The 127,102-nt window shown below is 32.1% G+C and overlaps 13 protein-coding genes, 1 long non-coding RNA gene and 1 pseudogene across 22 annotated transcripts; 8 read left to right on the plus strand and 7 right to left on the minus strand.

Annotated features, from left to right (window-relative positions):
* Positions 1 to 12,041: 12,041 nt before the first annotated feature.
* On the minus strand, positions 12,042 to 12,795 carry LOC107893389 (copper transporter 5.1). Its single transcript, XM_016818364.2, has one exon. The coding sequence runs from the start codon at positions 12,636 to 12,638 to the stop codon at positions 12,219 to 12,221; it is 420 nt and encodes a 139-aa protein (XP_016673853.1). The 5' UTR covers positions 12,639 to 12,795; the 3' UTR covers positions 12,042 to 12,218.
* Positions 12,796 to 24,539: 11,744 nt separating this feature from the next.
* Positions 24,540 to 25,535, minus strand: LOC107893388 (uncharacterized). The gene is made up of 2 exons (XM_016818363.2): positions 25,149 to 25,535; positions 24,540 to 25,069 (listed from the first exon to the last, which is right to left on the minus strand). Exon 2 carries the CDS (start codon positions 25,057 to 25,059, stop codon positions 24,640 to 24,642), a length of 420 nt encoding a protein of 139 aa, XP_016673852.1. The 5' UTR covers positions 25,060 to 25,069; positions 25,149 to 25,535; the 3' UTR covers positions 24,540 to 24,639.
* A 2,253-nt stretch (positions 25,536 to 27,788) lies between these two features.
* LOC121212565 (polyadenylate-binding protein-interacting protein 7) lies at positions 27,789 to 32,818 on the plus strand. Its single transcript, XM_041085617.1, has 6 exons — positions 27,789 to 28,038; positions 28,863 to 29,757; positions 30,383 to 30,824; positions 30,930 to 31,000; positions 31,668 to 31,792; positions 32,105 to 32,818. Exons 2-6 carry the CDS (start codon positions 28,963 to 28,965, stop codon positions 32,397 to 32,399), a joined length of 1,728 nt encoding a protein of 575 aa, XP_040941551.1. The 5' UTR covers positions 27,789 to 28,038; positions 28,863 to 28,962; the 3' UTR covers positions 32,400 to 32,818.
* Positions 32,819 to 34,634: 1,816 nt separating this feature from the next.
* Positions 34,635 to 34,975, plus strand: LOC121212566 (uncharacterized). Its single transcript, XR_005907877.1, has 2 exons — positions 34,635 to 34,746; positions 34,880 to 34,975. It is a non-coding gene; the product is annotated as an uncharacterized lncRNA (long non-coding RNA).
* Positions 34,976 to 44,521: 9,546 nt separating this feature from the next.
* On the plus strand, positions 44,522 to 45,394 carry LOC121212567 (uncharacterized). The gene has a single exon (XM_041085618.1). The coding sequence runs from the start codon at positions 44,641 to 44,643 to the stop codon at positions 45,034 to 45,036; it is 396 nt and encodes a 131-aa protein (XP_040941552.1). The 5' UTR covers positions 44,522 to 44,640; the 3' UTR covers positions 45,037 to 45,394.
* A 5,299-nt stretch (positions 45,395 to 50,693) lies between these two features.
* Positions 50,694 to 52,936, plus strand: LOC107893385 (3-ketoacyl-CoA synthase 10-like; the record flags this gene model as incomplete). Its single annotated transcript, NM_001326811.1, is given in 3 exon segments — positions 50,694 to 51,108; positions 51,205 to 51,830; positions 52,186 to 52,936. Coding segments are annotated over 3 exon segments (1,608 nt in total). The 3' UTR covers positions 52,754 to 52,936.
* An 849-nt stretch (positions 52,937 to 53,785) lies between these two features.
* Positions 53,786 to 56,129, minus strand: LOC107893384 (F-box only protein 13). Of its 3 annotated transcripts, none has more exons than XM_016818358.2 (2): positions 55,760 to 56,129; positions 53,786 to 55,195 (listed from the first exon to the last, which is right to left on the minus strand). In XM_016818358.2, exon 2 carries the CDS (start codon positions 55,177 to 55,179, stop codon positions 53,980 to 53,982), a length of 1,200 nt encoding a protein of 399 aa, XP_016673847.1. In that variant the 5' UTR covers positions 55,180 to 55,195; positions 55,760 to 56,129; the 3' UTR covers positions 53,786 to 53,979. The 3 variants fall into 3 exon arrangements, with proteins under 3 accessions (XP_016673847.1, XP_016673849.1, XP_040941553.1); XM_016818360.2 differs by lacking the exon at positions 55,760 to 56,129 and adding an exon at positions 55,543 to 55,720; XM_041085619.1 differs by lacking the exon at positions 55,760 to 56,129 and adding an exon at positions 55,280 to 55,518.
* A 2,914-nt stretch (positions 56,130 to 59,043) lies between these two features.
* On the plus strand, positions 59,044 to 64,620 carry LOC121212569 (glucan endo-1,3-beta-glucosidase 5). Its single transcript, XM_041085621.1, has 2 exons — positions 59,044 to 59,601; positions 60,887 to 64,620. Exons 1-2 carry the CDS (start codon positions 59,267 to 59,269, stop codon positions 62,013 to 62,015), a joined length of 1,464 nt encoding a protein of 487 aa, XP_040941555.1. The 5' UTR covers positions 59,044 to 59,266; the 3' UTR covers positions 62,016 to 64,620.
* LOC107893382 (probable pectinesterase/pectinesterase inhibitor 12) lies at positions 62,594 to 64,520 on the plus strand (annotated as a pseudogene).
* Positions 64,621 to 64,996: 376 nt separating the features above from the next.
* On the minus strand, positions 64,997 to 78,177 carry LOC121212568 (conserved oligomeric Golgi complex subunit 3). 2 transcript variants are annotated; one of them, XR_005907878.1, is made up of 25 exons: positions 77,959 to 78,177; positions 77,464 to 77,547; positions 77,265 to 77,372; positions 77,041 to 77,085; positions 76,874 to 76,948; positions 76,663 to 76,758; positions 76,422 to 76,499; positions 76,159 to 76,244; positions 75,979 to 76,045; positions 75,792 to 75,854; positions 75,594 to 75,695; positions 75,322 to 75,426; positions 75,141 to 75,233; positions 74,807 to 74,895; positions 74,415 to 74,634; positions 73,753 to 73,836; positions 68,431 to 68,547; positions 68,276 to 68,308; positions 67,926 to 68,012; positions 67,787 to 67,849; positions 67,401 to 67,517; positions 66,819 to 66,911; positions 66,387 to 66,512; positions 65,652 to 65,742; positions 64,997 to 65,360 (listed from the first exon to the last, which is right to left on the minus strand). XR_005907878.1 is itself a non-coding variant. In XM_041085620.1 (25 exons), exons 1-25 carry the CDS (start codon positions 78,046 to 78,048, stop codon positions 65,231 to 65,233), a joined length of 2,352 nt encoding a protein of 783 aa, XP_040941554.1. In that variant the 5' UTR covers positions 78,049 to 78,175; the 3' UTR covers positions 64,997 to 65,230. The 2 variants fall into 2 exon arrangements, 1 of the variants encoding a protein (XP_040941554.1); XM_041085620.1 differs by having other exon boundaries at positions 65,652 to 65,752; positions 77,959 to 78,175.
* LOC121212570 (uncharacterized) lies at positions 71,608 to 73,615 on the minus strand. Its single transcript, XM_041085625.1, has 2 exons — positions 72,150 to 73,615; positions 71,608 to 71,832 (listed from the first exon to the last, which is right to left on the minus strand). Exons 1-2 carry the CDS (start codon positions 73,144 to 73,146, stop codon positions 71,804 to 71,806), a joined length of 1,026 nt encoding a protein of 341 aa, XP_040941559.1. The 5' UTR covers positions 73,147 to 73,615; the 3' UTR covers positions 71,608 to 71,803.
* Positions 78,178 to 78,546: 369 nt separating the features above from the next.
* On the minus strand, positions 78,547 to 81,280 carry LOC107893380 (uncharacterized). Of its 4 annotated transcripts, none has more exons than XM_041085623.1 (5): positions 81,096 to 81,280; positions 79,856 to 80,755; positions 79,422 to 79,622; positions 79,085 to 79,280; positions 78,547 to 79,005 (listed from the first exon to the last, which is right to left on the minus strand). In XM_041085623.1, the coding sequence occupies exons 2-5, from the start codon at positions 80,726 to 80,728 to the stop codon at positions 78,821 to 78,823; spliced, it is 1,455 nt and encodes a 484-aa protein (XP_040941557.1). In that variant the 5' UTR covers positions 80,729 to 80,755; positions 81,096 to 81,280; the 3' UTR covers positions 78,547 to 78,820. The 4 variants fall into 4 exon arrangements, with proteins under 4 accessions (XP_040941557.1, XP_040941558.1, XP_040941556.1 ...); XM_041085624.1 differs by having other exon boundaries at positions 79,856 to 80,783; positions 81,096 to 81,272; XM_041085622.1 differs by having other exon boundaries at positions 79,856 to 80,833; positions 81,096 to 81,257.
* An 11,864-nt stretch (positions 81,281 to 93,144) lies between these two features.
* Positions 93,145 to 101,212, plus strand: LOC107893377 (phosphoinositide phosphatase SAC3). Of its 2 annotated transcripts, XM_016818354.2 has the most exons (17): positions 93,145 to 93,636; positions 93,733 to 94,030; positions 94,222 to 94,426; positions 94,521 to 94,683; positions 94,865 to 95,087; positions 95,202 to 95,278; positions 95,439 to 95,626; positions 95,722 to 95,819; positions 96,106 to 96,239; positions 96,394 to 96,522; positions 96,888 to 97,251; positions 97,805 to 97,926; positions 98,206 to 98,277; positions 99,121 to 99,312; positions 99,630 to 99,803; positions 100,346 to 100,457; positions 100,593 to 101,212. In XM_016818354.2, exons 2-17 carry the CDS (start codon positions 93,917 to 93,919, stop codon positions 100,710 to 100,712), a joined length of 2,487 nt encoding a protein of 828 aa, XP_016673843.2. In that variant the 5' UTR covers positions 93,145 to 93,636; positions 93,733 to 93,916; the 3' UTR covers positions 100,713 to 101,212. The 2 variants fall into 2 exon arrangements, with proteins under 2 accessions (XP_016673843.2, XP_040941560.1); XM_041085626.1 differs by lacking the exon at positions 93,145 to 93,636 and having other exon boundaries at positions 93,661 to 94,030.
* Positions 101,213 to 102,452: 1,240 nt separating this feature from the next.
* On the minus strand, positions 102,453 to 108,559 carry LOC107893376 (kinesin-like protein KIN-7B). Of its 2 annotated transcripts, none has more exons than XM_016818353.2 (15): positions 108,310 to 108,559; positions 107,824 to 108,072; positions 107,100 to 107,189; positions 106,909 to 107,009; positions 106,715 to 106,828; positions 106,553 to 106,634; positions 106,373 to 106,440; positions 105,926 to 105,985; positions 105,718 to 105,842; positions 105,418 to 105,616; positions 104,699 to 104,836; positions 104,469 to 104,558; positions 103,434 to 104,339; positions 103,047 to 103,354; positions 102,453 to 102,856 (listed from the first exon to the last, which is right to left on the minus strand). In XM_016818353.2, the coding sequence occupies exons 2-15, from the start codon at positions 108,053 to 108,055 to the stop codon at positions 102,529 to 102,531; spliced, it is 2,841 nt and encodes a 946-aa protein (XP_016673842.2). In that variant the 5' UTR covers positions 108,056 to 108,072; positions 108,310 to 108,559; the 3' UTR covers positions 102,453 to 102,528. The 2 variants fall into 2 exon arrangements, with proteins under 2 accessions (XP_016673842.2, XP_016673841.2); XM_016818352.2 differs by having other exon boundaries at positions 105,418 to 105,619.
* A 12,316-nt stretch (positions 108,560 to 120,875) lies between these two features.
* LOC121212571 (sucrose synthase) lies at positions 120,876 to 125,209 on the plus strand. Its single transcript, XM_041085627.1, has 13 exons — positions 120,876 to 121,029; positions 121,573 to 121,679; positions 121,776 to 121,902; positions 122,000 to 122,151; positions 122,240 to 122,432; positions 122,539 to 122,874; positions 122,958 to 123,053; positions 123,141 to 123,314; positions 123,405 to 123,521; positions 123,613 to 123,779; positions 123,859 to 124,647; positions 124,737 to 124,875; positions 124,960 to 125,209. Exons 2-13 carry the CDS (start codon positions 121,582 to 121,584, stop codon positions 124,990 to 124,992), a joined length of 2,421 nt encoding a protein of 806 aa, XP_040941561.1. The 5' UTR covers positions 120,876 to 121,029; positions 121,573 to 121,581; the 3' UTR covers positions 124,993 to 125,209.
* Positions 125,210 to 127,102: the final 1,893 nt, after the last annotated feature.

A 127,102-nucleotide genomic window follows, 5' to 3' on the forward strand; every position in this document is an offset into this window, starting at 1 on the left:
AAAACTATAAATTTAGAATACAAATGTGTGTTTAAAAAATAATAAATAATAAAACTTATGCTTTGAAACTAATTAATAATAACACATGAAATATGTACATTATTAAAATGAAAAATAAATTAAATCATTTATTATGTTGTTGCTATCAATCTTGTGGCACCAACTCAATCAAGTGTACATAATAAAATTAAAATGTATAAAAATATAAAATAAAGTTTTAGTTGAGTGATAAACTAAAGGTTTTATTGATGTAATTAGCATGAGTTCTCATTATACGGATATTTTTATTGGTATTTCTAAAGTGAAAAGATTAAAATATCCTCAATAATATTACTTATTTTAATCATAATTTTCTAATCGAATTTATGATCAATTAATTTGTGACATCACCTCAATTAGAAAGTTAAATAATAGTATAAATATTAAGTTTAAATTTAATTATCTATCTTCATTTTTAAGAATATGGTAGCTGCTTTTTATAAACATAACTTTAGCTAAGTCGTGTCGCTAGATACCGATTAACATTTATCTTCCTTTTTTTTAGCATTTTCCCAATGTTTTGTCTTCACCATTTTAGGGTTTCCTCGGGGATTGATTGCTTCGAAAGTTGATGTAAGTAAATCAAATCCACATCGTTTTTTACTCCAAATCTTACCTTTTTCTTTTTTTCACCTTCTTTTTCCCTTCCCTCTCGTTGTTAAAAGCGGAGAAAAGTTGAAAAAAATTGAAGGAGTTCTATAGCAGCTTTAAAGCTTCAATTATAAGAACATGATTTCTCGTAATCTTAAATATCCCATGCAGAGTATCCTATACGTTCTTTGGAATTCGTGTCATGCATCGACGTATCCTTGTCCACTTTTTTTTTTCCCATCTTGTTTTAGACTTTCAACCTGTTTTGCATGCAATTTTTTTAGAGCTCTGTAATTAATTAACGAATAAAGCTGCTACTTTTCTCTTCGTAGATGAAAAAGGTTCTAGCAGTAATAACCTTTTTTTCCCTTATTAGTGACCAATGAAAAATGACAAGATTAGTTGAACCGAACTTGGAGCTTAACTAAGTTGGTACAAAAGATGATATTTAGAGGGTTTGGGTTGGAATATATTGTAACCCTAAGTAACTTATAACTTAACTCAATCTACTCATGTAATAATTATTACAGTAAACTATAAAAATAGTCACTTTTATTTGACTTAGATTACATTTTAGTCATTTATGTTTGAAATGTTATGTTTTTGTTACTTATGTTATCATTTTGTTACGAAGTGGTTACTCAACCATTAAACTCTATTACCTCCCTAACGATAGTCCTACGTGGCAATTCAAATGGGTTTTAAATGGCAACTTGGATGTCTAATTGCTGGGATGAAAATAGGTTTTTGATTAAATAAATTTAACTAGGACTGCCACTTAGGACATCCAAGTTGGCATTTAAAACCATTTGGGCTGCCATGTAAGACCGTTGTTAGGGAGGTAATAGAGCTTAACAGTAGAGCGACTATTTCGTATCAAAACGATAACATAAGTGACTAAAATGTAAAATTTCAAACATAAGTGACTAAAATGTAATTTGAGGCAAACAAAAATGACTATTTTTACAGTTTACCCTAATTTTTATTGAATGTAATTTAGATTCGATTACTATCACATGCGACATTTTATTTTGATATAACCACACATATTCTCTTTGTGGGAGAATGACTCTTATTTTGACTAAACAGCACGAGATGTCTAGACGAGCAGCACATCTTTGTCCGGAAGACGCGATGGTTATTTCGTCTCGACGACATATCAAGTCATGTCACGACGTGGCGACGTGTAGTTCAAGTTTTTCCGCTTTTTTTCTCCAAACTAAATCCTATTTTTAGTTTCTCACTTAAACTCTGATTAACTTAAAGTTATTCTAGTCAAATATACTACAAATTTTAGCCTATAAATAGGCCTCAGTCACTCTAGGTTTATACACAACAAAAATTTTTAGGTTGAGAGAATTATGCTATTTGTTTCAAAGGGCGTTTCTTGTGGGGTTTCGGATTTTCCTTTAATTCTCTCCATCTTTTGTATTCTACTTTATTCCAATGAAATTTCTTTTGGCCCATAATTTTTTTATCCTTTTTTGAAGAGTTTTTTTCTCGTTAAATTTTGCATATTCGATCTATTGAAGATTTGGGTTGGAATGCAACCCTATCATATGCAACATTTATTTTAATATAATCACAAATAATCTCTTTTATTTTACGTTTAACAGATCAAAGTTTAAATCTTAATATCTAGAATCCTTTTCTATATCTTCAGATAATTATAGATTCTTTTGTATAAAAATATGTGCATATTGTAGCCAATTCCTCACGACCCAAAGTAATCTTAAAAATAAAATATAAAGCTTCTAATGGTTATTGCAATTAAATGAGAATGAAGACAATATCAACAAACATGTGTTGGAAATAGGAATTCTGTTTATACTATCTTTGACTTTTAAGAAATCAAGGAAGATTGTGGACATAATTCATTTAACAAAACTTCTATTTTATATAATTTCATATCGATTTCAACGTAGTTATCGATATAATATCATTTTTTGTTATTAGATTATCTATACAAATAATTATATTTATTCAATTTAATTAAAATCGAGATTTTATATATAAATATATCAAATCAAGGTTTATGTATCAATTTAGATTTAGCCATTATATATATATTTGAATTTATAATATTGATTCTCTACTAGACACGTGCATGGGATGCTTTATAGCATGCAAATCGTTTGCTTTATCAAAAGACTAATTTCCCCAAACACTACATTTATATGAGAGCTAAAAAAGTAAAAAGTTGATTTGGAGTTTTCTACTTAGATTGATGTTTCTATGTATTATTTATATGATTTGAATCTTAAAGCCCAAAGGTACGGAATCTTTTAATTAACATATTATTATTGTTTGAAAATCCGAGACAATCAAAAAAACAAAGTTGGACCAAGCCGCTGCCAAATCTGCAGTAACTAAAGTCATGTTTGAAACCTACAAACTTTACAGTTGTATCCATGGTTTCTTTTCCTACATATATATGTATATATGTCTTTGATTATTCATTATATGATGATGGATATGATGATAACGATAATGACACCCATCACACGTCAAACACGAATCCGACTTCGATTTATGAGCACGAATCATTAAAAAACATGATCATGATACGTGAAAAAAACACCAACATTTTTCGAAGAATGGTTAGGTTTAGATGGAGGTTGGACCACTTAAGCACTTCCTATATAGTTCTATACAACTGGCTCGACCAAGAGAGGGCCATGGAAATGTTGTGGTTTGGTGTGGGGTATAATAAAGGCGATCCAGCTTAGAGAAAGCTACATTGTCTTGTATGAATGTTAATAAGCTTGATTTTGAAGTGGGGTTTTTTTTTTAACGTATCGTCCTTAGATTTTCACATGGGGAAAAGTCTTGGAATCCCACTAAAAATTAAAAGAAAAAAAAAAGAACAAGACAAATTTCTGTGATCGTATTGATGGGTGACATATGTATAGATGTATGATAACAACCTTTGTTTATTTATTTTCATTGTTATGCCTTTTTTAATGACTATAAGTGAAATGTACTACCCTACTATTCTTGATTGGTTGTGTAATGAACCCCACCTTTAAAAACAACCACACTTTTAAGCTTATTTTATATTTGGCATTACTTGGTCCAATCAGGATATCAACATTTAATAATTATTATTATGTCAATTGAGTCTTAATTTGATTAGTATATATATTATTGCCAATATAAGAGAACGTGAATTCGAACGTGCTGAAGCGCATTATCCTCCTGTTTATAGGTTGGGGAGGGATTATGAGTAGTTCTAGGCATTATATCACAAAAGAGTATGTAAAAAAAAATAGAACGTCGGTAATGACAATATATCACAAAGAAAAGAAAAATAAAAATAAATAAGACACAGATTTTACGTGGAAACTCTTTCGAGAAAAAACCACAGGCAGAGGAGAAAAAAATTCACTATGTCGAATTCAAATTAATACAAGAGGAATAGACTATGTCTATTTATAGGCTTTGTAAAGCCATATTCTAATAGGAGTGTAGTAAGATTGAAACACCTTATTCTAATCAATATAAAATAGATGGAGTTTAATAAGGTTTAAAAAACCTTATTCTAAAATAAAATAAAAGAAGTGTAGTTCTATATGGATTTTACTTTTATTTTATTTTACCATTGTATTTTATTTAAATAACGATTCGAGTCACTTAATTTTATCAATCTCCACATTGACACGAATTCTCAATGAACAAGTTCTTCGTCGTGAACTCTCAACAAACAAGTTCTCCACCTCTTCCATAAAACCCCTTAAGGGTTTAACTTCAACAATGAACACCAACCAAGTCTAAGCAATGCTCAAACTTCGTTATAGGAAGTGACTTAGTCATCATATCTACAGGATTTTTATGAGTACTAATTTTGCTCACAACAATATCACCATAAGCAATAATATCACGAACAAAATGATATCGAACATCAATGTGTTTTGTTCTCTCATGAAACATTTGATCTTTTGTAAGGAAGATTGCACTCTGACTGTCACAAAATATTGTACTGATTTGAAGGTCTTCATTGAGTTAGCTAAAGAGTCCCTTCAACCAAATAGCTTCTTTACAAGCCTCAGTAATCGCCATGTACTCAACTTCAGTGGTAGACAAAGCGATTGTAGTTTGTAAAGTGGCTTTCCAACTGATTGCACAACCTCTGATTGTAAAGACATAACCTATGAGAGATCTTCTTCTATCAAGGTCTCTAACAAGATCAACATCAACATACCCAATGACTCCATCTCTAGTTTTCAAATTGTAAGCAAACATCAGTAGTACCTCGTAAATATCTTAAAATCCATTGAACTGCTTTCTAATGTTCTTTACCAGGATTCGCCATGTATTTGCTAACTGCACTGACTGCATATGATAAATCTGGACGTTAACAAAACATAGCATACATGAGAGATCCCACTACACTAGAGTGTGGAACATGTGACATGTACTTAATCTCATCATTTGATTGTGTAGATAAAGCCGATGAAAGTCTGAAATGGGCTACTAAACGAGTACTAATAGGCTTAGTACTCTGCATATTGAAGCTGTAAAGAACTTTCTCAATGTACCATTTCTGACTTAGTTACAATTTACTTGCTTTTCTATCTCTGAGAATCTCTATACCAAGTATCTTCTTTGCTGGTCCCAAATATTTCATCTCAAATTCTTCACTTAGTTGGGCTTTGACCTTTCTTATCTCTCATTTATCTTTTGCTGCTATCAATATGTCATCAACATAGAGAAGTAGATACACAAAAGAATCGTTATCAATATGTCATCAACATAGAAAAGTAGATACACAAAAGAACCATCACTATTTTTCTTAAAGTAAACACAACTGTCAAAACTACTTATTTTGAAATCATGAGAAGTTATAAAGGAATCAAACCTCTTGCACCACTGTCTTGGTGACTGTTTCAAATCATAAAGAGACTTTTTCAGCAAGCAAACATAGTCCTCCTTTTCTGAGATTGTAAAACCCTCTGGTTGTTGCATGTAAATATCTTCCTCAAGTTCTTCATGCAAAAATACAGTTTTTACATCAACTGCTTAAGCTCCAAATCATGCATGGCCACAATACTAAGCAAAGCTCGAATCGAAATATACTTCACAATTGGGGAGAACACATCGGTGAAGTTCACTCTTAGAATTTGACTATAACCCTTTGCAACAAGCCTTTCTTTATATCTGGGTTCTTCAACTCCTAGAGTCCCTTCTTTCTTTTTAAACACCCATTTACAACGAACAACCTTTTTACCTTTAAGAAGCTTCACAAGATCCCATTTTTTGTTTTTATGGAGTGATTCCATCTCCTCTTGCATAGCAAACATCCACTTTTCTGAGTCTTCACAACTAACCTCTCAGAATAATTAGATGACTCTTGGTTCACATATATATCTTCAGCCACACTTAAAGCATAAGCAACTAGGTCAGCCTAGGCATACTTCTTTAGAGGTTTAATTTCTCTTCTAGTTCTGTTTTTGGTGATAGAGTATTATGGTAAAGAAACAACTCTATTATCAATTTTTGTACTGGTTTGAGTTTGTTGTAGATTCTGTATTAAACTGATGCTCCACCTGCTTTTGATTTTCTTTGTTGAAAAATTCTTTAAGAGATAAGTTAGGTAGCATAGCAGTTTCATCAAAAACAACATCTCTGCTAATCACAACTTTTTATTTTCAGGACACCATAACTTATACCCTTTTACACTAGCTTTATAACCAAGAAAAACACATTTAACAGATCTCAGTTCCAATTTCCCATTATCAACATGAGCATATGCATGACACCCAAAGATCTTTAAATCAGAATAATTAGCACGATTACCAGCCCATACCTCTTGTAAAGTCTTTTTTTCAATGGCAACGGATGAAGATCGGTTAATAAAAAAACTTGTAGTAGAGGCTGCTTCAGCCCAAAACGACTTTGGTAAGTTGGCATTTGACAACATACATTGAACCTTCTCTATGATTGTTTTGTTCATTCGTTCTGCAATGCCGTTTTGCTGTGGAGTATGACAAACTGTAAAGTGTCTCACGATCCCTTCTGACTTGCACATTTTATTAAACTCATCAGAACAAAACTCTAAGCCGTTATCTGTGTATAGGTATTTTATTTGTTTTCCCATCTATTTTTCAATCATACTTTTCTAATACTTAAATATGGAAAACACATCATTTTTTTCTTTAAGAAGAACGCTAAAACTTTTCTGGAAAATTTTTTAATAAAAGTCAGCATATAATTAGCTCCACCTCTCGAAGGCATTCTAGATGGCCCCCACATATCAGAATGTTCCCTTCGTGTTATGAATCCCTCTAGTGAATCGAACTCTCTTTTGCTTCCCAAAAATACAGTGCTCACAGAACTTTAGTTTGTAAATTCCATGCCCATTAAGAAGTCATCTTTTGCTCAATTCTGTCATGCCATTCTCACTTATATGCCCTAGGCACATGTGCCAAAGTTTAGTAATATTATCATCTGACAAGGAAGAGGAAGCAACAGTTGCATCACCAGTAACAGTAGAACCCTACAAAACATATAACTTGGCAGTCTTTCTCTGCCCTATCATCACAACAAGGGAACCTTTGGAAATATTCAAAACCTCATTTTCAGCTGTGTATCTGTACCCTTTTGAATTAAGAGTACTCAACGAAATTAAATTTCTCTTCAACTCTGGAACATGTTGCACGTCACTAAGTGTTTTGACAACTCCGTCAAACATCTTAACTTTAATTGTTCCAACATCTATAATTTTACACGAAGCATTATTTCCCATCAAAACAACACCTTCAGATATTGTTTCATAAGTTGTAAATCAATCCCGATTGGGACTCATGTGGAAGGTGCAGCTCGAATCAAAGATCCACTCATTGCTCACTTTAGAAATTGTTGACAGAAGCGACTAGAAGTTCACTATCGCTGTAGTCTTCTACAACATATATTTCACCGAAATTTTCTGGTTGTTTTCCCTTTTGATTCACAGCCTCCCTTTTGATCTTATTTTGTAGCTTATAGCACTTAGATTTAATGTGCCCTTTCTTCTTATAGAAGTTACAAGTTTTACCTCTATTTGAAGACTTCGATCTACCCTTAGATTTACTGCGAGGATTCCGTTCTAGTTTCTTTCCACAATCATCATTAGCATTTCGATCTTGTCTCCCACGAACAATGAGACCCTCACACTGAAAGTCAATTTTAATCACAAGATATTTCATCTTATCATACGAGGTCAAAAAGTCATAAACCTCATTAATTGTGAGAGACTCACGGCTATATAAAATAGTGTATCTGAAGGTTGAATAAAATTAGGGCAATGAGCAAAGTAGAATCAACCGTAGATCTTCCTTATCATACTAAACCTTCATGGTCTCTAAGTTTGAGAGAATTTCTTTAAACATTGTCTAGTGTTCGTGCACAGATGCACTTTCCTCCAAACGATGAGCATAAAAACACTGCTTCATGTGCAACTTGCTGGTTAGAGTTTTCAACATACATATTTGTTCCAGCCTCTTCCATAATCCAGTGGGGGTTTTCTCCTTCATCACATTTTGTAAAATTTCGTTAGACAAATACAGATGTATCGTGTTAACACCTTTCAATCCTTGCACTTCCTATCTTCCTCCATCAATGTCGAAAGCATCTTATCTACCCCTTGCAGGGCTTCCTCTAAGTTCGTCTGTGCAAGAACTGTTTGCATTTTTATCTGCCACAACGAAAATCTGGTGTTGCGATCCAACAGTGAAATTTCATACTTCAAAGATGTCATTATCGTGATCAAGATGAACAATCCGGAAGCTCGGATACCAATTTGTAAATAAATTAAAATAAAACATAGGTAATGACAATATATCACAAAGAAAAGAGAAATAAAAATAAAGAACACACAGATTTTACATGGAAACCCCTTCAGGAAAAAACCCCGAGCAGATGAGAAAAAAATTCACTATGTCGAATTTGAATTAATACAAAAGGAATAGATTACGTCTATTTATAGGCTTTGTAAAGCCATATTCTAATAGGAGTATAGTAAGATTAAAACACCTTATCCTAATCAATATAAAATAGATGGAGTTTTATAAGGTTTAAAAAACATTATTCTAAAATAAAATAAAATAAAAAGTGTAGTTGTATATGGATTTTACTTTTATTTTATTTTACCACTGTATTTTATTTAAATAAGGATTCGGGTCACTTAATTCTAACAAAGTAGATATGATCAAAACTTATAATGAGATTGTTCAAAATAATAATAATTATTATTATTCGAATCTAGATCCAAATGAAATACAATTATTTGTTAATATTGGTATTGTTGCCAATGCAAGAGGGTATGGGTTTGAGTGCATTGAAGCACATTATCCTTCTATTTAGGAGTTAGGAAGGGGTTATACGTAGTTCCTTGTTATATAATGTCTAAAAGCTAAAGGTTAAATTCTATTATTAGTCCATATACTTTGTAAAACTTGCAGATTTAGTTTTCATACTTTAATTTGATCAATTTTAGTCCCTTTACTTTTTTATCTGTTCAATTTTAGTCCATATATTTTCGAATTTCAAAATTTTAGTCTTGACCTAAATAGTAGCAGTTAAATCCATTTGATTAAATTCAATTACTAGTCTTGTACTAAGCATACAACTATAGATGTAGTTCATATTCTCCAATCGGATCATTATAAGTCATAGTTTTTGAAAACTTTCAATTTCAATCTTGACGTAAATGACAATCGTTAATCCATTAACTAGATTTTTAGTAAGTAATATGTGAAAATTGCAAGCTGACATGACACTACACATATGATAGTATGTGTAATGTATCAGATTTTAGAAATAGTAGAACTTAACTTAATGAATTTAACGATTATCGTTTGGTGAGGACTAAAATTTTAAATTTTAAAAAAATATAAAAACTAAAAATAACCAAATTAAAGTATGGCAACTAAATTTCTAATTCATAAAATATAAGAACTAATAAAAAAATTTAACCAAAACTAAATACCCTCTAAAAAAAACAATGTTATCCATATTGGTAATATACCATAGGTTAATATCAGCATTCACTTCAAATGCAGTACGAATAATCATTTAGCTATGAATAATAATTACCATGTCCAAATTTGTCCCAAGAAAAAAAATTATAAATATATGTTATCCACTTAAGACAAATTTAGATCATTGATATTCGATAGGATAGGTGTTCAAACTTCGGTTAAAATCGAATTAATTGACTGAATTGATCTAATTCGGTTAATCGGTCGATTAACCGATCTAATTTGATCAGAGATCAGTTAAAAGTTTTTTGGAATTTCGATTAACGGTTAATTTGGTTCGAAATTAGATAATTCACCGAATTAGCCGAAATTAATAAATAATATTATATTTAATATGTATTAGGCTATTACTAGTTCGGTTAATCCAGTCAAATGAACATTATAAATTTATTTTTTATATGTTTTAAACTTGTTTTAACAAAAACAAAAACAAAAAATATAAATTTCTGTTAATTTGGCTAACCAATCGAATTAGCGAAATATTTTAATTTGGTTTTTTTTTTGAAAAATTTCGGTTCCATTAACGGTTAAAGGATTAAAAAATTCGGTTAATTCGGTTAATACTAGTTCGATTCGGTTAACTGTTTGAACACCCCTATCTACATCCACTCCAAATTTCCTACAAATAATGATTATAGTATTCATATTTTTAATTATTTTTTTCTTTATCATGTCTAAAGACTAAAATACCCCTAAAATTTTTATTTTTAAGTTTAGATGGTTCTGGGTAAAGTTGAGGACTTAGGGGTCCAACAACCAGCTGACATTAGGGGTGTGCATAATTCGGGTAAAATCGAAAAAATTCGGTTAACCGACCGAATTCAGTTAATCGGTCGGTTAACCGAATTTTTTCGGTCGGGGGTCGGTTAATTTTTTTATGATTTTTCGGTTAACGGTTAATTCGGTTCGAAACCGGTCGGTTAACCGAAAATTTTTGGTTAACCGAAAAAATTAATAAATAAAATTATCCAACCCAACCCAAACTCAATTACCCAACCCAATAAAACTAAAACTAAAGTTTACCCAATTACCCAATCCAATAAAACTAAAACTAAAAGACAACCCAATTTACTAAAGTCTAAAACCCAATTTACTTTAATAATTTATAAATTTTTTAACTTTTAAAAATAAAAAATAAAAAAAATTCGGGTATTTTTCGGTAATTCGGTTAATTCGGTTAATTCGGGTAATTCGGGTAATTCGGGTAATTCGGGTAATTTTTAAGCAAAAATAAAAATACATAATTTTCGGTTAATTCGGTTAACCGACCTTATTAACCGAAAAAATTTCGGTTCGGTTAAATTTTTAAAAAAAAAATCGGTTCGGTTAACGGTTAAAATTTTTGGAAGGTCGGTTAATTCGGTTATAGTAATTTCGGGTCGGTTAACCGAATGAACACCCCTAGCTGACATAGGGTTAAGCCCAATTATGTATCTCAATTAAGCCCACATGAAATGGGTTATGGGTTGTTTGAAGAAAGTGAAGAGAGTTTGGCAAATGAGCCTCTTTACAAAAGAAATAATAATAATAAGGTTAAAATATGCTAATAGTCCCTGTACTTTTTGAAAACTAGTAATTTATCCCCTGTACTTATACTTTCAGGAATTTAGTCCTTATACTTTTTAGATTTCAAAATTCACATCCAACCGTTAATATTTGTTAATTACAATATCTTTTTTAATTACATGGCTACTAAATGATATTTTTTTTATTTCAAAATATCATAGCAATAAATTTAACAAAAAAAAATGTTAACCGTTGGACTTGAATTTCGAAATCTCAAAAGTAAAAATACTAAATTCCTAAAAATATAAGTACATAGACTAAATTCTTAATTTTTAAAAAGTACAAAAACTATAGACACATTTTAACCTGATAATAAGAAGAAAATTATTTAATGAGAGTAAGAAAAAATTCTACAACCAAGAGTAAAACATTATCATGTTTATTTTTAAAAAAAATCACATTTTAATAACCATGTTCCTAAAAATTAATATGCAAGACTACAATTTAATTATTCAAATAAATACAATTGTATAGTGTTATCGGTATAAGTACATTATATTAAAAGTCGAATTATATTTTATCTCTTTTATTTAAAAAATAGACAAATTACATTAGATTAAAGAGCAAATTGAACATTTCCGTTACAAAATTAATCTATTTGTACTATTAAAAACCGATGCATTTAACAGAATAACTAGACAGTGACATGTGACATGTGACGTATCATGTGTATTTCATGTTGATGTACAGGAATCAATTTTTAATAACATAAATGGATGGAATTTTTAACCAAATATCCTTGTCTATATTTATAATAAGTTTAATGTCTTCTAAATAAAGTTTCAAGTCGAAATTGAAAAATAATACTAGCAAAAAAGAAAGTAAATACAGGCATTAACTCTGCTTCATTTCCTGATCAAACTTAAAGAATCAATCAGCATAAATCCAGTGAAAACATTTTCCCTCGAACCAAACAGAAAATTTTGAACACAATTTGAAACAATTCTAAGTACAATCACCAAATTAAAAATAAAAAATAAAGAAGCTTCCATTTTCTTTTTTATTTTAAGCACAGGCACAAGTGCTATTAAGACCAGCAGTTTGATCATCGTCTTCGCCCCTGAAAACCAAATACCCAACCGTTAACCCCAAAATAACGGCCAAAAACACGCCGCCGTTAAACGACATAACTGCCAGCATCAGCAAATACCCCAGAGCCGAGCTCAACCCGAATAGCAACCCTCCGGCGATCTTCCCCACCATCCCGGCTCCCCTCGACCGCAACAAGAAAGGCTCTTCAGTCGTCCAGTCCGTCGGCTTCCCGCCACGCCTGACGCGATACCTTACGTACTCCAAGTACGGGTAAAAAGCAGAAGCCAAAAAACATGCTAGGAGAGTCAACGCGTAACTCGGCCATGAATCGGTTCGCCAGGAGGTGAACAACAGAGTCACCTGTCGGCTCCAGTAAAACGTCATATGCATCATTTTTGGCTTTTGATCGTAGAAAATTGCAGTTAAATCAAAAAGAAAATTTTCACTTTCCCAGAATTTAAAACAGAAAAAATAGAAGATAAAAGTTGAAGAATTTATATAGGTGGAAAGAATTGAAAAAGGTCCTAACTTTGAACTTGGCACAAGACTGTACTACATTTTTAATTTGTGCAGTACAATGTAATGCTTTAAAATGCCATCCATTTATTTTTACTGTTAAAAAATAATATAATTGATAAAATAATTAAATAATAATATATAATATATCACATGTATCTTATATTTTTAATAAGAGAAATAAATAGAATTATTATCAGAATGATAATTTACTATTTAATCTAGCTTATAAATATTAATTTACTAATTTTTTTAATAAAAGTACTAAAATACAATTTAAATTTTAGTATAGTGATATCTATAATACGTTTACCTTTTATTTCAATTATAGTAAAGAAAATGAATTTGGGAATTGTATTTTATTACTTTTTGAATTCAAAGTTTTAACGTTCACAAAACCAGCTGTAATTTTGGTTTAAAATAATTTATACATGATGCATTATCAATCACAAATTTTTCGGGTTATCGAATGATAGATGGGTTTGAATTGATTGATTCGAAAATCGGTAAAAATTAGTTAAATGAATGATTGAATCAGAATTTTTTATTTTTTATTTTTAATAATTTTTTAATCAAATTAGTTGAACCTATTAAATTGGACTAATAAACTGATGATATGGTTGATTTGACCACCAATCCGATTTAAAAAAATATTGATATAATTATTAAAATTCAGATAATGTCAAATATTAATATTAAGAAAAAAACTAAATGAATATAGTTTATAGAGTTGTCTTTTGTTGGGTCGCAATACGTTCTCTTTTTCTTTAGTTTAAGTTTGTTTTTGAGTTGAATTGACTCGAGTTATTAAATTGTTCCAAATTAAAAAGTGTAAATAATTGCAAAATATGTCAGATTCTTGAGTTATTGTTACTATTGAAATGTTATAGATAACTTAGTTTGGTGGATCAAATATGAAGGTAAAAAATTATGTTTAAACAGGAGAATTTAATTCTACCCTAATTCTAATTCTACCCTAATCAGGAGAAGTCCTGAATATGTTTAAGTAGTGGAAGATTCAACATTTGCTTAGAAAAGAGAACTCAAGTGCAGATAGTTTGGCTAAGTTAGTTCGCACTAAAAGCCTCGGTTTAAGATGATTTGAGTATCCTACTTTGTTAATCTAGTTTAGTTACTTTGTAATTTTAATTTTTTACAAAAAAAATTATGTTAATATTTTCCTATAACATTAGATGGCTTTCCATTTTTTTTAAAAATACGGTAAATTTTTGTCACACTATTCACCATATTACCGACTTAAACTATTTTTATTATAGTATTAATATATTTGTAACTAAAAATCTCATTCATTACTCCAATTGGATAGTTAATTTTGTAATGCTCATTCTTCGAACCTAAAAATACAGAGTTCTCACAACTCATTTCGGTACTATTTTCATTTTGATTATAAAAAAACTCTCTCAACCTAGTCATTTGCTTAATCTTCTTCTCGGTCATACTTTCTACACTTTCTATGCTTCAATTGTATAGGGTCTGTTCCAATCTTTCTCTCTTCCTTCTCCTCGTACATTTCATTCAATGAAGGACGAAGTCAAAAAATTGTTTTAAGGAGGCCAAAGATTAATCATAAATTTCGGGAGGGCAAAATGTAAATCTATAATTATACTAACTTATAATTTCTTTTAAAATTTTGAAGGGATTATAAAGCAATTTTGTAATGCTCTCAACCTATTCATCTTCTTCTCGATCATACTTCCCACCAATTTTATAGGGTTTGTTCCAATCTTTCTCTCTTTCTTCTCCTCGTACATTTCATTCAATCAGGATTGAAGTCAAAAAAATTACTTTACGGAGACCAAAGATTAATCATAAATTTTGGGAGGGCAAAATGTAGATTTACTATTACACTAACTTGGAATTTTTAAATTTTTGAAGGGGTTATAAAGAAATTTTACCATTTTCCTCCCCTTCTATTTACGCCACTCCATTTAATTGTTTACAATGTTTTCTCTCTACCAATCTCTACAAGAACTTACTCGACCCTAACTAATTAATTAGAACAAATCTGATACATTTATATAATATGAAACTCAAATTTAGAATCTCAAAATTCACACAATTTCAACCTCGAAATAAAAGTATATTTAATAATTGGGGGTAAACATAAGATTAGGTGAAAGAGAAAGGATTAATCCCATGATTAATTGAAGCCAAGACTTGGATTAGCCGCCAACCCTTTTTGACGTGCACTCTTGGTCTTCACCAATAAAATGACAAGGGAAGGGACATTGGTGTTATCAGATCAAAATCATTATTTTCAAACAAAGCTTATCAACATTCATCCTTAATAAGAATTTAATGTGCCATTTTTCTTTTTCTTTTTTCCTTTTAATTTTCATTTTGTTATTAGAGAATTATGGAATTTTGGATGGCCTATGCAAAATTGTAAATCATATCATAATCTAGTTTGTCTCTTCACATTAAAAATGAAAAAGAAAAAAAAAACAGACATGGTGTGCATTACAAAAGAAATAGAGCAAGTTGTACCTTGTCCAGCATACAACCTTGTCGCCCCTTTGGATTTATTACAAGGCAAAAGCAAAGCTTCATACGTTTGCTTTAAGACATGTTCCAACACTGGGTGGGTCGGGATTAATTTTTATTTAGCAAATTTTTTTTATTTAGATTTACGTTTCATAGGGAAAAAAATATTGGGTTAGGATTAATTTGATGCAAAATGAATGGCAATCAAACGGGGCGAATGGTTTTTTATTCCAATCTAATAGTACAATAATTTTTTCGATTTTGTATCAGCTCGTCACAAAATTTTAAATAACATAAACTTTTGTAAAATTAAATCAAGGATATAACTTATATTATCTAATAAAAGTATAATGAAATTTAATTTTATTATAAAATTAAAATACATGTTATAAATTATTATAAAATTGTGAAATTATAATTGTGGTGTTCGCCATCACTAACCTGCTATCCGGTTATCGGATTGGGCTCGACCCGTAGCCTACATAGTTCAAATATAGAGGTTTGCATGTGATGAATTCGCATCCTCTCGTGAATTGACACAGGGTAGGTTCGACTATAATGCAGGTGAATCCCCACCTAGAGAACACGTGTTAGTCCTAAAATAGGATAAGCGTTGACATGCATATGGATCTATCTAGAACGTCATATCGAAAAACAAAAATCGTATTATATAAGTAGAGAATTTAACCCGTGAATGATATACACACTAAAACACTCAACAATAATTAAAAGACTTATGTCATGATTAGACACCTACGCTATAAATGTAGGCAAGAAAAAGATTTAGATCTTGATAAGTAAGATAATGGGAAGAAAACATTCTACAACTTTACGTTTTCTTTTTTTGTTGGGAGAGGAATTTCATTCCTTTGTAAATTGTTAAATCAAAGGAAAAAGGACCTGAAGGGCACTAGTAATTGGAATTAAGCCTCAAGAAAAAATATAAAAAAAATATGATACAAATATTTGATTGAAGAAAAGTCATATCATAAAAAATCTGATTTTAAAAGAACATACTAGTAAGAACACGAACGTCATGGATTTAAAGCTACATAATTAGATTTTTAGCCACTAAAATATATCATATGAATTGATGTGTTGGATCCGACACTGATAATATTACCTCTCTTGAACCAAATCCCATAAAAAAGTTAAATACTCTAAATCAAAGGTAGACAAATAATAAGTTGGCTCTGACTTGAACAACCAAGTCAGCAATTACTCGACATGAGTCCTTACTAAACTCGAAAAAAGCCTCCCTAACAGGAGGAGCCCTTGGTGGTCTTAAGGGGAGGAGAAGGAAAGAAAAGTGGCAAAAAAATGAGAAAAAAGGACAAAAAGTAAAAGGTGGGGGGGGGGGGGGAGGTCAACGTGCTACCGCCGATCAAATGCTAGTGTCGCTGCCACCATATATGCTAAAAGTTTTTAAGGGAATAAGGTTAACGAAAACATTAACTTTCATGTGCTAAAAGGTTTAATTAATTTCAATTTAACCCATTTTTTCAAATTAACAAATGTTTTTTTATTAAAATTCAAATTACAATACATTTTTTTGGTAGATTAGAAAGCTAAAGACATTTAGCCATTACAAGAATTATATCTGACATCAACACTGTCTTCAGGGGCGAAGCTAAAAAAATTTTTTAGGGGGGCCAGATGAAATTTTAATTTTTGATAGTTTATATATTTATAATTTGTAAAGGATTAAATCGAATTTTTATAATTTAAGGGGGGCCAAAGTGTAATTTTACCTTTACTAATTTAAAATTTTTAAAAAATTTTAAGGGCCTAAAAAATAATTTTACATTTTGAGGGGGCCAGGGCCCATGCCAGCCCCCTGGCTTCGCCCCTGACTGTCTTGTAGAATCTCCATTTCAATAAACTTGTGAGGAACATCATAAATTCTCAAATCGATAGGAACATTTCTTTCTAATGCTACCATGGAATTTGCAGCCATATTCGTTGTGTGTGGAGTAAACTTTACCTTCGCATGTCAATCCCTTGCTAACAACTCTCTGACGGTTCATGCTAGATTCCCCTCTATCTGACCATTAAGCATATTAACTGCAATCAAACAATCACGATTCATACAATCATATTGACCGCAATCAAATATTTTTATTAAATAGTTATAGACATTAACAATTCATATTTAAGGTCATTCTACATACGAAGAATCAATTATTGCTTACATATATATTTATTGACTATTAATTACTATATTTGTTGACTATTATTATTAATTATTACATTATTAACTGCTATTACAAAAACTATTAATTATTAACTATTAACCATTAATTACTACATTTGTTAATTATTTATTATTAAAATATTATTTTTTTAATTTAAATAAATTATATTTTATTTTAAGGCTTTACTTAATTAAACCGGGTTTACTTAGAACTCATTAAGAATTGCATATGTTTAAGTACTCCAAAAAGGTACCCAAATAGCTATTATAGTGTCGATGCATGCATTCCTAAACTTGTATGAATTACCCAATAGCCAAAGTTTTTTTAATCAGGATGAAATCAGAAATTTTTTAGAACTTTAAAATAAAATTATAAATTTTTGTGAAAGATTAAAATAAAAATTAACCATTTTAAGGATTAAAAGGTAACTTTAATCCCGCTTTAACATATAATTTTACAGATTTTAAAGAGGTTAAAATAGAATTTTTTTTCAATAACTGAATAATAATTATGCAAAAACTTATTTTAATTGTCTTAAACTGGTAAATTTAAATATTTATTAATAATCTCAATTTGAAATTTGGGTTAAATAGGTAATATATGCCATTTTTTTAATTGGTTAAATAAGTTATTTTTTTCAAGATTTAGATAAATAAATCGATTTTGAAGAGAGTGTGTGAAAGCGCATCTAACTAGTGTATTTTCTGTTGATATGTCTGGAAAGTACGTCCAACTGGAAGTGTTTTCTGAAAATTCAAAGAAAACACACCCAGTTGGGCAAACTTTTCTGCCAATTGTATGGAAAGCTCGTCCAGTTAGATGAGTTTTTATGCCAACTGTACAGAAAGCACGCCTAACTGAATGCGATTTTCACACACACTCTTCAAAATTGATTTATTTTTCTAAATTTTCAAAAAACAACCTAATTAACCAATTAAAATAAAATTCGACTTATATAACCTGAAATTTGGGGTAAATATAACCTGAAATTTGGGGTTACTTCAAATTTACATAATAATTATCATTGAGTCGAAAGAGAACAGTGACGTTTTCTTTATCTGGGAGATCAAAGTATGCATTCAAGGACAAAAGTCTGGAAGTTTTAGTTTCAAATTAATGAAATTGTGGCTTCTTTTTTTTTTTTTTTCATCACACTACCCAACTTGAAGAAGCACTTTTGGTTTAACATATTTACTATCAATTCAAGGTAAAAATTCGAAAAAGTAATTAAAATTTGAGTTAAACACGAAAAAGTAATTAAAATTCAAGATAAATTCAAAGGAAAAAGAAAATAAATATATTTAACTCATTCGATTAAAAATAAAGCTCGGTTTAATACAATTTTTAAACTTTATTATTTGTACTTATTATAAAATTAAAATTAAATTAAATTAAATTATTAATATTAATATTAATAAAAAAAAAGAGATTTGATTAGACTGGTTAACCACTCAAAAATTAAGTTTTGATACATATAGGTGGAGCTTTAGGTTGTTTTTCCTGTTTGGGCCCTTATTTTATTTTTATTTTTAAAAGAAGAAAATATAAACAAGTAGCACATGAACAAATTGCAGAGGCTGGCCTTTGTGAGGTTATAAGGTCCAACCAACTCCGATGCCAGTCTCCAGATATTTTTTATTAAGAGGATGTGAAAAATGGTTTACTAAAAATCAAGGTTTAAATATATTGTAAGCTCCGTAATTTAATTTTAAGATATTGAGTCTTTGTATCTTCTTTTTTTTAAATCTCAGTTTTTTAGTCTAATTTTGTCGTTAAAGCGAACGATGTTAAAAGTAAAATAACTTTTTTTAGCCCCAACATTTATAGTTTTTTTTAATTTGGTTCTTAACGTAATTTTTTTAATTTTTTTTAAAAAGTATTTGTTTTCATATTTTAAATAAAAACATAAAAATATATTTTCAAAAAAATAATGAAAAAAGTAAAATTTTTAAAATTTTCATATTTATTTTATCAACATCCAAGCCATCAGTATGTTCCATGATAACTCCTATTGTGATGTGATTCACAAGTTCCTGACATCTCGACTGATAGTCAGTTGATCCTCCCATGTATTTCATCCATCGTTTGTATGTTAAGTTAATGTTGATGAATCTTACATTCTTTAGTAGTTCACTTTTACAACTTGATAAGAAGATACCATTTTCGGAAATTGCAGAGATGTTTATGTAAGTTCAAGTTGGAGATAAAAGCATATGATGAATATGAGTGTTGTGGGCAAATGGTGACATAAATCTACTCCACCCTCCCCCACCATGACACCTCAGTCGGTTCCTAATCCAATTAGTCTGGCTTAGATAATAATAAATTTTATTTTTTTATAATTTTAAAATTAATTTTTAATTTTTATTTTATGAATTTTAAGGATTTTTTTTTTATTTTTTGAAATTATATTTTTATGTTTTATTTAAAATATGGAAAAAAATAATTTTTAAAAAATTTCAAAAAAATTAATATGCTTTTAAAAGATAAGAACCAAATTGACAAAATTCTGTAAATGTTGAAGGTTAAAAAAGTTATTTTACCTTTGACACCATTAACTTTAACGGCAAAATTAGATGAAAGGGTCAAGATTTTTAAATAAAAAAAGTACAATGATTTACTGTCTCAAAATTAAAGTATAAGGACTAAATTTTAAATTTTGAAAAAATATAAAAACCTTTAGCATATTTAAACTTAAAAATAATAAATAAAAATTGGTATTGTTTTCGGTAATTATCTTGTCACTCGACTTTACAAAAAATCTAATTATTAGAAGTGACGACAAATTAATAAAGTGGAAGCAACTCATATGGTGCATTTACCATGACTCGATTTGAACTCATACTATATAACTTATACGGGCTATTAAGTTAACTCAAATGGTAACATGTTTACCAATGAATTTTTTATAAGCTATAGAGAATGAGTACGAATCCAAACTTGTAAGAGTTTCGATTCCAGTCAAGCACAATTTTGCATTGCTTGCCTTCTCAAGCATAGGATGAGATATTCTCATTTTAATGAATTGTAAAAGAGTCAACAATCGAAAATTTCTCAACAAATTGATAATATTTAATACTACCAATTAGATAGCCCTATACAACTAGAATTTCTGTAACAGCAATGCTTTTTTTTACCAAGGAAAGTTAAAACACGCGAGTTCAAGGGTAAAAATAGCTTTTGTCTCTTTTAATTTCGATATTTAACAAATTAGTCTCTCTTAATAAAATTGGAACTATTTAATCTATGCGAATTTTAATCGTGAATATTTAAGAATAATTAATCATATCATTAATGCTTTTCATCAATTTAACATAATTTTAATTGGTATAATAAGAATTTAGTCCTCAAAATTTATACATTCAAATTATTTATATATATTTATATGAAGCTAAAGTTATTTGTATATATTATTTTTTTAAAAAAATTATACATTTTTAAATATTTATTTTTAGAATCATGATCAAATTGATAAAACATGTAATATTGAGGACTTAATTTGTTATTATATCAATCCAAATTATGTACAATTGATAGTAACATTAATTGTAATGATTAATTATTTTCAGTTGCTTGCTTTCAAAATTAACATTGATTAAATTGCTCTAATTTTATTGAAAATAACTAAATTACTCAATACAAAATTCAGAGTGATTAATGAGATGGTTTCACCTAGTTCATGAGAATTTTGAACTTAACAGATATAAGTAACTTCACAATGGATTTAGATAGTGATTGAAAAATTACTTAGTAATTAGATTTGGGGGTAATTGCTTATATTTTAAACAATTGTGGCAAGTTTTGGTAACCAATGTGATTGGTTGGCCCAAACGAATTAGGTGTAATTGGAGCACCCAAATTCTTAGAGGAATGACATGAATTGGAGTAATTACACAAATAATTACACTCAAATTCAATTTTTTTTTAAATATTTTTATACAAAGTTATAAAAATTATATTATAAGCATAAACACGTATGAATGGTTGGGATGATTATAGATGTGACACCTTATACCCAACCCAGTTGTTGGATCCGAATATAAAATGTCACATTTCGTTGCTGAAGCAACTTATTTTTCCATTTTTTTCTGAAAAATAAACACAGTGGTAAAATAATTTTATAAAAATTTTGGCAGCATTTCTGCCTATTTTACATAAAACCCTGTAAAATTTAGATTTTCACAAAATATCTACATTCAAATTATCTCCCAAATCAATTCCCAACACTAAGATTTCTCAAAACATATCAATAAACTAAATGTCTATACTTTACTATTTTATCAAAACATTAGTTATAAAATACTAGCTAAGAAAACATAATGAAAATATTTAAATTCAGTTTACGACATAATATTATATATATATATAAAAGCCTAGATTCATGCCATTTACATCAACTATAAAGTAAACTCTTCACCAACATTATTTAACCTGAACTTCGGTTCTTCGAATGCTGCTGAAACGATCTAATGAATAACTACCCGCGCACGGAAAAATAGACAAACCGTACGCTAAGCAATTTTTTTATACTCAATGGTGCTAATATCATATAAATCATTACATAAGTATTGGACACAAATTAATTGATAGAAATAAACTAAAATATTATTATAAATATCATAATAACATCACAAGAAAATTCTAATATTAATAAACTTTAATATTTTGATATTGATAAATTGAATAAAGCAAAATAAGTTTTTTAATTAAATTCAAAATTGCGAAATTAATTTAATTTGCACAATATGAAAATTCAAATAAATTCAAGTTTTGTTTTTGCTTTCTTTCAATTTAGACCCCTACTAAAGTTTAGACTCATAACCAGATACATGAATCCGCCACCCCGAGTTGTTCGACAACAATGGCTATCAAAGTAGTCCACGACCCTCTGAGAATTGAGACTGCCCACGACCCTCTGGGAATTGGGGGTAACAATAATAACAACTAACCGACTTGGCTTTTTCTCCCTCGACCCTTTAGGAATTTGAAAGGTTTAAATTCTCTAACATAAAGACTTTATGGCATGCCAACTATACTTAATTTAGTCTAACTTAGAGAAACAGGGTAAAAATCAAATTTCATGATTAATTTCAATTCTATTTTCATATAATTCTCATTTCAATTATGTTTCATATTCAAATTCCAATTTGAAACATATTAAATATTTTCTTACTCAATCATCTAAAATCATAATACTCAAATCCAAATCATAACAATGAATTCACTAATTTAGTCCTATAAAAAACATAGTATTTCATTTTGAAACATAATTTTATAAATATTAATTAAATTATTCAAGCTCATCCGAAACTCTCATAAAAATAAATAAAATAAATATAACTAGTCATAGCATATCTTTCGACTCGATTACCTGTTTTCAATTTTGTTTTCACCAGAGTACTCACTGCTTCACAAGCTACCATTTAGCACCAATATTATATAAAGTGGTCAATGTTCTCTACTTCCCCTTTAACATGGCTAAATATACCAAATAAACTTTTTATCCATTTTTGTTTCTTTTTCATCCTTCTAACAAGCTAGAACTCATCTTCTAATAATTTTCTATCTAAAAATATATCTATTTCACTTAAGTTTTCTAAGCTCCTATCAATATTCTTTAATGGCAACTTCCAAAATACTTATAAAATAAAAAATTATTAGTATATATATGTGAAGCAAGCTTCAAAGAATCAAAGTCTACAAAAGAAAAATTGAAGAAAACCACACCTTAAGCTTGAAATGGAAGGAAAATGATGATAGTTTTTTTTTTTCAATCTTTCGTGAGAAAGGTGAGAAAGAACTTATCTTTCTCTCTTTATATATATATATATATATATATATATTATATTATAATATTTAATAAATTACTATTATTTTAAATAAAATGTTAAATAATTATTATTTAATGAAAATATCATTTAAAGTCATTATGAAACTTTTGATTTTTTTAAAGCAATAGTAAAATTGTCATTAAGTTCTTTTCATCAAAATAAAATAGGATAATTGCATTTTAGTCTTTATATTTTTCTAATTTATTCAATTTAATCCTTAAACTCGATATCGAATTTTTAACTTAACTACGCACTCCTACTAATAATCCTCTGTGTTTTCATATATGACAATTTTCTCTAAAAACGATCACAATTACTTATACTACTATTTATTTATAAATCATTTATTCAAGGACTTCTACCATAAATATTCTTCTTCTCTTTTTTTAAAGTTATAGAAAAAATATATTATATATAATAAGCGTTATGAAAGTTTTGGACAATTTGTAAAACCTTCTTATAAATATTATATATTATAAATTATATATTATTTTGACTTAATTTACATAATATAAAAGGGATTTAACATGGCATAAGTCTTTTTATAAAATAAGTTTTTATAATTAAAGTTATAAATTATTTGGACTGTAAACTCAAATATTATAAAATCAATGTTAATTATGCAAATAAAAAAAGTTTTTTGCACCATATGGTAGTATATGATATCATTTAAGAGAATGATGTTAGACACAAGTATCATAGACAGCTTACAAACTCTTTAATTTGAGATATTCGGGGCTTCAAAATATGGTTAGGAAGATATTTATTGTTTTTTAAAAGAAATATTTCTCATATTAACACCATCACCTTAGTATAACATAACAATCAAAATTGGATCGTAATAGCATATTGCATAGTTCATACATAACTTCAATCATAAGAAAAATTGTTGAAATTGACCATTATAATTTTCTTTGTAATTACAATAGAGTATATTTGCTACTCTAATATTAATGATACTTTCATTCAATTACTTTGAATTGTCCGATTAGAGCCTTTTAAGAATTTTGTGAATCTACAATAATTTTTAAGTAATTCGCATTAGAACTTCCATGTACCATTGGATGGAAAATTAGTTAAAAAAATACTTCGACTCGAATTTTGTTAATATCTCAAAGGAGATAAAGAAAAACACAAGTTAACAAAGTTAGAAACATTTGTTATAAATACAAATTGAGTTTTAATTCGATTATTATAGTAGGACATGAGTTTAAATGCGTTAAAACGTGTTATCTCCAATGTAAAGATTAGAGAAAATTAATTTTATTAAAAAAACATTTGCCATAAAACTTATTGAAAGCACAAATATTATTTCAACTTACATAGATAGAACCTGAAACCTCCTTCTTAACGTTCACCATCCGAAAACCTGGAAAAACAGGTTTTGGATCGGACAAACGACGACGACCCGTTGTTGTTCTTCCTCGGAGAATCCAAACTTCTTAAAATCAGATGTCTCATTGCAGCGATCAAATCTTCAGTAGGATTTGCCGGCGGACTCGACGACTTAAACTGTTCACAAAACTTCATGTGTCGAGCCAACGCTTCGTTGATCGTAATATCTTCCGGCGACGACGACCTAATCCTCTCATCTTTCACCGCCTCCGAACAAAGCCCACAAAGCCATCGCCCTTCGAATTTTTCACGTACACGAGAAATGTATGCCGGCGTACACTCCTCCGTTAGCCCACAACAATCGCACTCAGCGAACTCAACTTCGATTTGGTTGTTTTTGTTTTTAAAAGGCTCCATTATATTGGTCGCCATTGAAGCTCACCTGCAAAAAAGAAAAAAAAAACTAAAAAAACTCGAACTTGTTGTAATCAAGCAAATGGGTTTTTGATTTTGATTCAAACCCAGATGAGGAAATTTGTTTTATCTCTCCTTTTCCCACTCCCTTTCTTGAACGACAGCAATGAACATGTGAAGAAGAAGCGAAGATATCATATACATTTCAGAGCCGAAATTGGCTCGTACTGTCTATTTCTTTTTCTTGATCGGAGTCTATTTAAATTCAAAGATAAAAAAATGGAGAAATAAAAGCAGATATAGATATTGATTGCATGGTTGCAAAGAGATTATATTTTTCCGCGTATTTCTCTCCGGCTAAATGCCCTTTGATTGATTTGTTTTCCCTTTAACAAATGAATGTGAAAATGTTTGTTTATATAAACACAACAAATAAGGAAAGAAAAGAGATAACGCAATGCCTCAATCATTGGCGGCTTGAAGCCACTCTAATTGTTTTCCACGTCACTATTCAATTTTTTATATACATTTCACAATTCCTCTAATTAATTTTTTTTCGAGTTTGTAGTTATTTTTTTTATTTTTAATATTTTTAAATAGATATAATTAAATTAGTTATTATAAATATTAAATTAAATAATTAACTTAATTCAAATTAATTTATTAAAATAAATTTAATATATAATTAGATTTCAACTTTGAAACCTTTAATTTATTAAGATTTTCTTGTTAAGCTAAAGTGGCTCATTTTATTTCAAGTTAATTTACTTTTTTTAGAGAGTAAATATATTAACTTTATCAATTATTCTAAATAACGAGGGTAACTTATATAAAAAAAAATCTCATTTTAACTATTTAAAATAAAAAGTTTCTAATTCCGAGTTCCGACATTCATATTATATAATTCGTTCGCTTTGATCACTCTTATTAAAAATTCTAACGAAAATCAAATATAACATATTTTAACATATGGACCAATCATTAGATGTCACATGACATAATTTACCATGTTGTAAGTGTTGCATGTCACTTTAAAGGACTAAAATATAATTTATCGAATATTAATTGTTAACCAAAATAAAAAAAAAATTAAATAGTTGAAAACCCTTCCAAAAATCCAAACACCATCTTCATCCACAAATATTAATTTGGAATTTGAAAAAAAAAACATAACATATTAGAAAGAACTAACAAATAGCGACATCAGATACGACCTTCATCCACAATAAGCTCTGCAGAAATTATATCAGCTCAAAAGAAGTATTCAAAATTTCTTTTTTCAAATTTTCTTGATTTCTCATCCTTTAAAAAAAATCCATTTTCTCCGTCAATTTTTGTTTTGACTATAAATAAACAGAGATTTGTAATTGAAGTTTTGAGTTCTCTCCAACATTTTTTTTATAAGAGATTCGGATTCAATTCCTTAAACTCATTTTTTCTTTATGGATTTGGACTTTTTTTTCTTCGTGATGGAAAACTGGAGATGCGAAAAAGAGTTTTTTTTTTTAAATAAGAGTTAAAATGATACTTTTTTATTTCATTTAAATGATGTGGAAAGTCAAAATTTTAGAAATAAATTTAAGTTAAAATTTTAATAAAAATTTTAACGATATTAACTAAAATGAATGAATTATATAATATTAATTCCTAAATGTGATTACCTAAAATGAGGGTTTTGATAATTGGTTTGAATATTTTTAGCTACTCTATTCAAACATTCATTTCAATTTATCTTCCTATATAAATTATTATTTATGTTAAAAAAAGTGCTTTTTTTTTTCACTATCAATCAAAATTTTAATATAGTAAAGGAGCAAATCATTAATTTCACAAGTGGGACATTGATATTGGTTGCTATTTTCTATTTGCAATGGTTTGAGCAGTAGGCGATTATAATGCCGAAGTGCGGGTTCTGTTTCTGTTAAGACAGGATCTGCCGTTGCCAGCTGTCAGGACAATTACCGATCTTATGGGTTACCTAAGCTAAACGTGCTCTTTACAGATTTCTCTTCTTTCCACTATCTTTTCTTTCCCCACGACCAGAAATCAGCGCGTGTCGTCTACTAGTGTTTGATTCAACATGGCTGCCTAGTTTTCCCCTTTTGCCTTTCTTGTTTAAAAGGTTTGATTGGTCCCGCCTAGGAGCGTACCTTCAGAGCCTCACGTGCGCGTTGTTCTTGGTGCATAAGTATTTCTTTTGTCATTTTAGTATAACTCGCACCTCGCCTTCTAAATTGTTTACGTTAAATAATTATTTAGAATAATATTTTTATTAAATTAATATCCAAAGTTAAAGATACGTAAATAAAATAATATTTAATATACTATAAAATTGAAATTTTATTTTAATTTATCGAAATTTTTATTCATATTTTATAAAATTAAAAATTTAATCCAAGCAATATTATTAAACTTTGACATTAAATTCTTGATATAAAAATTAAAGGTTCAACAATTTATATGGATAAATTTTTAAAAATTAATAATTTATATGTAATAAATTAATAAAAATAAATAATTTAAATATGATAATTATTTAATACATTAATGGTGAATTTTTTTAATTCTATCATTTATTTTTAAATTATATTTAAAAATTAAAAAATAATAAAACATGTTAAAAAATATAATTAAAAATTTTCACAGAATTACACATTTGGATATATAATTCTCTGCTTAGAAACTAAAAAAGAAAAAAGAAAAAAAAGGTCAAATCGAGTGGCGAAGGGTTGTATTGGAATTGGATGAATTGTTTAATATTTTTGTGGTAGTTAAGCTACTAGCAAAAGCCATTTTTCGAACAAAATAAAAATCTCAGAAATAAAAATAAATAAATAAAGAGAACAAAAATCTGAGATAATATACTGCTGCAAGACAAAGCGAAACAAAAACCAAAGCTCAAATCCCTATAAAATTAATTTAAAAAGAAAAAAATATATCTGAAACTCTATCATCCCATTTCTTTAACTATGAATCCTTTCTATTTATTTCGAAAAGGTATAAATTTCTTCTTAGATCTCTCGATTTTCGTTTTTCTTTTTTCGTTATGTTTATTTTATTTTATTTTTTTATGGATTGACTTGAGATCTCTGATAATTAATGACTTGGATAATGCAAGATTTATAGCGTTAATTTATGCTTGATTTTCCTTTTCAATTATTTGTTTAGCTAGAACTTCGATTTTGTTTTGTTTTTTTATTTTTTTTATTTTTGGAAATCTGAGTTTGTTGTTTTTATTATTAATGATTTTTACTGTTAATGAGTTCGCTGTTTAATTGTTTGCCTGAGGAATTTGTGGCTTTCCTTTTCCAGGTTTAAGTCTTGTTGAAAAGTGGATTCTAGGGTTTTGAACTGTATATTGGCGTGATTTTGCTCTATTTAATGGTTTTGATTTAATGAAAAACTTGTTGCTTAGCTCCTAATCTTGAATTAAGCATATCTTGATGTTGTTTTTACGAAATTGATTAACAGTAGTTGCCATTCAGTTGTTAATTAGGCATAGTATTATCTATAGCGTTTGTTTCATTTAAAGCAATGGCTTTGCATGCATGCCTAAGAGTCAAATATGGTTATTAAGACTTCTATTATTTTCGTCATTGCCACCGTTATCATCCGTATTTTCATGGAAATGGCTATTGTAAAATTTTCTTTAAAGAGTGATGTTGAGATTTGGTGGTTTTGGGGTGTCAATCTCATTCTAGATTTGGTTATTGGTATAATATTTGTTAAGGATTGGCATCATTCACGTATTTTGTCTTCGATTTAGGTTTCTTTTGTAAGTTCGACTTATTGATAATGTGATATGATGGATGGTTTTGCAGGTTTTGGTTAGAGTTAGTGGAACTCGAGGGTGTATCCTCTGCTTTAGTTTCTTTTATCTATGCAGAATCTACTTTTTCCTTTTTATACATTTAGTAAAGAATGAGCTTATCTAAGAAAGGGATCCAAATTAGTGACACAAAACTGAATACCCCTAGCAAGGTAACAACTTTGAATCCTAATGCAGCAGAGTTCGTTCCTTTTTCTCTTAGGTCGCCATCTTCATCAGGAAGTACTATTGCGGCTGATGCAACAAGGTTTGCTATTTCTAGAACCTTAGGAAAAGCAGTTGTTGATCGGTCTGAGTCTTCTATTTCAAATAATTCCGATGATGAGGCTCATCAGTTCTGGCGTCGCCAGCTCCCTGATGACATTACTCCAGACTTTAAGGTTATTAATGAGGATGATTCTCAAGGAATTGGAACTGGGAGCCTCTCTTTAGCAGGTTTATCCTTGCATGGTGATAGTGAAGCGTCAAGGTTTCCTGCTTCTGCTGGTGGTGGATATATATTTGGTAATCAGCAGCAACTACTGCATCATAATGGTAATGGCAGTAACATCGCTGAAAAATTGAGACATCCTGCTTCATCTTATGGAAAGAATCCTACTGCAGCTAGTTTTCTACCTTTGCAAGCCAAACCTTGGGACAAGCAACTTGTTAATAGTGATCAGCTACTTACCAATCGGAGGGAGGGACAACCATATAGTGGAAATTCTAGACATAGATTTGTTAATGATTTGTTGGGGGAGCAGACCATTATGGATGGTCCTGAAATGAATCCTGTGGAATTTTTAGCTTCTCAATTCCCCGGACTTGCTGCCGGAAGCCTTGCTGAAGTTTATTTTGCCAATGGTTGTGATTTAAATCTGACTATTGAGATGCTCACACAACATGAGGTGAGTGGAGGTCCATAACTGTTTTTAGTTGATTTCTAGTGCTTACTTTTTATCCTTTGTTTGAAGATGTAGTGATATGTCAGTTATTTAGGTCTTGAAGTCTTATATTTTCCATTTCACGATTATTGTTATCAATTGTTGGAGAGTTGCAGCCACTCTAAGAAATGGTTTATGGTCTAGATCAGGATGCGGAAGTTTTTTCTTAAGTTTTTAATTTTCCTTTATTTATACACACTGGAAATGTTTTTAACCCCCCCCCCCTTTTCCTTATGCTATATTTACGGGATGTTGGTTATCTGTTGTGGATCCCGGGAATGTTAATGGTTTCGATGCTAACTGTTGCTTGACGGAAAACCTGGCTCCTAATGAAGTTTTGAGGTGACTCAATTCAACCACAGCATGTAGCCTCTAGTTCATTTTATTATGAGGCCTGGCATGGCAAGTAGTTTTTCTTTGTTGGGGTTTATCCACGTGGTTTTTGAAGTCATATTCTCCTTAGGTTGTTTTTACATGCTGTGGCTCACAGGTTTCCAGCATCCTCACAAAGTTTTTAGAATTTTTGCCTTGCGTTTTCTCCTTTTAAGATCTTTTAGCATCTCATGGATCATTTTGATTTTTATTGCAGCTTCAAGTTGATGGTGGTTTCAACCAGAACCTAAATTCAAAAACCTTGTTGGCTCCCAATCTAAGTACGCTAGGCTTCCCAGTTACTCTGTCAGATGATCAGAGCGGTGCTACAAAATATGCAGGGGATGATCTTCAACTTAATGTTGATCCTTATCTATCATCTGACAAGGACAACATTCTTATTTTCAAATCCAACTCTTCCCTTCCGTCTAGAGGTGCCATAGATTTTGTACCAGGTATCAGGAAAATGGCATCTCAAGATTCTGGAGTATGGAAGTATGATAGAAATGGTTCTGCCAATTCGACTGTTGGGTCTAGTAGAAGTTCTCATGGGTTGGCTAATACCTTCAGTCTTGCAGCTGGAAGAGGAGTTTACGCTAATAGGTTGCAGACGCGTGTTCATTCAGATCCTGCTTGGCTTGAAACTGGAGATGCAGTCGGTAAAATTCTGCGTTACTGAAGTTTCATGTGTTTATACAGCTTTTAATAGGAGCAATCAATGTCTTTGTCCATATCTATTTGTTTTAATATTATTGAGCTGGCAGCAAATTTATACCCTGAACTGCGGGAAGACGCTCAAGACCATGCACGATCTCGTAACGCATATTTTGACCAGGTATCTCCTTGGAATTTTATTGCATATGTCTAAACTGATACAATAATAGATTTTACATTTTTGTTGGCAAGCAATGAATAAGGTGCTCCCTATCTTATCCTTTTATTTATTATTCATTTATTTGCTCTCCTTTTGCAACCCTGGGAAATGAGTTTTTGCTTCAGCTACTACGGCTACCTTTTCTTCTTACGGTTGTCAACCAAGTTATATCAGGCATCAATTAACTTAGCTAGATATGCAAATAAATAGACATAATTAATAGAATATGTACTCCAATAGTGGTCCCCTCCATTCTCTCTTAAGGTAAGCTTCATTGTATTTCATGTTTAGTAATTTAGCTATCCGAATTTCTGAAGTTGGGAAGTCTATAAGTCTAGTAATAGCGGCAACAAATAATCAGTCACAGTCATCCATTTCAATATCCTGAATCCCTTGCTTTTCAAAGTTGATGGTACTGTAAAGAGCACAAAGTGCTTCGAGTCATCGACCATTAGACAGGTAGAATGCAAATCTCTGAAGTTTGATTGCCATGTCTACTCATGAATGTGAATTTTGCTCTAAATATTCATCTCTCTCTCTTCTCTCTCTTCCCTACTGAACTTAGTCTGCTCAACTTATCCGTATTGTTAACTGATGCTACTTTATATATATATATTGATATAATTAGGCACGTCAAGGATTTCTCACTGGCAATAAGGCTTTAACAAAGGAACTTAGCGTGAAAGGACAACTGCAAAATATGCATATGAAGGCAACTCATGGAAACACTCAAGAATCTTTATTTCGCCAGAGGTTTGTCATTTCTTTCCTGTCGCACTTGGTTCCTCGTGATGGTGGTTAACAGACTTAAACCCGTTCTTTTGTTGCTGGTAATGTTATTGCTTCTGAGATCTGTTTATCAGTGATTACTGACATTGAGGTTAAGTGTAATCGTTCCATATCCATCACTTCCACAATACCTTTTCTCCTGTCTCTATTTGTTTATGTACCTGAGTTTCTGGGTTATGAATCTTAGTAATTGTTTGTTCTTATTGCGGTATCTAAATCTGTGTTATATTATTTTGGTAGTCTTGATACTTTTCGACTGGTTATGAACTAATATAGGAACCAAGTTCCTCCTGAGATTGTTGGAGGGCAGGAACGGATCATAGACCTGCATGGATTGCCTGTTAGTGAAGCCATTCATATGCTGAACTATGAACTATCAGTGCTCAGGAGAACAGCTCGGGCTGCAGATCAGCGGCTTCAGGTTTACATAAGTGTTGGAACTGGCAACCATGCTAGGGGTTCTCGTATTCCAGCAAGACTTCCAGTTGCCATACAACATTATCTCCTTGAAGAAGAGTGCCTTGACTTTACCGAACCACAGCCGGGACTACTTCGAGTTGTGATATATTGAAGACCTGGACTCCACAGCACGAGTTCTAGGAGTTTTTGACACAACAAGAAAAAAAAGGAAAAAATCCGTTGAAAAGTAGCCATTTTTGTATCTATACAAGGGAAGGAAATGGAAAAGGAAGCATTCAAAGTCCGAAAAAAAATCCAAAAAAAAAGGGTTGGTAAAAAAAGAAAAAAAGAACAGAAGTAGCAGAAGTGTATGATTAATGGTTAAAAAGGTTAGATGAGAATAGCAAATGCATTTTGGTAGAGCATCAGGGGAGGGCGAGGCTGAGTCTAGCCGATAACTTGTTTTTCTCCGTTTTGTTAATTTTGTATCTTAAATTTATACTTTGTTAAATTACTTATTGAATTACATCATGATTGTATGATTCATGAAAATTAAACTATTGTGCTAAATGCTGAAACTTTTCATTATTACTTTTTAGGTCTGTATAGCTGTATAGTATTCAAGTTCAAGCTCAACTCCGTTCGAAGTTCATCTTGAGCTTGGTTGAGTTTCGGTTTTAAAATTCGAGTTTGATTTAAGATAAAAATTATATTACTTTTGAGTCTATTTATTTAATCTGCTTTATACGAGATTATAAACTTGGTTATTTGTATTTGATATTAAATTCGATTTAAATCCATCATTAGAACACTTGGATTTAATTTATCCAATAGTTCGAGAGAGTTTGGCTTCAATAATAGTGGGTAAAATTACAATAGAGGTCTTTGTATTAAATATTACATTGTATTGTATTTTTATTTTTTTAAAAATGGGTAAATTAATCATTATACTTTAGGTAAAAAAGTAAATTGATCATTTACTTAAAAATTTAATCTATTTTTACTTTTACTGTTAAAAATTAGTTCTCATACATCATTATGAAGTACATGTGGCACACTACGAGTTGTTGTCTAATTATTTTATCAATCATGTCAATTTTTAATAGTACAAATAGATAAAATTTTTACAAAAATAACTAATTTACTATTTAATCTAATATATAAAATTTTAATTATCTATTTTTTCAGTAAAAGAAATGCAAAACCTTCTTAGTTTTAAGATAATAGTTTAAAATACATCTATTTCACTCTATGCCATAGCAGAGGCGGATACAGCCCCGCAGAGGGGGATACAGGGGGGCTGGCAGGGGCCCTGGCCCCCCCTAAAATGAAAAATTTCAATTTAGGCCATTGAATTTTTTAAAAATTTTAAATTATTAAAAGTAAAATTGTACTTTGCCCCCCTTAAAATTATAAAAATTTAATTTAATCTTTTAAAATTTATAAAGATATAGACTATAAAAAATTAAAATTTTATTTGGCCCCTCCTAAAAATTTGTTCTAACTTCGCCCCTATGTTATAGGGCATTATAACGTGTCCACTCATAATTGGGGCCTTTATGTGCTTCTCCCGATGGCACGTAAATCAAACAACTTTCGTCCAAATCTTTTAAACAGCTTAGTCTGAATATGGAAATTTTTTCTTTTTATGGTAATAAGCTTGGAACTTTCTAATACAACAAAAAATAAATTATTATATTTTTCATAAATTTAAAATTTAATCTTTGTATTTTTATTTTCAAAATTTTAATCTCTTTTATTTTTAAAATTTTAAAATTCATTAACATTATTAAAATTATTTGATTAAATTCAAAGTTTATTACAAGATTAATTTTTTAATTGAATTACAACTAAATAAATATTTTTTATTTCAAAATGTTTTATTATTCGTTTTTTTTTACCATAAAAATGGTGTGAGTTTAATGGAATCAATGTCGTTGCATTGCACAGTCTGCTTCACACCCCCATTTTCTCACTGAAATATTCGTTCTTTTAGAACTTAACGTATATGGTAATTTTCATCTTTATCCTTTCTAGTCGTTATCATTTCAATGATAAAATTTTAATGTTTGTCTTTTTGTATAAATACTCAGCATCCAACATGCATTAAGAGCAGTGTAACCCTCTAAAAACAACCTTCAGTGAAACACACTTACACCCACCTCAGATTATGGTTTCAATCAATGACGATCATGCTAAGAACCACCACCCTTCTTCATCTTCAAATCCTGATCACTCTAGCCCAAGAGGGTTTGCCCTTTTCTTCCTCTTTTTCTTTTATTTTTTCCCTTTATTTTTTCAGTTTTTGTTAATTTTTCTTTTTTCTCTGTGTGTTGTAGGCATCAGCTGCAGGTATATGAAGTTGCAAAGAGAAGAAATATCATAGCAGTGCTAGATACAAGTGGAGGGAAGACAATGATAGCTGTAATGCTTATCAAAGATTTTGTTCAACCTATCAACTCCATTGATAAAAAAAGTTGATTATTTTCTTGGCCCCCACTGTTCATCTTGTTAATCAGGTTTACTTCTTTTTGTTTTTCCTGGAAAGTTTAAAAATTTCTTCTGGTAATGCAAAAAATAAAAAAAAAAAATGATCATTTTAAGTTATATATCTATGTATATATTGATGTATATATATTGTGTGTTTTGCAGCAATTTGAATATATAAAGTTCCATACAAGTTTGGATGTTGAACAATATTATGGAGATAAAGGGGTTAATGAATGGAACTCAGAGTATTGGGAGAAAGGCATAAAGGAGCATGATGTAAGTTCTCTTTTTAAGTTATTCTAATTCACTAAATCTCTTATTTATTTGTTTGCTATGTTAATTCAAATCCGAATCTAAATTCAAATCCGAATCTTTATTTTTCTCCAAATACATATATTTAACACCCGTATTTAACACATATCTGAACATTAAAATCTTGAAAAGGAAAAAAATTGAACGTACCATGTCCGACTCTCACATCCGAGTCCGAGTAACATGTTTTTGTAATTCCAATAGGGTCGGAAGCGTGTAAATTATTATACTAAAAAATCATACAAAGTTCAATTCCCAGGGAAGAGAGGTGGATCACAAGGATCTCTTAAATACAAAGTCTTTCCTTAGTTAAAATATCCCTTCTATAGTAATTTAATAGCACAATTAAATACTACTATTATACCCTTAAATATTGAAAGAAAAATAGGACAAGAAAGAACACAAGAGTTTAACGAGGTTCGGTAAATTATACCTACGTCCTCGGGCACTAACACCAGATGATAACTTTATTATTTCCAAAATATTACAAACAAATAGAATTCCTTAAGAATTCTCAAATGGGAGAAGAGAGAAAACTAAGAGAGAAAGATTGGTTGGGATAGTTGAAATGAAAAATGAGAAGGTCTATTTATAGTTGAAGTTCAGAGACTAACTTCCAAATAGCCTAAAAAATTAGGGACCAAAATTGCAATTATCCCATTCAACTTTTCAACATTCGGTTCAACTTGCTTCACCTTTTTAACAAGTTGCTTCCTACCTTTGTTAACTTTTTAACAATCTCCACCTTGAAGATTTGATTAGGATAATCACATCTTCACACACTTCCTTCAACTCCCCAAATTCGATAAAGTTATCTTTTGTAGTGCCTACAAATGCGCTCTCGAGCGCCATACACCTGAAGGTGCTCAAATTCTCAGGATGTTAATCAAGTTCAAACAATGATTAAACTTGATTGTTGTTACCACCTTGGTCATCATATCTGCGGGATTATCTGTCGGAATCTTCTGAAGTAGAATTTTTCCTTTTTCAAAGACTTCCCGCACAAAGTGATATCTTACGTCGATATGCTTGGTTCTTAAATGATAGACTTGAATTTTCGCTAAATGAATAGCGCTCTGACTGTCACAATATAGACTAATGTGACTTTGAACAACTCCCAAGTCTTTCAACAATCCATTAAGCCAAATGGCCTCCTTAACAGCTTCTGTAACTGCCATATATCCTGCCTCTATAGTAGACACAGCTACTGTAGATTGTAAGGTAGACTCCCAACTCACTAGGGCTTTAGCAAGAGTAAACAGATACCCCGTAGTTGAACGACGTTTATCTAAATCACCAGCAAAGTCGGAATCAACATACCCAACTACAAACTGACCAAGTGCTTCATCCTGCTCAAAAATTAAACCAACATCTACAGTTTTTCGAAGATACCGTAGAATCCATTTCACAGCTTGCCAATGTCCTTTTCTAGGATCATGCATATACCTGCTCACAACTCCAACAGCTTGTGAAATGTCAGGCCTCGTACACACCATCGCATACATCAAACTCCCAACTGCATTAGCATATGGGACTTTCGCCATATATTCTCTTTCATCTTCAGTCTTCGAAGATAATTGAGCACTGAGTTTCAAATGAGAAGCAAGTGGAGTACTTACATGTTTTGTGTTTTCATTTACACCAAAACATTGTAATAACTTTTTCAGATATTGCTTCTGATTTAAACAAAGCTTGCCTCTCTGTCTATCTCTACTTATCTCCATGTCGAGAATCTTATTGGCCTCACCTAGATCTTTCATCTCGAACTCTTGATTCAACTCAGCTTTCAGCTTATCTATCTCTTTTTGGCTCTTCGAAGCAATTAACATATCATCAACATACAAGAGTAGATAAATGAAAGATCCGTCATACAGCTTCCGCAAATACACACAATTGTCATATTTGCTTCTTGTGTACTTCTGCCTTCTCATAAAGTTATCAAATCGCTTGTACCACTGCCTTGGGGATTGCTTCAATCCATATAGCGATTTGTTCAGCTTACAAACCCAATTTCTACCACCAGCATTTGTGTATCCTTCGGGTTGAGTCATATAGATCTCCTCTTTTAACTCACCATGCAACAAAGTCGTCTTAACATTAAGTTGAGCTAGCTCCAAATTCAACTGTGCTACCAAGGCCAACAAAATTCTAATGGAGGAATGCTTCACAACAGGGGAAAATACATCATTGTAGTCAATTCTCTCCTTCTGAGCGTAGCCTTTAGCTACCAATCTTGCCTTGTAGCGAACATCTTTCTTGCTAGGAGATTCATCTTTCTTTACGAATACCCACTTGGATCCGATTGCCCTTTTACCTTTCGGTAATTGCGCCAACTCCCAAGTATTGTTCTTTCGGAGAGACTACATTTCTTCATCCATGGCGCATTTCCATTTATCACTTTCTAAGCTTTGCATTGCTTCTTCATAAGTGACAGGAATATCATCAACAACGCGAAGGGCGTAGGCCACCATATCAGTAAATCGAGCAGGTTTACGAATTTCTCTCCGTGGCCTTGCAACTGCAACTGGTTCTGGTGTACTTAATGGTTCTTGGGTCAGAACCTCTTCAACCTCTAATTCCTCCATTGTGGCTGGAAAATTAGACTTATTAACTGGGCAAATCCCCATCTACTCAAACTCCACCTGTTTTGGAGTACACTCCACCTGCTGTGGAGTATCGCTTGTCTGAATATCATCTTCTACCTTTTTTAATGTGTCAGATTCATCAAAGGTAACATCTCTGCTACAGATCATTTTCTTTGTGTTAAGCACGAAAGACGAAATCCCTTCACTCCAGAAGTGATTCCCATAAAGAGAGCTTTCTTTGCCCTCGAATCTAACTTTGACTCCTTCACATGGTAATATGCAGTGGATCCAAACATATGTAAGGAATCATAATCTGTAGCCGGTTTTCCAGACCATACCTCCATAGGAGTTTTTCTTTCTAATGCAGATGATAGCAAATGATTAACAAGATAACCAGCGTATATCACAGCCTCAGCCCAAAATTGCTTGCCCAACCCAGCATTGGACAACATACATCGAACTTTCTCTAGCAATGTTCGATTCATACGCTCTGCCACTCCATTCTACTGCGGTGTATCCCTAACTGTGAAGTGTCGAACAATACCATACTCTTGGCAAACATCGAAGAACGGATCACTTTTATAATCCCCTCTATTGTCCGTCCTAAGCCGCTTAATTTTCTTGCCAGTCTGATTTTCGATCATAGTATTTCATTTAAGAAAAACTCCAAGCACGTCATCCTTAGTTCTTATGGTATACACCCAAACTCTTCTGGAAAAGTCATCAACAAAAGTAACAAAGTAGTGTTTTCCTCTCAATGAAGGTGTCTTGGAAGGCCCTCACACATCTGAGCGAACATATTCCAAAATACCTTTTGTATTATGGATAGCAGTGCTGAATTTCACTCTCTTTTGCTTTCCCAGAACACAATGCTCGCAAAATTTTAATTTGTAAGCCTTTGCACCTTTCAACAATCCTTGCTTTGCCAGAATTTGCAAGGATTTTTCGCTGGCATGTCCTAACTTCATATGCCAGAACTGCATTGAGTCCAATTCTTTGTTACCGGAAGCTGCAGCGACTGCTCCAATAACTGTACTACCTTGGTAGTAATAAAAGTTATTTGTCCTGATGCCCTTCAATATCACAAGTGCGCCAGATGTCACTTTCAAAATCCCATCTCTCATAGTAACAACTGAACCATTGGATTCTAAGGCTCCCATTTCTCTCTTTCCGTTTTTATAGTTATTGCAAGGATAAACACGAATAAAGGACAACCGAGGGCCACTCTTTACGAGACTTGTCGGAAACAGTTATGGCCTAGGCCTACATTCGAAACAACAGAAGAAGGATCACGATATGTCCTTGTTTCTTTATTTTAAGGTTTTGGTTTTTGATCTGCTACCGCTTTGCCCTGCAGTTCTCCCATGGAAATCGGCAAAGGTGCAGACCGAAAAATTGAGTTTAACAACTTTGTAACGAAGATCACCTTGAATGTACCGAGTTCAGGCATTATTGAATGCACCGGAAATGTAAGCCGATAAAAAGAGCTCTTGGGACTTTGCAGCAATCCTTATGCTTTACAGCCTTAAAGAGCTAGGGAAGCTCATCATCCGTGAATCCTAATTCCGAGACATCAAGAACGGTGTAGTACCGTCCGACAGTCATCGATCACTGCCTTATAATAATAAAATAATTTTTTTCAATTTAGACAATCATATTTATTTTTGACCCGAATTCGAATAACATTAGTTTTCTATCATATTTAGCGGCTTACATTAATTAAGTTTAAATACTTTGCTAGTGAAATATATTGAATGCTTTGATGGCAGCCATTGATGACTTTGATTAAACCTTAAGTGCCAACTACAATTAAACATTAACCAGCCAATACATTGACCATTAAAATCTTGAAAGCTACTTTTCTCTAATTGCTGTCAATTTGTCCGCTGGTTTTTTCCGACTTTTTTTTTTACAATATTGATGATGAGACACGTAATATTCGGACATAAATACGAAAATATGAGTGTGATTTTTTGAAGGTAAATAGTTAGTGAGCATGTAAAGTACCATAGCATGAAAATGAAATTGAAAATTTATCCAATAAGGAGTTTATAGGAATGCGACATTTGTGAGACTATTGAAAAAGATCGTATAGATAAGATATTAAATTTAATTTTGATAGTCATGTTCACGGTGAGCAATGCCCGCAGTCACTCTCGCTTAACTTCTTCAAACGTACTTGGTTTCATTATTTTGTGTGGTAGCCTGCACGGCACTTTTCAAAAAAAGAAAAGAGAGCTTCCGATTATCGATTGGTGTTAGTGGTGCAAACAAAGAAGGGCATATAACAGCACTTTTAACAACCTAGTAACTTAAATAAAAACTTTTCTATAGTTAGTGATCATTTTACAATAATATTTTGAAGTTGAGTGACTAAAATGTAAATTTATTAATAGTTAGTGACATTAAGTATACCTTGCCCTACAAAATGTGCCTCAACACAATTTTACTAAAAAAAATTTTACACATGTTCTTAACATACATAACATGATGTATTATTAAAGTCTTATCAAAATATCCATTGAAATAGAGGAGGAAAAAGAGTGCAACTCGAATTTGTTCTCCTTGTGACTATGATGTAAGATCTTTGAGTTTACGTATTTCAATTTTGTATATTAACTTTTCAAATATTGAAGTAACCAATGCTTTAGTGATTATATGAGCCGAATTATCACTTGAATGGATTTGTTGAACATCTCTATCATTATTATTTTAAAGGTACACCTAAAGAAAAACTTTAGAAAAATATGTTTCATTTGCTCTCTTTTAATATGCATTGTTCTTTCAATTTGTCTTTATAACTATTGTCGAATTTTTTTTATTGGTAAGAAAGAGTAACTTAGGCTAAGGACTATCTAGCATAATAAACAGCGGTTATCTCAAATAGCGCATGATACATGCCTGTTTCTAAAATTTGTCGCACATAATCATAAAAAAATAATCAATTGATCCAAATTTCTATTTGGCCTTAATTTTTTTTCCATTTATCTTTATAACTGTTGTTGAATTTTTTTTATTGGTAAGAAAGAGTAACTTAGGCTAAGGATTATCTAGCATAATAAATAGCGGTTATCTCAGATAGCGCATGATGCATGCCTGCTTCTAAAATTCGTCGCACATAGCAAGGTGGATCATAAAAAATAATCAATTGATCCAAATTACCTGTAGCTTCCTTCACCATACAGTCAATAACTTTGTTATTATCTCTCGAGATGAGTCTATACCTCTTGTCAATTTTTTGTATCTCATGTATGAATCATCCTAACTTCAATAACACTGTTGGTTCCAGCTAATCCATTTCGCAGGATATCGACTAAAAGAGCATTATCACTCTCCATTTCCACCTGATGGAAACCACGTGCCCAAGCTATCTTTAGACCTTCAAGCATTACTCTAACTTCAACCTGAAATATATTAGTCATCTTCTCACAATTCTAAATCCCACAAGCCAGCCTCCAATAGGTCCTCTTATTGCTCCACCTAAGGCAGCCTTCGATCTTACCATTGAAATTGAGCCATCCACATTAACCTTGGCCCATCTGATATCTAAGAAGTTGCCACCACCTCCTTAAAGCAAATGTAGCTGCCCAAGCTTGAGACAAACCTTTGGTGTTCAAAAACTCAGTCCAAGTGGCCACCGAAGCAATAAGATCTTGATTATTACCACTAGCATGATTGAAGATAAACTCATTTCGATTCTCTTAAAGGAATCAACAGGCAATTGAATAGAAAGAACCCCACTCACCACTTTGGAAATTCAATTTCCCCGCATTTCTAATATTCCAAATAATCCATTTGACAAGTGAAAGGTTAAAGAAAACATTCCAATTAAACCTTGAAACCACAGATTTCCAAATGACATGAGCCAACCGACAATCTCTAACAACATGAGTTGTAGATTCCACAGACAAGCCACAACATTCACAGAAGGGATAATTGGACATACCTCGCATTGTACGTTCCTTATCAGTTAAGAGTTTTCCCTGGGCAAATAACAAAAGAAAAAAAATGAACTTTTTGTCGTGCCAAAACTTTCCAAGTGAAGGAGTCACTTTCGAACTTCCTTTAGACGTTAGGAGCAAGCATATTCTTGTACATTTGTGTAATAGAGAAAACACTTGCCGACATCTATATCCAAGTTAAATAAGCTTGACCAACAGCTTCCATTGGTGGATGGCAACCCAATATCTGCTCAACAATCTCACAAGAAAGAACCGAATGTAGCCAATCTACATCCCACGAACCATCAGTATTTATAATATCACAGACACCTAGGGAAACTTGAATAGGTTCGTTGCCGATGTAATATTGTGCCAAAGGCGTCGACTCATTAAGCCAAGTATCAAGCCAGAAATTAACCAGAGGACCATCTCGAACTGCTCAGATGAGACCCTTCTTTACATCTTCCCAAACATTAGCTATGGACCGCCAAATGTAAGAGCAGTTATTATGATGAATATCATCGGTCAAGATCCCATGAATATTATATTTATTCCTCAAGATCCGAAGCCAGAGCATTTAAGTATTAGCCACCAGGTTAAACCCCAACTTTAAAAGGAAGAGTTTTTTATGATCTTGAAGTCTCTTAATCCCTAAACCCCCATTAAAACTTGGTGTACAACAAGCATCCCAGTTAACCAGTAACACTTTCTTTTCTGATGTTGATGATCCCTACAAAATAACTACTAGCCAACTTATCAATTTCATAGCAGACTAACATTGGAATTCTAACAGTAGTCATAAAATAGTTAAGGATCATAACTAATACACTCTTAACCAGAGTAAGACGACTAGCCAACTAAAGTTTTCGAAAATCCCAGCCACTAAGTTTAGATCGACCTTTGTCAACTAGAAATTGAAAAGTGCCAACCTCACTTTATTATGAAAGAAAAGGACACCAAGATACTTGCCTAGATTGCCGACTTTAGTAAAACCAAGTTTAGAACTTAACCTTGAAGATACCTCATCAGAAACATTCCTTGAGAAAAATACTTGGGTCATCAATCTATTCACACGATGATCTGAGTAATGACAAAAGGTATCTAGGACCTGTTTGAGACAATCAACTCCCCTATCATCAGCTCTATAAAAGAGCAGAAGGTCCTCTACAAAAAAAAGAGATAAAAGGGGACCTCTACGAGAAAGTAACAAAAGTTCCCAAAACCCCTTTTCCATAGCCACTTCAATCATATGCCCAAGCCTTTTCATTACTAACACAAACAAATAAGGAGAAAGGGGATCCCTCTGTCTGACTCCTTTCGATGGAATGAATTTCTCTATTAGAACATTATTCTATCAAATTTACATAGATGATGACGTGACACAATTCATTATTACACGAACCATAACTTCAGGCAAACTAGCATCGTATAAGGTATCTTGTAGGAAATCCCATTAAACCCGGTCATAGGCTTTATCCAAATCATCATTGATTGTCGTTCATCCCTTTTTGCTTTTAGTTGTCTTCATCGTGTGAAGAGCCTCTTGAGCAATAATGATGTTATCAGAAATAGAGCGTGAAGCTATAAAACTTGATTGACTCTTTTTCACAATAACTTTCATCATCTATCGAAGACGAATAACGATCATTTTAGTAATGATCTTATACAAAACAGTACAAAGATTGATAGGTCAAAATTAGCTTATAGAATCTACATCGATAACTTTCGAAATCAAAACCAAAAGGGTCCTATTAAGATCCAAATCCAGCTGCCCACCCGTGAGGACATGCCTAACCATCTTCAAATTAACAATCGATCTAAATTAAATTATACCGTTGGATCTGAGTGACATTAATTATAAATAGAGACTTTCCCCTCATTTGTAATAATCCCTTGTATTCCATTCAAAGCTAGCAAATATATTTTAAGAGAATTTACTCAAACACCTTGTGAGTGATGTTTTCTTATGGATTTTTCTGTTATTTCGTTGCTTTTTTATCTTTGAGTTGCTTTCACTTTATTTTTGGTGCCTTGAAGAATTTCTATTGAAAATTCTCATTTTGCGAGAGGTAGGTTAACTTAAACGGATTTGAAATAAAAAAATCGCCTAATGTCACACGGATTGTAAGACTACCGTTCTAACTCCATAATACAATAAATAAATTGACAAAAACTAGAAGGTGTTTAGGAATCCAATTGTCTTCAATATTATACCCGATACTCTTTCCAACTTCATCTGAAAATAAATATATATTAAATAAATATAACTTTTAAAAATTTTAAAAAATATATTTAAATGTTTTCAGTAAATATTTTATAAAAACAACTTTAAAAAATATATATTACAATAATAAATCTGATTTAATATATGAAAAATGAAAATACCCATTAAAAATTAAAGGGATAATATTATATGTATCTTAGTGCATAAATCTCATACACTATCAATGAATCATATTAAGTCACGTCATTAATAAATAAAACAGAAAAATATTAAACAACTTAAAAATAAATATTGATAAGTTTATTTAAATATAATTAACATGTAAAACCTAAAGAAAATAAGGACAAACCTTCTAAACTCACTCATCTCTTTTTCTAGTTCATTATGCAATTCAATTTTTGTTGAAAGTATTTATTGACAAGCATGATTTAGCACGTACATAGTTTTGGGATTTTTGGTTTTAGGATTTCTTTTGAAAAGATATAATTATTTCACTAATTTTTAATCATTGTTAAGCTATTTTAATAGAGATCTAAACTTAGTAAGTATGGCTCTTCTAATTGATTCTTTTCCAATATTTTAGAAAACAGTTATATGTGTGAACTATAAATCACATGGGTTTTATGGAGTTATGCTTCGTATTTTTTTGGCTTTTTTTCTTGTAGTTAAATTATATTTTGGTACTTTGATTAGCGTATGTTATTTTAATATTATTTAACTTACAGAGATAAGAAACTTGCCTCTATTCCTGAAAACACCCATAGTTAAACAGAGAAGACATTGAGATCAAAGGTACTGTTTGATGTAGCCTTCGATAGGAGAAATTTTCGATCGGCCTCAGGGGTAGTGGTGCGGGACCAGATGGGGATGTTTAAAGCTTCAAAGACGACTCTCCATGAAAATATCTCCTCTTCATTCGTAGCCGAAGCTCTTGCAGGGTTAGAGGCCATCAAGTTAGTAACATCAATGAGTTTATCTTCAGTAATAATAAAGGGAGACTCGAAGACAGTTATTAAGAAATGTAAATCGCAAAAAGTAGACAAATCCGTTCTTGGAGCAATTATTCCAGATATTCAGGGCAAAAGAGTCAGTTTTCAAGATGTTATTTTCCAGTTTATTCCTAGATCGGAGAATGTTCAAGCAAATAACCTAGCAAAAGGAGCACTAGAGAAAAGGGAAGCATCATACCTGGGGAGGAAAGGGAGGAGTCACAGCGCGACAGATCCAGAAGGAAGATGGAGAGAAGAACCAGATTGATTTGCTTTGAAATGGGGAAATGAGAAGTCATAATAGCTGATATCTGGAAAATCTTAGAAAAGTTATCTTGGAATCGATGTGACTATTGACAGGAAGAGACGATCGATGTAATGTTGGCTAGGCTATCTTTGATTTGACTAGGTTTATTAATTAGTTTTACTTTTTCTCCAGATATTTTAGTTTGAGCACTAAGTTTTCTGTTTTTTGGTTTTTTTTCAGTGTTCGGGCTCCTTCCTTTAGTTAAAAAGTAAGTCCAGTTTTCTTTTATTTATGTTTTTTCATATGGTCCTAAGCCCAGACGTTAATTGTTTTGGGTTTTGTTTTTATTATTCTCAATAAATAAAAGCCCAGTCTCTATATTCAAAAAAAAATTATTTAACTTACAAATTTAGCTTATAAATAGGTTATTTTTCTACCTTAGAAAGAAAGATAACTCATTACACATTTAGGTATTAGTATTTACAAGCTTTTAGAGAATTTTGTATTTATGTTTTGAGGGTTCTTATTTTGGGTTTTGAGTTTAGTTTATCTCTATTTTTTGTACTATTCGTTTTTGCCGTTTTAGTGAAATTATCTTTGCCCGTGATTTTTATCCTCTTCGGAGAGGTTTTTCCACGTAAAGATTTGTGTTCGATATTTTTAATCACTTCATTATTTTACTTGTTTGTTGCTTAAATTGGGTTTATTCCCAATAAATTGGTATTAGAACTAGTTTGATTTCTATAATCAACCCGGTGAGAAATGGTAACAACAATATTTGATATTGATAAATTCAATGACATCACAAATTTTAAACTGTGACAAGTTTGGATAATGGCAAATTTGATTTAGAATGATCTTGAGAAGGTCCTTACAGTGGAGAAACTTGCAGACATGGATAAATCAAAATGGGATAGGTTAGATAAAAAAGGCTTTATCCATAATTCAATTATGTCTAACAAATAATGTGTTGCAGGAGGTTTTGATGGAGAAAATGACATTCACCTTATGGAAAAAGTTAGAAACCCTTTAAGCAAAAAAGTATCTGGCTAATCGATTAGTACTGAAACAATAGTTGTACACATTTCGCATGAACGAAGGTGAGCACCTTAGATATCACATCAGTCAATTTATTACTCATTTGAATGATTTAAAGAATTTTGAAGTTCAGATTAACGATGAAGATCAGGCTATATTATTATTGTGCTATTTACCTTATTCATACAATTCTTTCAGAAAGACCCTGATTTATGGCAAAGATAATCTCTCATTCGAAGATGTGAAGGATCATCTGTTGAGTAATGACAAACACAACAATTAGTTTGGTTTGACTAGGAAATCAGATAGGCAAGTCTCGATATTGGTAGCATCAAAGAAGCAAGACAAGAGATGTCGCTATTGTAAGAAGTTAAGTCACATCAAGGCAGATTGTTACAAACTGTGAAATAAAAAGGCTGCTAAAAGCAACGAGGAAGATTTAACTGGTGCTAATTTAGCTAATGACAAGGGTGATGATTCATTGTTGGTGTCAACAAGTAAAAACTCTGAGCTTACGTCCGAGTGGATCTTAGGTTTAGGGTGTTCTTTTCACATGTGTCTCAATAGGGATTGGTTCTCCACATGCAGTTCGGTTGAAAGTGGAGTTATGGCATGGGGAATGATTCACCCAATAAGGTAATCAATATTGATACTTTTCAGATTAGGATGTACGATAAGATAATTAGGACATTGTCAGATGTTAGGCATGTGTCTGATTTAAAGAAAAATCTCATCTCCTAGGAAATTTTGGATTTGAAGGGTTATAAAATTAACATCGAGTTAATGTATCCTATGGGGATCTTTTTTTTATGAAAGATAAAAATATTTGACAATCTTTATATTTTGGAAGGGTCAATGGTGACCGGTGAAACAGGATGCCCCTCGTCTGTTAAAGAGTTGAAGTCGACTCGTTTGAAGTAGAGACAACTTGGTCATCGGATAGAAAAAGGTATGATTGTTTCGTATAAGAGAGGTTCTTTTTTGGATGCAGGTTTTGAAAAGATAAGGCACTATATTAGTGGAAATTAGTCCCGAGTAAATTTTGATTTGGTAGTGCACAAGTCGAAGACTAGAAGACTTCTAGCTTCTAAGCACATCTTCGACTCAGTTAATATCCTGCATAGTTTGAGATAAGCTCGTGGTGGGCTTTGGCAAAGGAAACATTATGGAAATACGAGTTAATGTGGAGATTTGTAGAGTTATGGCTCGTACTTTTCAGTTTTTGTTCTCCCAATTAAACTTTATTTTTAGTTTCCCACTTAAACTCTGATTAGTGGAGGTTATTTTAATATTATTTTACCTACAAATTTAGCTTATAAATAAGTCATTTTTCCACCCTAAAAAGATAACTCATTACACATTTAGATATTAGTTTTTATAAGCTTTCAGAGAATTTTGTGTTTACGTTATGAGGGTTCTTATTTCGGGTTTCAGGGGTTTAGTTTTATCTCCATGTTTTGTACTATTCGTTTCTGTTGTTTTAGTGAATTTATCTTTACCCATAGTTTTTATCCTCTTTTGAAGGTTTTTTCTACGTAAAATATTTGTGTTCGATCTTTTTAATCTCTTCGTTGTTTTACTTGTTCGTTGTTTAAATCAGGTTTATCCCAACATTTTTTTTATGGATTATTTGTAATTAGATATTCCTATTATTGTCACTCAATTGGTATGTGTATTGTTGTCAATGCAGGAGGATGTGAGTTTGAGTGCACTGAAGCGCATTATCCTCTTATTTATGGGTTAAGAAGAGATTTGATAAGTCAAAATTTATATATATTTTTATCTCATGCTTAGTACATTTTTGGATGAATTATCATTAGATTTGTGAAATTTGATACTCCTAATTCTTTAATTTCATGTTTTATATTTAGGTGAGCATAGGAGAGTAAAAAGAGCGAGAAACGGGCCAAAAACAGAGAAAATGGGTCAACATGGAAAATCAACACGGCCTGGACTTCCTCACACGGGTAGACCACATGCCCGTGTCTATTTAGCAGACTCTAACACGGCCTAAACCACCCCACACGGGCCTGTCACACGGGCGAGTCCCTGTCGAGCCCAAGTCTAGTTCTACTCGAAAAAGGTCACTTTTGAGGGTTTTGAAGCATTCTAAAGTCTGTATAAACACCCGAAGAGGCACCTAAAGAAAACACACGGAGTGAGAGGGAAAAAATTACTCGAAGAAAGCCGATTGATCCATCTCAGAAGCCGAATTCTCCTTCAAGACTGAATATCTCCTTTCAATTTCCTTCAGGGTTTTTGGATTTCTTTATGTTTTGTTATTATTATTCTTCTGAGATGTTATCTTTTACACATATGAACTAAATCCCCTAAATACCTAAGGGGGATGAAACCTAAGACGGATCTTATTACTATTTTCTGAATTATATGATAAATACTTGATTTGTTCTTAATTATGTGTTCGTAATTCTTGCTTTAATATTCCAGGATATTGATTCAAGTGTTGGTGTGCTTATTCAGAGGAGCAAAAGTCCCTGTCTAAGAGTATATCTAGTATAATTAAGCGCAGTTGATTGCACCCTTAGACATAGGGTGACATAAATCTGTCGGATTAGGGTCAAACCTAATAAGGAAATCCATAGATCGAGTTAATGCAACATTAAGGGTTTTAATTAGAAAGAGATTTCAATTAATCAACCTAGGGTTAGACGTTGTTAGTCTTGAGAGAGATAATAATATAAATTAGGGATTTCTACGGATCAAGTCAAGTGAATAAATCGTCTAATTCAGAATCAAATAACAAGTGAAGTCTAGGTGGATTCTTTCTTGGGTATTGTCTAAATCAATTAGACAAAAGTATTTCCCCAATTTACTTCCTGTGCATTCTTAGTTTAGTTAATTAGTTTAGATAAAGCAAATCCCTTTATTTTTAGGCTAAATAATAAAAAGAAGGTTAATTCTAGTACTTTTAGTTGCTGTGGGTTCGACATTCCGGTCTTGCTATAAACTATACTACTGTTCAATAGGTGCGCTTGCCTTTATCGTGATAATAGTTAGTCTTCAAGTACGATCAATCATAATTATAAAACTTACCATGAACATCAAAGCTATAGGTAGTTCTATGTATTGTGTCAAAAAGAAAAGATATGAGTAAAACCTATAATGAGATTATTTTTAAAAAAAACTATTCTTATTATTGATTTTCTTTTAAGATTTTAGAGAACTTTAACTGAAACTTATCAATTTTGTCCATTGAGTAGGAAGGAGATGAGAAAATAATACTTTAAATTATTTTAATTATACTTAAATAAATTTATCAGTATTTATTTTTAAGTCCTCAAAATTTTTTTATTTTACTTATTGATGAGGTGACTGAATATGATTCATTGATAGTGCATAAGACTCATACAATAACGATTCATTAAATATTATCCCTTATATTTATTTATTAAGTTGCATTAAGGATGGCAATGGGGCAAGACGAGGGCAAAGGTGAATGTTGCTAAATCCACCATCGTTCTATAGTTGGCTGTTATGCTCCACTATGGATGTATAACCACCTCTATAGATGTTGCACGCATCCATCCAACTTCACTTCACTTCAATTTAATTTTTGCTATTTATTTTTAATATTTCTAATCTTTTTTAAATTCAAGTAAAGATTCAATGATAATTCTTTAAAAGAATTTGAACATAAAATATATGATTTTTTTTCTATAATACGTTACTATATTTCTACCCTTCTAATACGTTATATATAAGAATAAAATGATAATTTCATATAGTATAGTGAGATGGGACAAAATGAGATAAGACAAGTAATTATTATAACCGTTTCATATCTAAAATCAAAAAAATGAAAATCCACAACACCTTGCTCGGCTGTCATTTTCGAGAAAAAAATATCTTAATTCGAAATTTATTGGATAGTTTAAGTTTTGTGGCATATACATTTTAACCAAAGAAAAAAAACCATGCAGTGGGTTATTAATGGAAATCCAACCGATTGCCTGAATCTGAACCATACCCTGAACTTGAAATCGGGCAGGATTTCCTGTTCCACAAACCCAACATGTTGAACCAAAGAATCCAGAACCTTCTCTATTCGGTGTGCAAGTGGTGCTTTGTGGTTTAGACCTTTAAGTCTGCTGCTTTACTACTACCTATTTATTTCAAGTAAAGATGGTGGTTATGTATTTTTATAGATATGTGCAACTAAGGCTTAAACAGCTTATGCCAGCTGCTACCTTCAAAAGGAGAACCTCCCAACTACTCCCTCCAATGCAATCTTAATTATGGGTTTATTTGTCTTTGCACATTATTTGAGTGCAAAAACAAAATGGAAGGCAAAGGATAAGACTGAATATCCAAAAAAAAATTCACAAGAAAATGTAGGTTCCACAAACAACTTTATATCACACATACATGTATTACCAGTTGGTAATCGTAATAAACCAAACAAAAACCCTGTTTTATTGCCTTTGAATTGGACTAGATTTCATTTAATGAAAGAATTCATGGCGATTTCAAAACCTTTCAACTACTTACCACCGGTCCAAGTTGGTGTAAACATTAACTATATCCACCCACCACCTTTCATCCCACATTAATGCATCCCTCTCTCTCTATATATATGTATGTATGGTGGTGGTTCTTCACCGTTACACCAGGTCTTTTAATATGGCTAGAAATGAGCAAGATCTGTTGTCAACTGAGATTGTCAACCGTGGGATCGAATCATCGGGACCGAACGCCGGTTCGTTAACGTTCTCGGTTCGGGTTCGAAGACGACTACCTGATTTTCTTCAGTCAGTTAACTTGAAGTATGTGAAGTTAGGGTACCATTATTTGATCAACCATGGTATATATTTGGCTACCATACCTGTTTTGGTACTCGTTTTTAGTGCCGAAGTGGGTAGTCTTAGTAGGGAAGAGCTTTGGAAAAAGCTTTGGGAAGATGCTCGTTATGATCTCGCCACCGTGCTGTCTTTTTTCGCTGTTTTTGTGTTCACCGTTTCCGTTTACTTCATGTCACGCCCTCGTTCCATTTATCTAATTGATTTCGCTTGTTATCGTCCTCACGATGACTTAAAGGTGAAAAATAATGAACAATAATGAACATATGTTCATGCATGCATCTCGTCAACTATATTTCTCTATTTGGCCTTAAATTTTTTTTTCCATTTTTAGGTGACGAAAGATCAGTTCATTGAGCTTGCAAGAGCATCAGGCAAGTTCGATGAAGCGAGTCTTGAATTCCAGAAAAAGATACTGAAATCTTCAGGGATTGGGGACGAAACATATGTTCCGAAGGTGATTATGTCTAAAGAAAACTGTGCCACAATGAAAGAAGGCCGTCTCGAGGCGTCGACTGTGATGTTTGGTGCCTTGGATGAGCTCTTTGAGAAAACCAGGATCCGACCCAAGGATGTTGGGGTCCTCGTTGTGAACTGTAGCATATTCAACCCGACTCCGTCCCTTTCGGCGATGATCATCAACCATTATAAGATGAGAGGTAATATTTTGAGCTACAACCTCGGCGGGATGGGGTGCAGTGCGGGGATTATTGCGGTGGATTTGGCTCGAGATATGTTGCAAGCTAACCCGAATAACTATGCGGTGGTGGTGAGCACTGAGATGGTGGGTTATAATTGGTACCCTGGACGGGACCGGTCCATGCTTGTTCCGAATTGTTTTTTCAGGATGGGATGCTCCGCTGTGCTTTTGTCTAACCGCCGTCGTGACTACCGCCGTGCTAAGTATCGGCTTGAACACCTTGTACGGACGCATAAAGGTGCCGATGACCGGAGTTTCAGGTTTGTTTCCCTTTTTACCTGTTCATGCGGGATTAATTACAGCTAACGTTACAATGTATAGCTTGGTAGATGGTTAAATAAATGCAAAACAAGATATAAATATTTTAATATTATAATTATTGTAGTAAATATAAATATAAATTAATTTAAGCAAAATTATAATATAATAAAATACATTAATAACTACATTGATGAGATCCTTAAATATTTGTGAAATTCATACTTATATACTAATTTTATTTAAAGAATTACTTGGAATACTTGGAGAAAATTTTAACTTTTCCAGTATTTATTATAATATAATAAATATTTTTATTCAAAATATTATTTATTTTTGGATAAACATTTGGATCAGGTCAATTTACCAGGAAGAAGATGAACAAGGTTTCAAAGGTCTTAAAGTCAGCAAAGACCTAACGGAAATCGGCGGCGACGCCCTCAAAACCAACATCACAACATTGGGTCCACTCGTCCTCCCCTTCTCCGAACAACTCTTCTTCTTCGCCACCCTTATTTGGCGCCATTTCTTCGGCGGCGATAAATCCAAGACCTCCCTATCACCGTCGTCGAAGCCATACATCCCCGACTACAAGCTCGCCTTCGAACACTTCTGCGTCCACGCCGCAAGCAAGACGGTGCTAGACGAGCTGCAAAAGAACTTGGAACTCAGCGAAAACAACATGGAAGCATCGAGGATGACCTTACACCGATTCGGCAACACATCGAGCAGCAGCATATGGTACGAATTGGCTTATTTGGAAGCTAAAGAAAGGGTTAAAAGAGGGGATAGGATCTGGCAAATAGCATTCGGTTCTGGGTTTAAATGCAACAGTGTGGTTTGGCGATCCATGCGTCGTGTGAGGAAGCCTTCAAGGGATAACCCATGGCTTGATTGCATTGATAGATACCCTGTGAGAGCTTAGATTTACTTGAATGGCCGCTGGTTGATAATAATTATGATCTTTTTGTGTTTATCATTCTCTAGTTGGTTTATATTTTCAGAAGAAAGGGGGGCGGGAGAACGATTGGAAAATTGTTCTATCTTTGTTTCATGGTTTCTGGAAACTTTTCTCTATGAATTTAATTGTATGAAAAAAGTGTTGAAATTGTGTAGTCTAATGTTTTTATATTTTAAAAGAAAGAAATGAAGAAAACATTGTATTGTTATTTTTTTTATTAAATATGTTCACATTTTGAAATTAGTAAACCAATATTTTCAAAATTGTTTCCACTATGGATTCAATTAGTTTTTAATCGATTTATATCGAATTTTGATTTAATCACTTTAAAAATATTTTTTTATTTGATATTTCGATTGATTTGATATTTAAATTTATGTTCAAATAACATTATAAAAAACTGTTTATTTAATAGTTGTATAATTAAAAAAAATTTAATTAATTTAAACTTAACAAAAAAAAATTATCAATATTAATAATTAAAGGTAAATTCCTAGAAACACAAATATAGGGATTGAATTCTTAATTATCGAAAAGTAGAGACTATATGTATAGTTTAACCTTAATTTTATTGTATGAGGCAATGGGCCTTGAAGATAAACAATTGGGCTCAGTGTGGGTCGGATTAATGGGTACTTATAAACATTTTTGGTAAAACATTTCTATAGTCCCTCTAAATTTTGATATTGAACAAATTGATTTTATTAAAAGAAATTAAAGTAATTTAATCCTTTTCAATTGATTTTATTTATTTATTGTTGGGATAATAGGACTTCATGGTTGCATAATTCTAGTTCTAATTCTAAAAAATTAATAAATTTACTCTCAATATTTACATATTCTATCAATTTAGTTCTGATTTTAGATTTATTAGATATCCAATTTATTATTATTTTTAAGAATAAAATATTTGTTGAAGACTTTTTTGAAAAACAAAATTAGAAAACTCTTGAAATTTTATACCATGAAATTCCAACTGAATGATGAAACCAATAATAGTCTCAAAGCATAATCTCATGAATACATTCAACAAATTACATCATAATATGATTGTATGCCAACTTTTGTGGGCTAATCTGCTTAAACAATTCAAATAACAGAACAAATACTCAATGAATACTAGAAATAACAAAATAAAATGAAGCAATGTCCTTTTAAACCATTGCTTACAATTCACACCATTGTTTTTTTCATACCGAAGCCTCAATCCTCGGCTCAAACGACAACGCAGACATGAACTCCAACGATTCACCGTTCACCGAGCATTCGGGCAATTCCACCCATCGGTTCGTCACGAAATTGTACAGAACATAGCTGCAAAGCTCAGCAGAGCTTAAGCAGATAAAGATCTGATCACCAGCACCAACACAGTTTATGTCCAACTTCTTGTCGTAAAACTCGTGTGACATTGCAGGCGGCATCGCTGCAATCTGATTCCATGTCTTCGTTTTTGGATCACATTGCCATACCCTAAGGCTAGCACTTTCGAAGAATTCGGATAACACTACGACCAACATCTCTCCTTTACACTCCACCACATCGATGGAGTACTCAGAGAAGACCGGCAACAGTCTTGGGTATTCGGAGAAACACTTTTGGGTAAGATTGCAAGCAATTACTCTGCCTGAGGAGGTGAGGAAATAAACAATCTCTTCACCATCTTTAAGTGTAAACACTGATGAATATTGCTTGGAAGGGCTTCTTTGCATGTTGGTTACCACTACGTTTCCGGCTGTACTAAGGAAGTAAACGGCATCATCATCGTTGTCGTTGGATTTGGTACAATCATCGGCGTTTCTTCTCAACATAATCTCTTCTTCCCAGCAATTGGTAATCGAGTTATAAACTTTAAACGAAAGTTTTGGAAGATCACCAGAGACCAAAACTAGCTTATATGAACCATGGTAGTTGGAATATGCATTCATTGCAATAGCAAGAAGGGACTGACCCGGATCCACAGGAGGCAGTTCGCGACAAGATCCAGTCACGGGATTGCATACGATGTAACCACCAGACATGTTTCTAAAACAAACGAGGCCACCGGACGCTGCAACCGGGATGGAGTCGCGGTTATGATCACGCAATAGTAGAGACGGATGGTTGAGTCTTTTCCAACTACTCTTGGCGGAATCAAAGACAATCGATCGATTAAGATCGGCGTCCACCATGTAAAACCATGGATCCCTTGAAGGAATCCTTGAGCAAGCAAGCTTGAAACTTTGAGAATCCGCCATTGATTTCCATCTCTTGCACACTGAACCGAGGCGAAACAACGTTGAAGTTGGCAGCCATGAGAGTACCCTTTCTAAAAGGTCTTCATTAAGCTCATCCAAGGACCCTTCTTCAACTAACTTTCTCTTCTTTGAAATGCAGCCATTACCAATCTCCATTATTTCAGAAAATTAACTGCAATCAACAATAGATTATCAAATTATACCATTAAACAAAGGAATCAAAAGCAAAAAAAGAAAAGTTCCCCTAATCAATCACCATTTTTAGAGAATAAATGTAACAAGGCAAATGAGGGCTTGAATAATCACATCATTAATTATAAAGATTAGGCAAAATTTGACAACCTAACTAACACGTTAGCCATTAAAGGTCCATACACATGATAAAAAGCACTAAGAGACTCTAGTTTGTTCCTATTTTCTCGTATTAAAACCGAAAATTTAGTTCCTATCAAAAAGTTACTGTAATGAAGCGCTAAAAATAGTGCTAACATTAAAGAAGTGATAACAACAACACCATACCACTTGGGTAAGAACAAAAAAAGACCATAAAAAAGTCATTGTTTCAAAGCTCCACTTGATTTTCACTTCTAAATTCTTGAAAAGAAGATTGGGTATCCATCAATTGAAGTGGGAAAACTCAAAAAACTAAAAAAAAAAAAGTTTTTTTCTTTAAATTGTAACAAAAGATAAAACGTAACCCATTAAAGAAATAAGGTTGGAATGAGAGGGGAAGTACCTGAGATGAGAGTGTAAGAGAGATTGCAAGCGGGTGGAAGGAGAGCATTAAGTGAACCTTGGTGTGACTTTTGTGGGTTTTAAAGAGTTGAAACAGACCCTAAAGCAAAGCCTAAAAAAGAGAAAGCAACAGTAAAGATAAACAAAGTAAAAGGGGGTATTTTTAGAGGGAGGGGAGGGGAGGAAACTTCCTTTGAGGGGGTGGCTGTTGCTCTTTTTGTAAGCGTTGACACACTATAAGACAAGGAGCGAGCATAACGAAGCAAAGCAAAGATTTTTTTTATACTTTTAACCAAAGAAACAGAAGTGAAAGTGAAGCCTCACTCACCTCACACACATACATACACACGGGTAAAGAGATAAAGAGAGAGACAGCAAATGAAACAAAAAAAATTTCTAGGTTAAATTATCTTGATTAAGTCCTTATACTTTAATTTAATTGTTTTTAATTCATATATTTTTAAATTTTTAAATTCTAGTCCTAATTAACTAAAACTGATGGAATTGGAAGGTAAAAACTAAATCTACAACTTTATATGCATGACCACAATTACAGATTTTAATCAAAGCGGATTTAATCACTAACATTTGGGTCAAAACTCAAATTCTAAAGTTCAAAAAAGTATGGGACTAAAACTGGCCAATTCTAAAAGAACAAAAACTAAATCTATAATTCATACATAATACAAGGACTAATAGCAAAATTTAACCAAAAATCTAGTAGAAGTTGACTCTTGGAACTGGACAGTGCATTAGATTCTGGGTTAGGGCCAACCAACCTATGAACTTGAAAAGAAAAGAAAAAAAGCAGGAGGATTTGGATTGAGCTGTTTTCTTTGAACTTTAAGCATAAAAGAAAGAGAAAACACACGTAGGTTTAGGGTTGAGTAAAAGAGAAGGAAGGAGAAAAAAAAATTGGGGTTTGGGCATTTCCATGTCAAAGCCTGACTCAAGAGCCTCTCTCGGCTGCATTGCTGACCTTTGTAAAGCAAAAGCATAGAAAGAAAGATACTTTGGTGTAGCGTTTTGCTTTCTTTTGTTTTTCGCCTTCCTCGTTGAGGAATCTCTTTTGGTTCTTTTTTTCTCTCTTTCTTTCTTTCTTTCTTTCTTTTCTTTTCTTTTCTTTTCTTTTCATTTTTCTGTATTAAAAGTCAAAATGTTCCCCAGAAACAAGAATCCATTCATATATCCATGAAACCCTACTGATAATAATGAAATCAACCATTAAGCTAAAAACTATCAAACAATCACCGGTGAGGGATTGAAGTAATAGATATTATGTATGGATTCAAGTATCTGAGCCTAGTGTAACAACAATGACGACGAGATTAAATACGATAAAATAGTATAAATTTATGTTGTAATTATGAGTGTATTAGAAGAATTGATTAATTTTTTAATAATTATTTGAATGTGGTTATTGGAACTGTAACTAAAAAGAAAAAAAGGAAAGAAGAAAAGCCGTTAATTACGTTTGTTTCCTTTGTTTAGGCATTGCGTTTTTCAAAGAGACACGGATTGCGATGCTTATATGTTACATGGTCGGGTCAGCCTGCTTTCTTCTATTTAGCCCATTTTCCTGGCCCCCTCCATCTTATCATATCATTTACCAACAAAAATTTAATATTTAATATTTTTAAAATATCGATAGAGTCTTAGTTCGATTAATATGAGTATTATTGTCAATATAAAAATACATGAATTTGAGTGCATTAAAACACATTATCTTTTTATTTATGGGTTGGAAAGGAGTTATGGGTAGTTTTAGATATTGTTTAAAAAAACACACTGATGTAATCAAAACTTATAATTAGATTGTTAAAAAAATTAATTTTTCATTTAAAAATCTGAATTCAATCATTAATATTAGTAGTATCTTTTAAAAAAATTTATCAACTTAATATATTAATTAGGTTACCTTTATATGACCTAATATGTAATTGATGAAAAATAAAACATGTTGAAGTTGATAAATTCTTATGGAAATTACCAATGATGATGATAATTGTATTAGGATTTTAAAATTTAAAGTTTACAGTACTTGAATTTTATAATTTTTAAAATATAAGGATTAAATCTTAAGTTTTGTAGAAGTATAAGGACTAACAACATATTTTAACCACGTATATATAAATTTTAAGTTGCCAATGAGGTGTTTGTACTACAGGGAAAGTTTAAGGCTAAGGACTTAAATCCTAAATTATTTTGATTTAATACTATTTATTCTCATATGTTTTGCTTTTAATTGTATCTATACTTGTAAAGTTAAAAAAAAAATTTAGTAATGTCTTTTTTTTTTTGCAATATTAAGGATAGGAGATAAGAAAAATATGGTTTAAACCCGTATTAAATGGGTGTCTGACAAAAAATTTAATCAATCTTTTATTCAAATCAAAACAAATGTTAATAATGTTCTAATATAATTTGTCAATAATTGCATTTATGATATATGTAATGTTTTGAATGGAGATGCTATATTAATCACACAAAATAACTTAAATTCATTTGCAAAAAAGGATTCCCTGATCGGTGTGAATGGGTCGAGTTGGTTTGGTTTCAGGCTGAGTCCAACCAAATTTTTTAACTCATTTGTTAGACCCAAATTTAGTCCATTCAATAAAATAAGAGTTATGCAATATCTAAATAATAACAATAAAATAGTAATAATATAATAGTGAAATAGTAATAAAATAATGACAAAACAACAAGAAAATAGCAGTAAAATAATAAAATGGAGCAAGAAAACAACAGTTTTTTTTTTTTGTAAATTAGCGTTGAGCTGAGCTCAAGCTAAAAAAATCTTATCCAATACCTGATCCGTTTTTTAAATATACTTTATTTTTTATCTAATTTTATTTTTCGAATTTATATTTTTATTCAAACTTTCTCTTATTTTAAACAATCTTACTGACAGTTATAAAGTTAACCCATAACTTATAGTCTTTTGCAGGCCTGAGTCCAATAAAAGAACAGTTGAAGGTTGAAACAGGGAAAGGAATAATTGAACAGAAAGCTATCCATGATCATTTGATATTACAGGGAATTCTACCTCAAACCAATACCAAAGCAACAAATATTAGACCAGTTGTTAAACAAAGGCTGAATCCGAACAAAATTTTAAAGGATAAGAAAAAGACCTTTTTTCATGATCAAACCAGACAATGATGCGTAGTCCTTGTTGGAAAGTTTTTACAAACATTCCTTCCATGTTGGTTTTCGACATTTGTCTCAAAATATTACACACACGTAATGTTTCTTCCAACATCTTCACACTCTATACCTTTCGTGATTTGCATTTTCTCTTTATATATTATTTAAATTGATGATTCAAACTTGGGTTTTTGCATTTGGAATCCAGTTCCTTCCCCTTTTCTTATCCCTCTCGTAAAAGCACATTTTTCCTCAACCCTTCATATATATATATATGTGGCTTTAAACTTCAAAACCAGACATCCAAGAACAACTCAACTTTTTCCTTTTTTCAGACAGTGATTGCTGTTTAAAAAGAATGGGTGAAATTCGTTTGTTTTGGTTATTGTTTGTTTGGGTGTTGGGAATTGAGAGGGGTGTATCTGGTTTGGCCTGCAACTGGGGGTTGCAATCGACTCATCCATTGCCGCCTAACATAGTGGTGAAGCTACTTAAAGACAATGGATTCGATAAAGTGAAGCTGTTTGAAGCTGATCCAGGTGCACTTAAGGCACTTGGGAAATCAGGAATTCAGGTTATGGTGGGGATACCGAATGATATGTTGGCATCGCTTGCTGGAAGTGCTGGAAATGCTGAAGCTTGGGTTCAACAAAATGTTTCTAATTATGTTTCCAAATATGGAACTGATATAAGGTGAAAACCTCTCTTCTTTCCTATGTTTATTTTTTGGGTTAATTTCGTTATATGTTCTTGAAATATAGGTTAAATTTTAAATTGATCCTTAAATTTTAAAATATTCTGGTTGAATCTTCAAATTAAAGTGTTTTCTATTAGGTCCTTCCATCGGTTTAGAACTTTTGCGTTTAAGCTGACATTTTACTAATAAAATTTTTTTGATTGGAATGATATTTTAGTTCAAGGATTCAATTAAAACCTTTTAAAATTTAAGATCAATATAGAATTTCTTTTATAATTTATGGATGTTTGGTGGAATTAAAAAAATCTAAGAATTCGATACCCAATAGTTACATTTAGTGATCAAATATGCCGAAATGACCCAACAGAAAAATTTTAATTATAAAAATATATACAATTTTTAATTCTATACCTAAGAAAGAAGTGAATTTTTGAGGTATTTATTTTGAAAAAAAGATTAGGTAAACTATTAAAACAGTCACTTTTGTTTACCTCATGTTATATTTTAGTCATTTATATTTGAAGCACTATGTTTTACTCACTTACGTTAACGTGTTGTAACATTTTAGTCACTGAGCCGTTAATTGTCATTAACAATGCAATAGTAAGTTGACGTGACACGTTAAATAATCATTTCAAATAAAAATTTTAGGTTAAATTATATAATTGGTTCTTATATCTTTTCGTTTTGAGTAATTTAATTTTTTTCTTTTATGTTTTTTTTAATTTTCCTTTTTTTTCCATAATCTTCTGATGCTTCCTCTGTTTTTCTCCCTTCTCCATCTCTTTTAATGTAGTTTTTTTATATTTTCCATTTGTTAAAACTAAAGGGGAAGAAGAAAAAAAATAAAGAAATAAAAAGAAAAAATTAAATTGTTCCAAAAAAAGTATAGGTTTTAACAATTGAAAAACATTGAAAAACTAAATTAAAAGAGACGGAGAAAGGAGGAAAACAAATATAAAAGAAAAAAATTAAATTTGCTCAAAACGAAAAAATATGGAGACCAATTGTATAATTTAACTTAAAATTTTTGTTTAAAATGATTATTTAACGTGTCATGTCAACTTACTATTGCATTGTTAATGACAATTAACGGCTTAGTGACTAAAATGTTACAACACGTTAACGTAAGTGATTAAAATGTAACATTTCAAGCATAAGTGACTAAAATGTAATCTGAGTTAAACAAAAGTGACTATTTTGATAGTTTATCCAAATTATGTGTATTTGTTTTAGTTTAATTTAGAAGGTGAATCGAGAATGGGATTTGTGATTTTTCAGGGTTGTAGCCATTGGCAATGAACCTTTTCTTCATTCTTACAAAGATATGTTCACCCAAACAACATTACCAGCCCTTCAAAACATTCAAGCAGCTCTGGCCAAAGCTGGCCTAGGCAAGAAGGTGAAGACAACAGTACCTTTAAACGCGGATGTCTACCAGACCGACAGTGGCTTACCGTCCGGTGGTGATTTTCGACCCGATGTCCGTGACCTAATGCTTAAGATCATCAAGTTCATTCAAGACAATGGTGGCATTCTCACAATTAATATCTACCCTTTTCTTAGTCTCCAAGCTGACCCCAATTTCCCTAAAGAATTTGCTTTCTTTGACAACAAGGCTAATCCCGTCGTCGATGGTCCCATTGTTTACACCAATGTTTATGATGCCAACTTCGATACCCTCATTTCGGCTCTCGAAAAGAATGGATTCGGACAAATGCCGGTTGTCATTGGGGAAGTAGGTTGGCCAACTGACTGTGACCCTAACGCGAACATAGACAACGCCCGCAGGTTCAACCAAGGCCTTCTCGACCGTATCATTCGAGGCCAAGGCACCCCAAAACGTCGTGCCCCACCTGACGTGTACATATTTTCTCTCATCGACGAAGACAACAAGAGTGTTGAGCCTGGGAACTTCGAGAGGCATTGGGGTATCTTCAATTACGATGGAAGCATCAAATATCCGTTAGATTTGGGAAAAGGCAAAGCACTCGCCCCGGCCAAAGGCGTCAAGTACTTGGCCAGGCAATGGTGCGTGTTATCGCCTTCAGCGGGCGTTTCCGACCCCAACGCGTTGGCTCAAAGCATTAGCCAAGCTTGCCAGTACGCCGATTGCACAAGCATTGGCCCCGGATCCTCGTGTTCTAATCTAGACCCCCAACGCAACGCTTCATATGCGTTCAATATGTATTATCAAACCATGGATCAAAGGAAAGATGCATGTTCGTTTAATAACTTATCAACGGTTACAACCGTGGATCCATCTCAGCCACCTTGTCGTTTCGAGATCATGATCGACATTGGGAAACACGAACTCTCTCTGTCTAACAAAGTTCCAGCTGCCGGATTTGGAAGCCTGCTACTTGTATCTCTGATGCTGGTACTGGGTTTGGCTAATGGTGTCCACTGATTGGAGTCCATCCTTTGCCTTTGATGCAGAGTCAAGCAGGCAAATGATATGATCAGTTTCATTTCTTTTGTTTGTTGATTTTAAAATTTTCCTAGAACTGCATTGATTATTTAATGTGACTCCTCTTTACATTGTAAAATAACCATTGATTCTATAAATTTATTGTTGAATTTTTAATTATTTTTAGGTAGGCATGTGTGAATTTTTTTTAAAGATTTTTATATATTCAAAAAGTTATAATAAATTATACCATCATCATGATCCTTGGAACTGGATTAATGGTCGAATCGGTCAAACTATCAATCTTCAATTAAATTGTCGGTCCAGTTTAAATTAAAATAAATTATTAAAAATTCATAAAAATCAAAGTGGTCCATCCAATTCAAATTAATTCACAGTCCGACCATTTACGATTCAACAGATTCAACCGGATTATCCAATCCGATTCCAACAACTATAATCCTCTTATCTATTTTGAAATATTCTAAATTAAAAAAAAAAAGTTAAAAGTCCCAACAATTTGGCTTATCTGTTCTACTTGAGTCTATAAAACAAAGGAAAAAAATCCTCTTAGTTCAATGGCTTCCCCCATTAAAACAATATTCATCGTGTTCATCACCATCTTCTTCTCGTCAACTTTGGGTCTCAACATTTCTTCAACAAATTCTCTAAGCCCAAATCTCACTTCCATACAAAGCATCTGCCAATCCACTCCATACCCAGATTCTTGTTTCGATTCATTGAAGCTTTCCATTTCAATAAACATCAGTCCCGACATACTCACTTACTTACTCCAAACCCTCCACTCTGCACTATCCGAAGCTACAAACTAACGAATCTCTTCTCCAATGGCGGAAACAGCAACGACATTGTGGAAAAACAAAGAGGGACACTGCAAGACTGCAAAGAGCTCCATGAAACCACACTATCTATATTGGAGAAAACAGTGTCAAGCATCAAAGATGGGGATTCAAAGAAGCTAGCCGATGCAAGAGTTTACCTTAGTGCAGCATTAACAAACAAGAACACATGTTTAGAAGGGTTGGATTCAGCTTTGGGTCCATTGAAGCCGGTTATGGTGAAATCATTGATTGGTACTTATAAGCACGTTAGTAACTCTCTTTCTATGCTTCCTAAGTTGGGAAAACGGCATCGGAATATGATCCGAGGGAAGTGGTGACCGTTGCGGTCGATGGGACTGGGAATTTCAGCACCATTGGTGATGCTATAAGGTTCGCTCCGAATAAGAGTAAAGAAAGGGTGATGATCTATGTTAGGGAAGGGGTTTACGAAGAGAATGTGGTGATCCCCAGCTGTAAAACCAACATTGTTTTGATCGGAGATGGCAGTGATGTCACTTTCATCACTGGGAACCGAAGTGTAGTTGATGGTTGGACCACCTTCAGATCTGCAACTCTTGGTAAATCCTCCATAACTCCTTGCTCTTCTTGCTTATGAATTTTTGTTTTAGTTGAATGCTCGAAACTATCAACTTTCAGTGACAAAACCACAGCTTGGCACGAACCGTGATACTAGACTTATCCATGGGTCACACATGTTCCATTAAATTTAACTCGTTGCGTTTGTAACTTTATGTTGCAGCGGTATCAGGGGAAGGATTTTTAGCTCGGGACATAACAATAGAGAACAGGGCAGGGCCAGAGAAGCACCAAGCAGTTGCATTCAGAGTAAGTGCAGATTTAGCTGCATTCTACAGATGTACCATCAGTGGCTACCAGGATACATTATACGTCCATTCTTTTCGACAATTTTACCGCGAATGCAACATATCTGGCACCATAGATTATATACTTGGGAACGCTGCTGCAGTGTTCCAGGCATATAACATAATATCCAGGATGCCGATGCCGGGTCAGTTCACTGTCATTACATCTCAATCTCGAGACACCTTGGATCAATACACTGGAATTTCGATACAGAGCTGTTTGATTCTCGCCACGAATGAACTGTACCGAAACTCTAACAATGTTAAAAGCTACCTTGGGAGACCATGGCGGCTATATTCCACAGCAGTTTTTCTAGAATCCTACATTGATGACTTCATTGATCCTAATGGGTGGAGAAAGTGGTCTAGTGATGAAGGCTTAGACACCCTTTACTACGGAGAGTACAATAATTACGGACCAGGTTCAGTCACGGATGATCGGGTTGCTTGGCCTGGGTACCATATAATGGATTATGAGAGCGCATATGATTTCGCTGTCTAGGAGTTTATCACCGGTGAAGCTTGGCTGGATTCTACTTGGTTTCCATATGATTATGGTATTTGAATTTTACCAGTCTACATTATTGTGATGGGTGATGAGAATCTAGCAGATAAGCCAATCAAAGAGTTTTTCACTTTTAGAGGTCAGGCCCACGTGTATGTCGAGTCCTGTCTCTTAGTAGGTTCCAGTTTTCAAAGCATTAATTTGTACCTTAGAAGTGTAACAAGTGAAAAATGCCAAGCAGAATTTGTCCATGGCGACTTGATTTAACTGCAAACACTGTACATTGTTCTGGCTTTAGCTTTGCTTTGTCCGAACATATTACTACCCGTGAAAATGTTTGATAAAATACATCATGTGAGTCTTCAGCCTTGAAACCTGTGTCCACCTTTTTAGAGACGGGTACCGTTGAACATATGACTGTACTTACACTCACCAAGTCCGTTCATGATGGGATTTTTTAAGAAGCTTAGGTGGGTGTACAGTGTTAAGGTTGAACTTAGGATGGACGTATAAAAATCAGATAAACATATACTAAGCGGTAAACTATCATAGAAGCCGTTGTATTAGGAGTTAGATTATATTCTACTCCGTTTACTCAACAAATGAGCAAATTAGTCCTTATATGATATATCAAAAAGCAAATTAATCCTTACTAACGGATTAATTTGCCTATTTTTTTTAGTAGAAGTAAAATGCAATTCAACTCCTAATACAATGGCTTCTATGATACTTTTACCTATTCTAGGCTGATGAAGCGAAAATATAAAACTTTATAAAATGAAAAATATGATCAACAATGGTAGCCAATATATGAACGTGAGAAATGAAAATTCTGAAGAGCGGACAATTTTGTATGACTACTTTTTTCTACTTATCTATCAGTATAACCTTATGAACAGACTAAACCAGGGTGTGTATTAGCCAAAATTTACTAAAGAAATCCGAGTCGAGTTGAAAGAATTTGATTGACCTTTTGTTAGCTCCTTACAAGAGATTGTCAAGCTGTGATTCCAGTTCTTCTATTGAGACCATGTTGATTGTACGTTTCTCTTCTGGAGAATACTCTGCTTTTAAAAGAGATTGAATCTGGATATGGGCTTCCACAATATTTGTCCTGCATTAATAAAAGAATCACCATGTTGCTCCGACAGATTACAAGACTTAAACATGAAAGAACAAGTTATTCTTTCCTCAGGTCTTTCTTAGTCTTAGATTATGTTACTCAGACTTGAACGTGTTTTTTTTCAAGTTTTTCATGTATTTGGAGAGTCCATTGTAGGATTATATCTCATCCATGTCCGGATATGCTTCGAACATGGAGTGTTGGACAGAAGAACTTCATAGATACATAGGTCTTAGATACACAAATATAAAGTTCATTTTGATTTTGAGAGAAACAGCTTACTTGATAGGTTTGAAAAGAATTGTTCTTGTTGATGGGTTCTGTAAATAAAGTTTCATCTTTGCTATCACAACCGGAAGTTCTCGCTGAATAGCTGAATGTACCTGTTTAAGAAACGTAAACAGTCAATCCCGTGAACCTAAACATAGAAATTATCAACAAATTTGTCGCTGAGTGCTGCAATTTTAATTCAGACAATTATACATCTTGATGCATACTCTAAACATATATATTGATGAATGAAAATTGTCTATGACAATATCAGCCTTACAAGTCAACAAGAAAGGTAACAAATAAGTAGTTCCAAAGAAAAAAAAAAGGGATTACAGTAGAAAACTCCATGAATGTAAAACTCATTCATGCTACATATCAGATGAAAGGGCCCGACACAATGGTATTTTTAAGGATAAATAGGCATGGCATTAATGCTATTTTAGGGAAGATATATACTTAATTCCGGTTTATACTTAAAATGTTAATCATGCTCTCATTCTGTCTTGAAGCCGTCCACAATAGGAGTTGGTTTCATGCTTGTTATAATCAGTATTTCATTCAATTGGGAGTTAAATCTATCATGGATTAATTCTTTTATATGCATAGAGATACGTATACATACATCTAGATACAGACAAGCTCTACATGCATAAATAAAGTTTGTATGTATCCATACATGTATGCTCCAATGGCATACTGTAATGACCAAGTACACTGGCAAAACATGAATTAAAAATGTGACACCTTCTGAACAAGTTCAGCCACTGCTTCTGGTGTAGCAAAGGCTTGTTCCTTGAGTGGCTTAGCCATTACTGAGTCTCTTTTTTGATTCTGCGTGCCAGAAGATAATGCAACTTTTACAGCTGTTACCTGTAGGAACAAATAGAAACCTTAGACAATCATGCATCAATGCAGGAAAAAGAACATCACTATCAAAGTTATGTTTTGATTCACAGAAGTATGAATACAAGGTATTCTGTTAAATATCACACCACTAGTTGAAGTAAATATTCATATCCAAGCTCAAATTTCTGACATTTCAACTGGACTTAATACTTTTTCAAGCTGTTCCAATCAAAGGGAACTGGACTTATTTCGCTAGCAAGAAATATCTACTCCTTTTAGCTTCTAATATCTTAAGTAGTGGAAAGGCTAATTGAGGAGAAAAATATGAACCTTGGTAACAAATGAAAGCATAGGATCCACTACTTGCTTAGTGACTGCCATAATAAACTCTTCACAAGTTGCCTTTAAGATTTTCTCCAGTTCCTGCATGCAAACGAGCCCAGAAGACATGTTATGCTAATGATAAAAGCAGAATGTCAAGCCTTGAGATTACTAGATAATAAAATCATAGTTTAGAAAAGCAACAGTTTCTGAATGCTGAATGGCATTAATTAATGGTGAATTATAACTAAAATAATGCCTAAGGCAATGAGGAGTTTTGACAAAAGGGGAGAAAAGAGGAAAAGGTGGGATGCAGCAGTGAAATAGTATAATAGTTGCAGGACCAAATAACTTCACAAAAAGATAGGTTATTTGCTAATAAGCAATAATTTGCTTCAGGGAATAAGAATTAAAATTCATATATTACTTTATTAACTTTTCACAAACGCTACAATTTTTCATTTCCTAGACCTGAGAATTAATGCGTTGGGTTGAGGATTATTTTAGCAACACATGCACCCAAGATGGCAAATGGCACTTCAACTCATTAAGGACGGTAAATAAAGTTATCAAAAGGTAAAAAATGGTAACCTTCTTGGCATCTACTTGACTTTCCAAAACACGGGGAGATAAGGTCCTTGCTAATGATGTTGATCCAGACCAGTCAAATAATGAGGTCTGGCCTCTAAGTATGCGTCTCAGGTTCTCCTGCCAAAGACATTTGAAAACAAATCTGGCTTTAATTCCATGTAAAAGAAAGGTAAAATATGAATGAAATTTCAGAAATGGAAAAAACTGAAGGTTGAACAACCTAAACAACAAAGGAATCTTAAGAAAATAAGTATTGTACTATTTTTTATTTGTCCCACTATCATGCTGAAACAAAAAAAAAAAGCTTCCTCCTAGGAATGCTAACGACATAGAAAAGATTGTAAACACCAAGCAGTGTGTTTCAGTTAAAAGAAAGTTTAGCCTACCAGCAAATGAGAGAAATCAAGTTCTTTGTCTGTAACTGAGAACTCTATGTCAAATGGTGCTATCTGCAAGGCCAAAATCCATTAAAAGTTACATCTTATTAATTTTTGAAAAAAGAAAAAGAGGGGTAAAAAGGATAACCTGTTCCCTTAATATCAAAAGGTGCTTTATAAGGAAGAGTTGCCCATCCATAGGTGTGGATCTCTTTGCAACTAGTTTGCTTGCTTTCTATTTACAATTGAAGGATAAAAGAGGGACAAATACAAATAGTTAGAAAACCAACCAAGCCCATGGCATGTATGACATCATGTTAAAGAGGGAATAAGCCTTCAAATTCATCATAGAAGGGATAACATGATTTTGTTAAAAATCTAAAACCAAACTTTTCCGCATATAAAATTTGTTTGAAGTATAGAGCAAAAACACACTCATAAAAACAAAAAACTTAAGAACTTAAACAGTTTGATTAACTGTTTGTATAGCTAACTTACTTGGATTGAGACAGAACAAACTTCCACAGCTTCCTGAGAGAAAAAAAAAACAGCGCAAAATTAATCCTTTAAAAGACAAATCAGCAAAGGAAATAGTACTAGAAATTCAGTAGATAAGAACTAAACAGGAGTGAAAATCCAAAGACTCAAAGCACCTGTGCCAAGCCAGTGAAGACAGCTGGTTCCAAAGAACGATACAGTTTTGAGAGAAAAGATATGGTTTTCTCCAAGGGTGGATACCAAGTTTTGAATACATCTGGGTTTGCATTAGTCTGCAGACAGAAAGGAAAAATCAATGTAATTAGTAGTGTTAATTGTGGCCCAATTATATTTTCAGAAAAGGGAAAGAGAAATTCAAGCAGACATGAGCAATGTACTGCTAATTGTGCCAATGTCAATATCCAGATATGTCTAAGATCAGGGGCGAAGCCAGAAAATTTTTTTAGGGGGGGCCGGATGAAATTTTAATTTTTTATAGTTTATATTTTTATAATTTGTAAAGGATTAAATTAAATTTTTATAATTTTAGGGGGTGCCAAAATGGAATTTTACCTTTACTAATTTAAAATTTTTAAAAAATTTCAAGGGCCTAAAAATGAAATTTTCTATTTTAGGGGGGGCCGGGGCCCATGCCAGCCCCCCCTGGCTACGCCCCTGTCGAAGATGCAGTAATTGACATAGCATACTGTAGAAATCAGAGTATTTTATACTAAATAGAACATAAATCAGAGTTTTTATATACAACCTATGACACTACTTTAGGAAACTCTAAGTTAGGAAAGATACTAAATAGGAGATATGATCCCTTAAAATAAGGGATTTTAATAAAAAAAATATCTACAAGATATTCCTAAAATATTTACAGAATATTCCTACACTCCCCCTCAAGCTGGAGAATATACATTGTATAATCCCAGCTTGAATAGGAATTTATTGAACACAGGTTTTGGCAAAGCCTTGGTAAGAATGTCTGCAATCTGTCCTTCTGAAGGAATGTAAGAAAGGGTGGCTATCTTTTTGTTGACTTGATCAGCAATAAAATGCCTATCAATTTCAACATGCTTTGTTCGGTCATGTTGAACTGGGTTCTTGGCAATCTGAATGGCAGATTGATTATCACACAAAACTTCAAAGTGATCCTCCTGATTTGTGCCAAGTTCTTTTAGTAATTTAAGTAGCCAAATTCCTTCGCATATCCCCAAAGCTAGTGCTCTAAATTCAGCTTCAGCACTACTTCTTGAAACAACAGATTGTTTCTTACTTCTCCAAGTTGTAAGGTTACCCCAAACAAAAGTGCAGTACTCACTAGTGGATCTTCTTTCAGTGAGATCTCCAGCCCAACTAGAGTCTGTAAAAATCTTAACAGTTCTGTCTTGTGTCTTCTTAAACATTAAGCCGTGTCCTGGAGTTTTCTTCAAGTACTTGAGAATTCTATTTGCTACTGCCATATGCTCTTCAGTAGGATTAGTCATGTGTTGACTTATCACATTTACGGGAAAAGCTATATCTGGCCTTGTCAAGGATAAGTAGATTAGTTTCCCAACTAACCTTTGAAATTTCTCTCTGTCTACTAAGGACTCATCTTCTTTATTGAATCTCAAGTTTGCCTCCATTGGTGTATCAGCCGGCTTACAGCCAAGAAAACCAGTTTCTTTGAGTAAATCAAGTACATACTTTCTCTGGTTGATCACAAGTCCTTCTTTTGATCTTGCCACCTCCATTCCTAGGAAATACCTTAGCTTTCCCAAGTCCTTGGTTTCGAATTCCCTGTTTAACAACTTCTTCAAATTGCTAATCTCTTCCTCATCATCTCCAGTAAGAATGATGTCATCCACATACACAATTAGGATAGCTTTCTTATTTGTAGAAGTTACCTTGATGAAAAGCGTATGATCAGCAAGGGACTGCTTGTAGCCATTTTGAAGAATGACTTTAGTGAACCTCTCGAACCAAGCTCTGGGTGATTGTTTTAACCCGTATAGAGACTTGTTGAGCTTGCAAACCTTGTTGCTACCTTCAATAGACTTTGAGCCAGGTGGCAATTGCATATAGACTTCTTCCTCAAGCTTGCCATTAAGAAATGCGTTTTTTACATCAAGTTGGTGTAATTTCCAATCGCAATTTACAGCCAAACTTAGGAGTACTCGAATAATGTTAAGCTTTGCCACAGGTGCAAAAGTTTCTGTGAAGTCTATCCCATATGTTTGCGTGAAAGCTTCTAGCTTTGTATCGTTGGATACTGCCATTGGAGTTATACTTTACATCTCAGGGATATGTCTTCTTTTTCTTGTGTAGACACGAAGCTGTTTGGGTGGTGGTGTTCTTTGAAGACTGTCAATTGGAGTAGGTGTATTTTCAGGAAGAGTGTTTAAAGTGGGTGTAGGTGAATTAGTCATAGGTACTACAGGAGAATCAATGGGAGCATTCACAGGTGACAGATCTGCAGGTAATGGCGAACAAGATGGCAATTCTGAAGGTTGAGAATGAAGATTAGGAGGAGATACCTATTGTGGCTGAAAATCACTCCATGTTTTCCCCTGAATTTCAGCGTGAGTGAAATAGGAATCCTGCTCATAAAATGTTATATCCATAGTGGTGAAGAATCGTTTAGAAGGAGGATGATAGCATTTATAACCCTTCTTAAGTGAAGAATACCCAACCAATACACATTTTAAAGACTTAGGATCTAACTTGGACTTATTAGGAGCAATATTTTGGATAAAAACAGTGCAGCCAAAAATTTTAAGTGGCAGAATGGAGGAGATAGGCTTAAAATGAGGAAAGTGCTGCAAAAATATAGATTGAGGCGTTTGAAATTTTAAAACCTTACTAGGCATCCGGTTGATTAAATATGTGGCAGTTAATAAGGCTTCCCCCCACAAATATTTAGGAACATTAGTGGTAAATAGAAGAGAACGAGTAACTTCAAGAAGGTGCCTATTTTTTCTTTCGGCAATGCCGTTTTGCTGTGGGGTTCCAACACAAGAACTAATCTGAACTATACCCTTTTCCTTAAAAAAATCACCTAAAGACCTAGCAAAAAATTCACTGCCATTATCAGATTTAAAGAGCTGGATTTTAGACCCAAATTGAGTGAGAACCATGTTATAAAATTGCACAAAAACACTAACAGTTTCAGATTTATCTTTCAGCAAATAAGTCCAAGTTATCCTACTGTGATCATCAATAAAAGTGATAAACCACTTACAATTATCAGCATTCTTCACCCGAGAAGGGCCCCAAATATCACTATGGATCAAAGCAAAAGGGTAAGAAGGCTTGTATGTAGAAGGAAAATAAGATGATTTAGTATGTTTAGCAAGAGAGCAAACTTTGCAAGAAAAAGAATTAGGCCTTTTATTAATGAATAGAGCAGGAAACAATTTTGCAAGGTATTGGAAACTAGGATGGCCTAAACGAAAGTGCCATAACATAACAGTATCAACTTTTCCTAAAGCGGTAAATGACTTGGAGATCTCGATTTTAAGAGAGGTAGGGAGGATGTAGAGACCATTATGCAAGCTGGCCTTACCAATCATCTTCTTCGAGTTCAGTGCCTGCAAAGTACAATCACAATCATTAAAAATTACAGAGCAGTGCAAGTCTGTGGACAATTTACTAACAGAGATGAGATTGCACGCCAGATTTGGTACAAAGAGAACATTTTTAAGTGCAATCTGTTCATTGAGAATAACAGTGCCATGTCCCTCTATTTTGCACAAGATACCATCAGCCGTTTTGACAGCTTTACCAAAGGTATGGAAAAAATTGTGAAACAATGCCTTGTTACCAGTCATATGATCCGTAGCACCAGAATCGAGAATCCAATTAGGAGTCAACTGGGAGGAGAAAAATGTAGTAGAAGAAAGGTTACCTTCTGGATCTTTTATGACCAGATTACCCTCACAAGACCCTTGAAACTTTCCAAATAGTTTTTGAAGTTCAGCAATCTGTTCTTTAGTGAAACTAGTGACAGAGGTGGCAACGAAAAGGCTTGATTTATTATCTCGAGAGTGCTTGGACTTCCAGTCCTGAGGCTTACCATGAAGCTTCCAACACTTCTCCTTAGAGTGGCCGGGCTTTTTGCAATGATCACACCAAGGTCTCCCCCGTTTGGAAGAGGGAGATGATTGATGGGTCAGTAAGGCAGATCTTTCAGAAGTGGAATATGGTTCATCAGACAGCATCACACACCTTCGGCTTTCTTCTTTCTTGACCATAGAGAAAGCCTCTCGAAGGGAGGGAAGAGGAGAAATAGCCAGGACCCTGCCGCGAACCTCGTCCAGGTCCTTATTTAAGCCTTGGAGAAATTGAAAAAGTCTTCGTTGAGTAACAATTTGCTGATAAAGAGCAACATCTCTTGGATCTACCCAATCATAATGTGCATACAAATCTAATTGTTGCCAAAGAGCAGTAAGGGTATTGTAGTAGAGAGTAACAGGCATGGTTCCTTGTTTAAGGGTGGCTGCTTGATCTTCAACATGATATAATTCAGCAATGTTATCCGTGCTAGAGTAGGTTTCGCGGACTGCACTCCAAATTTCAGCAGCTGTGGTGTAAAGAAGAAAGTTTCTGCTTATACTCGGGGTCATGGAATTAAGGAGCCAAGTCATAACCTGACCATTGCCACGCATCCACTTAGCAAAACCAGCATCAATCACAGCAGGCTTCTTGATTTCACCAGTAGCGTAGTCCAATCTTTCTCTGCTCAAGAGAAAAATCTTAACCGATTGGGACCATTCAAGAAAATTGTTGCCATTCAATCGATGGCAGGTGATAGTCAGACCAGACGAATCTGATGGAGCATCGGAACCAGAAAAATTTTCTGAATTTGAAGTAATCTCCGAAGTAGGAGAAGGAGTTTCGGACATGGTCTAGGTTAAAAAAGAAATCGTAACCGAAGCTCTGATACCATGTAGAAATCAGAGTATTTTATACTAAATAGAACATAAATCAGAGTTTTTATATACAACCTATGACACTACTTTAGGAAACTCTAAGTTAGGAAAGATACTAAATAGGAGATATGATCCCTTAAAATAAGGGATTTTAATAAAAAAAATATCTACAAGATATTCCTAAAATATTTACAGAATATTCCTACACATACTTCACTAAGTGATTATGGTAACATGTCATCAATTAGGTTGTTTCCAACCAACTAGGACAAGCCCATAAAAAATTTCAACAGTGTATCGGCAACTACATGTACAACTGTTAGGGTGTTAAACAATCCAACAAATTGGCTAAACACTTAAAGTTGAGAACAGGAGGAGGAGAATAACTCAACACAAATTGTAGAAATCAAGTTAGGTCCTATAAATAATGGTAATAAAGAGCATTTACATGAGGGTCTGAATTGACTTGCAGGAAAGTAGCTTTCCATTATCTGACAATCGATGACAAATGCAGAATGCTCCAGTTTTGTAGGATAATCCAATCTATAAGAAAAGCAAAGAATTGTTAAGAAAACTTACAGCAGTTACTGACACCACGTCTACAGAATGCTCCAGTTTTGTAGGATAATCCAAGTCTTCGTTAATCGGGATATAATTTGCAATCTGAGTATTGAAGAAGACAATATGTTCAGTGTTGGGATGAGTGGTATTAACTCAGACAGGCACATTCAGAAAGCACAATACAGTTTCTCCCAACATAGTAAAACATGGAGTGCAACTGTATGCAATTTTATTTTTATATCTCAAAAGATTGACAACTAAAATAATTTGTTCTTTCAAAAACAGAGAATAAAGTGTTATGCGCCTTGGCATAGGATCTAATCACAGGTCTAGACGAGAAAGAATTCTTGCTTCGACCTATGGTTACTCAAAAGGCAGATTCGTCCTTGACTGAACCCCCTCTCAAAATAACGTTTCTTTTTGATAGAATAATTGCTTCTCTCTTTATTTCATATTGGCAGCCTTTTATAGACTGTTAATAACAAAGGAATGACTCCTAATAAAATTCCTAATATGAAGGAAATAAAAACCTAATATAATAGAGAAATTAAGTAAAACTAAAACTCTTAATAAAACCTGATATAATAAATAAATAAAACTAAAATTCCTATTGCAATAAAAGCATCCATATCATAAAGTCGCAAACATATACATGAAAGCACACATAAGCAATAACAAACCTCATCACGGATATATGTTCGAGCACGAAAAGTCAAGCGTTCATGAATGTCTGCCAAAATTCTTTCTAATGATGGGCGTAACCCTGCCAATGACTCACTCTTTCTACTAAGCTGTTCTCCCAAGACTTCAGCTTTGAGGATATCAACCATTTCACAAAGAAAATCAACATTTGCTTCATGAATGAGTTTTGGCCGCAATGTGTCATACAAGTATGTAGACCTGCAACAAATCCAACTTAGTAATACAGCAAAATAATTGATACTTAAGTCAAACTCTGGATATTATTTTGATAAATTTCAATAAAGCATCATTAAGTGAACTAAAGGAAACCATAAAAAAATGGAAACAGGGAAAAGAAAGCTGTGCAACATTGAACTACAAGAGTACTTACAAAGGATCTATTAATGGAGCCAAACTTGAAACATCCTCAGAAGAAGATGGGAAAAAATGATGAAAGAGTTGATGCTCAAGTTGACAGACCTACATCAATCGAAACATGTAGGATGAAGTTAATAAAGACAGTGCACGTTTCTTCAATTGAAAAACACCAGTTTAAATAGAAAGCAAACGGCTGGGATAGATTTTATCATCTCTAAATATCACCAAATAAAATCATCAATGCAAAGGACGCAAAACTCAAATAACAAATCTAGCTTTAATTGAACAAAATTTCCAAAAATCAACTCCATATTCAACTGCTAAATATGACAGTAAGTTCACTATACCTGCATTAAGTATGCACATCCTGATCTAGTCAATGATGGCAAACCCTCTTTCTTGGCAAATTCAGATATGCGCTGATGCACTGTACCTTTTATCTTTAAAAAAATAGTATATTAACAGACATTAAAAACCAATTTGAATATTGAAATAATGGTGCATGCATGTGCGGGGGTAATCACTCACCAAAGAAAGCCTCTGTTCACAGTACAATTTATGGCATTCTGCAAGAAGATAAACATATTCTTTCCTTGATGCTTTGCTTTCAATTTCCTCTAATATAGGCTTAAGCTGCAAATGTTTAAAAATGTTAATTACCTCTGCTGAGGGGGGATCTAATTGTAGTATATGGTCCCACTTCATATAGAAGAGACATAACTCTACTTGCCATTAAATTGGGAAAATATTCAGATTTGACAAAATGTGACAGTTTCCACATCAAAAAATGAAATCATTACCTCACTAGCAGCTGCCTTGAAACGAACATAAATTATAGATGCCTCAACACCCTCAGAAAGAGATTCTTTGTTGCCACCGCTGCTCCAAATTGCTGCCTGGACCTAAAGAGAGAAAGAACAAGCATTTTGGGAGGCATTCATTCCATACAGAAATACATGCCGATATACGCAAATTTCATCTATAGGTGGATATTTTACCTGAGAAGATGCGCTTTTGAGAACAGATACTACATGAGAGCGGATCATACCAAGAGCCCGAGACTGTAAAAAAAGGTTCCAGGAGCATTTAGTCAAAACATCTACTTATATGCATGCATTGCATTCACTTACCAAAAGATTAAAAAAAAAAAAAAAAAGGTCCAAGATTGTACCATTCCTTCCTTACCTGGAGTTGACGGAATTTTAGCAAATAAACACTGGATTCTGCATATTGTGGATTATTCTCAACATACCTACAAGGGAAAATTTTGATTAAAATATTCTAATGATATGTGCTCATATGAACAGTTATTACACGATTGTCCAACAGTTTGCACATGCAAACTAAGTTCAAATGCCAACTTACAATATGCACTCATCGAGCCGTTTAAGAAGTGGGAGAAAGTTTGCATTTCCAACATTCATGTTTGGAGAATAAAAGTTGGAAGTAATCTGTATAGAAGACGTAAAATTAGAGAAACCATAAATTTCAGAACTACTGCACCAACAGCAATTCATCAAGAAACATAAAGTTAAGCATAAACCCTAAAGGATAATAGGATAATAAGCAAAGACAAGGAAGTAACACTTAATTACTGATTTCTAGTTAAGATAGCATTCAAACCTTACATTCTCCAACTCATCAAAATACTTGAGCTTACTGCGAAGTGCTTCAGCAAACTCAATCAGCCTTTGCTTCTCCATTACCTGCAATGAGAACAAGCTTGTGAGGCAATGAATCAACCAACTCAAGACAAATTTTCCATCTCAAAAATAAGTGGATTACAGCCATTTAACATAAAGCCAAAGTGAATAAGCTAGAAACAAGAAGATGAAACTAGATCCAAAGTCTTCCAAATGAAAACCATACCAATCGATTGCATGCATCATGAAGACTTTTAGTTTTTGTTTCTACAGCTTGGTGTTGCAGCTGTAGTTCATTAAATAGGTCCAACGTCTCATCCACCTACACAGAAGTACTTGCTAGCTATAAAATCTTTGCGTAAAATATAGACATAACCAATAAAATAACTAGCAAAGCATATGAGAATGCATGGAGATATAAAAGAAAAAGAACATACTTGTCGAAGTATATCATCACAAGTCTGAATGCGATCTACTAGAGTATCAACATAGTGCTGATACTTCTCCTCAGTCTGAAGGAAGAGAAACAATGAGATGCAATAAATAGATATCTAATTAAATCACTCCATGTTCATAAATATCGCACCAAAAAATTGCTACTAACCTCAGACCTCAGGGCTGATTCAAGATCCGTGAACCATTTATAAAACTGTACCAGAAAGTGTGGAAACAAGAAAAAAGAATCAAATGCATTAGATCCAAATCTCATCGATGTCATAAAACCATGGTAGCACTAGATCATTCAAAGAGGAAAATAAAATACCATCCACAAAAGTTCAGATCTCCTCATCTCCATTTCACTCAAGAAATACAACTAAACTAATATACCTGATTTGAATTAACCAAAATTTCATCAATAGCTTCAGAATCTCTAAAATTGTCATCCTTTGTAGAAACGGACAAACCTTTATCTTGCCCTGAAGTTCGCTCTTGAGCCTAAACACCAACATAATCCAGCCAAAACATTCAGAATGAAATTTAACACCCACACACACACATATTACCAACAAGAAACAGAATTCCTCACCAAATTGGCTGGAAACGGCCGTTCAGCAACTGCATGAGATAGCATCTGTATTGCTCGTTGCTGCTGCTCCGTCAAAGGTGCATTCTACGGAGAAAAATCCCCAAAAGAAATTAAATTAAACATAAATAATCCAAATTAAAGCTTCCAGTTCCACTCCACAGATCTAGTATTCAAACTAAATGTTTTTCAGCTCTTCAGATTATAATTATAAAATATTATTATCACATTTCGGTTACTTCTATGGCTCGAGTGAAGATAGGATCCATTAATTACTAAAATTAAGAATGAAATGAGAGAAAGAAATCGAAATAGAAAAGAGCTAGTCGATTAAAAAGCTGGTTTTCCTCTTCTCTTGAAATTCACAGTTATAAGGTGAAAGTTATAAGTTCACTGAGATCAAATTATGACAGATATAAACTATAAGAGATTCAATTCGTACCGTGAAGGCAAACATCTGTGTGTTCGAAGAGCAAGTTATGTAAAAAGAAAACATACCTGTTCCCAAGTAGAAGCAAAATTGTAGCCTTTGGAGATGGCTCCGGATTTAGGAAGTTTCGAGGGTGCCGTTGCTGGATTCGTTGCCATTTTCTCTATCACGGAAGGGGTCTGGTTCTGATAGACCGGACGAACTTTAGTTAACTTGTTCGCTAAACGACGGCGTTTTATAAAAAGCAAATAACCTTTCAAGACGCATCATTCTATTTAGCAGAGCGCGGTTTCTGGTTTGCGCCATTTATTTTCTGGGTCAAATAATATAGGTTTAGATTGGAGACAACGTAAAGAATATTCAGCCATTGAACCCATTCTAGATATGTTTGGGCAAAGTCGAGTCTGAAAATAAAGCCCAAAAGTAATTGACCCAGAAATTATTTTTTTTCTTTGAACATCGTCTACTTGAAACGTCGTATTTTTGCTAAATGATTAACTGTCACAGATGATAATAATTGTAGAATATACTCATATGTTACTCTACTAAATTTTATCATTAGCTGATGTGCAAGCCTTTTTAGTTTTTTTTCTCTCTTTTCGAATACAATGTTGCAAATTTCATGTTTTTTTGGAGCGCATTAGGAAGATCTTCCATTCAAAGTAACTGAAAACATTGAATCACCAAGAATAAGAAACATTTACAGTTGACTGGTTTATTTCACAAATGTTTAATGCATATTTGGTACAATGCTAATTTGGCTTATAAAAGGTACTCGTCCTTGAATTGCATGTTTACTTCATGCACATCCACATAACCATGAAAGGCAGCTACATTTTGTACAGTCAACAAGGCAAGATGTGCAACATGTCGTCAAGTTGTTGCTTGTTTCGAGCTGCAGAGCGAGATAATGTACCCAAATGGTCTGAACTAACAATTTAGGCTAGAGTAGAGATCATCCAGAGCAACATACAAGGGTTCAGCAGCCTTTGGCCGGCTCACAGTCCCGAGTAATATGTCAGTACTGGTGAGATAAGGATCACCATAGAACCGTAGGTTGGTATCCATTCTTGTTGCAACGATGTTCCCTTCCAGTGACACACCAACAAATGCCCCTGCAAAATTTTGTGATAAATTGGATAGCTGAATCCACAAACTAGTGAAAGGAGTGCAATACATTGCAGGATGGAATACCTTTACTACAACTGTATGTGTAACACATGCCAGAGCCTCTATCTCCTGCCCGAAGATCTGCTTCCAGCACTCTCCCCATAGGTCCTGCAGCAGCACTGCAGCCAGCACCAAGAGAAAAATGCATGCGACTACAAAATGTCTTCACGGCTTGTAAATCATGAAGCACGATTATGAAATCCATGAGTTCACCCCCAATCTATGAAATGCATAAAAATGGAATTTAGCTAATAGATTATGCATATAAATAGTACGGAACGTGGGAGGGAATCACTCCTTAGCTGCCTAGATGTGTAAATTCTGCTTGAACAGGTATATATTTTTCTCAGTCAAAAGTTACCTGAGCACCCCATCCTAAACCAACAGAGAATATAGCTGATGGAGCAGACCATGTTCCATCGGACCTTCGAGCAATAACAAGACCAGTCCCGAGCTTGTATGCTAAAAGAACTCCAGCTTTAACAACAGTTAAAATAGCTAAGCCTTTGGCTCCTTTAAGAACAGCCAGTGGTATAGATTTCTCTGGACTCGACTGAGCAACCTGTCCGTTTGAACTACTGTTATTCGAAGCATCTCACCATGCCAAAATATATTCAATTATGTAGCTCCAATATGTGAGAAATTAGTTTAACTCGATTTTTAAAACTGAAGAACTGGCATGTGCTCCGGTTGAGCAAGACCAATCACATGAAAGCTCAATCTAGCTGGTAAGTATGATCTAGACAGAAAAACAAAGCTATTGTCTTGTATGAATAATTAAAACTAGGCTCAAACCTGGCAATAGCTTCTCAAGGTGGTGGATGCTTTGTAGATCTCATGTTCCATGGACAAACCAACCGGCAAGTTCAACCAACCTCGAGTGCACGTCCAATCCATGACATCATGTTTTGCTACTTGTGCAGCATTGCTAATGGAGTTAATAAGAACACCCTGCAATGGATCAAGTCTATCATAGCAAGAATCACAGACCCTCTGGGGATTTCTATCCCTAAATTTAACAGGTAGCAAGCACCTTCCCTTAGAACATGCTCTACAGAAAATCCCTCCACAAAACCGGCAATGATGTCTGCCACGCGTAATTGCTGTAAAGAGAGAACTGCACTGCATGCAAACAGTGGTAGAACTATCTGGAAGCCACTCCGGAGGCTCAGCTTCCAGCACTTCTTTATATGCATTATAATTTATCCCACTTGGCTCCATAAGCGGCGGGGCACTCGGTATATAAACAGAGGATTGCAAACAGGTATCCCCATTGTTTCCAGACCCCAGAAATGAGACATTAGAACTTTGGCACTGCTGATTCACCGAAACACTCGGGGAGCCTTTATTAGTCCCAGTTACAATTGCAATTAAGCCACTCAACACATTCTTCAAGTTCACCTCTGGTTCCAAGCCATTCCGCATGGATACACGGACATCATCGCTTGAATCATATCCTCCATCGATGAACTCATCAGAATCAGCAGGAAACTGATAAGGATTACCTTTCTTTATCGACTTTGAGCCTAATGAGACGATACTTTTATCTTCTGGCACAGTCCAATCAGAATCAATATAATCATCATCAAATTGATAGGCGTTATTATTTTTCTCCTTTTCTACCTCTGAAAGCGACGAATACGAAACCCTACCCTCAAATCTTGCCATTCAACCACACAACCAAGAACCTGATTCCTAAATCCAACAACAACAAGTAATTTCACTGAAATTCAAAAATTAACACCCGTCTTAGCCGCCTATCAAAAAGAAACCCTAAACAACAAATTAAGTCACGAATAAATATATCTCATCAACCCAAAAGAAAATAGAGGACCCAACAAATATTTTTTTTCCGTTATCCTATGCACAATTCAAACGTAATTGTTTAACAAAATCAAAATACAATAACGTCGTTTAGAACTAGGGTTTCACAAATCATGGTTGATTTTTCATCCTAATTCATTGTTTGAAGGAGGAAAATAAAAATAGAAATTGAGATTAAAAATAAAAATAAAAATAAAAATAAAATTCGTACCTTTTTCGCTTGCATATGGGAATTAGTATTACACGGTTGAAATCTTTAATTTCGAAACGCCACGAGAAAGAAAGGGTGACAATAGGGTTTGACGATGAGGGAAATTGTGAAGGGGAGTTGGAGGCGGTAACAATTCAATTGAGATCAATTTTGTAAATAATAATAATAATAATAATTATGATTATGATTATGATATAATATTATGGTTCTTTAGAAAATGAATCCAAAAGTTGATTGGGATAATATAATTTTTGGCCCCTTAATTTGGTAATTAGATTCAATTCGGTACTTGTACCTTTTTTCTTTTGTTCACTTTGATATCTCAATTTGGCAACCAAATTCATTTTGATTCCTGAACTTGAATTCTGTCAAGATTTGATGATGTTATAATTTCCTTGGAACTTGGCTGGATTGGTTGGTAAAACCAATTAGACCGAGAATCAACCAATATACCGATTCAAACAAAGAGGTTGAACCAATTAAATAGGAAATTGTTCAAAATTGATAAAAGCGAAAACTGAGACAAAAATCAGTAGTTGAATCAAATTAATGATCTTTTTGTATTTTTTTAAGTTTTTTTATGAATTTTTAATTATCGTTGGTTTTACAGTTGAACCAATTAAATTGACTAAATCGAGAATCAATGATTTGATCGGTTCAACTAGTGATTCGATTATTAGAACAATATATGTGACATTCTAAGGTTGTATCATGTCATCAATTGAAATTTTATATATATATTTTTAATTTTCAAGTGATGTTGTGGCACAATATCATAGTACCACGTCATTGAACTTGTATATTTTTCAAGTTTAGGGACCAAAACGACTCTAGTTGCCAAGTTCAGGTACCAAAGTGGATAAAAAATACAAGTACAAACAAATGCCAAAAATTATATTATCCCTATAAAAAATTATCGAATTAAATTCTATTAATTTGGATTAGTTCAATAAACGAGACATCGATTCTAATAAACTATTTGAAATTTATTTAAAAAAAATTGAATTCAAAATGGTAATTATAGAGTTGAGTTCAAGTTCAAACAACTCAAGCTATTGACATTTGAGTAAGGTAATATTTGATTTGAAAGGCTTACCAGTTTAATTGAACTTTTTATTTTAATTGCCATAATAGATAGAAAAAACAAGTACAAAAGAATTTAATCAAGCTCGAATTTGAACTTGAGTATGACAATTGATAAACAACTTTAGTCGAACTCAAGTAGCTCAATTAAGTCTCAAACCAAGCTCTCGCTTAAAAATTGATGTTTGATAAAACTCGAATTGAGTACAGAACCTTGAAGTTCAAACCCAACTTGAGCTCGATTTTGCTATTATTCAAGTTCAATTAAAATTTTAAATTATTTTTTATATAATATTTTATGTTTTTAATTAATTTAAATATAAAATAATTATTTTAAATTGTAAAAGATAAAATAATAATAAACAATACCGATGAAAATATTTATTTAATAAATTTTATTAAATTAAAATAGTTCAGAATTTAATGTATAGGATTCAAATATCCAGTTATATTTATATACATGTATTTTTAATTTTTAAAATAATATTTTATATAGTTATAGATCTATATAATAAGTAAATGGAATGGCAAATTAAGGTTAGCACCGCAAAAAGCCCAAAGAGTGTCTTAGATCTTAATTAGATTAAAATTAGATATTGATCATGGATTGGATTTCAATAAAATTTTAGGCCTATTTTTTATGTTTAGACTTGGTTTGACTCGAAAAATATGTTTAGAATTTTACTCAAGTCTACTAAAATCCTATCATGTCCACTCGTATTAGAATTTGTTTATATTACTATTTTATATAAAAATAAATTTTAAAAATATAATAAATTAAATACACTAAAATAAATATTTCCCAATAAATTTAAAAATTTATTTATACTTAAATAATAACAACTTAACAAATAAATGCTCTAAAATAGTAACAAAATAAACAATATAACAAAAATTATACAATATCAAACAATAACAATAAAATAGTAACAATATAATAGCAACACCAAATCAATGACAAAACAATATAATAATAAATTTGGGCCGGGCCCAAGTCAAAAAATTTATCCAAAACTTCTCATATTTTTATCCAAACTTATTTTTTAAATTTATACTTTTATTAAAATTTTCTCACTTTTCTAACTTCGAGTTGAACTAGAATGAGGTATAGGCTAAAGAAATAAAGAATGCCTTTTGCTTTCCCCACAATAAACAAATAATAAGGATTTGCTTTGCTTAACTGCCTGAAACAGAAACACGCAACCCCGAAAGGTAAAAGAAACTTGGATTCTCGCCAAGTTTAAGGTTGTCTACTCCTCTTGACTTCAAAAAGGACTCCTCCTTAGATTTCGCTTCTCTTCCATTAACCTCTTTTCAACTTTTGACTTACTGCTACTAATTATTCCATTAAATTTAATTATTGTATTTATAGATTATGAGTTTGAATTTAAATGTAATTATAAAGTTGAGGTGAAAGTAAAAAGTAAAAAGTAATCACTTTAATTATTTTTTTAAGGTAAATATGAATAGTTTTGTTAATTAAATTTTGATTGTATTAATAAATTGAAATCTGATTTTAAAAAAAAATTATTCACTCAAGTTTTTAAAATTTTAAAAGACTTACTTTTTTATTTTATTTTTAAATAATTAAATTTTTTATATGTGATTTTTGTTTTAAAAATTTGGTATTACTTGATGTTAGGTTGAGATAGAGGTGTCAATATGCTAGGCCGGATTCAACTAAATTTTTATGTTTGTTTGCTAGGTTAGGGCTCAACCTAAAAATTGAGTTTAAAATTTTATCATAGGTTGGTCCAAATAAAAATGTTAAAACTCAAGCTTGGCCTGGTCTGCTCATATTAATTTTTTTATATTATTTAAGTATATATATAAGATATATCAAAAATGCTAAAATATTTAAAAAATAATTTTAGGTGCCGCTTGTGACAAAAAAATGTTTAGATATCAAAATAGAAAAAAAATTATAGTTTAAGTACCAATTTATGAATTAACTGTTAAAAGATTGTTGACACCATTTTTTTGAATGAAAACGGGGTCGACTTGGATTAAAAAAGAATGAAAACGGGAGTCGCCACCGATCATTTTTGATGAGGTGTGATAGGGTCACCTTGAAAAGTGGTTGTTTTTAATAAACGATTTAATTTTTATTAAAACAAAGATTTTGGTCTATGAAATTTAAAAAAAACGGGTTCGGGAGTCGGTTACGCACGAGGAAGGATTAGCACCCTCGATACGCCCAAAATTGGTACCTAGTTGATTAATTAGTGTCTTAGTGTCGAAAATTGAAAGTTTGAAGGGTTTTAAAAATACGATCCTTAAAAGAAAACTCTGATAACGTGAATTGAAATATAAGATTCTCTTGTTCCGAAGGAATATCACATCCAGCACATTAGGACACGATACCCTAAACCATCGAAACCAAGATCACCTTATAGTTTAATGAAACCATATTTTGAAGCTTTAAGAGGATATTTGGCTGTTTAGTCGAACGAGAAATCGAAACCCAGCACGTTAGGGCACGTTTTCTCGATTTTCCAAACGCGAAATATTGCCTTATTTAGAAAATTTTCCTTTTGGTGTTTAGTGTCGATGCTTGACAAAACAATAACGAATACAACAAGGTGAGCAAAGTAAAGTGAGTAACAACAATACAATAGGCAAAATGAAATGACGAGGCGATTACAAAGCATACAAATAAATAAATAGGACTAACATTTTAGAAAAAGCACATGTGTACATAAATAAACAAACAACAACTAACAATAATGACAATAAATACAATTATGTAAAAATGTATATGCATATAATTTTAAGCCATAAGATAAGAAATGCATATAAATTAAGAATATGAAAACATAGATAAGTATGTACACATATATGAAATCGGTAAATACTATAAAAAATATAAATGTGTAGTTATATATTTACAAATCGTGATAATATAAAATATATGTATGTGAATTATAAAATATGTGAAATATACAAAAAGCATTTTTAAGAGTGTAAAATATATAAGTATGTATATGATGTAAAATATGCATAAATATATGTAAGTGTATAAAAATTATGAAATGTGAAAAAATGTATTTAAGTATGTATAAGTACGTATATATACATATTATAAATATATAGATATATAACAAAGCATAAACTAATAATAATAATAATAATAATAATAACATTGGAATATAAAAGAAACGTACATAAAATTAATAAAATATTAAAATAAAGTGAAATGAAAAACGTTAAATACAAAAATATATGTGTATACACATACGTAATAAAAATATACACTAGTACATAGTTATAATAATAGTAATACTAATAATACTAATAATATAAAAATAACAAGGATATTTGATAAAAATACAAAAATAAACGAAAAAAAAGATTAAAATCGAATTAAAAACGAAGTTGTAGGGCCAATTTAAAATGAAAACAAAGAAAAGGGACTTGATTGTAACGCGCGTGCAACTTGGAGGGTCAAAAGCGCAATAAACCCAAGTATTAAAACGCTGCGCAGCATGAGGGACCAGAATGAATCCGGGGCGAAACCATGGAGCCAGATTAAAAATAAAGAAAAGCTTGATTGTAAACTCCCGAAAAAGCGGAAGGGCTAAAAGTGCAATTAGCCCTTCCAAAGAAAAACACGCGGATCCTCCCTGGTGCGGGTCGGGTCGACCCGACCCGCGTTCAAAACGACGTCGTTTTATTTGTTTAAACTGGGGGTCCAAAACGGTGCGTTTTGACCCCCTATAAAAGTCAAAAAAATTTCAAAAAAATCATTTGTAAAGCTTAGGGAGAAAAAAAAGAAAAGGGAGAGAGGAGAGGGGAGCCCGGAGCGATTTCCGGCAAAGGGGGGGTCCACCGGACGGCCACCGGAGGCTCGCCGGCGCCGGCGCCGGCCACTGCACGCGGTGGCCGGAAAGGTAAAATTTTTTATTTTTTTGTTATTCTTTTTTTTTTATAAATTTATGCTATGTAGATATATATAATAGATGAATTTTCAAATAAAAATAAAAGAAACCTTAGATCTCTGCCTTTTCTGTTTCGGATCTTTTTCTCGCTTCAATCTGCTTTTTTTTTGTATTCTAAGTAGTATTACAACTAAAAAATGAAAGGAAAAAAAAATCATCCCCTTATTCCCATGACCGATTTCGGCTTTTAAAGCCAATACATTTGTTTTGTTTATTGTTTTCCCCATCATTTGCATGCTCTCCTTGCTATGGTGTCTGTTCTTGTTGCAGGTGGTGGGCACGGTGGAGTGTCAGACGCGTGGGCGTCGTGGTGGCCAAGGCCGAGGCGTGCGAGCGTGAGGGGGACAGACGAGGCTGAGCGGCGCGCCCTAGGCATGCTGCGCCTAGGGTTTTCTGCTGCAAACATTTGTTTTTTATTTGGGCTATTGGGCTAGGTAGTGGGTTGGTTTGTTATTTTGTAATTGGACTGTTGTTTATGGTTTTAATATTCGGGCCTGGGCATAAAATTGGGCCTTACAAAGATAATTTAAATATTACTTATGAAAAAAAAAAGGGAAAAAGGTATAATTTAAGTAAGTCAAATGAAAGAAAAATTGAAATGTTAAAAATGTGGAGCAATCAACTACAATGATTGAAGGCTTAAATGCAAAATTAATCCTCAAACTTATACCCTTATTTCACTTAAGCATTTAAAAAATTTTTTATGTCAAAAGTAGTAGGGCAAATCTCAAGATTATGTATGAATTTTAATTTATTGTGTAATTTAATATATAAATTTTAATTTGGTCTGATTATACACACGAATTTTTTATCGTAGTTCTAATTTATACATGAAACTTTAATTATGATTAAATTATATACATTTAAATAAATATATCAATTTTTTATATTGGAGAAATATAATTATTAGCAGTTGCAGTATATAAACGTAAATAGAATTGAACCAAATAAAAATTACACATATGAAATTGCACAAAATTAAAATTCATATATAATATTGCATATTGATAAAACATTCACGTGTAGTTTTGATATTTATCTCAAAATAATACTTAAACCAATAAAAACATTACACATAACATGTTCTTGTTTTTGTTTTAATTTTTATATTATGCATGTTCATTTTATTGTCCATGTTCGGGTTTACCTCTCCTAACAATGTTGTCTCTAAGTTTTGAACCTATATTCTTTTCTTGGAAGAATAATGTATCTTACCATTATATCCAACTACTTATTGGTCATAACATGTATTTATTGAACATCGTGCACTTTTAATAAAATAAAACAAAATTAATAATTTAAGTATAATTTTATAAAAATATTTAAATAAAAAAATATAATTTAGGAGTCAATTTCGTAACCATGATGGAAAGGTATCAATAATTGAGCACATGGTGATGGTGGCATATACCAGGAATCGAAGCAGCCATTAAAAGGTATTTAGGTGAGAGTCCCCCTACCTCCGTCCCTACCCAAATGGTTGCCTCATATTTGGTGCAGATGCGTCGATGGAAATATACATAATTAATTCTTTATTCAATATGTAATATAATATATAGAATTTTAATTTGATGTGATATAATTTATGCATATAAATTTTATGATATTTTTTATTTATTTTACAGTTTATATTTTATGTTTATTATTATTTCTTTTAATAATATTATTTTTAAAATTCGAATTAATATATATTTCTTTAAAATGTTATATATCTCATCACTGCACTTGACAGTATAAAATTGACTTAATGGTTTAAAAGGTTTTCAAAATTTTTCGAAAAAATTAATTAAGCCCTACCATATTTTCCTAAACTAACAAAACTTATTAAATAAGCCCTTTGACTAGCATTAATTGTTATAATGTTGATGTGGCCTTTAACGGTACTAACGTGGTACTCTATGTCAGCGACAGTTGTTGACATGGTAATGCCACATAGCAAAAGATAAAAAAATTAAAAGGAATATTTATTTTTTTACTGGAATGAATCTGGATAAATATTTGTCTAGCAAAAATAGGAAAATCAAAACTTAAATTTTTTAAATGAGTTTTATTAATTTTTTTATTTATTTAATATTTTTATAATTTCATTAATGATTTAGAAATCTATAAAATTAAAAAATATATATTGAATTTTTTAAAAGAAATGAAACTTCGAAATGAATGAATCTTGACATCCATGTGTCTAAGTTCATTTCGACAAAAATTAATTTTTTTATTTTTTATTGACATGACAATTGTTACTGACATGAAACGTTACTTTAATACTGTTAAAATATTCCATAATAAAAATAAATAAACTAAATCTTTAGAAATAAAAATATCATATTCCAAACCTACGAAGACATAATAAAGATTTATAATATATTTTAATATAATATATTTAATAATTAAACTTAAATAAAAAGTTTTATTATTATTAAACAATAATTCAAGCCGCCAATCAAAGATTCAGGTCAGATCAATTCTAACATGAAAAGCGTTTGTCTAGAATTTAACCTTTCGACAAGTCTTTTCAAACAATTAAAATCTACATGATTGAAACTCTTTTTTTATTGACAATTTTATTTTTATAATGAAAATCAAATAACATTTTATTGTTTAATATTTATCCACATAATCACAAATTTAACCTTTAATATATTTTGTTAATTTGATTCTTAATAATTTTTAATTAAATTAAACTCTTAACATTTTAAAATAAATTAAATTTGATGATTAGTTTTTCAAAAATAGTTAAAATATTGTTTTAAAGAAAATACTGATTAAAATGTTAAATTGTTAAACATGGCAACACACATGACAATTCACGAGTACTTCATGCAATTTTTAACTTCTTATTTTTAAATTTTATGATTTTTTAAATATTTTTATAAATTTTAAATTATTTGTTAGCGTAGCATATAAGACGAATAATATCATGTTTGCACGAAGCATATGTGAATTGTCATGCCAATATCATTAAAAATTAAATATTTTAGTCAGGATTTGAGTTATATGAACAATTATAATTGATGCATATAACAATTGAAGAACAACAATACAAGACCATTGGTTACTCAATTCAGTAATTATCAATGTTTGTCGGTAAGGACGAATGTAAAAGGGCAAGAGCGTGCCTTGATCCCCATAAATGGATAATTATAATTTTGCTCCCTATAAATTATTAAATTATAAATTTATACATGGTAAATTTACACTTTGACCTCCAACTGGGAAAAAATATGTTGTCTTTTTTAAAAAAATGATGAAATCATAAATTAATATATGATAAAAGTTATATTTTGACCTCTTAAAAATTTATAACTCAATTTTGACCCTCCTAAATTTTTTTCTAGATTTGTCCTTATTTATGGGCCAAGAAAGCTAGTTCACTATCTTCAACCTCGTAGAAAGAATGATTTAAGTCCTATCACTCACCGGTGTAGTAAGCTCAAACTTGAACTTAAAATCTAGAATTCTCTCCACTAAATTCTCTCTCTGAAAACTTAGTTTATAAAATCAAATGACTCAAATATTTTACTTACAGAGTGCATTTACTAAAACGAGCTCCAAATGAACTACACGCTAAAACCCTCAATTCATATACCCTATACAAGTCTTGAATAAGTATTATTCAACTTTTTGATATACAAATCAATTACAATGCTAATCCCCACCAAAGTAGCCAATAAATTAGGAGACTAACATCCTAATAAAGTCTAGGGAAAAAAAAGTTAACTTTGGATATTATACAAAAGGGTTAACATGATTTTTGATCCATGTCAATTAGATCTATTTTTATTTATACGTTTTTTTGTTCACTTTAGCATCTGAACTTAAAAATTATATCCATTTTGATACCTAAAATTTGTACTTCATAAAAGTCCGATGACATGACACTATTGTGTTATATTACCACCTTTTTTTAAAATATATATAATCTAAATTTTTTAAAAACATAGATATTTTTTTAAGTTTTAGGTGATGGCACTACACAATCTCAAAGTGTTATGTCATCACATCTACAAAATCTAAGTTCAAGTACCAAAATGGGCAAAGCTACAAAGTTCATGTACTCAAATAGACAAAAATGGACTAGTTGTCAAATTTAGGCACAAAAAAATACATTAACCCTAGACAAAATAAGATGCAAACATATACGATAAATTTGATAAAAATAACACATACATTAGAGTTAATTTCATCATATATTCTCAAACTATAATCTTCATTCTAAATTGGTCCCCAGACTGTGAAATATTCTAATTACATTCTTAAATTATCGAAGTTATATTAATAAGGTCATTTCATTGCTTAAATTGTTAAATTAATCAATAAATGAGATGTAAAATCTTATGTGGCATAGCTTAAAATGAAAAATTTAAAGAAAAATGAATATTGTAAAGATATTAGTTTTGAGTTTTTTGAAACTTTTTATAAAAGCTTTATTGTTTACTATCTATTTTTTCGGTTTTACTTTATTTGCAGTGTAACTATTAAAAGTAGTGCAACAATGCTTTACTTTTTATTTATTTTTTTTACTTTAAATTATGTCACATAATGTCATTTAACAGTTAAATTAATATTTTTAATAATAGAATAACCTAATTGATATAACATTAATAATTTAATATGTAATTAGAACGTTTGAAGCTTGAGAACCAATTTAGAATGAAAATAATATTTTAGGAAGCTCTAGTATATTTAACTCAATACACTAAATTAGTGAAAGAAACAATATGTTTAAGTAACACTAATATAATAGTAACAACATCCATTATGCAGACGAAAAAATATATATAAAAAAAGTGAATTTATATAAAAAAAAGTGAATTTAAGTTATGTCTTATTGATTGGGTGTTGATCGCTATCACGTGTGTGTAAAAGCAAACAATTTTAAAGGTGCAATTTTAACTGTAAGATGACAATATCAATTATAATATTTACAGTGTCCAATGGAACACCTGAGTATTCCAGGGGTTCGAACCCAAAGGAGTCGGTGATTAAGTAATTCCTAAACTATAAACATGCAATTAAAGGAGTCTAGCTAACTACTCACTAGGAACTCTATTACGACAGACCATTCACGAGTTGAATTACACTAATTAATTACTTAACAATAATGAAGGACTAAATTGTAAATGAAACAAAATATGAAACTAGCAAACAATTAGCGGTTGGTTGATTTCCATAACGTTAGTTAACATTTGAATTAGTGACCTAAATCGCTATTATTCCTAAATTGGTTCAATTTTACCTCTCGGCCTCAACTTTACTAATTTTGACAAATTAGTCCGGTCTATCTCTCGACCCCACTAAACTAACTGGGGACTATTAAATTGATGCCCAATAAGATCTCCTCTTAATCTCACTTATCTTAATTTCCCCTTTGGATCGTCAATCCAAAGTTTTGAAGTCCATTCGATTTAGTCCAATTTTTACGATGTAGTTCTTGAACCTAGAAATCAATTACCCATCACTTCCATCAACCAACCACTTTGAATTTTGCTACACATAAACATATTTAAGCAAAAAAAAATCCAACAGTCATAAAAACTGAGCATAAATGTTAAATGCAAAGAAAATGATAAAGGTTTGGGCTTTTATTGAAAAAGCTTGAAGGCAATAAAAATGGTAGCAAAGGAAATGTAAAATAGCACTTAAAAATTAGATTTTTAATGGCGAAACAAAAACGAAACTGAGCTATATTAATACTAAGGATTGAATTGATAATACAAGAAGTTTAAGGGGCTAAGCAAGTAAATAAAGTCTAACTATAATAATAATTAAGTTAACTAACTACCACAATATAACGAAAAACCAAAAGGAAGCATAAAACTAAACCCTAAAAGATGAAGAGAATGAGAAAGCTAAGCTAAAGTATCATGTCTTGTGTGTCTTCTCTCAGAAGCCAAAATTTGGCCTTTTTTAGCGGGCACCAAACCATATTTTTGTTGATCAAAATGTCCCTTGACATGTGTTTTTTTTGTGTGTTAAAATTGGATAAGGACTACTGTTGTAGTCATTTTTTGTCCCCTCACGATAGTGGTATCGCTATACCTTCGTTAGTTTTGAAATAGGGGGTCCTTGGGAGGTTGGGTATCACAATACTATTGTAGATGGCTTCAACCCTCTTTGTTTCAGTACTATTAGGGGTTTCACAACTTCCATACTTTGATTTCGAGATGCCCCTCTTCTAGGTGATGTTTTTGTTCACGCTTGGGCTACCATTGACTCCCTATAACACTTAATCAACCGTTAGGGTCCTTATAACATATTTGGCCAATTCGGATCTCAAAAGTAGCGTAAAACACCTTAAATCACTTATTAAATCGAAATTTTAAAATTAAGTAAAAACATGACAAAAACACATAACTTGCTCGAGAATGAGCTCTTTAAACGTAATGGGGAGCCTAATTTGACATATCAAATTACAACACATAAGATGTTTATATTTTTCAAAAATAGGACGACCTCACATCTTAGTTGTAAAAAAATATAAAAATAAAAATATTGTGAAAATATTTAAATACACTTAAATATAAATAATTAATGAAGTGATTTTTTTTCCTAATCACTGAAAAGAAACTAAAAGAAATGAGAAAATAAGAGAAAATTATATGAGAGGATGAAGGAAAATAGAGAAGTGTTTTTTATTTTTTAAATTTTTATTTAACTCCACTAATTTTTTTATATAAATTTAAATTTTTTATTTTTTATTTGAGTCAGTATCTAATCAATTCGCGATATAAACTCAAAATTTTAATATAATTTAAGTTAAAATATGTCAAAATTTATTTATTCCTTACAAATTTAAAATTTAATTTTTATATTTTTATTTTTAAGAATTTAATATTTAAAAATTTAAAAATTTAAAAATTTAAAATTTAAGTTACATTGTTAAATTCTCTTAGTATAATATAAATTGTATTTATGTTTTAAAATAGTGAATATTTAAAATATAATTACATATATATTTGATAAAGACATTTTATTTACCTTTTAATTTCATTTTATAAAATAAAAAAAAAATAATTAGCGGTCAGCGAGGTTGTGGTTTTCGTTTGTCCTTCTTCAGATCTGAGGAAGAATAAATAAGGGGGAGAATTTCAGTTTTTAATTTTTCTTTTCAAAAATAATTTTTTAAACCCGACATCATCATCATCATCATCAATATTATTTAAAAAAAAAAGAAAAAAAAACAGCTATACGGAAGCTAAAAAACGAATAACATAAAAAATGAGCCTTGCAGCTACCTGTTCATCCAAATAAATAAATAAAGGAAAATAATTTCTCCTAACCTGGGAAATTTTATTTTAATTTAATCGTCGTGTAATCTTTTGTTTCCATTATTTTCGTTTATAAGCGTTTTTTAATTTTTTTTCATGTTTAATAAATAAATAAATTTGTTTTGATTTATTCGATCTCTGTAATTTCATCCATGACTGGAGAAGATCACAAATTCTTGTGGAAAATCCGCTTTTAGCATTTGTTTTGTTTGGTTGTGAATGGAAAGATAATCGGGGCCGGAATAAGGAAAGGTCAAACATCAGTTTTATTTTTTTTTTCCTGAATTTCCATTTCGGTCAAAGAAGAAAAATGTTGTATTTGAAGCAGCCAAGCTCCATTATTTGCAGGTACGATTGTTGTTTGCCAAGAGCAAGGTAATTTTTGGAACAAGTTATGGAAATTTCTTTCAACGGAAACGAAGAATAATAGAATTTCCGTCGTTAGTGCATGCTAATCTGATAAATTCCCTGAGCCTGGGGCTCGGGGAGATCTGAAGCAAGAGATTGAAAACGGACACCGAAGAAGCTTATCATGGAACCAATTGCAGCAGAAAATAATAGTGATAACATTAACAACAAGGAGAGCTCCTTCCAATTTCAAACGTCTACCTATATGCAGAAATTCAGACTCTATGAAACTTTATCGGTAATTTTTTATCCTTTTTATTATTTTTATTATTTGCTTTGATCTCATTGTGATCTCATTGAATTTTGTTCTTAGTAACTTAAATTTTTTATGTAATTTTACTGAAAATAGCGTTGTTTTAATGTTGAATTATCAAATTAATGGCTGAACTTTGTTCTGAATAAATTGCATTGTGATTTTTCTTTCATCAGAATTTTTATATGATTGGAAGGAATAAGAGTAGAACTTATTGGAGAGTATTAAAAATTGACCGGCTTGATCCTTCCGAGCTGAACATTCGTGAAGATTCTACCATTTATACTGAGAGTGAATGTTCTGAGTTGCTGAGGCGAGTACATGATGGAAATATATCCACTGGGGGATTGAAATTTGTTACTACTTGTTATGGAATTGTTGGTATGGGTGGTGTAATTTTGTCATTAATTTTTAGAGGACTAATTCATGTTATGTAAATGCTTATCTAATTATTTATTTTTCTTTTGTGTTTTAGGATTTATTAAATTTTTGGGACCTTACTACATGCTGCTTATTACGAAACGAAGACGGATTGGTGTGATTTGTGGTCACAATGTATATGCGGTTTTGAAGAGTGAGATGATTCCCCTCCCAAATTCGACTGTTAACTTGAGTATAAATGACAAGAATGAGATCAGGTCTGCTTCTATTCTATGAGCATTATGCTTTGTCTGCTGCTTGGAAGTCATGAAAATTATGTTGATGATGTTCTTTTCTTGTCTTTCTTTATGTTCATTGTTTAAGCTAAGTGTTTTTCTTCTATGCATTTCATGCATGTATATGTTTTAATTTGTATTAATTGTTTTTTTCATTATTTAGATACAAGAAGCTCCTGTGCTCAGTGGATCTTACAAAGGACTTCTTCTTTAGCTATTCATACCATGTTATGCGTAGTCTTCAAAAGAACTTGTGCAATAATGACCCAGACCAAGTTATTTATGAGACCATGTTTGTTTGGAATGAGTTCTTGACTCAAGGGATCCGCAAGCACCTCAAGAATACTTTATGGACAGTTGCATTGGTGTATGGCTTCTTTAAGCAGGTTAAGGATGCTGCTGATTTGAAATTATAATTTGCAAATTTTTATTTCTGTTTCTGTTGTGCTCCTTAAATGGATGGTTGCTTCAATGTTTGACATTGAACTATGTGAATGTAGACAACACTTTCTGTATCTGGACGGGATTTGAAACTTATACTCATTGCAAGGCGATCCCGACACTATGCAGGTACCAGGTAAGAGTTATCTGCCATTAGAGGGAAAAAAAAGAGCTTAGTTTTGCTAGTGCAGTGCTATGAAGATGAAATAAACTTAGTTACCCTTATTCTGTAATATAGTTTTGGGAGGTTAAGGGTTTGAATTTATTGTCTTCATGCGCAACTGAATTGCATTTAGGTATTTGAAACGAGGAGTAAATGAAAAAGGCAGAGTAGCTAATGATGTTGAGACAGAGCAGATTGTCTTTGAGGATGTCTCTGATGGGCTTCCCACACAAATAACTTCAATTGTCCAGAATAGAGGCTCAATCCCACTCTTTTGGTCACAAGAAACTTCACGATTGAATATTAAACCAGATATTATATGTATGTGCTTGTAATCTATGAGAGTACTTCAAGTATTACTGCAGGCATGCTTCCTTTGCTAGGAAAAAAACACTGATCCTTTTCTCTTTTTCCAGTGTCAAAGAAGGACCAAAATTATGAAGCAACTAGACTTCATTTTGAAAATCTTGTTGAGAGATACGGCAATCCTATAATTATTTTGAATTTGATTAAGGTTAGTTTTCATAATATAACCTTGTATCGTCTTAAGGTCTTTCGGCAGCATGCCTTAGTTCCTTTATAAATCAGTCTATTCCATCCCTTTAAAATTATTTCATTCTTTCACAAAATTGCTAAATTTCATAAAGAAATTGCATGTGGCAGAAAATCTTCAAATAGTACCATTTCTACAAGGACAAAGAAGGCCACTTGGGCTTGGGAGTTTATTGATGTAGATATGATATGAGTTATGATTGATTTGATAGTAAGATTCTATGTAATTGCTTTTGTGCGATGAGCAGACACAAGAAAAGAAGCCTCGAGAGTCAATACTTCGTCAAGAATTTGCGCATGTGATTGATTTTATCAATAAAGATATGTCAGAAGAGACTTGTTTGAGGTTCCTTCATTGGGATCTACACAAACATTTTCGGAGGTATATGTCCTAATCCTTTTATTCTCCACGGGAACTTGCATGTATTTTTACTTACTTTTCTTATTCTTCCATTTCTGTTTGCTCTTTGGTATTACTCATTTTTATTTTGAGTTTTCCTAACCAGCTGAAAAACTTATATTTTTGTTCCTTCCAGCCAAGCGACAAATGTTTTGCTACTTTTGGGTAAGGTGGCTGCATATGCATTAACACTAACAGGTTTCTTTTATTGCCGGGTGACGTCGACCTTGAGACCTGACGAGTGTACGGCTTGGCCTTCCTCTGAGTATGCTTTTCATTTTTACTAACTTCCATTTTTGTATAAGAAATGTTTGGAAATATGGTTGTAATTAGCTTTCTAGTTATGATTCTTTTGATGTGGGAAAATAACTTGACTGAAAAGAGCATGTAGTCCAGATAGCAAATACAATCTCTCTCTCAGTTAAGTAGTTATATTTTTTAAACCCCGTCATGAGTTAGTATTTCAAATTGTCAGGTCTTAGATTCTTGTATTAGGTAAATACTTGGTTTTATGAATTACTTATGGCTTTTTTATCTTACAGTAATGGTGAGAATTATTTATTTATTTATTTGTGTTTTTCTTTTTTGCTATGTTTTGAATATGGATTTTGATTCTCATAATATGAGCAGGAATATTGATGATGGTGACATGTCACCCCCAAAATACTGTGACAATGTTAACGAGGGTGCTGACAGATTGGAGGGGAATCATTCTGGTGATAATAATACTGCTAATGGAAATCATTCTGTCAAGCCTCCCACTTTCCAAAGAGGTGTGCTTAGGACCAACTGCATAGATTGTCTGGATCGGACTAATGTTGCGCAATATGCATATGGATTGGCTGCTCTTGGATATCAGCTTAATACTTTAGGGGTTAAAGATACCCCGAAGATAGACCTTGACGATCCTTTGGCAGATGAATTAATGGTTTTTTATGAGAGAATGGGTGACACACTTGCACACCAATACAGTGGTTCTGCAGCTCACAATAAGGTAATTCCAACTTCTGGTGCTATTTGCAACCACATACATTCTCCAAAGGTTGGAATAGGAGAGGCTTCTTTAGTTGCTGTATCTTTGGTTTGCATTTTTCTTTCTTTCTTTTTCTTTTCTTGGTTGAATCTGGCATTGCCAAATATTCATGGTTCATTTGGAATTTAATGTCATTGATGTAAGCTGCTTTACAAATAATGGTTAATTTATTCAGGAATCACATTATTGACAAATTTTGGTAGAAAATAACATTGGCTCTTTTGCTAGAGTTCAAAGCGCCTCGCATGCATTCTATGCTCCATGATTTTCTCTGTCTGATTTGACAGCGAGAAATTATTGTAGGCATGGTCTAACTTCACTTATTTTGAAATAATAAAAAGTAAAAATCAAAAACCATTGAGAATTTTATGTGGTTGTTATATCTGCACTTGAGAAGTGATGGTCAATGGATGATGGGAAGAAATAGTAATTGCATTGGTTGTTAAGACACTCATTCTGGTATCAGAATTTAGTTCTAATACAATCCTTAGTTTTCTTTTCTTTTTCTATGCAGGTATTCTCTGAGAGACGGGGTCAGTGGAGAGCAGCAACCCAGTCCCAGGAGTTCTTTAGAACTCTTCAACGATATTATAGCAATGCATATATGGATGCACAGAAACAAGATGCAATTAATTTGTAAGTTACAATCTTTGTTGTATTACTTCTTAGGTGAAAATCGATGGCTGCCTTAGCACTGAATGATATTTGAGTATCATGTTCTACAAACTGGAAGTCTGCATGAAATTTGCCTGTTTTGGGTTAATACATCCTACCGCAATGGAATAAAAGACTTACATTATTTGGTTTGGAGTTTAGTCAATTTGACATTTCAGTTGCAACTTTTTTCCTAATTCTTTTCTAAAGTATGTGCTATTAATAAGATCTTAAGCAAAATTTGTATAATTCCTCTTGCAGATTCCTTGGGAATTTCCAACCCCAGCCTGGAAAACCTGCTCTTTGGGAATTGGATTCAAATCAGCATTACGGGTAAGAAATTGGGATACAATTGTGGATGAAGATGGAAGGTGGCTTTATTTTTAAAAAATCTTGAAATGTATTCATTGAGGCATGAAGTGTGACCACAGACATCATTCATTGTTCCTGGGATTATGCATCTTACTGTTTCTATTTTTGAATGCTCAACTTTTTTGTTGTTTCGAAAATTCTGGTTATGGGGGCTTGATTTGAGTTTTGACAGTAAGCTGGTACGAGCAGCCCATTAGGGCTTGTGAGAATGCAAGTCCAAACAGTTGTATCACTGTGCTACCATCTGGTATAGATATTTTGTCATAAATCTTGTTGCCTTAGGGAATGGGGATGGATTAAATTCCCTGGTTTTGTTTGTTAGTGATGGATGGTTTTACCCCATTGAAGTTTTAAATATATTTTTTCCTGGAGAAGCTTTTCTTCGTTAAAGTCTTTATACAGAGTCTTGTTGGAAGTGATCGGACAGATTTGCTGTTATGTTTGATTGGTTTTTCCTGCCTATTATTATTTCTCGTTGAAGTTTTAATTTTCCACAATGAATGTATTCTTGGTTGCGCTATGATGGGTTGATGGTGCTCCTTTCACTGCATGCATTCTGTTGCTTCAGTCACCATGAGAAAAAAAGTCTACAATCCTTGTTCACGGTTTTACATGCTTGATATGACGTAATGAAATAATAGGTGATATATGATGCTGGTTTATCATGTTATTTGCATTTGATTTTTTTCTTCATTTTGGTTTTTGATTTCCTATTTTGTCATCTGGTTATTTGCCTACTCGTTTGACGCCTGGGAAGAGGATCTCACTGCTTTTATCTCTTCACTTGCTAATCCTTATTGTCAGGTCATTTTTCCCAAGATCTCTTTCTGATGGAAACATTCTTCGTCAAAGTGAGTCACCTATGTCAGCCAGGAATGACAAGCAAGAGAAACTTACCAACTCAACTTTGCCTAATCGATCACAAGGAGCAAGTAATGGCCATTCAGAGTCATCACCTGAGATTTCAACTTGTGGAAGAAAGATATCATATTCAAGGTTCCTTGCTTTCCATTCTCATTGTTGCATGTCCTCGACTTGGAAGTGTCATTTGTTTCTAATTGATGGCCACAGCTATCTATTCTCCATGGGAGATGAGATGGATTCTGCGGTTTTTTTTTGTATGGATCCTTTAATCTGCATGTTTGGCCGTGCTACTGTTTATATCAATGCTTTCATAAATTTAATTATATTTTAAAACTTGCTGTACGATTCAGATTGGAACCATCTGTTTTATGGTTTACTGTATCAATGATTCTCATGTAGCATTTTGTATTTATGATTGTTCCATTAAATTTTTGATTGATCTGGTTCAGGTATACGCCCTCAATGCCCCAAAGGCAGCTGTTCGGACAGGTGCAAATAGATCGCTCCCTTGGATCTGACAATGTTTGCTCCGAACATGGGGATGGATTCAGCTGCTCTAACTTTGTTGACATAGACTGGCTTTCATCTGCCGGAAATTCATGTGACGGCGAACCATTTGAGAGGTACTTTTTCATTTTCTATAATCCATGTATGTTCTAAAGCTTGATCTTTGAAGCTACAGTAGCATGAGATGTTCGCATAGAAAATGCATAAACCTTTAGCTCTATGGTATTTTCTGTTGTAAACTTGTCCTCAATCCTGCCACGTATTTTCTATTCATGAATCAAGGTAGAGTTTAGTACCATAATGTACAACAAGGATGCACACGCACAAAAAGGGCATTGTTAATACACGGCTTGCTCAATGTTGTACATGGATGTTAACGGTAGATATTCTGCATTTTTTAGACTAATAAGCCAGGTTTCTCAATTTTTAATCGCTATAAACTATGTTACTCCCTCAGGTGTGTATGCTAGATATGAATACGTGCCCGACAAGAATTTATTCAAAATTTTATTAGTTTTACTGTTATTTAGAGGATCATAATCATATGCCCATATCTGGATATGCATCAGCCACAGGTGCTTAAAAGAAAAATGAAGAGTCGGAGCAACAAAGACTACAAACAGTATAAATTTTCCACATTGACATGGATATTTTGCAGGTCACTAGTGCTCACAAGCTCTCTAGTTGATGGCCGTTCATCTGAAAATGTTGTCAATGGAATATTAGGCGAAACCACCCCATCCACCTGTGAAAATGGATCGAGTATGAAGGTTTGTACTCGTAATAGTGGTAGAAAGTTTTTGACATATTACTAAACATGAACAACTTAGGGTACCAGGAAAGGCAGCTATGAATATGTTGTTCATACACCAGATAATGGCTAACCGTTTTTTTATATTATGTAGGAAACACAGCAGAAAGCAACCGAGCTATCCTTTGCTGATATGCCAAATTCCAATATTCCTGAGCAATTCTCCGATAGTTTTGTGCAGTGGGTAAATGGCGGACAGATGCTTTGCCATTAAAGTTTTGCTCGTTTTCGGCACCAAAAGTTGAGGGAGAAGCAGAACCAGCTATTCGAGTACTCGGTATGTAAGATATCCTCCTCAAGCACTCATTTTGGCCGCTCATGTATGTCTACAAACATTAATTCCTACAAAAAGAAAAGGGTAAATAGTCAACAGTTAAAAAAGAAATGCTTTCAGAAGCTCATCCATTCTTCTAATTCCTTCTTAGGGTTCTTCAGTTTTGTAAATATATATTTTTTCCCCTTCGCTTTTCAAGGAGCTCCAATTCTAGGATTTCAGATCATTGATTCTTTGTTTCCTTTTTCGGCTATACCCCCATGAAAACTAACATTTGCAGTTCAAAAAGGTATCCGGAAGAAGGAACAATTATAGGTAGACCTGGCAATTGGTGTAATCGTGTTGTGTGTGTATTTTGTTATATCATAATCATGTTTAAGATATTTTATATTTATATAAATTTTTGATATCGGAACATTATATAAATTTTGAAACATTCATGTTGTTTTTGCTTTTTTTTTTTATATAATACTTAGAATTACTTATAGTCCCTCACTAATTCTTAAAGATAACATGTCTTCTTGCATTGATAACAATATTGATATAAATCAAATTAAAACTCGATCGGCTTAATTTACTTTTTTTTCTTTTTTATTATGAAATAATGTCATGTCAAATATTTCTTTGTCTAATTATAGGATGGATTCATTTTAGAACTTTAATTTTCAGCCTCTTGAGAATATATATCTTTTTAATAACAACTTTGTTAATATAATGAAAAGTATTTATATTAAATGCATTGTGTTAGTGTTATTAATCGTGGTTAAAGATGTCATTATCATGGTTATTGAAAGTAAGTTTGGATGTAAAAATGTAATTACACCTTCATGTAAGTACAAAGAAGATACTTACAAAGAAGATATAATGGCACAATTACATAATTTTAAATTTTAAAAAGTTTATTATTAAAATTAACAGGTCACTCAATAAAAAAAATACAAAATAATCATTGAATTATTTAAAAAATTATATGTTTTTGTCTTTTGGTTAAAATACATTGATAATGTTTATTTTCTTTATTTCAATCATTCAAAAAAATATTTTATATAATATATATTATTCATTTTTGATTAATATAAAAAATAATAGTTCAAAAAATACATTACTAATATAAAAAATATATAATATATATTATTTGTTTCGGTTAATTATTTGATTTTGAACCGAATGAACCGATAATCTAAATTTTAAAAAATTATTAACCGATCTACCAAATTAAATTTGATCGGTAGTTGGTTCTGATATGAAGGTTCTTGATTGTTGAGATAGTAGGAACTTGGTTGATTAACCATGGAATTAGCCATTACATGCTGCAACAGGAGAGCAATTGAATAACAACTTATTCCAAAGCATCAACCCCTTAAATAATTGTACCTAATGCTAGTTCTGACTTCAAGTTGCTTGGCTTGATGGAGTCTCTGTTGGTTTCAAAACTATAACTCAATTAAACAGTAGCATGGAACAATAAAAAAATCAATATGACTTATTTAATTCAGTCATTGGGAAATATTTGAACTGATCAAAAAACCAATTGAATCGATAAAAAACCGGATTGAATCCCGAGAATTGTCTGATCGTTTAACCTCTCATATGATCTTTTCAACATTTTCAAAGATCATCCGTCATTTTTTTGCATAACATTTTGAAGGTAAAAAAATTGACATGGCAACAGGGGTTAAATGACAAAATAAACCCTATTTAATCAAATATAACAAAGAATCAATAGCTATAAAACATGTTATTTTATTGTTTTTTTTTACAAATGCAAGAGATTGGAAATCAAATTCCAGCCCATCCATGACTTTTTATCAGAAGGGGTAACAAAGTTTAGTTCAAACATCTCTTTGCTAAGATGTTCACCTGACTCACAAAACCCAACCAGCTTGGCCACCAACTCGGCACTCTCTTGCACATGTTGCATGTTCAGTGGGTCAGTCCATAATTTGTTAACCAATTGCAGTCTCCTTTGTTTGCCTACTGCTGGAACATCCCATTTCAAATACAGCAATTCCCTTTCTTCTACTGTCAGTTTTGAGCTCACCCTCTTTGCTAGATACTCTCTTTCTTGCTTCAGTGCTTTGATGCTGCAAGTTTTCAACACATACAACAACATGAGTATGGCTGTATTTGGAGTGTGCTTAAAGGGTTATATTTCTTTATGCATGTCTACATATGCGTTCGACATGAGGCTCAAACATGGTTAAGAGTTTTCATACAAGGAACAATCATGGACACAAGTCTGAATCTACAGGTAGTAGAAACGACTTAACTAACCTTGATGCAACTAAACCTGCCGGTTCATCGCCTAAAAGAGCTGGGCTAGCATTGCCAAGCTCTGCAAACTGCTGCTCCAACCATGTCAACCTTCTAAGCTCAACTTCCATATATATCTGATCAGCTGGGTCTCCCCTGAACAGCAAATAAAACTGTGTACGATGTATGATTGAAACATGGCACAAGTGCCATAACATGACAATCTGCTTCCTTTGATCCTCGAACACCATGTGCCATGGCATCGGGGATTGAAGACCACTTTCTGCATCATCTGTTCCAGACTCCTTTGCTTCTTCCAGCTCCAACACCTAAGCAATGGTGGAGTTAGAGACATTTTTTTCGAACAAAATATCAATAACAAGATGTTTAAGTGTTAAGAGTTCTCACCTGGCAAACCAGAAGCTGCTTCTGATATTGTAGCTTTGCAACTCGTTCTTTCAACTCAGTGACGTAAGATCTGATGCTGCGTATGTTCTCCTCAGCTGCATTCTTGAACATCCTCTGCATTTTCTTAACATCAACTGAATTGGTTTGCTTCGTAGCCGGAGCTCCCTCTCTAGATGAGACCTGTCTAGCATCAGCCTTTGAAGGAGGAGTTTTAAACGAGCCCGGCGATTTATGGCTGCGAGAGGAGACATTTTCATTATCCTCAGGGGCCTTGTTCTCAATATCTTGTTCCATTATCTTATGAGATGAAGATAATGGCGAGCATGGAGCCCTTATTATATTTTGCATGTTCGTGCTGTTCTTCAACGTGAAAGGAAGAATTTTCTTTTTCTTCAACTGGGTCTTAAACTCAGGCGTCTCTTCACCATTCGAAATAGATGAAACCAGAATGTCTATAGATTTCTGAACATTCTCAAGCTTCTTCTCTAGTGATTCAATAGTGCACCCTTGAGAGTTTAACCGAGTAATCTCTTCTTTCAAGTTAGCCCCATTCCCTATCATAACATCTTCAGGAATAGAGCTAATTGCCTGCATATCCTTGATTTCGAACAGCATCTTTGCTATTGCTTCAGCAGTTTCTTTATTCCCTAATCTATGGGAAGAAACTTCTTTATGTAGTACTTCAAGTGCCCGATTTGCTTCCTCACCAAGCTGTCTCTGTCGCTGCTCGAGCTTCCGAATTTCATGCACAAGCATGGATGGATCTGTTGATGTAGCTGACTTCCTTAGTGTCGAATATCTTCCAACTGTTTTCCTAGGCCGAGCATCCGGAGAGCCTGGAACTGGTTCACTATCAAAAGAGAGACATCTAACTCCTTTGCTAGAAGGTCCACGTTGATTCAATCCCTGGAAACAACATAACAAGATTGAGAATTGCAAAATGATGGAACTGAACATTAGTGTCAGACACAGGTATACTTAAAAAAAAATGAAAAATCCTAATAACATATGACACGATAGTTGGCTAATATTTACCTTTTGTACCTTGCGTGCTTTTCTTTCTTGTTCTAGCTGGGAATGTGCAATGTCTCTCTGGCGCTTTAACTCTTCCATTTCCCTCTCCATCTGTAAGTTATCTTTTAACAGTTAAATTACAAAGACCACAATAATCCTTGTACTAACAACTCTCATAAAGAAGTGTTCTTTTTTTTTTTCCTGCTTTCTTCGTAGAACATAAGGAAGAATCGGAGTAATGTAATCTATACCTCTTGGATTTTCAATTCCTTTTCCATCAATAAAGATTGTAAGCATGAGGCAGAAGTAGGCTCCGGACTTCGTAGTTTAGCTTCAAGCCTTGCCACTTCTTTCTGCAAATGCTTTACTAATCTTTTGTCTGAAATAATCTGCAAAGAGAGCTCAGAAAGAATAATAAAGAAGTTTGTCAGAAACAATTTAAGTTATCAGAATGAAGAGCACAATGTGCCATGCAGAATGCATCATACAAAGTGATACTCTGTTACTTGAACCTAGTTGTTTGCGATATGGGTACGTGTGCTATGCAGATATCTCCTGTTTTTAAAATTATCTAATCCTTGGAGGTTAATATCACATACACTTGTCAGACATGGATACTTAAACAGGAAGTCAGAACAACATAGATGATACATCAAATTTGTGAAGCTATTTGGCACACCAAGCTGACAAGTATACCTAATATTGTTTGTTTATAATATAAGCATGCTTTAGACATGTAACTCGATAGAATAGTTTCATCAAAAGCAGAAAATCTAGATCAGAGTTCCTTAACCAAATAATCCCCCTAGAACAAAACAGAGCTAAGTGTCATCTACGGCATGGAGTAGATCTACCTGTACATATGCTTTCTTATACTCTACCGTTCTCTACTCTAGTGTAAGCAATCCAATAATATAACATACAGAAATTGGAACATACTAATTTTTGCTAGTTATATCTATGATCTTACCATGTTTACATGAGCATTGTTGATTACTTCCTTTGCACTAGTTGCGAAAGTGAGAGTATTCCTAGTTTGCTCGACATGACTTAAAGCTGGACTTATTGTACATATGATAGCTGTTCGAGCGTTCCCCCCAAGTGAGTTCTGCAGTATTCGTGTAAGTTTTGAATCTCTATATGGTATGTGACCACTTTTTTTTCCACCACTGCTACAAAACAAACCAAGTAAACCTGTGACCCCCAGTTTCCTAAAAAAACATACGTTTCGTGTGAAGTGTCTTTCACGGATCAGATGGATTTAGCCTACCTTAGCTTTCTAATCACTGTTGTGAGTGTCAACAAGCTGCGATTAATATGACTACCTTCCTTTAATCTTACACCATCAGCATTTGTCTGAGAGACACGTTCACTCCCTGCGAGGTCTACAAGATTCTGCAATATTTGTCTTTTGGTCAAACTAATATTTTTTTACCAAGAATGTAAAAAACAGCACAACAAAGAATTATTAAACATACCAAACTTGCTAAGAAAGACTTCACACATTCCGTATTTTCCCGAAGACTACTTTCAATTGTCTGCAAAGAGTAATGATCCAAGCACAGTAATATTTCACTTCACTCATGGAATATAATTTTCATGCACAAAGCATGAGCAAAATGTGCAAGCTTGTAGGTGAGAGAGAGATAGAGGCTCTTTGGTTGATTAAAAGACAAATCTAAAATATAAACTTTGTATCCATATAACCAACTTCTAGTAGGACTGAACATAAAAAAAAGTCGAGAAAACAGAAGATCGATTTCTGGTTTGGTTTTTAGTTCATAAGTTAAAAAGAAGGTAATTATTCGAACCAAACTATTTTTTTAGTTTTTATAATATCAAAAAAATCTTTTATTCCTAAATAAGTTAAAGAACCCTAATAAAAGTTTAAAATGGAGGAGGAAAAAGAAATAGTTCTGTCTTACCAGCCTGATAATCTGATGAGACCTTGAGCTTTTATCGTTCAAAGCTGTTTCTCCCACCTGCCGTTGTGCTGCAGAATCAAGTATAAAATGTTCATGATTACGCACAAGTGTATGTCATTTTAACTAACAAGATAGATAAATAAATAAATCAATAATTACATCTAATAATTATAAAATTACCTTCACAAATGCCAATTAAGTGCTTCAAATGCTGGCTGTCCTTGACCACTTCTTCAACAAGTTTTTCCACAATGGTACCTTTCTGCATTTTGCAAAAAATAAAGTTTCAAGCAGGAAAAACTAAAAGAAAGGATTCACTTTAATAAAGCTACTTTTATGTACCTCAGGATCATCCAAAAGTCTTAAGCTACCAGAATCACGATTCAAAAGGTCTACAACTGTCTCATTGTAAATCTCCATTGCAGAAAGTTTCAAAACAAAGTCTCTCTCCTGAGTCTGTATGATTGACATTCTTAAAAGTTATGATAAAGAGCAAAAAACCGAAACTGTTATTTACTTATCAAATTGTAACTTACATTTTTTATGTGTTCATAGATATCCTTCACAGCATTTTCAGTAATTCCTCTCATTGTGAATGTCTTCCCACTACTTGTCTGCCCATATGCAAAGATTGTTGCTGTACAATGAAAAAAAGTATTAAACACCATTTTTTTCAAGGCCGCTTGGTTCTAATGACTACGAAAAGAGAAGCAAATTTAAATCTAACCATTAATTCCTGTAAGAGCAGATAAGGCAACATCCTTAGCCCCATCTTCGTAAACCTTTCGAGTAGTGCTCGATGGATCAAATACTCTATCTGCCACATTTATTTTAGCCAAAGTTAGAAAAGAAACAATAATGAAAGAACTTAATTCTCACTTTCTCAGCAACCAATCAAACCTATGTTACTCAAACTTGGGTATTTCTAGCATATACCAATATATGTCTAACATGGCTATATTCAAACATTTCTAAGTTTTGAGACTATAGAGAGAACACCGGTAGAAAAATGAAAAGTGAAGCAACATATATCAATCCCCAAATCCACCCACCCGCCATTTCTTAATTCCTCATTCATTTAGTAGACCTGTCAATTGGGCGGGTTGAGTTAATTTTTGGTTGAATCAATCTCAATCGGGTTAGTTTAGATTTTAAGATTCTTTGGAACATTTCAGTTCCGGTTTTTTTGGTTTCAGACCATTTCAGATTAGAATCAGTTACAGGTTTTTTTTGGATTCAGACCGTTTTGGATTAATATCAGTTTCCATTTTTTGGATTCGAACCGTTTGAGCGCGTTTGAGTTTGAGGGTCAAGTCAAATCAAATCGAGTTCATCAAGTTTGGGTTCAGGTTGATGATGTGAGTTTCGCGCTCAGATAATAAAAATATCGAAAAACCAGAACATCATTTAAAATGCAGAGCAAATTTACAATAATATGAGAGATAAGATACCAAAGCTGTACTGATTAGCGGGGCGTTCATGATTAGGATTCTTGAAAACGATGGTATGGTCATCCACACAATCCCAAGCAATAAGATCATACATTGCTTGTTCTCTCTGATTCAACGGTCGCATCCGAACCGTCACCAGAATCCTCTCCTCCCGAACCTTAGGTCCTCCTCCGGGAGTCATCGCCGGAGTCCTTTGGACCTTACACAACGGCGTGGCTGGTGTCCCAACCATCTTCCAATCTAATCTCACTGTAAAATACACATAAAAAGAATATACGCTTTAAAAAAAAAATCGGAATCAGCTTAAAGAACTTCAAGATTCTAATCCAAAATCCATCAAGAAAAATAGATCAAACATTAAATATCAGTGAGATCAAACATCTATAAAAGGTAATATTTTTAATTTGCTTTCCATTTTTTGCTATTTTGCACTTTAAATCTAACTTTTTCACAACGATCCAACCAAATAAAAATAGAAACACTTACAGTCAAATCCAAATTCTTCGTAAATTCCAGTTCTTGGAAATCAAGATTTCAACAAATGCAGATAAATACACACGCGATGTTTAGTGGAATTCAAACTCAAATGCTCTCATTTAGCGTTTGTAAGTAATGATAGTTTTTTTTTTTTCTTTTTTGGATTTGTTCTGTAAAAGAAAGAAGATGAAGAACGAGGCAATGTAACGGATACTTTATTTATTTTGTTTTTTACTTTAATATTTTTTCCGTTCTGTGCGCGGCGCACCTGAAGGGAGCCAGTAGCCGGTATAAATTTGAATTTGGTGGGGTCCGTTTTCCCTAACCATTTGGGACCGATGTGGAGCCCACTTGAGATTGACCGATTGATAAAAATGTTAAGGCCCAAATTGGCTCCAATTGTTAATTTTATTTCCGGCCTCGAGTCTCAATAATTTGGATCCCTTGTTCACTTTTATATTGAGTTATTATATTTAGAGTGATATGGTGGAGCAAGGTTTTAATAAAATCTTAAGTTATTTTTTAGGTTTGAGTCTGGTTTAATTCAAAAATTAGGTCTAAAATTTTATTTAAATTTGATCTTGATAAAAATGTTAAAATTTAAATTTGGTTCGGTCCAATTAGTCCATATTATTTTTTATATTTTTATATTTATATAAAAATAAATTTAAAAATATAATACACTAAAAATATTAAAATAAATGTTTCTCAACAAATTAAAAATAACATTAAATTAGGTACAACTTAACAAACAAATAACTCTAAAGTAGTGGCAAAATTAACTACAAAACAAAAGTTATACAATATCCAAACAAAATAGTTAGAGGCGAATCTAGAGGGCTAGTAAGGGTCCCGAACCCCCTAAAATGTAAAATTACTATTTAGGCCTTTAATTTTTTTTTTAAAAAATTTAAATTAGTAAAGGTAAAATTACACTTTGGCCCTCTAAAATTATAAAAATTCTATTTAATCCTTTAAAAATTATAAATATATAAACTATAAAAAAATTAAAATTTCATTTGGCCCCCCTAAATAATTGTTCTGGCTTCGCCCCTGAAAATATTAGCGATATAATAATGAAATGACACCAAAACAGTGACAAAACATCAACAGTTTTTTTTTCTTTTCAAATTTGTTCTGAGCCAGTTCCAAGCAAAAAAAAATTTACTTGATCCATGATTAGGTCTAATTATATTGTCAACTATTAATTTTATTTTAATTTTTAATATTATTTAAATATATATGATAACTTTTTGAATTTTAATAATAGTGGATCAAATAAGATCGATAATTAAAGTATTTTGCATTTGCATTTGAATTTATTTTATATAAATTATTATATATCTACACAACTCTTTTTTAAGATTAATTAATATATTGTTGATAATACTTTAAAATATATATAGTTGATAACAATATGAATTAGTATTTGATATATTAGTTGTGGTGATATATTTTGATATATGAGTTCTCAATTTTAGTATGGGACTCGAGATATCAATATTCTATTTTATTTACAGGTTTTGTCTTTTAATTTTATCTAAAACTTAAATAGATTCACAGAATAATTTTACCGAGAGCTGGTAAAAATACTTTTCGTTTTATAAACTTTTTTATTATCTCAAGTTGTTAATAGAACTCAAAAATAAAATCGAATATAAATATTCTACCTTTAATATCAAATTTATTTAGAAACTTTTTTCTCGAAAAATCAAAATCTCTCAACGATATTTATAGAGAATTAAGTGATGCAATTCCAAAGTAAATAAAAGCAAAAGCTTTTGTGTGAACGAAAAAGAAAACATTTTTGTACATAGAATATGGGGTATTGTCTACATTTTTTTGAAACAAGTCCCATCCAAACAAGGTGGAATTCCAATAGAAATTAGCAACACTGTTGCAATAGGTTATAGCTTGAATTGCAATTCCATATTTATTAATTTCATTCAAAATTCACAAAAATAATAAAATATTTTAAATAATATTGTATATTTTTTATTAGAGTTGTGTAACTCAAATCTCGTTTGATAATGTCTGGAAAGTTCGAGATGTAATTCACTAGTTAAAAAAAATAAAATAGAAAAACAAATTTGAGAATTTGTAGAGACAAAAGTACGTACCTTATCACGCAATTTGAATCTATATAGGGCTACATTTTTTTTTCTATTAGATGGTGATTAAAAAAAGATTCGTTTAACCCTTTAAAAACTGCACATAGTCAAAAACTTCCTATATTCTTGTTTTTCAACATTAATAAATTTTTACTTCTCCACTTATGGTTTTTTCCAAAAAGAAATTTTCACGTAAAATTTACATATTTTAATTTTTTTTCTTATTACTTTGTTGTCTTTGTCACAATTTTTTTTTATTAATAACAAATTAAACTAGATTTATTAAAATCGTATTCTTCTCCTATGTACAATTTCGGCTCATTTCATGGTTTTTCTTTTGTGTTTTGCATGGCAATTGACAAATAGTCAAATGATTGAAAATGACCTTTGCTAAATTCTACATGTTTTCGGTGAAAAGACTTAGACCAATATCTAACATTCTTATCTTCTAGGTTTTATAAATATTTATATATTTAATTAAATTTAGGTCAATTATACCATTAATCATTAAATTATAGATAAGTTTCGTTTTCGTTAATTAATTAAAAAAGTTACAATTTGAGTATTGAACTATTCGAAAGTTTTCATCTAAGTCATCAAGTTGTTAAATCGATGTTATATAGATTTCTCTATTCGCACTTTTTGCATCAATAAAAACTCTATTTCCTCTTCTCTGATCGCACTTTTTTCTTCTATCTCCAACACTGACCTTCAAATCGACTTGGATCTTAATTATGTTCTTCTACTCATCGATGAGTACTAATTTATCGTAACTATCATCAAATCGTCGTTTGGAGCTAGCTAGTAAAACTTAAAAAAAAAAGAAGAAGAAGAAGAAAAACTCTTAACGACCCAATGACTTAAATAAAAATTTTTGAATAGCTCAATGACTTAAATAAAAACTTTCGAATAGTTTAATGGCCAAATTATAATTATTTTAGTTAAGTAATCAAAAAGAAAACTTACCTAAAATTTAGTGATTTAATTTAGAAAATATTTTTTTTTGATGACTACATATAATCAGATAGGATTACTAGGAATTGAACCCAAACTCTGATACTACAACACAAATATTCGTGACAATAAGCTAAGATCGATACTAAAGAATAAAAAGTATTAAATGAAAGCTTTACGTTAAGTAAGAATTAGAATATTGAATAAACTTGGAAAACCACCTAAGTGCAATGTTAAACTAATTGAGAAAGTTATCCATTTGAATCGAATGATAAAAAGTTTAATTTTTTAAAGTAAAATTTTAACTTTGAGTTTTGTGAATAAAAGAAATAATATTGAAATTTTTTTACCTTTCATTTAATATTTTAATACGATTTGAGTCTAAATTTAATTGGAATTTAATACCACTATCAAATACTAAAAAAAGAAAAAAGAAATAATTTATGGGCTTTTTCATTAACATTGATGCAATGATTACTACATATAATAATATGTTTTTGTTACATAAGATTCTAGAAATAGCAGAACTTACCTTAAAGAACTTAACAACTATCATTTGATAAGAACTACTATTACAATTTTGAAAAAAGTACAATGACTAAAAATGATCAAAATAAAGTATAGAGATTAAATATACAACTTACACGTTACATGAACTAATAGCAGAGTTTAACCATTCAATTTATATACATATATCTTTTTATGGATTTTTTTAAACCAAGGTATCTTTTGAGGGCTAAATACAGTTAGAGTTTTAGATGTAGATTTACAGGATGAAAACAGTGCGTAAAGTTTAGGGATAATATTCGGAGTCTAGTAGAGAAAGAAGTAGCAATCACTTCCTCTTTATTACCAAGGATGAAATATTTATAGGTGGAGGTGAGTTTTCCCTTTTATCTTCGGACCTTAGCACATGCGCAATAGTAGTCTAATCATGGTTGGCTGGTTAAAAGGCATTCTAGCATTTAGATAGGCTATGATATGAATGGAGTGACTTATAGTAGAGGTATCATGTATACGTCATGCAAAGAGAGGTATGACACCTATTCTTGGCAAAGTCGTTGGAATGAGTTCTACATGTCGTGTAAAGGTGGCTAGGCATTGGTGTCTAAATAAAAGGGTGAGGTGGAAGTGTCAAGGTAGTGGAGATGAACACTGCCAAGGCAAGGTATCTATAATAGTGTCCTCCATGTCTGTTTTACTTAGGGGTTTAATTTTTTATTACATCATTTTCAAAGGGACTAAACATAACTAATTTTCATTTTTGAGGGGACCAAAATGTAATTTTATAATATATTAACTTAAAATTTCATCATTCATAAAAGGATTAGATTGCATGATTTTCAATTTTGGGGGCCCTGCCTGCCCTTAAAGTCACCCTTGGTTTTACGGTTCATGGAAAGTTCAAATTCAAATTCTTTTCTTGAAAAAAAATGTACTTTATCATTGCACTTAATTTTTATTGATATGGATGATAACGAGTCGGATGGATAGAATTTTTTATTTTAAATAATTTAATTTTGTATATATTTTTCATTAGGTTTTCTATTACTTGGAATTTTTGTTTCAGCTTTTTATCTAGATAATTTCAAAGACATTGATTCCAAAACTAGTGGACCATTCTTCAAGTATATACTAAAAGTCTATATAAATATTAATAGTCCTTTTTTTTCTTTTCAATAGAAAAAAGTTTTTTTTTAGTTTTCTTTTTCTTTTAATAAAAGGCGATTCAGGCTTAATTTGGATGGGTAATGCATTTACTTTCAGTAAAGTTAAAACCAACGGTGGTGGTGAAATTAATTACTGTAACAGTGAGGTAAAAGATTTCACCATACTACAGATGCAGTGAATCCAAAAAAGCACTTTAATCAATAGCAACGTAGAAGATTTTCTAATAATGATTTCACTTGATTCAATTGAATTTTGAGTTCAAATTTACATTTATTTACAATTTTCATAGTTTTGTTTAAATTAAGGCATATTCGTGGTAAGAGTGAAAAAAAGTGTAGTTTTAATCTTCAAAAGAAGCCAATGTCTTTTGCTAGTAAATCACCTTTTTTTTTAATACTATGAAGTCTTAATTTGTTAACAAATGAAATTTGAATCTAAATCAAATTTATTATACCTCTTTTCAATTTGTCCATATGTTAGCAAGATAGACAACGTTGACTTTCCTTTTGACTCCATTAGAGAAGTGTCATCCTTCCATTGTCGAGACCACCCATTGGATAGGCATTCTTGACAGGCCCTTTCGCTCTTCTGAGACGAGACAAGCATCTGCTTCTTAGACACCTCGCTTTTTAAGTGTAAACATGCCTTCAATACAACGAAAGGCCCACCTAAGCATAACAACATTGTACTAATCGAATGAATAACAGAATGAGACCACTATGAATATCCTTTATATTTATGAATAATCCTTTATGCATCTGGTGGGGCTGAGCACTTATCCTACCACTTCACGGTAGTGCATAAGAGGACTTTTCCTATAAATACCCTCCCAACGATGAAGAATTGTTCGACTTTTGAGCCTTCAACGTTACTCTGAGCCAATATCCTCTTTTCCAACAATCAGCCTTGTTCTCTTGTTCCTTTTCAATTCTTTGCCTCTTCAGGTGAACCGTTTACTCCTCTCTACATCCTCTTTACTCTCTTCCCTTCTTGTACCAACAAATTTTATTTATTTTTTCAAAAAGATAAAATATGCAATTAGTCATTGTACTTTAATAAAATTTGATATCTGATCGATGTACATAAAAAAATTAAAAGAAATTAAAAAGATTAGCCAAACCATTAACATTTTTATTAAAATTAATCAACTTATATATTAACAAAAATATATTTTGCATGACTTTTTCAAAGCAACCGACGCAAGTAAAGAACAATACTTTTCTTAAATAAATAAAATTGGTTGAAAACAAGACAGGCCAATTATCCAGCATGAAACCAATGTCATATTTCAAACATAATTGGGAGTTGTTCTGTCACCTTTTGCTTCTATCACCAAATCACCTACAAATTTCGTTAAAGTTACAAATAATTATTATAAAATAATAATATATAAAAAATTTGACTATAAAAATTCAAAAATTTTGGAAACAAGTTCCATCACAAAAAGAGATACTTTGAGATAAAACATTGTCGTAATATAGAGGGTTTTTTACCCTAATATTATAAAAAAAAAATTTATACACCAAAATGAGTTATCAATCAGATTAATTACGAAATGGTATACTTTTTGGGGTCGTGCCTACCTGACAGGCACAACCCATTATTTTCTTATTAAATTTCTTCTTTTTTTTTAAAATTATTATTATATTATTTTTAATATTTATATTAATATATAGATAAAAATACGGGTTTTACACGGATAAAAAATACCCGAAACGGATCGAGCCTGTCAGGTAGGCACGACTAGGTTGTGCCTGTGAGGTAGACACGACCCCAAAAAGTATACCATTTTCGTAATTAATCTGGCTGACAACCTATTTTGGTGTATAATTTTTTTTTATAATATTGGGGTAAAAAACCCTAATATAGACATCAAAATCAATGTGAAATTGAAGGATAATCCAACCACTTATAAACTGTCATATCTGTAATTAAGTATGATATCTTAAGACTGTTTAATAAAATAATATTCAACTTAAAAATATGGGATTTGAAAAAATTAATTGGAAAAAAAGGGAATTTTTGAAATCTACTTTTTATATAAAATTATGCATTAATTATTTAATCAAAAATCACTTCTAATATATGTGATTGTGGTTTTAACTAAAATAATTTGAATTACAAATTGATATTTTAATAATTTTAAAAATATTTAAATTGGTTCCTTTAAAAAATTTTTAAAAAATCAAGATATTCATAAAAATATACAAATGCTAAATTCCAATTATTTATAAAAGTTTCGAATTGAAAATTTTGAGGTATTAAATAAATAAATTAACAAATCGAGTTTATCATACTAATTTTGAAATATATATGTTATTTACGTTCCTTAACTTGGATTTACATATTGTCAACAAAGATTTTAATATGCATTATTTATTTTTTTTAAAATTTAACTTAGCTCGAATTTCATTTTACTTTATTCGAAAAATTTTCAATCCAAGTTAAAGATAATAAAATAGGACTCGTCAACTTGATTAACTCGAAATTTTTCTACTTGATTTTAGATGATTATTGGGTGACAATTGTAATAATAATTTTTATAATAAAAACTATGAAAATCAAAACAATTTTAGTTTTTAAACTTGAATCATTTTAATCCATAAATTTATAAATATTACAAACAAAAAGTTAATAATAATATTTTTTTAATTAGAATTGGGTAAAAAAAGTAAAATACACTTAAGGTGATTAATCTGTTAATAAGTTTAGGTTTTGATCAATTAATTTCAAAAATTTATAAAATGATTATTGAATTATTCAAAAGTTTTCATTTAAGTCATTAGACTATTGAAATTGTTGTTGTATGGCCTTTTTTATTCGCACCGTTTACACCAATCGAAAATTTTCATTCTCTCTCTCTCTTTTACAGTCCATTTTTTTATGAACTAACTTTACATGTTATGAATTTACGTATCAAAATCTAAACAACTTTCTTTTCCAATCTTTGACATTAATTGTTAGATTGGTTTGGATCTAAGGTATGTTCTTTTACCCGTTGATGAGTATTAATCCGCCAAATCGATCGTCGAATCGTCGCTTAGAATTCGCTAATAAAAAAAATATCTTTAATCACAACTTGGAAGAGAAGAAGAAAAACAACCTAACAAATAACAGTTGAACCATCCAAATCTTTAACAAGAAAAGCAAGAGAAAAATCAATGGGAGATTGATTAATGAGCTGTTGATGCTTGAAATGTAAGAAAAAATGGTGCTTTTTTAATCAATGAAATACCTAATTTTAACAAAGCCCCATCATTTTAATCATTCCTTTGTCCCCACTAACCATTTGAGAAGCTAATTAGAAATCAATGTAAATCAATACCTAATGTTTTATTTTATTTGATTTCCTCACCCATAAACAAAGCCATAAACTGAAAAAAAAAAGGTTGATTTTTAGTAAATTTAAAATTTATTTAATGTATTTTTAATTTTAAGGTTATTTTTTTAAATTTCAGAATTTAAGTCTAATTGTTAATATTGTTAAATTTATTTTGTTAAATCCATATTCATTATAATGCCATTTTTTAGTTACATGGTTACCAAATGAATATGTCTTTTTATTTCAAAACGTCACATCAATAAATTAAAAAAATTAACTAGTCTTGAATTTTAAAATTTAAAAAGTAAAAGGACTAAATTTTTAAAAATAAAAATATAAAACAATATGAAATGAGGTTTTTTTTTTCTTAGATTAATTTTTCATCGATTGAGTTTTAGCTTGATTGGCACTAACATTGTTTCCAGTGTAGGAGGACGTGAATTCAAGTGCACTGAACGTATTATCCTCTTATTTAAGGGTTGGGGAGAGACTATGAGTATTTTTAAGTTTTGTATAAAAAATAACCAATATTATAAGAATCTATAATGAGATTAATGTAAAAATAAAAATTATAGCCATTTTTCACTTATAACAATTTGTATGATCTTCTCATTTATTATTGTTTTCTTTAAAAAAATATCATCAAAATATGAAATTAGTCTTATAATAAATGAATTAAATCACAAATAAATATTTTAAAATTTAAAAATAAATTTTGATCTAATTTAACTTTTGATACATTTAAAAAATATTAATATTATTATTAACTTAGAAATACAATTTATAATCAGCAAAAGGGTGAAGGTTCAAAACAAAATCATTCTTCCTAAGCCATGGTTTTAAATCTCCCTGCAGCCAGCACACAAGTTTAGTAAGTCAAACACTACGTAACCATGCACGTCTTAGATCCTTCAATTATTATATTTTAGTTAAAAAAAACCCCCTTAAATTATTAATTCGTTATATTTATATATTAAGAGTTTGTTTCTATATGATAAATATATTTATATCGAAGTTAGAAAATTTTTTTAAGGATCATTTTAAGAGATTAAAGTGTATTTTTATCTTTATTAATTTAAAATTTTAAAAATTTTAAGGATTTTAAATAAAAATATTTCTATTTTAGGAAGTCAAAGTAACTACTAACCCCTAACTATGCCGTTGATTAATATATATTTATTTACATTAATGCGATTATCAATCAATTGATGATGAATGGAATTTCTTGTTAATTGTCCCATTAATAAGGTTTAGAGTTTTAATTAAATTCATCTTTTCATCATAAAAACAATAATAATGTTGTTTAATGTTTTTATTATGTGTTCTCTTGACGAAGGGAATCAGATAGTTATAAGATACGGTAAATATTCATCAAAATGACGTCTTAAGTAGGCTTTATGCACGCTTACACATATATTATTCTAGAATTAACATGTGTTTATTATACCACACGCTTGACTTCACATCCCCTACCTGCGAATACCCAACAACATGCATGCGAACCTAGTGGGACTCTTTGTGAGGTCCATGTTCTTCTGCATTCACTCGGGTTGTGGATCAATAGTTTAAAATTATGTTTGGATTCTGAATAGATAACTAGAAATACCATAATAAATCTGAAAGGAAAATGCTACTACTTTTTATTTATTTATTTTTTAATCTACAAATTGAGAGCCATGCCTTCACAGTCACAAGCCATGTGAAGGGTTTTGAAAGTCGATTTGAAATACATTTGGTGGCTACAAAACCACAAATCCTAGCCAATGGATTTTATTTCCCATAACCTCTTCTCTTTTCTTTGCAAATTCCAAGATTTATAAAAAAAAAATCATTTGGAAAAGCATGGATATTATTTTAATTTATTATTATTATTTCAATAATATACAAAACAAATTCAAAATACATCCTAAACGAAAATAATTCTAAATGAGGAGAGATTTATTTATATAAGTGTCGTAACTTTTTATATAATTAATATTTTAATAATTCAACAATCATTTTTCATGTTTCATTCATGTAGATCATACATGTCTGAGTTTGATATGAATTAAAACTTTCTAACTATTAATTTTATATAAAAAATTTAATCGCTAAATATATTAATATAGACAATATTTTAAATCGAAATGATAGAGATATTGAATTGATTCAAAAATTTATATGACAAGTACAAATATTTTGATAAATTTAATAGTTGGATTATTAAAATATTAACCATATACAAAATTACGAAAGAATATAAAATCACTTAAATTTATAAAGGGTGTAAGTGAATCCCTCCTCTCTCTCTCTCTAAATATAACCCATAATTAAGACTTAAATTAAGACATCAAGATTATAAATATTATTTAAAATGATATTCTAGGAGAATATTATTATTGTATTTATATTTAGAAATGAGAAAATTAAAAGAAAATTTATTCTATTTTATTTTATTGGATTAAATCACATTTTTGAGTTTAAACATGATAATTTTTCTCAGAGGTTTGAACTTTTTTTTTCAAGTTAAATCTTAAATTTAATTAGGAATTGTTCACATATTGGGACTAGTTTTTTTATTTTTTATTTTGTAAATGTTAGGCTTTAAACTTGACAAATATTTTTACATTGGGACTTGAACTTTTTTTTACTAGTTAGTACATGAAAGTCCTAAAGTTTAGGTCCCAATATGAATAGGGGTGAGTATTCAGTCGAGTCGAGTCGAGTCGAATTGAGTCAAAAAATTTCGAGTTAGTCTAATTGATAAATCCTATTTTAGCAACCAAACTCAATTTGAATTTTCTCGAATTGGGTCAAAAAATTTCAAGTCAAATCGAGTAGAGTTAACGAATTCTATTATTTATACTCAATGTTGTGTTTATATGAACCGATTATTTAACTAGTAAACGAAGTATAAAATTATTTAACTATATAAATAATATAATGGTTTTGCTTTTTAACTTAATGAGTAAATATTTATCAAAATAACATAGTTTAACTTAATGGTTTTGACTTTTAACTTTAGAAAATGTAAACATTTATCCAAATGGATTAGTTTTGCTTTTTTTTATTCGGATTTTCAGATAACTCAAATTGTGTAATTCATATTCAAGTTAAACCCAAAAACTTAATTTTTTATTCGAGTTGGTCCAAATAACTTGATTGACTCAAATAACTCGAACTATTTAACTCAAAATTTGAAAATTTTATGAAGTTTTTCGAATCAAATCTTGCTCACCCCTAAACGTGAGAATAATTGTTTAGTTTATGACCTAACTTGGACAAAAAAAGGTTGAAGCCCCAATGCGGAAAAAATTATAAAGTATAAGTCCCAATATGGGAATAATTGTGAAATTTAGGACCTAATTTGGACCAAAAAGAGTTTAAATCCCAATTTAGGTCTTAAATAGTAATTTAACCCTATTTTATATAGTAAGTAGTAACTAAGTTTTGTCGGTGTTCTAAAGCCACGTCACACATGGATGATTCAGCCAATCTAATTCTAGAGCTTGCTGTCTCGCACTTGTACATCGTGGGACCTACTTGCCACCTAGACATATTTCTGACGAAACTGAATCAGTCAGGTTCCCTCAATATTCACGACAGACCAACCATACGTCGCCACGTACCTCAACAGAGGATCTTTATGGTCATTGTTACCTCTTCGAGGCCCCGTACGTCAGCGACTTTGACACATGGCATTCTAAATTTTTTGTAAACGATTCTTTTCTTAATTAGAGGAAATGACAAATACACCCTCTAAAGTCTAAACTATTACGTGGCCGGCGGCGCGGCGTAGGGCTTCTAGTATTGGAAAACACTTTATATATATTTCAAGTCAAAGGAAACATCAGCCATAGATTTGCCTTCAATACGTTTTTTGAAAATTCTTGAGCGAGCTTCTTCCTATTTCGATTCGATTTAATTTATGATAATCGAATTTATTAAATATTTAAATTTACTTATTATGATTTAGATATAGATATATTTTTACTAGGTTATATATTATCTGTAATTATAACTTTTGTAACTTTGTAAAATATATTATTATATTACTTAAAAATTAAACGCCAAAATATAATTAATAAATTAATAAATGTAAAATAAAAGAATATTTAAATTTTCATCTTGTTTTAAACAAAATATATAAGTAAATTGTAGTATTAAATATAAAATATTAAAAATCTAAAAATGATATAACAACAATGTAAAATTGGAATTAAAGATCTTAAAAAGGTAATTCACTTAAACATAAAAAAATAAAAAAAATCTTAAAAGGGAAAAAGAAATAAACAAATATTCATAAAGAATGGAATTTCAACCATTGGCCTGGTGTCAATGGAGGTCAAAGAAAAGGCGGTTTAAAAAAAAACCATGGGTAAGTTGGGCGCAGTGTTCATATTTATGAAACAACACATAATAATAAATTATAAATATTTTTAATCCATTTTTATAAGCACAAACATGCTTTTTAATTAATTTATTTTTTTCACTTATCCATTAAAAGGAAATAAAAGTTGGTGGAGGTGACAGCCTCCCCCTTTGAATATAAAAGGGTCACTAGCCTCACCTCTTTCACCATCCCATTTCATTATTTGCGTTCATTTGATTTTCTGGGTTTTCCCCCCCGTTATTTTTAGTATCAGCATTGTCTTTTTTTTTTCTTTAGTTTTGCCTTGTTGAAAGCTCAAGGTAATAATATTATCTTGCATTGCTCTTCTCTAGTTCTTTTGTCCAAATTCCAAACAAAATTTTGAGTTCGGGTTTTGTTTTTGTTGTGTTAGATGATCAGCTCGAAGTTGATAGTGTGATTTTTTACTTACAATGTCTGAAATTTACCAACATAAATCTTCAACCAAAATATTTGTTGGAGTTTTTTCAAGCTTTAGCCCAAATTTAGGTGCTTTGATGTTTGATCTGCTCTTTTAAAACTTTCTGGTGAATAAATCTCTTGCTCTAGCCGAAAAGTTTGAAAACATAAGACTGGATCTCATGATGTTGTGTTGCAAAATCTTAGTTGAAAATTAGAACATTGATTAACATGACTTTCCATGTGGTTGGTAGGTGGGCTTGGAATTTTGTAGCCTTCTAGAAGAGCATAATTTATGTTTTTTTTTCTTCCCTTTCTTCCTTTCATGTTCATCCATCTCCATTTATTTCTCTTTCCATCATTTTATTACACACTTAGTTACTCTGTTTTGCTCTGTGTTTTTCTTTTTTCATTTCTGGGTTCAGTTCGAAGAAATGGCTGAGCGTGCTCTCACTCGCGTCCACAGTCTCCGTGAGCGTTTGGATTCCACGCTTACCGCCCACAGGAACGAGATTTTGGCTTTGCTCTCAAGGTAATTCAGACAAGATCCTTAAAAAAAGATTTTGTGTTTTTTCAATAAAATTTGCATGCAAGTTTTGAAATTGTTGGCTTTTTTTTTTGGCTATAGGATTGAAGGTAAAGGAAAAGGAATCCTTCTTCATCATCAAATCATTCTTGAGTTTGAAGCTATCCCTGAAGAGAACCGAAAGAAATTAGCTGATGGTGCATTTTTTGAAATACTGAAAGCCAGTCAGGTTTAAACAAACCCCCCTTTATTTTTATATTTTTTAAAGAAAATATACTTTGGGTTGTTTTTTGTTTGCAAAATTTTGATTTTTTTGGTGTCTATAGGAAGCCATCGTGTTGCCGCCGTGGGTGGCGCTGGCCGTCCGACCAAGACCTGGTGTTTGGGAGTACATTAGAGTTAATGTTCATGCTCTTGTTGTTGAAGAACTCACTGTTGCTGAGTATCTTCGTTTCAAGGAAGAGCTTGTTGATGGAAGGTATACTAATAGTAATAACATGAATTGATTGAATTTTGATCGAGTTTTGTTTAATCTGTTTATTAAAGGCTTTGTTTTTTGCTCACAGTTCAAATGCAAACTTTGTTTTGGAACTGGATTTCGAGCCCTTCAACGCGTCGTTCCCTCGCCCGACTCTTTCGAAATCGATCGGTAACGGCGTCGAGTTCCTTAATCGCCACCTTTCGGCCAAACTGTTCCATGACAAGGAGAGCATGCACCCTTTGCTTGAATTCCTGAAAGTCCATTGTCATAAGGGCAAGGTAACATATGCTGCTGCCTCGTATTTGTCGATTTATTGTGCTTTCGTAGATCGGACCTGGACTCTTGCATGTTGATGATTCTGAGGGGTTCATTATGTTTTTGCAGAACATGATGTTGAATGATAGGATTCAAAACTTGAATTCTCTCCAACATGTTTTGAGGAAGGCAGAGGAGTATCTTGTTGCACTGCCGGCCGAGACTCCTTATGCCGAATTCGAACACAAGTTCCAGGAGATTGGTTTGGAGAGAGGGTGGGGTGATACGGCTGAGCGTGTGCTCGAGATGATCCAACTCCTTTTGGATCTTCTCGAGGCACCCGATCCTTGTACCCTTGAGAAGTTCCTCGGGAGAATTCCCATGGTGTTCAATGTTGTGATTCTTACGCCTCACGGTTACTTTGCTCAGGACAATGTTTTGGGGTATCCCGACACCGGTGGCCAGGTTAGCAATTACGAGATTTCAATGTTGTAATTCGTGTATAAAACAAATTTGTTAACTCTAAATCTTTCGACTCTCCCATGCAGGTTGTTTACATCTTGGATCAAGTCCGTGCCTTGGAGAACGAAATGCTCAACCGTATCAAGCAACAAGGACTCAACATTACCCCTCGTATTCTCATTGTGAGTGTTCATGATCTTTCGATTCGGTTTTATTTGATTTCGGCTGTTATTCATGCTTACAGTACATCTCTTTTGAACTTTTTCTAGATTACTCGACTTCTCCCTGATGCCGTGGGAACAACTTGCGGTCAACGGCTCGAGAAAGTATATGGGACTGAGTACTCGGATATTCTCCGAATACCCTTCAGAACAGAGAAAGGAATCGTACGTAGATGGATCTCAAGATTTGAAGTCTGGCCTTACTTGGAAACTTACACCGAGGTGAGCCATATGAACCATTGAATTTCTTGCATTAGTTTACCCCCATTTCTTTGATTTCATTTACCGAGTATAATCTCTCTTTGTTTTAAGGATGTTGCTCATGAGATTTCAAAAGAGTTGCAAGGCAAGCCCGATTTAATCATCGGAAACTACAGTGATGGTAATATCGTTGCCTCCTTGCTGGCACATAAGTTGGGAGTTACACAGGTTTGTTAGAAACTAATTTACTGGGATATTTTTACGTGTTTATCTTCAATATTGTTTTGGTGTATCGATTCTATTTTTCATTCTATTGTAGTGTACGATTGCTCACGCTTTGGAGAAGACAAAGTATCCAGATTCCGACATCTACTGGAAGAAGCTCGAGGATAAATATCATTTCTCCTGCCAATTTACAGCTGATCTTTTCGCTATGAACCATACGGATTTCATCATCACCAGTACCTTCCAAGAAATTGCTGGAAGGTAGATGTTCGGATTTGATATTTTTGTGTGAAATGCTTTTCTCTATAAACCGTTAACATCGATATTCTTATGATTTCAGCAAGGACACTGTTGGTCAATACGAGAGTCACACTGCTTTCACTCTTCCCGGTCTCTACCGTGTTGTTCACGGAATTGATGTGTTTGATCCTAAATTCAACATTGTGTCCCCTGGTGCCGACATGAGCATATACTACCCTTACACCGAGGAGAAGAAGAGGTTGAAGCATTTCCATTCCGAGATTGAAGAACTTCTTTACAGCAAAGTTGAAAATGAAGAACACTGGTGTGTGCTAAACGACCGCAACAAGCCAATTCTATTTACAATGGCAAGGCTGGATCGTGTTAAGAATTTAACTGGACTTGTTGAATGGTACGGGAAGAATGCTAAGTTGCGTGAATTGGTTAACCTTGTAGTTGTCGGTGGAGATCGGAGAAAAGAGTCCAAGGATTTGGAAGAGAAGGCTGAGATGAAGAAGATGTTCGAGCTCATTGAGAAGTACAAGCTGAACGGTCAGTTCAGATGGATATCATCCCAAATGAACAGAGTTAGGAACGGTGAACTTTACCGTTACATTTGCGACACAAAGGGTGCCTTTGTGCAACCCGCATTATATGAAGCCTTTGGGTTGACTGTCGTTGAGGCCATGACTTGTGGTTTGCCGACATTCGCAACTTGCAATGGTGGACCTGCCGAGATTATCGTTCATGGTAAATCCGGCTTCAACATTGATCCTTACCACGGCGACCAAGCTGCTGAGATCCTTGTCGACTTCTTTGAGAAATGCAAGACAGATCCATCTTACTGGACCAAGATCTCCGAGGGAGGTTTGAAACGTATCGAAGAGAAGTAAGCACTCATTTTCTTCATTTCCTCGATTCTTTTTGCCCAAGTCAACTCCTGTCATTGTTCTTACATACCTGCATGGTTCTGATCAGGTACACATGGAAAATTTACTCTGAGAGACTATTAACCTTGACCGGTGTCTACGGGTTCTGGAAGCATGTGTCCAACCTCGACCGCCTCGAGAGCCGTCGTTACCTTGAGATGTTTTATGCTCTTAAGTACCGTAAGCTGGTAATTCTCATGCCCCATTTCTTTTTATCCAGTTTAAATACGAATGACTTGCATTGTTAATGTTTTTATAACTGTTTTTCGCAGGCCGAATCGGTACCTTTGGCAGTCGAAGAGTAAATTGAAATTGAAGTTGCCGGGGAAACAATTGGGAGGGATTTCCGAGTTCTTGAGAATAATATTTGTTGTTTTGGCATTTTGATCCAACTCTTTTGTTTTTTCTTTTCTATTTTCTTTTATGTGTATTTGTTTTTCTTCATGTTTTGGGCATTGTTTGAACATCTGGGTGTTGAGCCCATCAATGCTAGTAAAGTAAAAGATGGCAACTTTTGCTTCACATGTTTCATCCCTTTTATGTAACAAATCAAAGCTTGCATCATATATGTAGAAGCTGAAACAACTCGCACATGGTGAGCCTTCGATTAGCCGCATCCGTAACAAACTTTTGCATCACATGTTACATGCTCGTGTTTCTGTTTTGGAAAGCCTTTTTTCTAACTGATATAATAGTACATTTAATTCTTAATATTTACATTAAAACTTCACGTTTATAAATTTTATTAATTTAATCCTCAAACTTCTTAATCAAAACTTTTAATTTTTGAAAAACAACATCAAATCTTATTCAAGGAGAACGGATAATTACTATAACTTCAGATTTGTACTTTGTATATCCAATCCTTCAAGTGAAAAAAATTCTAGCCATATAAATATTAGCTCTGTTAGGTTATATGGCTTCAGCTGCAAGTAGAAATCATAAAAGTCAAGGTGTTAAAAGGGAAAAATGATAATCAAATCTATGTTCAGAAGACAACTATATCGATTGGATAAACACAGTAGAAATGAGAAGAAGGGGCCGACCAAGTCGATAACATAATTACTTAAATGACTAAATTAAATAAAGAATATAGAATGGAAAATTTTCCTACAACTAATGTTGCAGCTTTTCTTGAAGCTAAACTGTATTTCTGTTGAATAACTATATTCATTAAATCCACTATCAAGTATATGTTTCATAATTATTGTGAACTTAACAGGCTATCGATATTTGAAGTTATATCTATTCATGATTGATCTATTTTTAAAGATGATTTACACTAAATATTGGATACTATAGGCCTTTTAACAGGCACACTGTAATAAATTCCTTTGAACATATCTATTTTATATATCAATATATATATATATTGCATAATTTAAATGATTAAATAATAATTTATTATATATTCTTAATCTTTTATATTTATGTGAGATTTTAAATTTTTAGTATACATACTAAATATGTATATAAATATATAAAATAAATGAAATGGAGGTGTGTTTATATAAATTGTGATTAAAATATTAAATAATATTTGAAAAATAGAAATGATGGGTCAGACTCTTTGCACTATTAAAATAAAATTTGACTCACATAGTTGTTTAAAAGCTAAAATTTAGCAACTGTATCATTGAAAAGTCTGGAAAAAAAAATAATTTTTAATTATTTTTTGTATTTATGAAAACATTGTGTGGAATGGTGGAATGGGAGGGGATGAACATATAAATTTTCTTTTTCTTTTTTGGTTTTACAAAATTTATAGACGTGGAATATTTTTTTTAAAAGTTGAAAGTTTTGGTTAGGAAATTTGAAGATTAAATTGATAGAATTTGTAAATGTGAAGGGTTAAATTCATTGAATTATTTTGAATTAGGATCAAATTGATAAAATATATAAGTATTGAGGCCTAAATGTGTTATTATAGCAATTAGTAAAAGGCTTTTAATTATCAACTTAACAACATGTGACCAAAATAGGAACAAATTTAAACGTTAGTGCTTAAATTGAAAAACTTTAAAATTAGGTGAACAATACAAGAACATAGGCATAATTGAGTGACCATTTATATAGTTTACTCTATTTTAAATTTAGTGTTAATTGAATTAAACTAAAACAAAGAATAACATTGTCATTATATTTGTTTTCATATTTTAAACTTAGATAAACTAAAAGCATAAAAAAAAACACATGTAACAAATTTCAGTTAACTCATCGATTTAATTGAAATTAATTTGTTTTGGTTTATGAATTTAAAAATAAAATCTATTTAATTAATAATTTAATTAATTCGATTAATAATAATTCAGTGAATATTTAAGTTTCCATAAGAATTGAAGTAGTATATCTTAATACTAGATGAAATATCCCTAATAACATTTTCTAAATATTATACTAATTATATTATATTGT

This window comes from Gossypium hirsutum, chromosome A13 (assembly GCF_007990345.1).
Source record: "Gossypium hirsutum isolate 1008001.06 chromosome A13, Gossypium_hirsutum_v2.1, whole genome shotgun sequence".
Lineage (NCBI taxonomy): Eukaryota > Viridiplantae > Streptophyta > Magnoliopsida > Malvales > Malvaceae > Gossypium > Gossypium hirsutum.

What these genes read in the sequence shown, in the direction of transcription:
- LOC107893389 (XM_016818364.2), bottom strand. Translation starts at nt 12,638, where the DNA reads ATGATGCATATGACGTTTTACTGGAGCCGACAGGTGACTCTGTTGTTC.
- LOC107893388 (XM_016818363.2), bottom strand. Translation starts at nt 25,059, where the DNA reads ATGGCGACCAATATAATGGAGCCTTTTAAAAACAAAAACAACCAAATC.
- LOC121212565 (XM_041085617.1), top strand. Translation starts at nt 28,963, where the DNA reads ATGAGCTTATCTAAGAAAGGGATCCAAATTAGTGACACAAAACTGAAT. An exon ending in GTAACGCATATTTTGACCAG is followed by an intron (nt 31,001 to 31,667) that starts GTATCTCCTTGG and finishes TGATATAATTAG; the next exon opens with GCACGTCAAGGATTTCTCAC. An exon ending in GAATCTTTATTTCGCCAGAG is followed by an intron (nt 31,793 to 32,104) that starts GTTTGTCATTTC and finishes GAACTAATATAG; the next exon opens with GAACCAAGTTCCTCCTGAGA.
- LOC121212567 (XM_041085618.1), top strand. Translation starts at nt 44,641, where the DNA reads ATGGGGATGTTTAAAGCTTCAAAGACGACTCTCCATGAAAATATCTCC.
- LOC107893384 (XM_016818358.2), bottom strand. Translation starts at nt 55,179, where the DNA reads ATGGAGATTGGTAATGGCTGCATTTCAAAGAAGAGAAAGTTAGTTGAA.
- LOC121212569 (XM_041085621.1), top strand. Translation starts at nt 59,267, where the DNA reads ATGGGTGAAATTCGTTTGTTTTGGTTATTGTTTGTTTGGGTGTTGGGA. An exon ending in AAATATGGAACTGATATAAG is followed by an intron (nt 59,602 to 60,886) that starts GTGAAAACCTCT and finishes GTGATTTTTCAG; the next exon opens with GGTTGTAGCCATTGGCAATG.
- LOC121212570 (XM_041085625.1), bottom strand. Translation starts at nt 73,146, where the DNA reads ATGTCCGAAACTCCTTCTCCTACTTCGGAGATTACTTCAAATTCAGAA. An exon ending in GGTCATAAAAGATCCAGAAG is followed by an intron (nt 71,833 to 72,149) that starts GTAACCTTTCTT and finishes TGTACTTTGCAG; the next exon opens with GCACTGAACTCGAAGAAGAT.
- LOC121212568 (XM_041085620.1), bottom strand. Translation starts at nt 78,048, where the DNA reads ATGGCAACGAATCCAGCAACGGCACCCTCGAAACTTCCTAAATCCGGA. An exon ending in ATTTTGATGAGTTGGAGAAT is followed by an intron (nt 76,245 to 76,421) that starts GTAAGGTTTGAA and finishes TCTTCTATACAG; the next exon opens with ATTACTTCCAACTTTTATTC. An exon ending in CGGCTCGATGAGTGCATATT is followed by an intron (nt 76,046 to 76,158) that starts GTAAGTTGGCAT and finishes TTTCCCTTGTAG; the next exon opens with GTATGTTGAGAATAATCCAC.
- LOC107893380 (XM_041085623.1), bottom strand. Translation starts at nt 80,728, where the DNA reads ATGGCAAGATTTGAGGGTAGGGTTTCGTATTCGTCGCTTTCAGAGGTA. An exon ending in GTTTAGGATGGGGTGCTCAG is followed by an intron (nt 79,281 to 79,421) that starts GTAACTTTTGAC and finishes TGCATTTCATAG; the next exon opens with ATTGGGGGTGAACTCATGGA. An exon ending in CACATACAGTTGTAGTAAAG is followed by an intron (nt 79,006 to 79,084) that starts GTATTCCATCCT and finishes AAAATTTTGCAG; the next exon opens with GGGCATTTGTTGGTGTGTCA.
- LOC107893377 (XM_016818354.2), top strand. Translation starts at nt 93,917, where the DNA reads ATGGAACCAATTGCAGCAGAAAATAATAGTGATAACATTAACAACAAG. An exon ending in TTATTTTGAATTTGATTAAG is followed by an intron (nt 95,820 to 96,105) that starts GTTAGTTTTCAT and finishes TGCGATGAGCAG; the next exon opens with ACACAAGAAAAGAAGCCTCG. An exon ending in CTACACAAACATTTTCGGAG is followed by an intron (nt 96,240 to 96,393) that starts GTATATGTCCTA and finishes TGTTCCTTCCAG; the next exon opens with CCAAGCGACAAATGTTTTGC.
- LOC107893376 (XM_016818352.2), bottom strand. Translation starts at nt 108,055, where the DNA reads ATGGTTGGGACACCAGCCACGCCGTTGTGTAAGGTCCAAAGGACTCCG. An exon ending in CTCATCAGATTATCAGGCTG is followed by an intron (nt 105,986 to 106,372) that starts GTAAGACAGAAC and finishes TACTCTTTGCAG; the next exon opens with ACAATTGAAAGTAGTCTTCG. An exon ending in AGGAATTGAAAATCCAAGAG is followed by an intron (nt 104,559 to 104,698) that starts GTATAGATTACA and finishes GATAACTTACAG; the next exon opens with ATGGAGAGGGAAATGGAAGA.
- LOC121212571 (XM_041085627.1), top strand. Translation starts at nt 121,582, where the DNA reads ATGGCTGAGCGTGCTCTCACTCGCGTCCACAGTCTCCGTGAGCGTTTG. An exon ending in AAATACTGAAAGCCAGTCAG is followed by an intron (nt 121,903 to 121,999) that starts GTTTAAACAAAC and finishes TGGTGTCTATAG; the next exon opens with GAAGCCATCGTGTTGCCGCC. An exon ending in CTCTTAAGTACCGTAAGCTG is followed by an intron (nt 124,876 to 124,959) that starts GTAATTCTCATG and finishes TGTTTTTCGCAG; the next exon opens with GCCGAATCGGTACCTTTGGC.